Source organism: Peromyscus californicus, unplaced genomic scaffold (assembly GCF_007827085.1).
Source record: "Peromyscus californicus insignis strain IS unplaced genomic scaffold, ASM782708v3 Scaffold_11__1_contigs__length_118956290, whole genome shotgun sequence".
Taxonomy (NCBI): Eukaryota; Metazoa; Chordata; class Mammalia; order Rodentia; family Cricetidae; genus Peromyscus; species Peromyscus californicus.
In genome coordinates this window covers 81,136,509-81,280,687 of record NW_026294402.1, presented here as the reverse complement: position 1 = coordinate 81,280,687, position 144,179 = coordinate 81,136,509, and the positions used below count along the sequence as shown (strand labels likewise).

The window sequence follows — 144,179 nt, the reverse complement described above, 5'->3', positions numbered from 1 at the left end:
TCCTTCCTGCTTTTTGAGAAACTCTGATACAAAAGAAGGCAGGTCCTTACAGGAAAAACATGTTAGGCAAGAGAGAAACCAATGAGTGATGAGAATAGTGTCTTTGGAAACCAAAGGAAGGTGTGGTCATCAAACTCAGTTGCTTATGGCATTCTGAATAGATAAGCACGAGACGATTCCCACAAAGGAACAGTGGAAGAGCTTGTTGGAAGTAGTTTTAGTTAGGTGGTGGAAATGACCATGGCTTCCAAAGACACAAGTGAGGAGTGCATGGGTTGACATTTCTTTATGCTTCCTAGTGTTATGTTTAGTTTTGGTGAAATAGGGCATACATTAATATAACATACAATCAACATTATATGAATAGGACATATATTCTACAGCTGTTGGCAGTATTAATAAATTGACATGAGAATCTTCTGAAATGTATAAAGCACCAGAAATTTATAGATTACATCCTGTTGCAAGATATTTGATTACACTGTGTAAAGATATGTCACTGTAATTGGTTTAACAAAAAAACTAAATGGCCGATAGCTAGGCAGGAGATATAGGCAGGACTTCCAGACAGAGAGAGCTCTGGAAAGGAGAAAGGGGGAATCACTAGCCAGATGCAGAGGCAGCAGGGCATGCAGAAGGAGGGGTAAAACCCACAAGCCACATGGCAGAATGCAGATTAATGTAAATGGGTTAATTTAAGTTATAAGAGCTAGTTAGAAACAAGTCTAAGCTATAGGCTGAACTTTCCTAATCAATAAGACGTCTCCATGTCATAATTTAGGGGCTGGTGGTCCAAGAAAGTCTGCTACATACGTCACCCAAAGTGGAGCTCAAATATCCAACATAGGGCCTGAGAAAGCTAAGAAAAGTTCTGGACAAGGGACCAGATGTAGTGCCCTAAACCTGCAGTCTCTCAGGTGGGCTAGTGCTTGGTAGCATACAGAGGTTTGGCTACCAGCTGCTGTCTGCAGGCTGAAGCCAGCCACCAGCACCATGCACTAAACTGAGCCACACAGCAGCTGACACAGCAGTTTAAGATTTGTCTCATGTTAGCCGGGCGGTGGTGGCGCACGCCTTTAATCCCAGCACTCGGGAGGCAGAGCCAGGCGGATCTCTGTGAGTTTGAGGCCAGCCTGGTCTCCAAAGTGAGTTCCAGGAACGGCGCAAAGCTACACAGAGAAATCCTGTCTCGAAAAACCAAAAAAAAAAAAAAAAAGATTTGTCTCATGTGGTCAGAGAATGCTGTAGGCGCTTAGTAAAGCCAGGTCCAGACACAGAAAACCCCTAAAAAGGTAGAGTATGTTTAAAAATGTGCTTACATGCTAAAGAAAGAAAATAAAATGAGTATAGACAGTCATAAAAATATAAATAGTTTAAAAATAATGAAGTAGCTGGGCGGTGGTGGCGCACGCCTTTAATCCAGGCACTCAGGAGGCAGAGCCAGGTGGATAGATCTCTGTGAGTTTGAGGCCAGTATGGTCTACAGAGCAAGATCCAGGTCAGGCAACAAAACTACACTGAGAAACCCTGTCTTGAAAAATAAACAAACAAAAAGAAAGAAAGAAAGAAAGAATAAAGTAAAGTCTTTTAAGAGAGAGTTAGTAATATTTTTTTAAAAGGCACATAAAGAGGGGACATACACAGAGTGTCTGGATCCTGTATGGTGCTTTGTTGACTTTGAATTTTTTTGAATGCTGATGAACTAATAGCAGCTGCTGAGAGACATTGGATTATGGAAGGGACTGCTGAATTAAACCAGTCTATATACTTTAGAGATGTCTTGACTTCAGAATGGAAGTCCAAAAATATGTTGCATTAGGGGAAAGATTATGTTTTTAAAGCTATGGATTCCTTCAAAGTTAATTGGGATTAGATTTGACTGGGGGAGACCTCCTGAAAAATCTTGGCTTCAGACATTAAATAAAGGAACAAGAAAAACCCTACAAGACAGATGATGTGTAAGCTGATCCCTCTACATGGAAACAGGTCTGAGGTGAGAGGACACATGATAAATCTTGTTGGCTACAGAGTCCTCATGACTTATTATTACATGCCATCTTTCATATAGCATGGGTAGAAATTTATATCAGTTTGGTTATCCAGTCCAAACAAACTTTAACAGATAACGTTTTACCTGCTCAAACATAAAACAAAAAAATTTTAGCTGACTTGTACACACCACACATTCCATACTTGTGTTAATGCAAATATATATATATTACCTTAAAAGTTTGTGTGTTTTCAGAAAAAAAAAGACCAGATACCAATGAAGACAAGTAGCTCAGGTGATCCAGCCTCATAGAATGCCTCTGTTGCAGTTTCTTCAAAATTCTACACCCAGAATATTTTCAAAGCTGCTAGCTGAGATTGTCCAGCCTCACAGACTACTCTCACCAGGACTTCAGATAAGTCCTGCACTTTCTCATTACACAGCAGAGACTGGACAACAAATGATACAACTAGCTTTCTCCGAACTTGACCATTATCTCAATTTTCTCAGGTTCCCTATAATTGCCGTTACCCAAAGACAGCGGGAAACAGTCTAAAGACTACAATGCCCACATTCTCAAGAAGTGGGGTAGGTAGTTTATGGTTGTTCAGAGGGTCATGAATGTTTTTCATCGCTTAGGGGGGTTGGTTACAAATTGTTACTGGTCATGGTCAGGGCAAAAGCTAAACAAAGGAGATTAGATTTAGGGATCTCTTTCTGAAGGGAAAAAGTGGGCTATAGTATAGAAATGATGGGATAAGAGAGTGAATTGTTGAGTCTACTTTTGAACAACCACTAGTCTCAAATATTTTACATTGGTATGGATTTTTATATATTGATACAAATTTAAGGTTATTTTTGTTATACTGTATATATATTTCTACTATTGCTTAAGGTATTGTGCCTATGCAACTAATTTAAAAATGTAATGTTAAGTTTTAGTCCTTGAAAGCTATTTTGGATAATAAAGAAAGACAGGTTAGTAGCTAGTCATCTATAACAATCAAACTTAAAGTCATGTTAGGTATGTTTTCAAGGTCAAACAGAGATATAATTTAAATAGACTGTTTTCAAACACTTCAAAAATCTACAGAATATGTCATCTAAAATGCTTTAATAACATAAGGCTTTTCATGACAATGAGACACATCTACTCCAGGTAGCACCAATTTTCTCCAAAGGAGGATGACAAGCACCAAGAAACCTCCATATGGAGTTTGCTTTTATTTGTGGCAAAGTTAGCCACTGGGCAAAGAAACAGCCCTTGCCTCGACTGCTGACAGTATGCTGTCCAAACTAGACAAGCAGGCCACAAAAGAAGGCAACTGCTGAACTTTGCCAAGACAAGGTGGGACAGTCTTTCAAAATTCCTGCTTCACAGGAAAGTCTGTCAGATTTTTAGGCCTGTAGGACAAAGATGAATGCCCAATGTGCAGAGGAACCCTGGGGTGACTCTCCAGGAAGCCAGATGTCTCTGCCATTTCTGGAAGTTTCTTGCTCTGCACTTCCTGTTTCTTCAGGTAATATTATATCCTTCTTGGGTCTCTGATGGAGTTGAAGACAAGATATTTATAGCTACTGTTTTCTTTGTTACCACATTCAAGAGAGAAACTCACAAAAGAGGTATAAAATGTATAAGGTTGAGAGACATAAAAGCTTAAATTGTTTATCTAAAAAGTGTTTTGAGGTCTAAAAAGATAGTTTTTTTTTTTTTTTTTCGAGACAGGGTTTCTCTGTGTAGCTTTGCGCCTTTCCTGGAACTCACTTGGTAGTCCAGGCTGGCCTCGAACTCACAGAGATCCGCCTGGCTCTGCCTCCCGAGTGCTGGGATTAAAGGCGTGCGCCACCACCGCCCGGCTCTAAAAAGATAGTTTTAAGATGGTAACACAAGTTATGATAGGAAATGGTTCAGATATAAAACTTTAAATTCATCAAGATAGAATAAATAACAGAATATTTTTCTCTGAAATTGCCAAATACAAATGGGCTGGATATTGTAAATGTAATTCTTACCTGATAATTGCTCTTATTCTATATTGTTTTACTATGTTAGAGTTAAAACTCTTTCCTTTTTGTCTAGACAAAAAGGGGGAAATATTGCAAGATATTTGATTACAATGTGTGAAGACATAACACTGTGATTGGTTTAATAAAAAGCTAAATAGTCAATAGCTAGGCAGGAGGTATAGGTAGAACTTCTGGACAGAGAACTCTAGGAAGGAGAAATGGGGAGTCACCAGCCAGATGCAGAGGAAGCAGGACATGCAGGAGGAGAGGTAAAAGCCACAAGTCACATGGCAGAATGTAGATTAATATAAATGGTTAATTTAAGTTATAAGAGCTAGTTAGAAACAAGCCTAAGCTATAGTCTGATATTTTATAATTAATAAGAAGTCTCTGTGTCATTATTTGGGAGCTGGTGGGACAGAGAATGATTCATTACAACATCCATGTGCTATTTGTAAACCTAGTCAAAGTCTGTGATTCTTCCTGTATCCTCCCAGTGCCCACCCCAAGAGCCATCTTTTTAAAATATGCCCCTAAAAAAAGTGCTTGGACAAAGAATTAAAAACTGAATGAGAGCCAATGGTTTTTATTCTTTCTGGCACTCAGGTGGTAACAGAGGCAAATTCCCTGGGAAAGAAAATGACCCCAGAGAACTGTCTTTCTATTTGCTCTATGAGAAGAAAGGATTCTTTTATTAATAGTGGTTGGACTTTGACAAACATGGAGAAAGAGCTGTAAGACATAATAATCAACTCCCTGAGGTCTGCTGAGAGTAAAAGTCTAGGAAGATCTAGGACTCTAGCTTTGGCCTAGGTGTGGTCATGCTGGGTCTGGGAAGCAATGGCAACATTGCTGGAAGGACCCCCCAGTGACCAGAGCTGGAGTCTTCTGCATTCAGTCAGAGGAAATCACATTTTAGCAGAAAGTGACTTCCCTTCCCCATGTTTTCACAGTAGAGCCATTAAATGGGACAGTAGTATGAGTGGTATATAAAGGTGCCAAGTAGAGCTACGTGACATTGTAACTCTGTTTCTTCCGATGCTGGAGATTAAACCATCTGATTTTGCCATTACTACATTTGACACATTAGCATCTAATTACCCCTGTAGATCATTTATCTTAAGAATAAGTTAGAGGACCAGAAGGTGGCTCGGGGGAAGGGTGTATGCTTATTATGCTCAAGATCCTGGGTTCCCTTTCCAGTGTCTCCCCTAAAGAATTAAAGAAACAATTTTAAAGCTTCTTTTCAGTATAAACTAAAAGTATACTATCTTGATTTGCTGTTTTCTTTTTCTGAAAACTGGTAGAAGGCAAGACTTCTTCCAAAGTTAAACAGATGAGGAATATCTTACTTAAAGCCCTTACAGCAGAGGAGAACAAGGCAGAAGGACTCGGGCTGTTTTTCCTTCTTAGGGCTAAGGAGAGCTGGTTAAAAATAAATAAATAAATAAAAGTATTGTGAGACATTTGGCTGAAGTCACAGACTGTCTGTTTGCTAACTGGCCCCCTACAAAGGAAGACTCTAGCTGCCACATCTTCACGACATGAGGTAGCTTTACTACCTGGAACAAGGTGCCCACTGAAGCTGAACCCTCTTCTCCCACAGGAATTTAGGGACAGAGAGGTCTCTTTTGATGACTGCATTTCAAAGGGATGACTCCTGGGCCCAAGAGGAAGATATGACTAGACTGTAAAACTGGCAAATGCCTTTTTAAGAAGAGTTTCATATAGCTCAAAGAAGAGAAAGAATTTACAAGTTTTCTAAAGAAAATACTCAAGAGAAGTCGGGAACTTAGAAGAAAGCTGTATAAATGGTTTTTAGCTTTCCCCCAAAAGGGGTATCTTAAGTCCGTCACAGTCACTGATTACAGAATAGATGGTTTAATATTGAAGTTCTTATTGCTCAGTCTAACTATCATATAGCCCATCCAACTCCACTCTGGCTCTCTCCAGTGAAAATATCCTCTGTTCTGGTTATTCAAACCTCCAGGTAGCACTGTCCATTAGGACATTCTGCAAATGATGGAACTGTTTTATAACCTTCACTGCCCAGCACCACAGCCACTAGCCACATGTGGCTACTAATTAAAAATGTGTCCAGTGGCTAGCCTATTGCTTCAAGACAGCCTCCAAAGTTATACAACCATCATTGTATCTGCAGGAAAACTGTTGCTACCAAATGCAATGTCTATGATCTGGATCATTCCTCAAAGAAAAATTATTTGTGAGGTTTGTGGACACTATATATAAGTCCATGGTTCTCAACCTTAATGCTGTGACCCTTTAATACAGTTCCTCGTGTTGGGATGACATCCAACCATAAAATTACTTTTTGTTGCTGCTTCATAACCACAATTTTGCTACTGTTATGAATTGTAATGTAAATACCTATGTTTTCTGATGGTCTTAGGTGATCCCTGTGAAAAGGTCATTCGATCCCAAAGGGGTCGCAACCCATGGGTTGAGAACCATCATATAGCGACGGTTAGTATAACCTGTCAGCTTGACAGGACCTAGAAGCATCTAGGAGCTAAGCCTCCAGGCACAGCCCCTGGACACACTTGTTAGGGATTATTGTGATGAGGTGAAATGAGGTGGAGAGGCTGATCTGAAAAGTGAGAGGTATTATCCTGGACTGGATCCTAGGCTAGATGAGGACAACATGAACTGAACAAAAGCATTCATCATTCTCCACTGCCTGATGGTGGACACCGTGTGACCAGCTGTTTCAAGCTCCCGCTGTCTTGCCTTCTGTGTCAGGATGGATTGTACCCTTGAACTGCTAAAATGAATCCTTTTCCTTTGAGTGATTTTTGTCACCACCATAGGAAAAGAAACTAAAGACACCATTACCTGATTTGAAAGTATATGAACAAATATGTCCAGCAGAATGCCTAGTTAAAAACATAGGTGCTCAGAAATACTGATTCCTTTTCAAAGGCCTTCTAGGCCCACAATGAGCCCTGGCAGTTTCCAACGTCTAGAATACAACAGCAGGGCCTGGGTGGTGTAGGTGTCCCAGCAGCAGAGTGTTACTGTTCCTCACAGTTCAAGGCTCAGAGTCTGGCTGGTTTGTGATCTGCAGGGAGTTACTTAATCTTGGAAACAATCACTTTCTTTATATTGACTCAGATAAATATGCCAAAACTTGGAGTTAGAAATTGTAAGCATTTGGGTTACCCTCAAGACATTTAGTAATAATAATCCAGCATTAGAAGAGGCTGTTAATGCAGTCTTTCTCTTAGAAGAATTAAAACAAACAAACAAAAGCCTTTATGAAAACCTTATAAAATCTTTATATCAGTTTTTTTAAGGGTATACTCTAGGGATTCTTTGCTGTAAAGGCATGGCTTTATAAATTACATGTTTTTAAAAAGATGAACTCTTCTCTGGCAGGGAGCTATGTATCTGAGAAAGTGGGACACAGAGGGGGAGAAGCGAAGCAGCATATATAAGAGAGGAAAGAGAACAGTGTTGGCAAATGTGTTTGAGCAAAACCCCAGGTTATTGGCACAGTGCAATTAGCTGACGTTCGATGGAGGTGTAACTGCAGTCTGCAGGAATTCCAGTTTCTAGCTGTGGACACAGAACTGTGTCTCTCAGGGACTATGCCATCCCTTTCTTCTAGTTTGGCCCTTGCCCTGCTATTAAATGCAATTATGCATTTTCACTTGTATTTATAAGTTCCATCTCAGAGGTCATTTGGGGAATTGTGTAGTGATCATTTGCCCTGAGAGATGGTAAAAATTTTTATAACTTGACCAGAATGTTTAAGTGAAAGACTCATTTTGAACAAATTGCTCTTTCTGATTTAGGAGTTTGGAGCAGATGCAAGTCTGGTCTTGATTCTACCATGTTGATACTTTAAAAAAAAAAAAGACATTTTGGCTGCTCCTATCATGTGTGGGCTGCTTCTGTCATGGAATCACAGCCTTCAACTTGGATCTTGTCCAACATCCCTCTCAATTCAAGAATGTGTTCCTTAGCATAACTTAGCACCCTATGGATGACCAGCTAGTTTTGGCTTGCTGTCTAATCATAATGGGAACATTTATCATCATAAATCCCCTCGTCCATTTATGGCATAGTAGAAAGCCCACTGGCGATGGACACAGGATGGATTAGCACTCACATTCTAGCTGCATGAACTCCAGCAGGAGTTACTTATCTTCCCCCCGCCTTGTCTTCCTTGCCTTTTCTGGCATAAAAGTGCTTCAAAGAGCTGATGACAAACTCTAAGATGATACAACTAGTTCATATAAAATATGCTCAATGCCTGATAGCTTCCTCTCTCTACACAGAAAGAAATGTCTTTTCCTATTAACCTCAAATCTGCCTCCCTATAAATTATTTCATTCAATAAATATTTATAGGGAGACTGTTCATGGCACTATGAATAAGACAGATGGGAACTTACTCTTGGGAAAATTATGGTCTGATGAGAAGAACAAGTCAACAGACAATAAGTGAGAAAAACAGGAGAAAAGTTAAGTGAATAGATAAAGTGTCTGTAGTGAAGAAGAGTAAAGCAGGGTAAGGTCTGAGTCAGGCCTGCTGCTGCTGCTGCTGCTGCTGCTGCTGCTGTAACTCAAATGAGAGTTCCAGCCTTTGGTCTTCATTATGTTCTATAGAGTGCCATCCCCCAAGAGTCTTTCAAAGTGGTGAAGGGAGCTAATAAGATCTGCAAGATGAATTTCGTGTTGACTTAAGTAATACTTTATCCTTCTGAGGTCTTGGATGGAGTTGAAGACTACATCGTGATAAGTATAATTTTCCTTAGTTATGATAAAAGATAAATTAGATATAAGACTTTAGACTCACAAATATAGGATAGATGATAAAATATTTTCTTTAATTTTGCCAAATACAAATAGACTAGATATTGTAATTATAATTCTTGCTTGATAACTGTTCTATTATATGTAATTTTACTATCTTAAAGTTAAAACCTTCCTTTTTGATTAGACAGAAAAGGGGAAATGCTGTGGGATAATGCTCTTGTACACTGGTTTAATAAAATGCTGATTGGCCAGTAGCCAAGCAGGAAGTATAGGTGGGGTGAGCAAACTAAAGGAATGCTGGGAAAATAAAGGGCAGAGTCAGGAGTCACCAGCCAGATACAGAGGAAGCAGATGACAAGGCAGAACTGAGAAAAGGTACCAAGCCACTGGCTAAATACAGATGAATTATGGGTTAATTTGAGTGTAAGAGCTAGTCAGTAATAAGCCTAAGCTAATGGCCAAGCAGTTATAACTTTTTTATTTTAGACAAAAAATGGGAAATGTGATATGTTGTGTCCCCCAATGTATTGTGCATCCTAATAAAGCTTATCTGGAGATCAGAGGAAAAAGCCAGCCACTATATTAAACATAGAAGTCAGGCAGTGGTAGTACATGCCTTTAGTCCTACCACCTGGATCTCTGTAAGTTCAAGGCCACATTGGGAACTGTAGTCGGAGTTTTCCTGTGTCCCACCCGGCCCATGGTCAGAACGAATCTCTCTCACCTGCTAGTTCCGCAGCTGTTTGGACCCAAGTAAACACACAGAGGCTTATATTATTTATGAACTGTATGGCCATTAGCTCAAGCTTATTACTGACTAGCTCTTACACTTAAATTAACTCATAATTTTTATTTATGTTTAGCCACATGGCTTGGTACCTTTTCTTAGTTCTGCCTTCACATCTTACTTCCTCTGTGTCTCTGGCAACTCCTGACTCAGCCTCCCTCTTCCCAGAATTCTCCTCATCTCCTTGTCCCACCTATACTTCCTGCCTGGCTACTGGCCAATCAGCATGTTATTTATCAACCAGTCAGAGCAACACATTCACAGCATGCAGAGCAACATCATCCATCAGGGACTAGAGCCAAGTGTGGTGGCACACACCTTTAATCCAAGCACTATCCATAGAGGTTGGGAGGTCTGTACAGACAGACAGGAAATGATGTAGCTGGGCCAAGAGAAGAAGTGAGATGGCAGAACAGAAAGGCGTATAGGCATGAGTATACAGGAAGGAGGTCTCTCTGGAGGCTGAGGAGTTGGTGAGGTGAGGTTGGCTGTGGCTTGTCCTATTCCTCTGATCTCTCAGTTTTCACCCAAATATCTGGCTCTGGGTTTATTTTTATTTTTTTTATTTTTTATTAATAAGACCATTTAGTAATTTGTCTTTCAAAGATCCTCTTTGAATTTATTCTTCAAGTCGAATATCCCTCCCTTCCTTCTTTCCTTCCTTCCTTCCTTCCTTCCTTCCTTCCTTCCTTTCCTTTCTTTTTGTATTTTTAAGACAGGGTTTCTCTCTGTAACAGCCCTGGCTGTCCTGGAACTCATGTTGTAGACCAACTGGCCTCGAACTCACAGTGATCCATTGCCTCTGCCTCCCAAGTGCTGGGATTAAAGGCATGAGCCACCACACCTGTTATTTCTTATATAACACAATTTTAACAAAAAAAAATTCAACTAGGAAGATTCCCATTTTAGCAATACTATCTTTAAGCACATCCTTCATTGAAAACGACAGATGTAGCTCTAGCCACACAGAATAGAGTGACAGCGCATGTCTCTTTATTTGGACTCTATTCTTAACTAATGGGATGTGAGTTTAGTTATAGATTGTAGACCAATGCCAAGTAACTTGTCATCAACTAAAGGGGCCTGGTGTTTTTCACATGAACTACTCTATGGACACATTTGTTTCCTGATCACAGCTTTCTCTCTACTTTTTTTTTTTTTTTTTTTTTTTTTTTTGGTTTTTCGAGACAGGGTTTCTCTGTGTAGCTTTGCGCCTTTCCTGGAACTCACTTGGTAGTCCAGGCTGGCCTCGAACTCACAGAGATCCGCCTGGCTCTGCCTCCCGAGTGCTGGGATTAAAGGCGTGCGCCACCACCGCCCGGCTTCTCTCTACTTTTGTTTCAATGTATCACACTAGTTTCAATCAGTCTATGGTAAGTTTTGAATTTGATGTTTTCCTCTACTGTACTAGCTATTTGATCAGTCTCAGCTCATTCATAAATTCGGTTACCGTTTTATATGACTGTGAAATGGGCAATCCAAAAAATTACAAAGGTATTCCAAAGCCTTGGGATTACTCAACAAATAGGGCTAACAATATAGGGTTTTGTTTTTGTTTTTGTTTTTTTAAAGTAAAGCACTTACCTAGAATGCAGGAGGCCCCAGGTTTGCTTCTCAGTCCTGAAGAAAAATCACACCATGCATATACAAACACACATAGACCATACACACACACACACAAAATTTTCTCATGAAAAGCTACACTGTTATAGGTGAATCCCCCCTGTGCTTTTCAAATTATCTCTATCAAGGAAAAAAAGAGTAAAGACAGTAAAATCATTCTATTAGCAACTTTATTCTGGGCTCAATCAGGCCTGTTAATTTCCTATTGGGGCTGTTAATTTAAATCCACTTCTATCTGGCTAGTAGTAACATGTTAACTACAGTCATATTAATATATTATGTTAGCCTCATAATTATTTAGAAAGATGGAAGTGTTTGATATATGACCTTGTACTCACTGTATTCTCAAAAAGCACGCAACTGAACTTCTCCTTCAACTTCTTAAAGATACCTTTTCTTAGGAATTTATAGAAATTAGGATTATTTGAGTCAGCCAAGCATAAAAATATAATATTCTTTTCTGTTAGATGATCTGCTTTAAGAACTAACCAAAAGTATTTGGAATGAAAACTTTGACTCTTGGCATAAAACAAACACTCTGAGGACCAAGGATGCATTTCTAAGTGTGGGAAAGCATTTGCCTTTGAGAGAAATTGAGAACACTCCCCTCCTCCACCACAGCCAAATGTCAGTGAGTGTGGGCAGAGAATTAGTCCTTGTTCAGAGGGGAAATGTTACATGATATAATGATTTGGATGAAGTAAAACCATAGAACACGTTGGCCTTGGGACACTTGCATCAATTTTAATTTTTATCAGTCCTTCTGTTTCTTTGGAGAATGAGTGGGTGAGAGACTAAGATACAGTTTAAAACTTAACCTGTTTTTTTTTTTTTTTTCCCTAAAATTTGCCAGCAAAGGAGGCAAAAGCAAGGGTCAAGACATTAGTAAGAGTCCTTTTGTCTTCATTTCCCAAATCTCCATGGCTGACCTCAGAAGAAGGGCAGAACAAGAACACAGCAGGGGTGGGCTGGGGGGGGCAAACTAGAGCATGGTGGGGGTGGGTGGCTGGCAAATACTCAGGTCAGGGAAGAGGGAGAGATTTTGAGAAGAACGATTCTTGGCCGACAAAACATTAAGTAGTTTTCCTTCCAAAGAATGGACATAGTCTCTCTTGCAATATATCAGATCTGACATCAACATCTTTTGATTCCCAGGGAGACCTTTGGTGGTTATAATATTGTCAACTTGACAGAATCTATGTGATGGCTAAGGAAAACCCGCATACACAATCACCAAGGAGACAACTTCTGGGGACGTGTGTGAGAGTGTTTCTAGACTGCTTTGGTTAAGGTGAGAAAGAAGACAGTCCCTAAATGTAGATAGAAGTATTGAATAGGCCCTAAATGTGGATAGAAGTATTGCATGGGCCCTAAAGGTGGATAGAAGTATTGCATGGGCCCTAAAGGTGGATAGAAGTATTGCATGGGCCCTAAAGGTGGAGAGAAGTATTGCATGGGCCTTAAATGTGGAGAAAAGTATTGCAAGGGCCCTAAATGTGGAAAGAAGTATTGCATGGACCCTAAAGGTGGATAGAAGTATAGCATGGGCCCTAAATGAGAATAGAAGTATAGCATGGGCCCTAAATGTGGATAGAAGTATAGTATGGGCCCTAAATGTGGAGAGAAGTATTGCATGGGCCCTAAAGGTGGAGAGAAGTATTGCATGGGCCCTAAAGGTGGATAGAAGTATTGCATGGACCCTAAATGTGGATAGAAGTATTGCATGGGCCCTAAATGTGGAGAGAAGTATTGCATGGGCTGGGGTCCTGGACTAAAAGGATAAAGCCAGCTGAGCACCAGCCTTCACTGAATTCGTTGCTTTCTGCCTCCTGATTGCAGATGATTCAGTGTGACCAGCTGCCTCACGATCCTGCCTCTGGACCCTCTCCATCATGATAGAGTATACCTCAAACTGTGAATCAAAGTACTCCCACTTGCCTTAATTGCTTCTGCCAGGATTTTGTCAAAGAAATGGGTAAAGTAACTAACACTAGACCTAAAGAGAGGAAGATTCTCGTTAGTTTCTTGCTGTTTAATCTTGAAGTTAGTGAACACACTGGGGCATGCCTGGTCTTTTTGGGTAGCCTATCTACACAAACAGGGTCAGCAACCACTGAACTCTCATAGCACCAGAAATTTAGAGTTTTCTTTCAATGAGTTCATCATAAAGAAGAAAAGAGACACACGCAATAGAGACATGTTCATCTTGGGGCCAGAGAACCAGTTTAGCAGTTAAGAGCATTTGTTGTTCTTGAAGGGGACCCTGGTTCAAATCCCACATCTACATAGTGACTAACAACTGTCTGTAGCTCCAGTTCCAGGGGACAGGAGATCCAATGCCCTTTTTTTTTGACATACACGGGCACTAAGTACACATATGATGCACAGACATACAGGTAGCAAAAACATGCATATGCATTCAAAACGAAAAGACAGTCCTATCTTAGAGCTACCAGAGATGGGAAAACCCTCAACCTAGTCCTGGGATTCCTGCAGAAAACGATAGTCTCTAAGCCCTGCCAATGAAATTCCAACAGCAACATGCTTATCTGTGCCTTTCCCCAGCATGGAGCACCGTGACAAGCCCATATTAGGTGCTTAATAAATATTTACTGTACTGAACGAAGTGTACTTTGCTCATGTTAAAAGGTTTTGTGCAAGATCAGAAGGGATAATTTAAGGTGAACTGTATATTTCAATCACAGCTCCAAAGATTTAAAATATGTTATTGTAATTATTTTCTCCACAACTTACACTTCCTACTGCACCTATTACTCTTTTTATTTTGTTTTCCTCCTCCCAGGAATGGGAGCTCTCTGAGGCTAGGCCATACATTCCCATCACCTAGGATGGTGAGCAGCACCTAGTAGAAACTCAGTAAACATTTACTTGCTGAATGAGAGTCCTGTGCTACTTGCGCTGATGAAACGGATGGTTTGAAGGTAAATTCAGTAAATTTTGCTTTACCTTTTAGTATTTTGGCTCTGTGAAGGCAGTTCCCGAAGCCCTGACAATTCAGTGCCCACGTGCTCATTGCCTAGGAAATGGATTCTTGCTTTTTTGAGACTCGCATGATAACTCTTCACTTTCCATATAGAAAACTGTGCACATACATCAAGTGTTGACATCGACCACATACACAAAAAAAAAAAATCTCTGACCTAGGCTGGGAGGGAGAAATTTTGAAAAGAATTGGGTAGTGTGTGTATGTGCTTTCATATTTTTAGAAAACAATGTAAGAGCTCTTAGTTGTAATTTATTTGTATGAGGAGAGCTATTGCATAATATAATATGATATAAAGAAACTGTATTCTATATTATCTGAGGTTGCCGTTGGGAACTATCTTCCTTACACGTTGAGGCAGGGTCTTTTAATCAAACCTAGAGCTCTTTGGTAAGGCTAGTCTTGCTAGCCAGCTTGCTCTGGAGCTCCTGTTTCCATCTTCCTCGGATGGAATTACATGAGGGCTCCCTTACTCACCTGACAATTATGTGGGCTTCTGGGGATCCCAATTTCGGTCCTCATGCTTGCACGGCACACGTAATTAAAAGCAACTATTTTTAAAAGTCTAATTTCTTGGCTAAACAATGCTTTTTAAAAAAAATTATTTTTGAACCTCTAGAAGAATTTCTTCTTCTTTTTGTAAATTATGCATACGTGTGTGGGTCTGTGCATATGTATGCTGGTGACTGCCAAAAGCATTGTATCTCCTGGAGCTGGGGCTAGGGCTGGTTGTGAGTCAGCTGACCTGGGTGGAATTAGTGTCCTCTACAAGAGCAGTGTAGGGGTGGTTGTCTGTGCTTGACCCTGAATCACCGCCCCAAGTGAGGCAGCCAGTAACAGGTAACTGCTAGGTACCTGCTCCTCCCAGGTCTGAAGGGGTCCTGTCAGTGAAGCATTTTACCCACCAAGCCACCTCTCCAGCCCCTCTAACAACCTTTTTCTTCCCTAAATTTTTCCTTATAGCATCCCACTCTGTTTCACTGTAGTCAATTGAAGAGAGAGAAGCACTAGCAATGTCTTATGTAAACTCAAGAGTTGGTGACAGTATTTAATGGCTGGGGTGGGGTGAGGCAGAGATGTCCGAGGAGAACAGTTACGATTACCAAAATAAATCTCCATCTACAGCCACTGCAATTGCAAACGGCTGTGAACTAACTGGAGTCGGGTAGAGGATTTGTTTATTTCTAAACCGGATCTCTGGGGAGATTTCAATTTGTAGTGTGACTCGAGGGTTCTTCCTTCCGTAAGAAAGTATAGGCTCTAAAGTCTTAGCAGGACTACCAAAGAAAAGGAATTTAAATCCAAGTCAACGGGATCACTGGGGGAAAGAATAACTTGACGATGTGTTTGAGGTTGAAAAGCATCGATTTCTGGAGACATCAGTATGTCTTATTGTCACAAAGGGGAGGGGCCTGGGAGCAGGGTAGATGTAGAGACAGGACCATTAAGTGTAGGAACTCAAGTACTATGTGGTCCCTGTCTACTGCTCTTCGATTGCCCAGAAACTGCCAGGAAAGTCATGTGCCTTTATGACCTATTTCCTTTTTCTTGTGTGTCTCTGCAGGTCTACTTATAAAAAAATGTACACATCTAGTTTTGCTTCATGAGTTAGGCATAGGACCTCTTCCACAGGTATTATAGGAAGATTACCATGAAAACTATGTATACAATGTCCAATATTGATATTGGTATTAGGTTATATTTACTTTAAAGTAGTTATCTATCAGTTTCCTGTAGATAGACAGTGACCAAATCCAAGTATGAATTAGTCTGTAGGACTTGACCAGGAAACCTTTTTTATTTTTATTAATTAATTAATTAATTAATTAACTAATTTGTGAGGCAGGGTCTCACTTTGAAGCCCTGGTTAGCCTGGAATTCATATGTAGACCAGCTTGGTCTAGAACTTGTAGATCTATGGGCCTCTGCCTCCTGAATGTTGAGATCAAAGGTATGCGCCGCCATGTCCATCCCTGACCTGTAAAATCTTCAAGTTTTCTCTGGCAAACCTAGAACTGTTACAGAGCTGATTTTTAAGAACTTGAGGACTTTTAACACAATATTTTTATACTTTGGGCCCTCACTTTGCCTGTGTTCTGGAAGCCTCTTCTCTTTTCGGCTGAGCATAGTCTTTTTGTTTACACACACACACACACACACACACACACACACACACACACACACACGCACATACACTGCCCCTTGTGTTGGGGTTATGTGTTAAAATACGAAGAAAGGGAAGAGATGCAAGAAAGTGTGTGTGTGTGTGTGTGTGTGTGTGTGTGTGTGTGTGTGTGTGTGTGTGTGTATTGGGGGGTTGGTAGGATTCTTCAATATTCTGTAGAGACTGGAGCACGTGTTAAAACTCAGTTCCTGTCACTGTAAGGCCATGGTGGAGATGTACTGGTCTTGGTTCTATCAGCCTCATTGTCCACATGAGTGAGCAGCTTCCACAGTGAAGGGGAGGAAATGTACTGGGAACTTTCCCTTTCCATTAACCACAGAAGGTAAATAGCCTGGTGGGTGGGGTGGGTGAGGGAGTTGAGGAGCTCAGGGCAGGTCATTACTGACTTCAGTTTTTCTGGCACTGGGCTCTAGCAAAGAAAACATATCTTCAAATCTCAGTATAAACAGGCTGGCTGTAAACAATTAAGGTAAAGATTCCTCTATCTGTATAAATTCCAGGCTTCTTGGGAAGTCTTCAAAGGCTAAGTGAATTTTTAGGGAAAACAAGGACCCAAGCCTGGTTATTTCAAAACCACACACACACACACACACACACAACAACAAAACAAACCTTAATAACTTTCTTACCAATTAAAATTGACTTTTTTTTTTTTGCCCCTGTCCAAAGATTTCTAAGTTCTCCTTCAGAAATCTAAGTATGTCTTCAGAATAGCTCAATCCTGCAGTTTTCACGATGGCAAAATTTATTTTAACACTCCTCATTTCTCCTCTGGCCTACGTGCTTTCTCTCAGGTCTCCATCTACCATGAATGAATCTCTTGTATAACTCTCCCAACACAATCTTCCTCAAAACACTGCCTCTCCCAGAAAGTCTGGAGCTCTGCGCTGACATCAGCAGTGTCTGCTTAGGACTCCATTTGAAAGCCAATTTTTGATGGCGTTACAGAGGGAGAGCTGGTACTTAATACTGGCTCACTTGTGTTTCTGGTGGGGCCCTGGATGCTAACTACTAGATATAGCTCCTGGGCTCGGAGTTAATGAAGTTTATATGTTATGAGTTGGCTTCCCAAAGAAACAATATTCTGTCTATTAAGATTACTCAAACTAAATCAAGTAACTTAATAAGGCTCTTCTGTCCCTGAGGATTTTTTCTGATTATTTAAAAAAATTTCTTGAAATAAGAATGCAAATAGTTCAATATGGTGTTCAAAGTAAATGCCAATTTAAAAATAGTAACTTGCCTCTCATTCCAAGAAGACATTTAAAAACTTTAACAAGTTTTTCAAATCAAACCTCAATTTGAAAATAAATCATATGTAGGCTTTCTCTAACATTAAGATGTTCAGAATATATAGATACCAAGAAGGAAAAATCTACATAAAATGATTAGAGATAAACATCATGTTGTAGTTGAATATCAGTTGTATATTAATTAATTAAACTATATGATAATTTAGATGAATCAGGGTTAAATGGTAAATTTGATCTATATTATTTATTTTTAAAAGTTTGACATTTCCATAAAGCTCTTTAACTTCAGTTTTTTATCTTTAGATCACTTGTGTTTGTTTTTAATCTAGCTATTTCAGAGTAAGGAGAGCTGGGTGGATCTGCACAGGTGCTTGGCACAGTAAGGACTTATGAAATTTATCTGGCCCATCTTTGATTGGCATATTATTATGGTTGGGTTTAGTGCCTGCTGGCCAGCTGCCAGGAGTTTTCACGATCCATGATGCTGATGAAATAGACTGCTGACCCACAACCTCAACCATCTCAGGAATGAAGGAGGAAAGACTGTGGGATCCCCAAAACCTTACAGAATAATGCACTGATCACACACCCCAACTCCAAGTATGCTACAAACATTTTAAAATACTTTTCCTGTATATAAAATTATATGTGCCCTTTATGGTAAACCTCAAACATAGTAAAATTATAAAATGAAATATACCCTTTTTTTTTTTTTTTTTTTTTTTGGTTTTTTGAGCCAGGGTTTCTCTGTGTAGTTTTAGTGCCTGTCCTGGAGCTCACGCTGTAGACCAGGCTGGCCTCGAACTCACAGAGATCCCCTCCTGACTCTGCCTTTTAAGTGCTGGGATTAAAGGCATGTGCCACCACCACCCAGCAAAATATACTTTTAACAGTCTTGGAGCATATTTTTCTAAATTCAAAAAGTTCTCTACCCATTATTATTAAGTTTCTGGCTTATTTTTTAATATGATTAATTATTATTCTGTTATTACAGCTAAGTAATACATGGTTCCAACAGGCCCAGACGTGTTTCAAATATGTAATTTTTTTTTTTTTCCGAGATGAGGTTTCTCTGTGTAGCTTTGGCTATCCTGGAATTCTCTTCATAGAACAGGCTGGCCTGTCTCAAATATGTAATTATTTCATGGCTCCTTGTTAACCTTCTGTGAAACCAATGTAACTTGGTGATCTAACTATGATACTTAAGGTACATTGTAGAATGGTGTATTATGGGTAATTTAACACTCTGGCTGAGTCTTAACAGATTTTTAAGAGATTTCTATTTTTTAAAAAAAAATGTAAAGAAAATACATCTCACTAATCCACAATGAAAGCAATTTGGAAGGCATTTTGAAACCTCTTCCTAGATAAGTTATCAGCAGTAACTATGGCAACAGATATACTGAAAATAACCCTAAGGGTTTAGGTCTGAATCTGAACTGAATTAGGATGATATACTTTGTGCGTGTGTTCATATGTACCTTGTGTGTTGTTCTTCAGGAGTTATCCACTTTGTTAAGACAAGATCTCTCAGTGACCTGGAACTTGATTAGGCTAAGCTAAGCTGCCTGGGGAGCCCAGGGGGCCCACCCATTTCTGCTGCCGAAATGCTAGGATTCCAAGTGCATGCTCCAAGCCTGGCTTTTAGGGATTGACTCGGGTCCTCATGAGCTCTGGCACTTTACCAGCCTTGATATATGCGCTCTTTAAATTACTTTACTGAACTAAGTTCTTCTCAGCTTGTTACTTATACACATTTTATATTCTTGTCTGAATCTATGTCCAGCCTATCATCCACTACACATACTAGGTGAGCGAGTGATGGGAACAGTTAAACAGTGCTCTATAGATCAGAATGGAAGACAGCGTTTTCAAAACTGCTTCCACGGCTTCCCCAGCAAGCAAGCTCTTCTTACAATGTGGCTTTGACATTCCTCCCATGGGGGGAGCTTTATGTGACCGTTTGCATTAAAAGAGAACTGACGATATGTGACTTCCGAGGCTAGGTTATCTGGAGGAAAAACACTGTCTAGCCTGGACTCTGGAATACTTGCCCTGCACGCATACAGGCTAGGTTCCATGTCAATTGTTTGTTAATGCTTGAGGACCTCAAATCAGCCTATAATGAGGAGTCACATATGAAGAGACCCTGAGACTCCCTGAAGATGGATACCGAGGCAAACAGGGCATATGTGTGTGCAACCGGAAAGGCCCCAACTGCCAGGCAGATAAGCTTTACTCCAAGGCTACTTCCCTCTCCTTCTCTTCTCTCTTCTTGCCTCTCTCTCTCTCTCTTGAGAAAAGCTCTCACTCACTCTGTTCCCTAGGCTGGCTTGATGAATTCCTGCCTCAAGAAATACTGCCTTCTGAGTAGCTGGCACTCTATGGACGTGTCAACTACTCTTATTGTGGCCATGTGAGAAACCGAGGGCCAGTACTAAGAAACCAGACTATTCTCCAATCAGGCATGCACAGAAACCACAGGAGTGCATGCAGTGATTGTTGTTGTTTAACTCTTGAGGTAATACGTAACAGAGCAATAAAGTATGTCCTGTACACTATTGGGACACTCTGTGTGCTTTTCCACATCAGAGAGGAGCACACTTTCTCAGTCCTGCAGACTGAACAGCTCTCCTACTCTTCAACCTAGAGGAGGCAAACTTTAGCATACACTTCATAGCTGACCTTAGACCTAGAGAGATAAATTACATTTCTGAGAAGCTATGTGTTATCTGCTAAAACCAAACCCAAACAAAACAAAACAAAATCCTTCCATGGATCTGTTTTCAAACATCTCTTCTCCTAAATAAAAAAAAAAAAAAAAAGGATGCAAACAAAAACAGTTTCAAAAACCACTTAGTTTATTATAAAAGAGAATTCAATACAAACGGAAGCATTGAGCACAATACTATCAATCACACAAGGTTAATACTTAACCTTATAAAGTCAGTTAATCCTGCTTTATAACATGAAGGCCTCTAACTCCTAAACTTGTAAATAAAATTTGTATTCCTAAAACAAGTTTAGAAGCCACACATGGTGGTATACACCTATAATCCTTTTATTTATTTTTTTTTTTTTTGAGACAGGGTTTCTCTGTGTAGCTTTGCGCCTGTCCTGGAACTCACTTAGTAGCCCAGGCTGGCCTCGAACTCACAGAGATCTGCCTGGCTCTGCCTCCCGAGTGCTGGGATTAAAGGCGTGCGCCACCACCGCCCGGCCTACACCTATAATCCTAATACTCAGGAGGCTATTTAGGGAGACTGTCTCCCAAAAAAAAAAAAGCAAAACATACATAAAACCCAAATTAATTTTCTTTTTGTAGTGGAAGATGATAATGTTTTCATTTTAAAAGGTAAATTACAGACTTATTTGGCAAGGGACATACCATGATCATGTAGGCAGTTTTCCTAGGGCAAGGTTCAGCATTCCATTCCAGATCTGCTAACTTCTGAGGTTTCCCCAAATGTGGGAAACTCAACTACATATCTGTGGCAGTTGGGGAACATGTTTGCGATATGCATGTAAAGTGAGGCATTATGGGTATTCTCTTGTAGTTACTCCTGAGAAAATGCTTCCACCATTTAGAGATATTTTCAAGTACTTAAATAGAAAACATCCTGTGTTAGAGAAAAATAATTAAAAGCATATTTTAAAATGGGACTTCATGTTGCGAATTGCTGAAATACAGTCTACTTTTTTCATAGTTTAGATGTTGTGATTTTCTAACATCTTTTCTTGTCTATTCACTGTCCCCTCAAACTTACGTCTGTGTGCTGATAACCCAGCCTGAAGTTTAGTATATGGTGAGCGTTCAGCAAACATTCTGAATGTATTTTGAATATATTAAGGGATAAATGAACATGCTGGAGGTCAGACTAAGGACCTCAGTTATGCTAAACAAGCGCTTTACGGAGGAGCCACACCGCCAACCTCTACCTTTGACATTCTTTTTGTTTTCTTTTTGTGATTTGTTTTATGCACAAAGTGTTTGCCTGCATCGATGTATGTGTGTACTGCACGCAGTGTGAGAGGAGCTGGAGTTACAGATAGCCATAAGCCACACCACTTGGGCCTTAGAACTGAGCTTGGGTCCTCTGCAAGAGCATCAAGTACTTTTAACTGCTAAGCTGTCTCTTCAGCGCCTATTTTTAACATTCTTGACATTATCAATTATGTACAGAGTGGCACTGCAAACCTCAGTTTCTTACAAGGTAAGTGACGGCGAAGGAGTTTTTGCTGTTTGCTTTTTTTTTAATCTGTGCACTTTTTTTAAAAACTTTTTTGGCAATAAAATCTAATTTTACAAACAAAAAGAGCGAGAAGTTTGCTGTTCTTGTTAACATGTGGGAAACAGGTTCTGAGTCTTTTTTGGAAGTGCGTGTGGATGTACAATATAGTTCCTTGGGCTGCTAACCATTCAAGATGACTGGAACTGGAACTGTCATAGGAAAAGTAAACATACAAGTAAAATACATGAAATTTACCTATCCTGGAGGTTTTTGTTTTTATTTTAACCCTTTGTAGTGTTTGCTTGGAGGAAGAGGTCATATGCTCTGTGTGGGTTATTCTATATCAGTGTTCCTGGCTATAGACCTTAAGTCCCAGAAACAGGAATGGACAAGTAACATCTTTTTATGTCATAACAGCTTCATTACACTGGCTTTTTATTTTGTTTCCCCTTAAGCATCTTTGAGGTCTGCTGTTAAACTGTTTTTGGCTCACACAAAGCGCCCTAATTGTAAAGAACCTCCTCTAATTTAGTAGAGTGAGCTTTGTAAAGTACACCTTCTTCTCAGATGTTATGAGGTTAATTATTTATGGATTATAAAATTCACAATGAAAGGTGTACTTAAAGGCAAGACATGTTTTTGAAGAATTCTGCGATGCTAATATAATGTTCTCTATAAAATAACTGATTCTATCCAGTGTTAAAACTAGGCCAAGGAAACTTTTGTAGTCAAGCATAGCCCAGAAACTATTGCTGTACTTACTGATAGGTCAAGTAAAATAAATAGAAACGAAGACAACAGTCTGTTTATTGGTATAATGGCACAACCCACACACTGTCCTGCAGTGAAGACCATAGAATCTGGCTGTCTGTCTACTTAACTGGAAGGGGACGGCGGAAAGCTTTGGTGTCTGAAGGCTGCTTTGTTCTTGTTTTGGTTTTTTTTTTTTTATCAGACATTCCTTTTTGGCACGGTGGGATCGGACTACTTCTCCAGTCCTTGAATCTTCAAGTATAAATATCAATAAGACCAACCACAGGATTTCAACCCTGGCAAGCCCTTCTATTCTGACCCTCTCTCATCCAAGCAGAAACCATAGTCTTGCAAAATGAACATCTTGGGTTTCCAGAACACTCAGGAAAAATTGTCCTTAAGCTCAGGAGGACTGTTCACTGGACCCGTGCCCTCTTAACACCTTTCCTCTGATCACACTCAGATTAAAAAAAAAAAAAAAAAACAAACAAAACTCCCATTAGATCCTGGGCGAGGAGTCCTCGCCCAGTGAGTGCCATCGAGGCCTGGGCTTTCTGGGTCAAAGTTCATCCCCCTCCTGCAGCAGGCCCCGGGGGCATGGCTGGCATCCCGGACGGTGGGGTTAGGGGAGGACAGTGGACGGCGCGGAGGAAGCGAGGGAGCCAGGCGGCCCGCCCCTGCTCACCCGTCGGGGCCGCGGGTGGCCCGCTCGCCCGCTCGCCCGCCTGCCCGCCCCGCCGGCGCCCCGCCCCCGCCCCCTCGCGCGGCGGCTCGGCCGATGCCGCCGTGACTCAGCGCTTCTCGCGGGCCGCCCGGCCGCGGCGGCGGCGGCGGCGGCTTGAGGCGCGGGCTCCTCCCGCCTCGCCACCCCCTCTCGCCACCCCCGCCTGCCCGCCCGCCCCCGGCCGCGGGGCCTTCCCTCGCGCGGCCGCCGCCCGCCGCACTCACTCCACCGCGCCCGCCCCGCCACCGTGCCCACGGCCATGGAGCCCCGAACCCCCCGCCGCCGCCGCCACACCCACCAGCGCGGCTACCTGCTGACGCGGGACCCGCATCTCAACAAGGTGAGCCCGCCGCCCTGCCGGGAGATCTCCCCCTCGACCCCGCCCCGGCCGGTGCCCCCCCCGGCGCCCGCCCCTGGGCCGCGGGGACCTGCGTGTCCCACCGAGGGGACGTCCCCGGAGGCCACGGCGGAGCCGGCGCCCGCGCCCCTCAGCATCCAGTCCGGGGACCACCGGGCAAGATGGAACTTGTGCCCGCCCGCTCGCCCGGGACTTTTCTTTGTCTGCCCGTCTCCCGAGAACCAGGAGCCCAAGCCGGGGAGGGGAGTGTGGACCGGTGTGGGAACCGAGCGGTGTCCGGGAGGGTGGCAGGCAAGCGGGCGGGCGGCCAGGGCAGCCGCGGCGGCGACGTGCCATCCTTGTCCAGGTGACAGGACCTGGCAGTGACCGGAGGCTGCTCTGGAGACGAGTGACCCTCCTGGTCCCTACTGAACAGAGATGGGTTCTGAGTGCCTGGGATCCCTCCCCATCGAGGATGTTGGGGATCCGGGGCCTCTTGGTTTCTGGGGCGACACGGTTAAGAGCCTAAGGATGCATGGGTGCGTGGCTGCCCTTGCACCTTGCATGCATGCCTTGGTGAGAAAAATGTACATGAGCCTGTAGTAAAGCCATTTATTGTATTGATTTTTTTTTTCTTTCTGAATTTTAGCTTTGGGGAAGTTGTTATTATTATTTTTTCTTTAACCTGTCTTTTTTTTTTATTGAAAGGAAATTCAGTGTATGCCCTAATTGGAGTTCTTTTTTCACAAGCTGTGACATACCTCCTCCCACCCCATCCCCAAGATCTCTCCTAAATCTTGAAGACACTGTAGAAACAATCGTTTTGCTTTTGTAAATAACTAGGTCTTATTTTACAGCGTGGTTTTAGATTGGGGTCTCTCTCTCTCTCTCTCTCTCTCTCTCTCTCTCTCTCTCTCTCTCTCTCTCTCTCTCTCTCTCTCTCTCTGTGTGTGTGTGTGTTTCTAACATTTCCTATTTATTCAGTACATGGAGCATGACATGAGTGTCAGCATGGATGCCTGTTTAGTCGTTTGGGTTATCACTTTAGTGAACCCCCTTTTTCATTAAGAAATGGATCTTATCATTCCCCTCTAGTTGTGTGGTTGATAACTTGTTGATCATTATTATTAACTTAAAGATGTCTGATTATTTCATACATTATAGCCAGTTTGAGTTTCCAATTTTTTTTTTGTGGTGACTTTTACAAATCTTTGATTATTTACTATGTATAGTTAAATAGTATAAAAATTTTAACGTTTTTCTACTTACTTTTCCCTCAAAATAAATTTAATTGCCAGTTGGATTTTTTTTTCTTCCTTTATTATTCTGTAGGTCCTGGTCTATTTTCACTAGAACAAAGGTAAACTTCGGTGTGACAAAACCATTTGCTAGTTTCACGTGTTACCTGCCTGCCCTAATTTGTGATGAAATTATGGGCTGCCTTGACAAGATCACATGAGTAGTATAACCTGTTTGATTTTCTTAAGTCAAGGTTCAAATGTTTGTTAAGAGTGGGTAGACAGGCCGGACCACCCCTTAGCAAAGGCGTACTTGATTCTGTTTGGAATATCTCGTCCTGTGACAGCTGGTACCAACTTTAGGATAGATAACACCATCACAGAGATCTTGCACTAAAGGCAGAAGCGTGTAGTATTAATATGTTTACACATTTTCTCTGTATTGTATGAAATTGGATTAAAAATCTGGGTCATTCTGGGGCAATAAATAAAGTGGATTTTACTTATTCAGCCTTAGGATCAGTACTGTGCCTCATGGAAGTAACATCATTGGAAGCAGGTAACTGGGCTTTTCCTCATCTGCCATACACTCAAGACTCCTCTGTCTTCATTAGCAGGATAGGATTTTTAATTTAATTCAGTTTTTATTTTTTATTTTGAGATGATCTGACTCCAAAGGGATGCTAATCTTAACTCTCTAAATATCTTCTAATAGCCTGGCCTGGCCTGTCACCTGGTTGTAGAAAGATTCGTTTAACCACATTAAAGAAGAATTTTATGATCCTCCCTTTGGGTGACTAAGGCACACTTCGTTAGTTCTGTTTCCTGACATATGGGTATGGATGACAACTTCTCGTAGGACTGGCGAAATGGCTCAGTGGTTGAGAGTGCTTGCTGTTCTTGCAGAGGACCTGAGTTCAGTTCCCAGAACCCCATCACGTGGCTCACCACTAGAGGCACACACACACACACACACACACACACACACACACACACACACACACACACACCATCTCCATTAGTTAACATTTTATTCACCTGCCCCTTCTGTTATTCAAGTATTTATGGTGTTATTTCCTGTTATGTTAAAGTACAATTATCGTTTTACTATGTATCCCAGATTCGTCAATTAACTCCCAAACTTAACCTTTAGCTTAAAATATATTTGATGATTTTCTTTCCATTTTTGTTGTGTAATTCCTAGAATTAAAATGATATTAATTGACTCAGTAATCATTTCCCTAGGGAAGCCTTTCCTAATTATCTTATTCCCACTGTCATTATTTAATGCTTACACTTATACACTCAGTTTTCCCACGTTATTTTGTATTTATTACTTTGTCATTATTTATTTAGTGAAGGTCTGATTGTGTAGCTTTGTCTAGTCTGGATAGAATTTACTATGCAGACTAGGTTGACCTTGAAGTCATAGAGATCTGCCTGCCTCTGCCTCCTAAGTGCTCAGATTAAAGGCATCGGTCACCACCCCACCAATTGCAGGTAGCTTCCAAAGTGTTAGTTCTGGCATTATCCTAAGACAATATACTCACAAATGTAGCTGTCTAATTAATTAATATCTAAGTAATGCACATTTACACTGAAGTCCAAAGTTCATTTGAATCTGTTATTGTATTATAGAAGATAGTCAGAAATGTTAGAATTTGGCTTAAACTTTACAATCTGTGAAATTGTAACTACTTGTGGATAATCGAGTTAAAAATTGGTGAAATCAAAATTAACAGTTAGACATGAAGTGAAAAAAAACAGAGAGACAAGATCTTTAGAATTCTAAACCTTATTACTTGCTAATAATCAAATATGTATCACTTCAGACTGTTTTCATCATAGCTGTTTGGGAAGTACATCAGCCTCAAACTAAGGGGATTTGCTGTCTTTATGAACCCCTCTCTCTTTCTCTCTCTCTCTTACACACACACACACACACACACACACACACACACACACACACACACACACACTTTTTTTGAGGCAGGATCTCTCGATGTATCCCAGGCTGGCCTTGAACTCAAAGCAATCCTCCTGCCTCAGCCTTTTGAGTGCTACAGTTGCAGGTGTGAACCATCATACCCTGCAGCCTGAACTATTTTAAGATGCTTATCCATGCCTATCACACACACACACACACACACACACACACACACACATATATATATGTGTCTAATTTAAAATTTATTATTTCCAGGATAGCTTCTGATTTAGATGACTTGTGTTTCTATGTTTTCAGAAATTTTATGTGGCCAATAATCATGTTTTATAAACTGCTGTACAAAAATTAAAATTGCATGTACAGTAAAGTAATTCTTCTTATTTCTCACTTTGTTTATGCAGTGATTAGAAAACACTAATTGATAACTTTGTTATATGTAATTGTTCCTACGAGTCTCCAAATGCTACCCCTTTTAGATGTTTTAGGCATTTTATTCCAGTTGTAGCTAGTGATGATTTCTCATAAAAATACAATTTGGACTGCATTATTAACTTTGAAATTTAAAAGGTGAATTTCTGAGAAATGCTTCATGACTGTTTGCTTCCCAGCTTATCAAGACCTACTTTGGTGTGTTATAAGGAAAAGAGAGAAACACATCTTATGATTAGGAGCAGAAAGCACTGTGGTTTAAGACAAATGGTAATTGTTTTCAATAATAGAGAGAATATAAAAAGTCCCCATTTTTCCTGAGACTGTGGAGGTGGACTTGTAATACATCTAAGTCAACCACTGACTCTCCTGTTTGCAGACACCCGGAATCTTTGCCTTTGAAGACAGAAGACAACTTATCTTTAGTCCTCAGCAGGCTCAGCTGGTGACCTTGGAGTAAAACAATAACAAATGTTCAGAAAAACATGGGACTAGAAGTTCTAGAGCTTTTGTACTGAAAGGTCACGGACATCATTTATTTATTTATTTATTTATTTATTTATTTATTTATTTATTTATTTATTTATGCTGGTTAAGAACACCAGCACAAGTGCTTGTGTGTTCACGATCGTGATTCCATTGTGAATATTCCCAGGCATCTGAAGGTTGAAGGGTCCTTAGACTCGAGTGCAGTGTTGAGAGTAAGCCCCTTAATGAACAGATTACAATATTTTTGAATTATTCAGAGTCTTCAAAGGTATTTTCCAACTTGATTGTGACTCAGTACATCTGCATTATAAAATAATGCACACACATTAGAAATGTCTTTATATGCAGTGAATTACATTATTCCAAAATTCTTACGTTGAAATTATAACTCCCAGTACCATTTTTGAGGTAAGGGACAGACCTGTGAGGACACAGGGAGGCATTGATCGTTTGTGGATCAGAAGCTGTCTGTAGAGTAGGAGAGAAATGTCAGGAGCAAACCAGCCCTGCCGATAGGTAGGTCTCAAACATGCCCACTTTCACAACTGTGAGAAATAAATGAATTTTGTTTACACAACCCTGCTTGTGGTACTGTACTTTATTTTGGCAGCCCTGACCATCTAATACACTTATGTTATTAAAGAAGTTTCATCATATAATACTTTTACTTGTGTTTAGTACACTCTGGTAGAATGTTATTTTGATTTGAGAAAAAAAGGAAGCTAGCAATCAGTTAATGTCTCATAGTCTTCTGCTTTGACTTCGTTAAGTGGAGCTTTTAGAAGGGTATTAAGGAACATTGTTACAGAGTAACTCTTTTCTTTGCCCTCAGTGTTGCCTATGGGACTCTGGTTTAGCCTTGGCCGTTCAGCCCAGCTTCCTGTTTTTCTAGGCACATGTCAAAGTCATAGATTTTATCAGACGCTTTTAAAATCTTACTTTCTTTACAACATTGGGCAATGAGCCCAGGGTCTTGTGTATGTTTGGAAAGAACTTTACCACTGATCTAACTATATTCCTCCCCATATCCCCTTTATTTGGAGGCAGGGTCTTGCATTTATAAATTGCCCAGGCTTGGCTTGAATTTAGTTGATTCCTTTGCTTCAGTCTCCTGGGTAGTTGGGATGATTGGCACAGACTACCACATCAAGATAAATCAATAATTTTGAGATGAGGATGACTGTTACTGTGTTGCCAGGTCTGCTTAGTGAGCTTAATACTAAGTTCATGATTTGGGCCATTAGCTTAAGTGAAATTAAACCTTGGAATGATCATCCTTTTGCTTGTCTTTAAACTTTTTACTAATTGAAGGTCTAATACCCTATTTTTAGGACCTGTAGTAAATGTAATAATAAAATCATAATCAAACATATTGGTCAGATCAGTGAATATAAATAAGTTTCATTAATAAAACTTGTTTTTGATTATTTGATAAAGCTCAAGCAAACTGCACTGTGCAGAAGAATTATCCAGGACAGAGCTGGGGATATAGCTCAGTTGGTAGAGTATATTCCTAGCTTGAACAAAGTCTTGGATTTGATTTCCCGTATGGCATAATCTGGGCATGGTGGTGTGGTGCAGGCCTTTAAGTCCAGTACCCAGGAGGTAAAGGCAGGAAGATTGGAAGTATAAGGTCATCCTTGCCTGCATATTGAGTTTGAGGCCAGCCTGGGCTGCATGATGCACTGTCTCAAAGAAATATCTAGAACAAGTGTTATAGAAAGGCCAAGTAACAGGATGGAAAAATACAAACAAGAAATATGGGTGATGATCCTCTATCAGACAGAAGCTCATGTTCTGAAAAATTACATGACGGTGGAAGCAGGAGGATTTCGAACTTGAGATCACCTGAACTGCATGGTGAGTTGTACATCAACCTGGATCAGACAGTGAGGCCCCACCTAAAATATTCTCCAAAATCAAAGACCAAAAAAATCAACTAGCAACACCACCCCCTATAAAAAACAAAACGTGAGAGAAGGGATTCTTTATAATGATGAGTTATAATAGTTATGAATATAAATCAAGTAACGCACAACCACCTTCATATTAAAGAAACTTTCCTAAATTCTGTGTTTTTATCACAAAGTATGTGGGAGTAACGCATATGTTAAAGTTATCCATTCTACAATGTATATATTTCCCCAAACATACATAATAAATACGTGCATTTTTTCTAATTTAAAATTATTAAAACTAAATTTTGTCTTTTAAATGTAAAAAATTAAAAGTCACTATATGACATATAGGAGAAATCATACACCTTATATCTTAAAATAGAAAACTTTATACTTCATAGTGCAGGATATATCAGACAAATTCCATTCTCAAATTTCTCAGGCAATTTATGTTTTTCCAAATCATCAGAAAAATTCAGTTTATCGATCAGGAAAATGGAAAACAGTTATTCCTTCTTTGAGAACTAACATGTGACAGGATGGTATTGCTGGCTTTAAGGGATCCACAACTGTCATGTTATAACCCATAGCTAGAAATGCTTCCATATGGAGTGACAGTTCTTAAATCCTGACAAAATTACACAAGTGAGAAGCAGGGGTGATCTTGTCAGTCATTGTCAGTTTCTAACAGTATCTTTTAATTTGTGTGTTTAGATCATTTACATTTAATGTAATTGTTACATTTGAATTTATGTCTAACATTTTATTAGATGTCTATTCTCTGATTTTAACCTGAGATTTCTCCTTTTCCATTGTTTTAATATTTATAATTGTATTTTAGTCTATTTAAAAGTCTTATGATCATACTCTTTGCATAGTCATTTTCTATCAGTTCTGAAATAATGCTCTTTTATAGTCTACGTAACATTAAGATTTTATAACTCATTTGGAATGTGCCACTATTACAGTCTTGTGGGTCTCATTACATTTCTCTGTTACCACTGTATTTGTATGTATTGCATCAGTTCACATCTTTATATAAGATGCAGAAGATAAAATGTTATGTCCTTTTAAACTCCCATACATATTTTGAAGATTTTGGGAGGGAGAGGAGACTGATATAGTTCCCAGATATTTATAGCTTCTGTTCTTTGATTGCTGATGCCCCAAATTGTCCTCAGGAGATATAGCTGTAAATTTTCTCAGGTCCCACCTGGCCCCACAGTCCCTCAGCTGCTTATAAAATAATCATTCAGAGGCTTAATATTAATTATCAACTGTATGGTCTTTGGCAGGCCTCTTGCTAGCTAGTTCTTATAGTTTAACTCGACACATAACTATTAATCTATGTATTGTCATCCGTTCCATTGCTTTACCTGCGTCCCATTACATGTTGCTCCTAGGATGGCAGCCCGGTATCTTCCTCACTCCGTCTTTCTCTTTCCTGTTTCTCTCCTTGGATAAACCGCCTTGCCATAGGCCAAAGCGGCTTATTTATTAACCAATGGGAACAGCATATATTCACAGCGTACAAAAGACATCCCCCAGCACTTCCCCTTTGTTATCTAATTAAAAAGGAAGGTTTTAGCTTTACTCTAGTAAAATTATATATAACAAACAGTTATCAAGCAGGAATTACAGTTACAATATCTAGTCTATTTGTATTTGGCAAAATTAAAGAAAATATTTTATCATTTATCCTATATTTGTGAGTCTAAAGTTTCATATTTAATTTATCTTTTATCATAACCAAGGAAATTATAATTATAACTATCTAGACTTCAACTACATCAAAGACCCCAGAAGGATATCATATTACCTAAGTAAACAGGAAGAGCATTATAAGCAACTTCCAAAAATCTAGAATGACAGAGACAGCTGGCTGCCTGGATAGTCACCCAAAGTTCTTCTGCAATGTTGGGGCATCCATCTTCAGCCTATAGACCTAGAGTTTCTCTGTTGCTTCTCCTTGTGGCCTGCAGAATGTGTGGCAGTCTCCTCTGCAAAGCAGGAACCTGAAGGACCACCTTGCCTTGTTTTGGCAAAATTTACTGGTCATTTTTTCCATGGATCCTGCATGCTCAGTCGATACAACATTTTGTCAAGCAGTCCAGGCAAAAACAGTTTTTTGCCCAAATGGTTAACTTTTGCCATAAGGAAAGCAAACTCCATATGGAGTTTCTTCAATGCCCATCATATTCTTTGAAATAAATTGGGATTAATCCACAGAGTCTATTTAATGATCAAAGGAATTTATTTGGGGGTAAACTCACAACCACAGGAGATTTATCATAGGGTCCGGGAAAGCTGAGCTATGTCCCACACTGAATGGCTTGGTCCAAGATTTCAGCACCCAGAACCATGAGGTATCCAAGAAAAGGACCAGCGTACATGTATCCCAGGCCTTAAGGGTCCCTAGTGCCCCAGAGGCCAGTAACTCAAGGTCATAGGCAGCTGTCACAGCTACAGCTGCCTCACCAGGGGCGGGGCTTTAGGCATGGCTCAGACAGCTACCCACTACCAGGGGATGTTTCCCTTCCATCTCAAGATTTTTTTTTTAAGACTAGGTCTGCAGGAGACCAGCTATCTTGGTTTTCCTTTCTTTGGGATGTCCTTATTTCACTTTGATTTAGAAGCATAGTTTCACTGGGTATGGAATTATCCGTTATTAGTTCTCTTCCTCAGTATTTACAAGCATTGTCCCCTTTTTCCTGGTCTACCTTGACTGTGATGAGAAAGCTGTAGTCACTTGGGTAATTATGTGTATGTATATCACTTTTCTTTGGATGTCTTAATGGTGGTGCTTGTTTTTCATTTTCAAAATCTTGAATATAAATGCTTTTGCAATTAGAATTTTTGTTACTGTTCTTAGCTTTGTTAAACTTGGTGATTGTGTAATCTTACATCTTTTTGCAACATTTTCATAAATTTTGGAATATTTTTCAAGTCTTTTTTCCTTTCTCCTCTTTTTGCTGTGTATATCTTTGTGCACTTGCACACACACGGATGTGGAGAGGCCAGACACCTATGGTGGATGTCTTCTTCATCTGCTCTTCATTTTGTTCTCTGAGTAGAGTCCGTCTTTGAGCCTGGAGATCATTGGCTAGTTAGGCTGACCAGTGAACTCCAGGGATGCCTGCCTCTACCTCCCCAGAGTGAGGATTAGAAAAGCCTGACACCGTACCTGACTTTTGCTTGAGTGCTGGGGTTGTGAAATGAGTTTCTTTGGTTTCCATGACAAGCACTGTTGTCAGCTGAGCCCACTCCAGCATTCTCTCCTTTTTAGACTGATGATGTAAATGCTAAGTGCAGAATAAAAGGCCTGCTAGTGTTTTATTTCATAACTTCATCAGGTTGGTTCATTTGGAATGATGCATCATGGGTATCCCTTACTCTTCCCTCTCTGTTTCATTTCCGTTCTTGAACCCATCCAGTGAAAATGTTCAGTTATTGTGTTACTCAGTTCTAGTACTTGTTTTTAGTCATTTGTAATGGCTGATCTTGGTTGTCAGTTTGACACACCTGAGAGAGCCTCAGGTGGGGAATTGCTTCCATCAGGACTGGGGAATGTCTGTGGGACATTCATAGAGGCCCTGTCCCTGGACAGGAGGGTCTGGGATCTGTAAGGTAACTGAGCAAGCCCGAGGAAGCAAACCCATAAACAGTGTTCCTGAATGGATTCTTCTTCAGTTCCTGCTCTAGGCTCTTACCTTGAGTTCCTGCCTTGGCCATTGGATGGAAGATAATATAAAATTGTCCTTCCCGAGTTGCTTATGGTCATGGTACTTTATCCCAGCAGCAAAATGTGACTGACACGGGCACCATAAGCGTGAATTCATTGTAAGTTGTTGGAAAATATTAGCTGAGAGTGACAGTTAGCTTCGTGTGTCACAGGGGTGCCCATACATTTGATCAGTCAGTGTTAGGAGTGCCTTAGAGGGTGTTTCTGGATGAGATTAGGCTTTCAATTGAGTAAAGCAGATTCTCCTTTCTGGTGTGGCTGAGCCTCATTTAATCAGTTGAAGGCCTGACTGGAATACAAACACCAAGTAGGGAGGTTCTCTTTCTGCCTGTTTTTGAGCTGGGACATCAGGTGTTTTTTTGTTTTTTTCTTTTCCCATAAACTCAAAACTGAAAGATTAGTACTTCAAGGATCTTGCACTTAGGACTTTTCAGGCTTGATATCACAGCACTGACTCCCCTGGGTCTGTAGCTTGCTAGAGTTGAGTGAGTCAATTATAGTTCTCTTATAATTAATAAATCTCGTATATATGTGTCTATATAGATGTGTGTATGTATGGCATTTCTGAGGAATTCTGACTAATGCAGCAAGCTTCACAAGCTCAATAAAGTAGCAAACTTAAGTCAGAAAACATCTCTACACATGTCAGCTGTGGCCTGGTGGAGGAAGCTGCCCATGGAATTTCTGGGTTTATGTCAGAGGTACATGGGCCTTAAAATCTGAAGCATAGTTCTCTTTAGCAGTTCTTGACATGTTTTATGCCAAAGGCCCCTTTACAGTTTGTTGAAGTGCATATTCCTTAAAACCACCATTTAAACACTGCACGTGATACTACCAACAAAATTGATTATATGGAATGTATTTAAAAATGTGTGATATAAGATATGTTGGACACATCGGACCAAGACAGCATACTTAAGATGCTGACACTTGGTTGCAGTTTAAAGTAAGTCTTGATTTGCTTGTTTTTAGATAGCTTACTGTTTTAAGGTGTCGGTGTGTATGACTAGGCCTGGCTCAGATTTTATTTGTGTGTGTGTGTGTGTGTGTGTGTGTGTGTGTGTGTGTGTGTGTGTGTGTGTGTGTATGTGAATGTGCGCGCATTTGTTTGTACCTGTATATGGAGGTCAGAGGACAACTTCAGGTGTTGTCCCTCAGGAGTCATCCACCTCTTTTTGAGACACAGCCTCTCATTGATCTGGAACTTGCTGGTTAGACTAGACTTTACCTTAAAAGATTTATGCAAATTTTAAAAAATTTTTTTTCGAGATCAAGTCTGTGTAGTTCAGACTAGCTTTTAACATTTTTCATTTTTATTTATTTTTTTAAGGCAGGATATCATTATGTGTTCCTACTTGGACTAGACAGAACTCACTATGTAGACCAGGCTGACCTTGAAGTCACAGAGATCCACCTTCCTCTGCCTGGAAAGTCACACACCACCACACCTGGGTCTGCCCTTGAACTCCACTCTACTCTGGAGTGCTGGAATTATAGGTACATGTCACCGTGCCTGGACTCTAAATCCTTAATCAGTAGCCCCCCAAAAATTAAAAATGAGGCAGGGGAGGCATTGAACCGAGTGCCCACTGTACAAGTCTGAAGATGATAAGTTTGATCCCAGCACCCATGGGAAATGGTGAGCAGAGTGGGGCGTGGCTAAGCCCAGCACTGGTTCACGTGGAGACAGGAGATCTCTGGAGCTCATTGGCCAGGCAGCCTAGCTGACTGGATGAGTTAGTTCCAGGTTCACTGAGAGACCCTGTCTCAGTAAGGCAGAGAGCAGCTAAGACAGTCGGGGTGGGCCTCTGTTCATCATGCACATGCCTCTGCACACACATACACACATACCAACATAGAGACGCGAGAAATAAGATGGCGTGCCACTAGGAAGATATAAAAAATACTATGTTTTAATCATAAAAACAGGTTATTTAAATAATTTTGGGCACTCTAAAAGCTGTGGGGCAAAGAATGCTTCTCTTTTTGTAGATGTAAAATATGTATATAACTACATTGACAAATTCAAAATATGACAATAAAAATTCAAGCTCTATTTAACCTTTTTAAAAATGTATACTTGTATTGAGACAGGGTCTTGTTATGTAGCTTCAGCAAGCCTTGGCCTTACAATCATCCTGTCTTCAGCTTCCCTCATGCTGAAATTATAGGCATGTAGTTCTATTTATTTGATTTAGAATAATATAAGTTTCCCTCTTATATATGTATGGCCATAAAAATTTCCAAAATTCTAAACTATTTTAAATACAAAGAAATATTTTTGAAGATTGATTTGTCAAATTATTTGCAGTAACATTAAATCATTTATATAGATTTAACTTATTTAAAGTTTAAACAATAGACTATGAAAAAGTAGTCAGAGACATCTCATTTAGACAAAAATGATACTTTAAAGTTGGAATGTGAAATACATCAATAGTGTGCTTTTAGTCCTTTTTACTATGTTTAACAATATATAAACAAACTTTTAGTCCTTTTTACTGTATTTCTTCATTTTAACTAAGAAGGTTATCTGCCGAATTGACGAGAGCGTAGGAGAATTTGGTATAGTGAACATTTTGTGCATTCTTTTGGTGACTAGTTCTATTGGTTTTGTCAGTGTCCAGTGCTATGCAGTCAGCACCACAAAAGTAGTCTGCCACCTCAAAAAATTCTCTGTCTCCCCCGTTGGCGGGAGCCCTTCTCTACATGTGGCCCCTGCTTTTCCAGAACGTCCTGTGAGTAGAGTCTGGTTTCTTTCACTTGACCTAATGCATCTGAGATTAATTTGCATTCATGTGTCAGCAGCTGTCTCCTTTGTAGCAATGAGTGTGTAATGAGTACTCGAGTGAGCAGAAACACTACCTGTCTTCGTGAGTGTGTGATGGACACGGCAGGGTGTGGCGGCATCTTGTCCTCGTGAGTGTGCGAGGAGTACTTCGGGGTATGGAGGCACCTCCTGGTCTTCTCTGTTGAGCACTTGAAATACTGTTAGGTTATCAGTTTCTTTGTGATTGTTGCCTTTCACTTGCTTTTGTGGTTTGTAATATTTCTTCTCTGTGAAAGTAAAAATAGTGTCTAGTTACAGAAAATAGTTGAGTTAATTCTCAGTTTGTGGATTACCCATTAAGTGTCAAGTAGTATTCTAGACACCAGATAAACAAACATAACCATTTCTGCCCTCTTATTTCAGTTGTCTTAAACATATCAATAAGTCTGTTGTCACAGTTAGCATCCTATGTAGGTTATCCGGCGCAAGATTTCTAGTGAGTTACAAGTTTTACAATTGCTTGGTTTAGTTTTAGTTATAATTCTCAGACAAGTGAATCTAAACCACACAAGTTTCTCTGGGAACATTAAAGGTGGTCATTGAAGAGAATACAATGCGTTTGTTTTCTGGTAAGTTTCTGCTGAATCGACGAATCCCTCCCGCAGTTCCCGAGTGGTTGTGCTGCATATGGACTTCTAACACAAGCCCCTGTGCTAGCCATCCACTTCTGACTTCTGCGTGAGAGGTTTGTTTTCTCAGGAAGCTATGTGGAGTTCAGAAGTGGAGTAGTAGAGTTGTTTATTTGCTGCCCTTTGCAGTGGAACAGAGTGCCCCTCTGCTGTCTAGAAGTCGAGTGCAAGAGTCTTGAAGGCGTAAGAGGAAAAAGGACAAGGAAGGGATGAAACTCAGATTGGACTAAGAGTGTGAGGGACCTGGGGGGGGGGGCACTGCAGGTGTCCGGAAACCCGATCTGTGTATGGACATTTAATCCTCTCAACTCCATGACAAGTCTGACAGAAGTCAAATGCAAGTTGGACCCTGGATGTGCGCTCCGAAGTTTTTGTGCAGGCCATGCAGGGTGACATGAATATACAACTTCTTTGAAACACCTCACTGCCAGGTTTTGGACAGGGCTGACTTGTTTATCAGTTTCTATAAAATTGTCTAAAACGATGTCTCTAGTAATATGGTAAATAAAAGCTATGGTTAAATAAAATCATACATTATCCTAAAAGTTTCAGGGATTCTAAGATTTAAGTTTCCTTAGTCATTGATTTTTTCCCCCACCTCCTAAAGGGCCATGAAATGATATGAAATCAATAATGGGACCTTTTTTTCCCTTTTAAATTTGGTCCATTTCCCCAGATTTCTAAGCCTTAATTATTAGATTTTTAAAACAGATGAGTTGGTGCTTTAGTGTGTCTGCGAATATTTGGCAAACAGTGTAGGAGTCTGCAATTACTAAACATCAAAGACTATGGAGAGATTTCCAGATGGCATTCCCATTTACGTGGGGTAAGGGATACTGCATAGAGGTCTGTTCGATCAGACCAGATGGGGGGAACATAGGTAAAAGGCCTGGCTATCTGAGTAAAGACGACGAAGTGCCACTGTTACTTGGACAAAGGAGCGTATGTTAGTGCTTCTGACCATAAGCTGTATTCTCAGAAGACCATATTTGGTTGGTATTTTTGCAGGCATGTGATCACAGTGTATAACATCTAGTGCTCCACTGTTTCTCTATAACATTTGTATTTATTTGAATTTTTTTTTTGCCTAACATTTTTTTCATTTCTTTTCCTCCCTCCCTTTCTTCTTCCCTCCCTCCCTCCCTCCCTCCTCTCCCTCCCTCCTTTCTTCCTTCCCTTCCTCTCTTTCTTTTATTTTCAAGTTTGAAAAAGAGTCCAAGTTTCTCTTCTATTTCATACACACACACACACACATATATGAATATACACAATTGAAAATCTATTGAATTATCTCTTCCATCTTGTAGATGATTCTTACACTAATGTCCCTTTTTGATTGCTTTAAGTTTAAAAATAATTTTACCAGAATGAATATTCTAATCAGTTTTCTAAATAGCATTTTATAGTTGTAAAAAACGTTAGTGTTTCTAAAATTAAATATGTAAAATGTCTGTTTTGTGTATGCAATAAATTGAGGTCTTACTATGGCAGGATTCAAGAGTCATTATTCCTCATTGTACGAACATTCAGGGACAGAGGGAATGGCTGCAGAGCCGTTCATGTATTTAGTGAATGTTTCTGTCCATCTGGACTGTCAAGAAACAGTAGCATCACAAGGTACAAACCTTACTTAGTTTTTTTTGGGCTATAATGGTAAAATACCATGGACTGGGTTTTTAAAATACAAGGTATGTGTTTTTGCATTTCTGAAGACTGCTGGGAAGCCCCAGGTCAACACACTGTAGTCAGTATCTGGTGGGGAATCCAATTCCTGCTTCATAGACAGCTGTCTTCTGTCCTCACATGACAGAAGGACCATACAGGTTCTCTGAGGTTTCTTTTATTCTAGTCTAATGGTTGGCTGTCATTCTGTTCATAAGGGCAGACAGCCAACCATCCATCATGTCATGTCAACACTTAATAATGAGCCCAAAGAAACAGCAGCCCAGTCTTGGAATGGAAGCTTCTTAGGATTCAGTATCTCCATCAGGAATCTTCTAGAGAGGATTCCTCATCCTTGTCTACCAGGTCATTCTCATTATTAATGACTCCTGGGCCTCTTTGCTTTGACTTCCCGTAGTGTATTCCAACAAATCTTTTAGGTCCATTTTGTATTGACTCCTTATTTCTGTTTTATTTGCTTAGTCTTGAGTTCTTTTACAATTACTGTTGCTTTATACTACTATGTTTATATAAACAGATCATTTAACATGGGAATAATAGCAGAGGTGATGAGTCTAGAATCACTTTAGAGAGGATTGAGCACTTGGGGGTCAGTCTTGAAAGGAGAAGCAGGTAAAAAGGACTTCCTCTTTCTTTTTTTTTGAGGGGGGGTTTGGTTTGTTTGTTTGTTTCGTTTTTTTCAATACCAGTTTCTCTTTGTAATAGTCCTGGCTGTCCTGGAACACTTTTTGTAGACCAGGCTGGCCTTGAACTCACAGAGATCTGCCTGCCCTTGCCTCCTGAGTGCTGGGATTAAAGGCCTATGCCACCACTGCCCAGCCAGAAGGACATTTTCTAAAAGTTAGAATGTAATTACATAAATTTCCCCCTTCTCATCCTTCCCTCATTCCCTCTCAGAATCATGACCTCTTTTTTTAATTATGTGTGTGTGTGTCTGTCTCTCTCTCCTCCACTCCACACCCATGCTTAAATATATAAATACAACCTGCTCAGTCCATTTAGCGTTACTTGTATCTGTATGATTTCAGGGCTGACCATTTGGTACTGGATAACCAATTAGGGGTCTCATCTCTGGGGAAGAGTATTTCTCCTCCTCTCAACATTCCTTAGGTGCCTGTGGTTCTTTGTTTATGGGTGGAGCCATGTGAGATTTCCCCTTCTACATTAGCATGTCTATTGGTGGTATACTTCTTCACTTCTTGTTTAGGCAGTCATAGGGTACTTGAGGTATCATAAATGAAACTTCCTTGTCATTTTAGGAGACAAAAATCTCACAGCCTATTTCCTGGTCCCCTGGCTCTTACCATCTTTCCTCCCTGTTTCCCATGATTCTCTGGACCTTAGGTGCAGGAGTTGGGTTATACACGTGTCCGTTGGGGCTGGGCACTCTGTAATCACTTGTTCCCTGCAGTTTGACTGGTTTCTGTAAAGGTCTCCATCCGTTACAAAGCAAAGTGTCTGACAGATGGTAAGAAGTACACTTATCTAGTGGGTAGAAGGATAAACATTAAGAATTTTGTGTTTTAGTAGAGTGACAGTTATAGGTTCTAGAAGATCCATGACCTTACTAGCCCTGGTAGTTGTCTTGATTTCTAGTGTCAGGAGTGATCTCCCTTCAGTCAAGTGAGCCTTACATCCAGTTACAGAGCTGTTGGTTACTGATAAGGTATGTGAGCCACTACTGCACCCTTAGGGATATGTTGCCATGATGGTGTCACTGTTGTGATTTGTAAGTGTTACAGCTGGGTAGGACTATTGGTTGCTCCCTCTCTTGGAAGCTTGCATAGTGCCTTCCAATACAATAAAAGCTAGTCCTCAGGTAGGAGGCTTTCAAGTCAGATCAAGCTTGAGTCCACCAGGTCTTATGTCCGAAGTGTGTGGTGTCAAGAAGAACATTCTTGATAAAGATGCCATGCATGAAGAATAAAAATGTGCTGCATTTGGGCTTGGGAAGAAATGAGTGTAACCAGGGTTACATAAGGATAGTAGGAGATAACCTGAGAATGGAGGGTTGGAACAGGTCCCTGGGAATCATGCAGTTTATTTCCTGACCTAGTTCACAGTTGGAAGCATAGCAGGTGTCAGCTGACCTAATTGTAGTCACATTTAAAAATAGGTAACTGTTCATTTCTATATTTTCTGACATTAATGATTGTATCTTTCATTTTCTGTGTACACATGTATGTGCTGTATATACCGTATGTACATGTGTGTTTGTGTATGTGGATTTATGTGCACATGTGTGTACATGCAAATGTGGAGGCTAGAGCTAGACTAGGTATCTTTCTTGATCACTTTCAACCTTATTTTTTGACACGGGGTCTCTCACTGACATTGGAGCTCACTGATTGGCTAGCCAGCTGGAGGTCCACATGTCTCCCCTCCCCCAGTGCCAGGGTTCCAGACACGTGCTACCAGGCCAGGCGTTCATATGAGTGCTGGGCCTCGCAGCTCAGTTCCTCACGTTTGCACAGCAGACACTTCACTGGCTGAGCTCTGTCTCTCAGGCCTCTCATTTTTGTGCTTTTCGGCAGTTTCTTCCTGGCCGTTCTCTGCTCTCACCTTCGCATCTGTAGCTAAGGAAGCAGATGGTTAGTGCACAGTTGGCTGGCTGTGCTTCCAGCAGCTAGACCCTGCCTCCCCAGAGTCCGTGTGTGTGCACTGTTTGTCTTGTCCTCCTCTGAAATCATCGTTTCCCCTTTCTTCCTAGGACTTGGCGTTTACTCTGGAGGAGAGACAACAGCTGAACATTCATGGGTTGTTGCCGCCTTCCTTCGTCAGTCAGGAGGTCCAGGTCCTTCGAGTAGTTAAGAATTTCCAGCGTTTGAACTCTGACTTCGACAGGTAACACATTTATGAACATATTTCTCTTAGGAAACACTCCTTCCTGTTGCTTTTTGTAAAAGAAAGTTGATCTATTTACGTACTTTGGAATGGATAATTAACTTTAGGAGAATTTGTTCGCAAATGCAGTGGTTTTTTTTTAAAGCATTTACTATCTTTAGGAACGTTTGAGTGAAATATTTTTATAATCTATTCTCAGTTTACCTTTCTCAAGATATTTTTTCTGTGAGAAATATCTGCCCATTCTTATTTAATGTATATTATCTATTTATATGTAAACATGAATATTCTTAACAAAAGAAAGAAGAAATGTCCAAGAAAATTTCTGCCCTCATTTCTAAAATTGATCATTGGTCGTTACTGGTGTTTATAACTGCCTTCTTCTGGGGGAGTGACACAGACTTTCGGTCCTAAACAATCTGGGCCTTGGTAGTGCTTCCTAGCTGGGCATGAGTTTCTATCTACAGCACAGCAGGACAGTATCTGATGGCAGGAAGGGGCGGCCATCTTATCAAGTAGGTTTTCTTTGAAGGAAATGCTCTTGGGAACCATGTTAGTCCCTTCTAAGGACAGTTTTCCCAGTGACCTGCCTTCTGCTAATGTTACCTGTTGAATTTCCCAGCGCTGTTCCAGCCGGCACATTGGAGATTGAGCTTTCTGCACACAATCACACACTTAAGTGATCTCTAACCCACACCAGAGATCACTGTGCATAGGGCCTTGCTATGTTAGTGTACACAGATTTTCAAGACTTTTCAGTTGTACAAAGCAGTTTGAATTTTATTGAAGTTATTGGTAATGCAAAAAGGGTTATTCATAGAGAGATAACTAGACAAGAAATGCCTTTACACAGAGGAAGGCCATTAAAAGCTGGGTGTGTTGGTGCATTTATTTAATCCCAGCACTCAGGAGGCAGAGGCAGGTGGAACTCCGTAAGTTCTATGTCAGCCTGGTCTATATAGTGAGTTCTAGGCCCCCCAGGACTGCATAATGAGACTGTCTGAAGAAAGGAAGGAAGGGAAGAGAAGGAAGCAAAGAAGGGCTGTTAGTTTGCTTAAGTTAGCGGTTAAACTCTACTGTGATATTTTCATCTCTTTAATTATAAAATAGGGACTACCTCTGTCCACATACTGAGAAAAATTATGTTATTTCACAATAGTAGTAATGTTTGAATGGTAGCAATCCAATTTGGATTTCCTCATTCTTTGAGATGTTGAGTTTTTTTTGTATGTATACATTTGTGTATGTGTGCACCTGTGTGTGTCTGTGTGCATGCACATGCTTGAACTTGTAAAGGTCGGGAGTTGACGATGTATATCTTTCTCTCTAGTATTCCACCTTATTTTTTGAGACAGGATCTCTCACTGAACCCAGAGCACACTGATTGACTAACCTGGCTGGCTAGTGAGATCTGAGGATCTTTGTGTCTGCAACCCCAGCACCGGGTTATAGATATGGACCACTAAACCCTGGTTTTGCACTGATGTCAGAGATCCAAACTCAGGTCCTCCTGTTTGCACCTCAGACACTTTCCCCACTGAGCCATCTCCCCATCCCCTTGAAGGATATTTCTAAAAATGGTCGATATTGTTTTTTAAACACAGGGTCTTACTATGTAACTCAAGCTGTCCTCATATTTGGTCCTGCCTGAGTTGCCCAAGTATTAGGATTAGAGGTGCATGCCACCATGCCTGGCTTGATAATGTGTGGGAATGTTATTTTAAGGTGTGTTACTTTTGTTTATGTTGCATTTGTTTTACTCTGTGAAGCTGTGTTACTTTGCCTGCCTAAAACACCTGGTGGTCTAATAAAGAACTGAACAGTCAATAGCAAGGCAGGAGAAAGGACAGGCAGGGCTGGCAGGCAGAGAGAATATATATAAGAAAAAAGAAGTAGCCAGAGAAGGAGGAGGACTCCAGGGGCCAGACACCCAGCTACACAGCAAGCCATGGAATAAGAATAAGATTTATAAAAGTAAGAGAATGAGAAAAGCCCAGAGGCAAAAGGTAGATGGGATAATTTAAGGAAAGCTGGCTACAAACAAGCCAAGCTAAGTCCAGGCATTTATAATTAAGAATAAGCCTCTGTGTGATTTATTTGGGAGCTGGGTGGCGGGCCCCCCAAAAGAGTAAAAAAACAACCAACAAAAATTATGCGTGTTTTCTATTCAACTAAAGATATACTTTATACTTGCTTGAAATTAGAATTCTAATAGCCATATTTACTATTGGATTTTGACTGTTGGATGTAGATCTAATTGTGTCCAATTTCCACAGGTATCTTCTGTTGATGGATCTGCAAGATAGAAATGAGAAGCTCTTTTATAGTGTGCTGATGTCTGATATTGAAAAATTCATGCCTATCGTTTATACTCCCACTGTGGGTCTCGCATGCCAGCAATACAGTTTGGCATTTCGGAAGCCAAGGTATGTAAACTTTTATTTTAGATACAATTAGTATTTTATCTTTTTGTAATTTTTTTTATTTTGTAATTGACATGAGTTGTATTAGTTTATCATACAGAAAATGGAGAAATCAGGAGATGGCTAAATGGAGCGAATTCATGTGTACATTATCAATTCTATTTGGCAATTATTCAAGCTAACTAAAATATATATTATCAGTGATTTTTGACAAGAACACTGAAATCAGTCTCTTAGCAATTTCAAGAATATAACATGTTGGAGAATGGAGAGCTGACTCAGTGGTGAATAGCTCATACTGCCCTTGTAAAGGACCTGGGTTTGAGTTCAGTTCCCAGCACCCACACTGGGCAGCTCACAACTGTTCCTTACTTCAGTTCTCAGGATTCAACACTCTCTTCTGGCTTCTTTGGGCAGGGCAACTGCATCCATGTTCATATATACACTCATGCTTAAATCTTAAGTATTTAAGTAATTAAGTAGTGAAAAATACGTTTTCACTGGTACACAGCAGGTCTCTAAGCAGGTCTCCTTATCTAATTGAAATTCTACTTTATTGGACATGCCTCTCCTAATCTTGCACCAAATCTTGTAGCCCATAGTAACTCTCTTCTGTTGTTTGTGCTGTTTGACTATTTGAGACCACACACGTTAGTGAGAGTCCATGCAGCACTTACCTTTCTATGTTTGGCTGTTTCATTTAATACATTGTCCTCCACATTCACCCAGGGGTTTACAGTGACAGGGTACCCTCCTTACTCAGTAGTGAGATTGATAGAAGTTTTGTTTTAAAATTTGAGGAACCTCCACACTGTTTTCTATACTGGCTGAATTAATTTCCCTTGTTTCCATCATTGGATAATTTCCTTTTCATTCATACACCAGACAGAATGTCTCTCATCATTTCGAGGATATCCATTTTCACACATGTCAAGTGATAGTTGACTGTGGGTTTAATTTGCATTTCATCGATGATTAGTAATGTTGAATGCATATTCATATACTTCTTGTCATTTATCTGCCTTAGATTTTTTTTTTTAGAGATTCATTTGTTCTATTTTATATATATATATTTTGCCTGTATGTGGTATGTGCACCACATGCATGCCTGATGCCCTCGGAATTTGAGGAGGGCATAGGATTCTTCTGCTTCCACTTTCTGGGATCACAGGCGTATGCCACCACACCTAGTTTATGGGGTCTAAGGATATGACTCAGAGCTGTGTGTTTGTTAGGCAAGCACTCTGCCAGCTAATCTGTGTCCCCAGATTCCCAGATCAATTCTTATATTAATAATCCTATTCCTAATGATTGCTAAGGGAAAAAGCTGCAATATGCATTTATGGGCTTCATGAGGAATTTCTTCTCTTTGGCATGGATACTTTGTGTTGGATTTCAGGATGTCATGGATAATCATTTTTCAGAATGTTGTTGGGGTTGCTTAAGCTGTCTTATTTCCATATGCCCATAGCACTTCAATTCCTATAGAATTCTGCATATTTGGTGTTTGTCTGCTTATCACAGCACACTTAATTGTGCCTGACCTTTATGCAGATGGCAGAGACAGCTCTCTGTGTCTCTCTTCTGCTGAGCTCCCTGTGTTACCTGAATTACTTACTAATATATCTTATGAAACGTTTCAGAAAGTGTCACACAAATTAATAATACAGGTGTATAAAGCAGACTTAAAAAGTTTCTTTGGAAGTATTTCTACTTACTATATATTTTAAACTTAAAAATGTTAGATATTAATTTTATATGTATGAGTGTTTTGATGGCATGCACATAAGTGCACCACATGCATGCCTGGTGCCTGTGGAGGCCAGAGACAGCATCAGAGCCTCTGGAAATAGAGTTACAGATGGCTGTGAGAAGTCATGTGGGTGCTGGGAACCAAAGTGGGTCCTCTGCAGGAGCAGCCAGTGCTCATAAGCACCGTGCCTGAGCCATCTCTTCAGTCCCTGCCTCCTGTATTTTCAAAATGCATTCCCCCCCAAAAGCTCATTCGTTTTTAGTACTTTTTAGCTACATCTCATTATACTATATTTTTGATAACCATGTTCTTACTTTTGATATTTTTAATGTTCTGTCAAGGTAATTTTGATCCCTTTTGCTCGTACCCTAATCTTTGTTTAGTCATAACCAGGCTATAAGGCTCTAGAGAGGGAAATGTGTTTTGAGACAGGGGCTCTCTGTATATCCTAGTCCGGCCTTTGTTTCCCTGTGTAGACTAAGCTACCGTCAAACTCACAATGCTCCTGCCTCCAGCTGTGGAGCTGGGGTTATAGGCATCCACCACCATACTGGGCCCGAAAGATCATTATTACAAGTTATTCTTGCAGTCCTGCTGAGTAGGTCCTGTGCCTGGCTGGCTCGTTTAATGTGCCCTTCCTGCTATCTCACTGAAACAGTAACTCAGGAGTATCCTGTTCATGCACTCTTAGAGAAAATGCTAAGTAATGGTGATCCATCATTTCCCCCTGCTGTTTAAGCATATTATTTTAACAGATGGATCCTCGTAAATAATTGATCCTGAAGGAAGTGCAACTCTAACAAACCAATCTATGATAACAAAGAATTTTGACTCAGTGTAGACAGCCTGAATGCATACCTTTTTCACTACTCATCTTTAGGTGGTGAGTCACTGAGCTGATTTTGGCAAACAGGTGGAGCTAATACAGTTTACTGAAAACAGTTTAAAAAGCACAACAAGCATTTCCCAAGATGAGCAGACTAGTACTGCTGGGTCACCAAAAGTCAAGGTGGAAACAATGGTCAGTGCTCAAATTAGGTGGAGAAAGCCGTGGTGCAATTAAATAGAATGCTTGGCTTCATAGTTCCTTAGAATAATACCTATTTTGTGGGTTTTTGGAGGGTGGGTATTGGTCATAATACAAATGATATAGCTGGAATAATCTTTAACACAACATAGCTATTCCTCAGTGGTGGTTATTGTTAATAGTATTATATATAACAACTCCCAGGACTTTTTAGGTTTTTCGAGACAGGGTTTCTCTGTGTAGCTTTGGAGTCTGTCCTGGAACTTGCTCTGTAGACCATGCTGGACTCGAACTCACAGAGATCTGCCTGCCTCTGCCTCCTGAGTGCTGGGATTAAAGACATGAACCACCACTGCCCAGCTACTCCCAGGATTTTTGACGTCTAAATCGATGGAGGGTATTATTCACCAGCTTTACAATAGTAGCATATGTTTGCAAAAGAGAAAAAAGTTTCAAGTGTCTTTTCGACATCCAAATATACAGATCTAGAAGTCAGTTAAATGTATGGACTGGGAACATAGTAGATGCTGTATTCAAAGATTCTAATATTTTTATTATAATTTGTCTTTATTTCTGAGAATTTCACACATGTATATAATGAAATATAATCATGTCCACCCTCAGCTTCTTGAACTTTCTTACTCCTCCCATCACCCTCCAAATTTCATGACTTTCCAACTTTTGATAATCCAGTTAATGCTGTCCAGTTGTACATGGGTGTGACATTGTACCTAGGGAGATATGAATCAATGTCTACTCACCCCAGATAGGGAACTCATGACACACTGAAGTACAGATGCCACCAGAGTCCAACTTCATGAACCAGTGAATTTGATTGGAGTTATTTACAGGAGCAGAAATGACTCAAAGGCGCCTGCATCACCAAACCAACCCAGCATGGGTGAAAAGCATGGAAGCTGGAAACCTGTAGTGTAGGCAGCTTAGCAGGTTGGGGAGTATCCTTTCCAGGTAGTTTAGTTTGTTTCTACTTCTTCCAGGCAGCTCGGCTTGTCTGAGCAAGTCTCTCAGCAGTCCTCACTGCTTACGTATGCTTGGGAAAGGAGTGGCCTAGTGAATCTGGTCAGTTTGGGGGACTTCCTGAAGCCATTGTTCACTTGCTGTCGTAATGGCTTGTTCACTTACTGTAGAGTGGAATGTTTCAACTCCCTTAGCGCATCTTGTTTCATCTCCCCAGTTAACATCCAGTGTCTTAAGAAACTTCTTTCCAAAATGGGAGGTTTTATTCTCAGGAAGCTGGTACATAACACCCCTCCAGGAGCTATCAACTGCTAATAGCTTCAAAGGAAGGGATGGCTGTTCTCTGGAACACCTCCTCAATCTATTGCTTTTCTTTTTTACTAGAATTTTGACTGTAAAGCTTCTAATGTTTTAGTTGGAACATTATATATGCTACACAGATTATATCTGTTTTAATTTTGACAATGATAAAGAGTATCAATGCTGATTGTTGAAGAGATTCAGTTAGTAAGATTTCTAGGTTTTGCTTTATTTTTGCCTAGAAAAATCTTTTTTTTTTCAGTACTGAAGGTTGAACCCAGGGCCTTGTATATGCTCAACAAGTGCTCGTCCACCCTCAACTCCTCCTGGAAAATTCCTATGGGGAAGTGTAGGGGGTGTGAAGACAGGATCTGTGTAGCTCTGGCTATCCCAGAACTCTGTAGAACAAGCTAGCCTGGAACTTAGAGAAATTCATCTGCCTCTACCTCCCAAGTGCTGGGATTAAAGACATGTGACAACATGCCTGGCCTTCTGGAAAGTTCTTAAATGTATACAAGATGAACCACAGTAAAATATCAAAACGCCTTTTGTTACCTTTAGTGTTTATATACCTGTTTCCTTCAGGATCCCCAAACATTCTTGGAGTAGTCATTAATTAATAATAACTGCAATTTCTTAATTTGATATGAGGAAGTATATCTGGTACATACAGACACCACTGTGACCTGGGTTTGAAACAGAGATGTTTACATTTATGAATCTAAAGGTTGTTTCCTTAAATGAAAATACACTCTGAAGTACAGACTCTCAAGATAAGAGTGTCAGCTTTAGTTGAAACTTGATTTGTGAAATAGCAATAAGAAAAGATGTTGTAACAAACTATAAATGGAGTGACCTGTTCATAAGAGAGGCTTATTTTTCCTACTCCTGGATTCTGGGGAGCCTGAGCTTAGGGTCAGCATGGTTGGGTTCTGGAAAGGGCTGTTTTTTGGGCTGTGGATCGCTATCTGGTTGCTTGTTATGTCTTCATGCCATAAAGCACCCTGAGAACCTTTTCATATTGGCACCTACAGGCTCCACGACCCGATCACATCTGAAAGACCCTGCCTCTTCATGCCATAACATCGGGGTTGAGATGTAAGCAGTTACATTTAGCGAGTGCACGGACCTCAGTGTCTTGCAGCCATTTTAGTTTAACACTATTCTACTTATTACTGAGACATCAAAATGCAAACCTCCAGGCAATCCACTGCCCACAGCAAGAATGACATAGTGAGAGCCTGTCTCAAAAAAACAAACAAACAAACAAAAAAAAAAACCCCAAAAAAACAGAAAAACAAATTAGACATGTTAAGGTGACTTTTTAGAACCAGGAAGTATAATAACTTTACACTTCACACTTAGTCTGTAAACTTTAGAAACTCTTTTAAACACCAAATCACTGATTACATTTTTAATCCTTTGAGAAGAGTAATTTATTGTTAGATGTTAATAAACTTTTGCCATTCACTTGTAGTAACACCTTGAGTTTTATCTCTACAGGTTCTACAGGTTAGTGCTCTCATTCATTTGTTTCATCACCTTTAAAATAAGCTCAGAATTGGCATTGATGGTGTTTTAAGGTTTTAAGAAAGAGAGCGTCACAGTGGATGTTCTTTAAAGCTATGAAACAAATGAGAATGTCTGAGCTAGTTAGTTTTTAACTGTCACTTCAGTGGATTTGGGGATAATTACTTAGAAAAAGCTTATTGTTATTGACACTGGAGATGTTGATGATCTCTGGAATTATAAGTTCAAATTATTCTTTTCCTGAGTAGGACAAATGCTGCATTTATGAAAATGTACCTGTGATTTGTACTAAATAGGAGTGAGGTTGAGTCTTCTATATCATAAGTACCAGGAATTCAGTGTGTGCCCAGAGGAGTTTAGAATTCCAAAGTATTTTCTTTCTTAAGCATTGCCTTAATTAGGAAAAATGTGGAGAATGGAAAAAATGTAGACATGATTCAAGCATCAGTTCTTTACATCAAGATCTAAGGGTCGGCCAAATTTATGCATAGACATATAAATCTCTCTGGCACGGCAGTGAAACTTATCTTCTACTGTAAAAGCCTTTAGAAATATAGAGTAACAGCTCATTGAGCCCCTTCCCATTTAGAGACTTCACATGTGGAAAACTTGAGTGGAAATACACGTTTCAGATCCAAAAATAATTTTGCTACAGCCTGTGTGGTACTTCCAGGTGTTTGGGTTTCAGTTTACATTTGACATATGGAGAACTCAGAAATAGTTTGCCAGGTTTTGTCTCAGGTGGTATGCATGAAAACATACACATTTAGTTACTTTCCCATTTACAGGAATGCATGTATTTTAAATGAGAATTATAAACCTTAGTCTTCATTACTAAAAGTAAAAAATGAAAAGAGGCATTTATTCTTAGATCATTTTGTACCACATTCTCATGCCTGAAATACTACATTTATTAGATAACCACGTGTTTGATGGGTCTCTGGCAGGTTGGGCTGTGTTCAGAGAAGTCACTCCAGCAGTAACAGTTTTTGAAACTGCTCGTCTGAGAGTGAACTGGCCGATGTAGAGATGCAAGCTTACAGGGCCTAAGTGAAGTCCTACTCCTGCCTTTTGTGTGGAAGGCAGCATCCTTTTCATAGGAGGGCCATAGAATGGAGAATGCAGTTGCTGGATGGAAGTTCGCGCAGAGATACAGTACTTTCCAGGGCTTTTCTAACTGACATTGGAATAACCTTCCTTCACTTTCAAAACTGGAAATAGTTGAGTGGTTTGGGTAATCTTTGGTGGTACCTGCTCTAAATGAGATTCTAGAAGTGGGTTTATTATGAACCATTTGAATTCTAAGGTCACTTTGGTTTTTGTTTGTTTGTTTTATGTTGAGTTTATTTTCATGCTATAAGGTTTTGTTTCTTCAGTTTCTTCTGAATGCCCTTTTCTTCTGTGCTGCCTACTCTTCTGGCTTAGGAAGTTTGTGTTCCTGCTCGATGACAATCATGTCAGTGTGGCAGGGAGCTCATGGGTGGGTTAATCCACCCAGAGCTCTGGAAGTTCAGTGTGCACTTTGTGTGACTTGGTCACCTGGAGAAGGGCAGTGACTAGAGGATTTACATTTGGACACTTAAGCTCAGTGTTGCTCTCTGCATGTGCAGAAGAGTGCAGCTCTCTGTTTTGTCTAGCCTCAGTGTCTAGCCTGGGCACACAGTGACTCCTCCACTGTACACCTGTATAGCACACATGGCTTCATTGAAGTGACATTTTTTGTTTGTTTGTTTTTTGTTTTTTTTTTTGTTTTTTTTTTTTTTGAGACAGGGTTTCTCTGCATAGCTTTTCGCCTTTCCTGGAACTCACTTGGTAGCCCAGGCTGGCCTCGAACTCACAGAAATCCGCCTGGCTCTGCCTTCCGAGTGCTGGGATTAAAGCCGTGCGTCACCACCGCCTGGCTCTGAAATCACATCTTTCAGACAGCTTGTCAGCTTGGTAAATGTGCATACCATGATGGCCTGGGCATTTTCACAGGTGTTCTTAAAGTGAATGCAAAGGTTGCACCTCTTGATGATTTCATGGGGTTTTTCTGTGTCAAGAGAGTAAGGAACTGTTATCACAGATCACCTCAGGCCATTTTCAGGAAGAGAGTGAGTCACTTTTGGTTTAAAATTCTGTGCATGTTTTAAAAAGTAGCTTACAAATCAGCACTTTCAGGGATTTGGAATCTCTTGTAAAGTAACCTAACCCATCAGTTTAGATAACTGAAGGAGTTCAGTTGTAACTTTCATTGCAGATTTGAGATTTATCAAAAATAGTATACTTTCAAACATGAGGAATTCATAATTATTTAATGACCTGACTCGTTAAAATTCTCACTGTATCCCCTAATAGCATGTAACTACAACAAGCATGTGACTTTATTTAATTGTGTCCTGACTCTAATGCTTGAATGACTAAAGCCGGATGTTGGTATTTTCTCACTTGGTATACATAAATTATACTCTGGATCTGAGGTTTGTGTGCTCTTTCAGGCTCTTTGTTCTTAGCATGCATTCCTCTTGTTACGTGTTCTCCCTAATGGTAGTTATTCAGCTGCAGAGCACTTTCCCTGACAGTGCTACTCCCTCCGCATGGCCCTGCACCAGAGTCAGCAGCAGGAAGGACAGAGCAGGGTCCGCACTTGCTGTAACCATCTTGGCCATCCCTCCTGCTTGCTGCCCATCTTTGCTTCTCGAGATCTAGACGCTGCATGGCAAAATAATCTATATTTAATATTGTCAGAGAGATTGTCCATCTTCCAAAATGTGACTGTGAATGTTCAGAAACAATAGCATAAAGTGAACTTAATTTTAGCTCAGTACTGTTTTATTCTGTATTTCATTAATATTTTATATTCGAGCCTGGCAGCAGTGGCACACGCCTTTAATCCCAGCATTCGGGAGACAGAGCCAGGCGGATCTCTGTGAGGTCGAGGCCAGCCTGGTCTACAGAGTGAGATCCAGGACAGGCACCAAAACTACATGGAGAAACCCTGTCTTTAAAAAAAAAAAATTATATTCGTATTAGTAAAGTTTGTAAGATCATTGACAAGATTCCAAATTATATAGTTACCTATTTAATTTATAAGTAACTGAATGTTCTATCTTTTTAACTAAAGAAGTTCTCCTTTTAACAGTGTAACTCACAGTCTTAAATATGATTGGCAGATGAATAAATGGTGTGTGCAATAATTTGAAATGCACAATATTTTATGTATTTAAAAATAGTGTGGCTATGTGAATTAAAACATTTGCACTGTAAAATGAAGTAATTTGTTTTAAAAAGCCAAAGATACGTACACACACACATTCAAAAGAAGTTTTTTAATTACTTAAGTTAATTAAGTTAATTTTTTAAATAACTCCTTTATTCAAAGAAGTTAATCTTACTGACATTTGCCAAACGTATGTGTGTGTATGATGAGGTCATTCTTACCATAGGATTCTGTGCAGTTGCTTAGACCATGGGAGCTATGCTGGAGTTCATCAGAACAGTCTATTTATAGTTAATTAGGTGGGCACATACCCTATTTTTAAAATGAGTGTGAAGAAGGAATGTAAAATCATTTTATATATACTTTGAGTCAATATTTATTTGAAAATAATATTTATGTAGAAATAGTGATTTTTTTTTAATTTGTATTATAAATTGAAAACAATCATTCCTATGAAAGTATCACCAACGTGTTAAGGGCCAGACTTCAGAGAGAGAGAGACAGAGAGACAGAGAGAGAGACAGAGAGACAGAATATGATTAAGTGAGAATGAACATCGAGACTAGAAGGAGAGACTTCCTTAGGAAACTGGTCCTGTGAGGCAGTGGCTGCGCCAGAGCTCCTGGGTCCAGGCTGAAAAGCTGGGAAAGGGCGGGTCCTACAGCAGTGTGAAGCCTGAAATCATCCTGTGGTAGAAGTTCCTCCTCCTCAGGGGCAGTACTTCTTTTCCAGCAGGACTTTAACCCCCTTGGAATGACCCAGTATTTGGGGAGTAATTTAAAATCTACATGGGAAATGTGAATCTTACTTAAAAATGACTGTCATAGCTGATAGTGCACACTTTAATCCAGCAGGCGGATCTCTGTGAGTTCAAGGCCAGCCTGGTCTACATAATGAGTTCTAAGATAGCCAGGTTTATGTAGAGAGACCCTGTCTCAAAAACAAACAAACAAACAAACAAACAAACAAATGACCTTTGTACAAACATCTAGAATGGTGCTAGCCAAGTTGACACATGAAATTAGCTATTATATGCTCCCCAAACAATGTTGAACCTCTGCTTTTGGACAGTGTTCTACTTTGGGTCTGAGTTCTTCAGAGAAGCTTTTGGAAATTTCCTTAACTACCAGTTATCAAAAGTTAAAATGATGCATGTGTTAATAAACCTTATTCTGTGAAATACAGTTTTTATCATACGTTGCCTCCCCAAAGTGAGTAATTCTAGTAGGCATTTCATGAGAGTGTCGCTCTACTATGACTTCTTTAATTTTTTACATTTATTTATTGTATGGCGTGTGTGTGTGTGTGTGTGTGTGTGTGTGTGTGTGTGTGTGTGTGTGTGTGTGTGTGTGTTTGGAGCATGCACATGCACACATGTGCCACTGTGTATATGGGCACCAGAGGACAGCACGTATGAGTTGGTTCTCTCCTTTCACACATGGATCTGGGCATGGAACTCAGGTTGTCAGCCTGTAATGAGGACCTTTGCCCACTGCGCCATTTCTCCAGCCCTGTTTCAGGTTCTAACGTTTCTAACTTTTAATGACAGTAATTTGTTATTTAAACCCAGTTTTATGAATTGTGATAGAACCTTATCTATCACTCAGTTCCTGCAGAGGTTCTTACTGTTTCATCCCAGCTCCTCCACTACTTCAGAAACTTTTTGTGGGTCTTAGGTTTATTATTTCCTCTCTCCTTTCCTGTACCAGAAAGTCTGTGAGCCTGCACATTAGGTGCTTTGCTAAGCATTAAGTAAATAAAGATATTTTACATCTAATACAAGAATTTACACATAATACTCTTGAGAACAAGGATGCACACGAGTGCAGGGTGTGTTATGACGGCAGGGAACGGGGGATTCCGTTTTATGGCGTAGCCAGGGCTATGTCTCTGAGACGATATTTGAGTTTATGCATGCAGCATACGGTGATAGTTTGTAAAATACAAAAGCAAACAAGAGGGGCTGAGGCTGAGCAAATTGGATAGTCAGAAGTTCTGGTATGGGGCAGGGTGGCATGGTGAGAAATGAGGCAAAGGCCGGTTGTGGTATACTTTCTTTGTAGTTCTGTCCATTCGAAGCTACTGAGCTATTGGAAAGGGGACGATAGCCTCTGATTTTAGATGATTACTCTGCCTCCCAGATGGACAGAAGGCTGGGGTAGACTAGAAAGACCAGTAAGATTTGCAGAGCTGACTCCCTTTCATCATGGCCTAATCACTTTGAATGGACTTAATCCGCTTAGGCTCTGGAGTAAGGAAATCAGGCAAGACTACAAACTGGCACAGTTGCCAACATTGGCAATTTGTTGACAGTCTTTAGTTCTATTGTAGTGGCCGATAAGTAGGAAAGATGACCCAGATGTATAGCACTAGTGTCTTATACTCCGAGTGCATCACTGCAGGTAAGAGGCTCTGCTGGACTTCAGAAGTTGAGCTTGCCGACTTAGTACAGCTCATTGGGTTTGCAGCTCAAGTCCCTCCCCTTGTGGTCTTGTCCTTTCTGCACCACACACACCATCCTGAGCCAACCCTTTCTCCCCACCCTCCCCACCAAGGGAGAGTCAGCTAGTCCATGTGTTATCCTGACAGTAAATCTTTTTCACTTCATTTCTGTGCACCCTATTTTTAAATTCAAATATTATTAATATGGGTGGAGCACTGTAGCCGTCTTCTGAACCTTCTGCTGCGGGGAGTTTCCCTCCAGCTGTGTTTTTGGCTCACCATCCTGTGGTCATAAGAATGTAAATACTGTAGCCTTATCCTCTGCATCTCACATATTCCTCTCCATGTCCCTTATGAATTAAGTGGCTCAACATTTTATTTCCATGAGCTAAATTTTATGAAGCTGTCCCATGTTCATAAAATATATTTCTTTCTTAATCCATACAACTATGTCTGTGATCCACTCCACCTACTAAAATGTCAGGGCAGTGTTCTGCAGGTTTTTATTCAGGGTCATGGTTTCTATTCTGTACATTCTCTTACTGACTTGTAACCTGAGAACTTCCAAGTCAGCATCTCTATGCCATCCCTTCCTATGATTCCTGCTCACATTTCCAGCTGTTAAGTAGCTCCTCTTACATGGCACACGGTGACCTACAGCTACCCAGCCCAACCCAACACCCCTAAGCTGAGCGACTCAGAGGTCCTACTTGTCCAGTGCGGTATGTCTTCGTGGTCCCCTCAACACCGGAGTCGTCCTATCTTCCCACCCTTTTTCTGTTCTGTATCTTGTCAAGTTTGTCTCTTGCCCGTGGCATCAGTCTCATTATCCCTGTCGCCAGTGTTTTAAATTAGGCCCGTCTCATTTCTTCTCTGACTCACTGCATCTTCATCCTATCAAAGTGAGTAATTTGAGTAGTAATTCCTCAAAAAGGAATATCTACTTGTTATTCCCTAGACTGAAATTACTGAATGACTGACTCTCTATGCCCCATGACAAAAAGCCAAGCACCTTAGTGTGACCTTGAAGGGTTTCTGTCATCTGGACCCCTCGGCCTACCTTTCTATTGTTATTATGATCCCCCACCCCCATTCTCCACACCAAGTTGAGTGCCACCTCACCCTACCCCAAACAACCTGGGGACTTCCCAGTCTGCATAATATGACATGTGGTAACGGAATGTTTTTGTTGTTGTTGTTGCTTGTTTTTTCTTGTCAATCTGTGTGTTGACCTTTCTGTCTTGAGTGGTAGTTCCTCATCCTTCCCCTGTACACTTGAGTGCACTGGGACTCTCATTGCCTTCATTTAGTGGGTAGACCATGAGGAAATATTACCAAATGCTGTGTGCTTTAGACCTGAAAAGGCGTGGCTTGAGACCCTGCTGTGCTTCTTATTAGCTCTGTGGTCTTGGGTTTATTATACCACAGATCCCTGGTCTTCAGTTTCCTCTCCTGTAAAATGAGTGTTGTTACTCCGTTTACATAAAAGAATCCTCGTGAAGCTGCCTTTCCATGGGAGGTGTGTTACAGAACTTAGAAAATTATTTACCTGAAGTTCAGATAAACCTACAGTTCCCAAATATCAAATCTTTTTCTTTCTTTCTTCTTTTTTTTTGTTTTTGTTTTTTTTGAGACAGGGTTTCTCTGTGTAGCTTTGGTGCCTGTCCTGGATCTTGCTCTGTAGACCAGGCTGGCCTCAAACTCACAGAGATCCGCCTGGCTCTGCCTCCCAGTGCTGGGATTAAAGGCGTGCACCACCACCGCCCGGCCAAATCTTATTACTAAACAGAATTTACTTTTCTAAGTATTGAATCTTAGTTTACCACTGTGACAACAGCAGTTATAACTGGAGCATAATTACTTGTGATGATAAAATATAGTTAGTAAAATGTAAGAAAATAGGAGCATCATGAACTATCAGTTAGAATTAAATTATATTTTTAGGACCAGAAGGCTTTTAAAAACTATTCAAATACAAAAAACAAACAAAATGCAACTAAAATCAAACCAAGGCATTTCCATTTGGGTTAATAAAGGCCTGTCTCCATAATTATCATGGATTTCTATCCTGTCTCCATAATGTACATGGATTTCTGTCATGTCTCCGTAATGTACATGGATTTCTATCCTGTCTCCATAATTATCATAGATTTCTGTCCTGTCTCCATAATGTACATGGATTTCTATCCTGTCTCCATAATTATCATGGATTTCTATCATGTCTCCATTATGTATATGGATTTCTATCCTGTCTCCATAATGTACATGGATTTCTATCCTGTCTCCATAATGTACATGGATTTCTATTCTGTCTCCATAATTATCATGGATTTCTATCATGTCTCCATTATGTACATGGATTCTGTCAGTTGTCTAAAACACTAGAAAGGGCAGCGAGACTTACTGACGGAATGGTTTGATCATTTAGTGTTGGCTTTAGATCAACTATCTGAGGAACACAGTCACAAAGCAAAGACCAGCAAAAGGAAAATTTTAAAGAAACACTGTTGGTTTATGTCCTTCTAGAATTTGAAAGGACCCTGAAAACAAAGCTTCAGCTTTGCTCTTGAAGCACTTGCTCTCCGAGGATGCTGTTTGTCTTAGGAATGAGAATGTAAGTGTAGAGTAAACGTAGGCAGCTTATAGCAGGGCACATGACTGATGAAAGTTGCTATATTTGTTTTAGAGATTCCCTGAAGATTTGGAACTTAAAGCCGCCGGCCAGTGTGGTTAGGTTTCATGTGAACATTGGGCAAATCCTAAGAGTAATAAGTAAAGAGCTCTAGCTCAAATGTAATTGAATTCTACTGTGGCCTTCTTATCTGGAGAGCCTTTGGCTTTTTTGCATACAAGTCAGTGGCAATACTGTGATGGAAACCGCCTCACTTCTATCATTGAGTGTCTCTGTGACTTCCTGTCTTGTTCCCAGTTCATAGTTTGTATTGGCCGTCCATAGGACTCACATTCCACAGCCATCAAGTAACTGAAAGATTGTTTTTTTATTTTTGCATTGCCAACAAATGTTAGATAGGATGCATGTACTTTCCTTTGAAAGTGAGAGTTACTTTTTTTTTCTCTATTTCCTTATTACTTACAATTTTTGGAAGGAAACCTAAGCTATCAGCCTCATAGTGGGACTAAGTAATTATGCTATTTTGGTAGATTTGGGGACTCAAACAGGAAGTGAAGGATGGGTGATTACAAGTAGTCGGTGCTTATACGATTGTTTTTTGTGTAGGTGTCTACCATATGTAGCTATTTCTCAGTTGTTTTTTTTCTTGTCTCGTTTTTAGCTACTGCCTGATAGCTGTGGGTATTTTTATTTTTTTTTACCATAGTGTCATACTTGAGAATTTTCAGTATGTGTTTTTTTTTTTTTTTTTTTTTTTGGTTTTTCGAGACAGGGTTTCTCTGTGTAGCTTTGCGCCTTTCCTGGAACTCGCTTTGGAGACCAGACTGGCCTCGAACTCACAGAGATCCGCCTGGCTCTGCCTCCCGAGTGCTGGGATTAAAGGCGTGCGCCACCACCGCCCGGCCAGTATGTGTTTTTAATGGATCTGTTTTTATGTGTATTAGGTGTTTTGTCTGCATGTATGTAAGTGTACTATGTACATACTGTGGAGATCAGAAGAGGAGTATCAGATCTAGAACTGGAGTTACAGACAGTTGTGAGCCACTAGGCGGGTGCTGGGAACTGACCCTCTGCAAGAGCAGCAAGTGCTCTGATCCCCGAAGCCATCTCTCCAGCCCCATATTTCAGTGTGTCTTACTAGATACTGCTAGGGCCTTGGCCACTGCCAGTTGTTCTGGAAAGGAGTTCAGAGGCATCACAGTGTTAGTTACCTAATGGACTGAATGCAAAGTGAGTACTGACTGTTTTTCTTCTGCAGAGTTCAAACACAGACTCTATTGTGTCTTTCCTCTCACCATACAGAGTGTAAGAACAGACGTAGAACCAGCTGGAGAAGACATGGATATGTTAGTTGCTTCCTTAACTGCAGTGTTACAGGAAGGCACAAACACACCTTCCTCAATTTATCCATTCTAACAACTAGCAGGTTTTCCAAATGCAAGCCTGAGTTACTTATATTTTATCTAAGTATTTTTTCTTGATTGATATTTTAAGAATAATGGTTCTGTCTATCCATGCTTATTTAATTCTGTATCAGTAAAGAAGCATTCTGACTGCTAGTCAGTCTGGCTGCAAGATTCTCACTACCACTATAAAAAAAAAAAAAAAAAAAGAAAAGAAAAAAAGAATAATGGTTCTAGCTAGTCCTGGTCTTGTAGGATGTTAGAGCAAGGCAGATTTCCTATTGCCTCCATTACCTATTTCCAAACATCAGTTCTTTTTTTAAATAAGTAGCATCTTGATAATGCTAGTGTTTCCTTTGTTGCTTTGAATTGTTTCCTTTTGTTTCGTTTAAGATGAGGTCTTGCATGTCACCCTGACTGGACTCAAACTCATGGTAATCATCCTACCTCTCAAGTGCTGAGATTAGAGATATGTACCACTGTACGTGGACAAAAGTGATTTTTAAGGAAATGGCTTGTTATTCTATAGGTGCTTTTGTTACTTTTCTATTCCTGTGAAGAGACACCAAGACCAAGGCAGCTGATAAAAGCAAGCATTTAATTGGAGGGTTGCTTACAGTGTAAGAGGGTCAGTCCATCATCACGGTGGGAAACATGGCAACAGGCAGGTAGTCATGGTGCTGGAGTAGTAGCTGAGAGCATATATCTGATCCACAAGTTCTTGGAGGCAGAAGAAGAGACTGGGCCTGGCATAGGCTTTTGAAACCTCAAGGCCTACCTCCAGTAACACACCTTTCCAGCCTCGTCTCCTTTATTCTCTCCATTATTCAATTTCTTTTCTTTTTGTAAGAAACACAAAATTACTGACTTGTAGAGTTTTGTAATCTGGTTGGAAAACATGCTAGGAAGTGAACATTTTTGTGAGAGTATGTTAGGTACTATAGTAGAGAAACAGCGGGTTTCTATGGAATTGCACTGGTATTCTAAACTCAGCTTGAGAATGTGAGTCAGAAAATGTTTGCAAGAGCAGCTGACACTCGCACCTCCTGTGATGAGCGATTGGGAGCTGGTCTGGCAGTCAGGAGGAGCTGGAGGTACTGGAAGGCTGCCCACTTGGATCCTTGAAAAATCACCAAAAGTTGGAAAGTACGCGGTTCTCAGGCTGAATCTGTTGATCAAATGCCAAGAGCAAGGATGGGACCCGAACTGGGAGATAAAGCCAGAGGCGAAGCATCTGAAATAGCAGAAGCTCAGATAAAGTGAGCTGTGAAAGAGAGTCCAAGGGCTAGAGCAAGGCAAGGATTCCCGAGGCCTTATCTGTTCATTAGCGGGAAAGAAGCTTGAGGCATTTGAGGGTGAGCAGGAACAAAGGAGGTTGAGGAAGACTGTGGGTAGCAAGGGGGATGGCATCAGGCTAATGGGACTGGAGGACAGAGACATGGACACTTACTCGTACTATAATGAAATAATAGGCTCAGCTTGAAGGACATTTGTCAGGGCCAGGATAGTAAAGTCCCTGTTTCTGTTTGAACTAGATGCGTGCTGTATGCTAATCTAATGAAATGATAGAGATGTGAGGGACAGAGATGAACAGTGGCTTTTGTGGAGGGTTCGAGAGCCACTAGAGGCACTTGAAGAAGGCAGGTTGAGTTGTGAGACTTTGGTGATAGTAGAGACTAGAAGGTGTAGGTAAAATACATGGTGAGTATTTCTGTGAAACAAAGCTGTGCAGGAGAGAACAAATGGCTTGATAGGAATTTTGAGGTTTTCAGAAAGGGTATGATGGAAAGAGAAATAGAAAGAGTTAAGAATTGATGGCAGAGAGCCATGAGCTCAAGAACAGTCTGAGCAATACAGATAGCGATACCTCATCTTAACATTCTCCACCCTAAGAAATAGACCTAGAAGCCAAATTGAATACTCCCACTAGACACGTCTGGGAACATTTCGGCATTGAATGTATTATATTTGTAACAAGTTCAACCCTACTGAATAAATACTAAACAGTGAGCCCATATGGACAAGAATAAATTGCTAATTGAATAAAGAAACAGCAAATTTATAATCTCAAAGAGTTATTTCACTAAATGCATGTTATTTACCAAAAGAAAAAGGAGTGATTCTGGGGTTAAACAACCCAAATAATTTTATATTGATCTCAGGATAGGACACATGTTATAAGAGCACACTTGTGATGATGGACTGAGTCAGACAAGGAGATCCACACTCAGGCCTGGGACTATCTTCCCCAGGCTCCGAGGAGAAAGCACAGGCCCGCCCAGTGCCTTGTGGTGCTGAGTAGTCGGACACTATCATAGTGAGCAAAAGTATGGTGTGGTAAGGGAGAGAGAAAGAGAGAGACAGAAAGGTTCATGTCCTGTGGACAGAAGCAGATCTGAGGAGGTGAAAGCAGTGAGGAGTGGGCTGGGGTGGGTGGTTTGATTGCCACCCAGGGCCATGCGATGTCTGGGCCTGAGATGCTGTCGGGGCCACGTCTGGGTTCATGGCCCTGATTCGGCTGTGGTCTGTGTTGATAGCCATGGCTCCTGATACCACCTGAAGCTCAGAGAATAGGGCTGTACAGAGTTGGCTGCCCCTCATTGGCTGCAACACTTGGGAGTGCAGGTTGTACATCTCACCTGGGCAACCCAATAGAGCTGACCCTGTTGGGGGTGAAGGAGGGGCATGGGCGAGCAGACCCTGAGGGTGTGAGAATGGGAGAGCTGTTGTGCCCCTCTATTCTGCCATGTAGTGGCATGGGTGAGGAAAAGATGTCCTCTTCTCCTTGCCCCTCATCACATGTGGCAGGTGGGGGACCTGACCCAACGCCTCACCAGCTGCAGCACTCAGGAAAGTGGACCCTGCTCCCCACCTGGGCAGCACAGCACAGCTGACCCTATTGACTGGGGTGCGGGTGAACTGCCCGAAGAACATAAGTGTGGGAGATCTGGCTCTTCCTTATGGTGGCATATCTGCCTTATGGTGGCATGGGCAGCAGAGAGATGCCTTCCCCCACCCTCCTTGCTGCCTGTGGCAGGTAGGGAAGCAGGCCCTGAGGTCATAAGAGTGGGAGAGCCGTCCCTGCCCCTCACCAGCTGCAGTACTCAGGAGAGTGGACTCTGCACCTTGCCTGGGCAACACAGTAGAGCTGGCCCTGATGGTGCAGGTGTGGGAGATCCAACCCTGAGGGTGTGAAAGCAGCAGAACCAGCCCCGCCCCTTGCTCACTGCTGCAAGGGGTGAACTAGTCAGGGTAATGCTGGAGAGCTCACCTTGGAGGATGGAGGAGAACAGGTCGACTGACCATACCTACAACCACCCAGGCCCAGAACCAGGGTTATGAGTTGGCCCATCCTAACATCTACCACATCTGTGATCTGTTGGAGCATGTAAAGGGGCCACTCTTGCAGACCCAAAGCTGCAGGATCTCCAGGACATGGGGCAATAACAGTATATCCAAGAGGAGTTCCAGTGAGGGCCCGTCATTGATAGTGTAGCAGAGACCAGAGGCCTTAAACCAGACTAATGAGTCTTTGTAATGAACATTTGCAAGTAAAGATACATGGATAAAAGGGTTTACTTCATGACTCATTGTGTCACACTACAGCTTCCATGATGAGAGTTTTCCTTTTTTTTTTCTATTTCCTTTTTTTCTTTTTTTCCTCTTAAATTTTATTTTATTTTATTTGGGTTTGGGGAAGGTTTCAAAGGCAGAGGGCAGATATGAAGGGATGGGGAAACGAATGGGATGGAGATGCATGATGTGAAAGACCCAAAGAATAAAATAAAAAGAGAGTTTAAAAAAACACACTTTTGTAGGGTTGCAGAGATGGGTTAGCAGTTAAAAGTGAGTACTACTCTTCCTGAGGACCCAAGTTTGGTTCATTACCCACTCAGGAGGCTCACAGCTGCTTGGAATTCCAGCTCCAGGGGGATCCAGCACCTCTGGCCTCCATGGGCACCACACTCACATGTACATATTTACCCTCAGACATGCACATGCACGTAATTAAAAACTCACTTGGAACTTGGAAAGATTAAGACTAGGAAAGTTAAGCAAAGACTAAGGAAGGGCCCAGGTGGAGGAGACCAAAGAGACACAAATGTTATACTGAATTTTGAAGGGGGCTCTTTTCATTATTGGGATAGTTAGTGAAATGATGATGTCTGAAGACCAAGTGGCAGTAATGAATCAGTACTGATTTTCTAAGTATGGTTTTGAAGAATGTTTTCTTTGTTGGAAACACATTAACTAATTGGTAGTGATGAAGCATTATTTTGGTGTGGTTCAGGAAAAAAATGATTCTTTGTAGTATACTTTAAATTCTTGAAACATTTACTGTGAGATAGGATTGTATTGGTCATACCTTCTCAACGTTTTCCTCTTGATGTCATCTTTTTTAAAAGGTGGTTTTGAGACAGGGTCTCATGTTGTGGCTTTCGCTATGTAGCCCAGGCTCCCCTTGAACTCATGACAAGCTGTATGTCTGGTTGTAGGTGTGTGTCACCATGCCCAGTTTTCCTTTGAATTTTCTTTAGCTTCAGTTGTGTTGGCTAGCCTGCCTATAAGACCACTGTATTATGAGGACTCCTCTTAATCAGCCCAGTCTTTTCCTGTGTGCTGCTAATTTTTAATACTTTTGCCTTGCCCTTCTCTTCTTTGTCATTTAATCATTTCTTCTAGTACTTTCAACTCTAGACTTTTGGCTTTGTATCTTTATCCTGTTGTATCTCTTGATTTTTGCAGGCCTACATTTTATCCATACTTAGCTTTCTTAAGTATGGATGATCCTCAATGATATAGCCCTGCTAAATCCATTTTAAGTTTAAAGTGATAAGTGAAAAAATGCATTCATGGCATTGAGGATGTGGCTCAGTGGTAGAATGCTTACCAGCACATACGAGGCCCTTGGGCCCATCTCCAGCATTCAGAAAGAGAAAGATGCATTTAGTGAACCTAACCTTTGGGCATCCTCGCTTAGCCTCATAGCGCACAGTAGCATATTGCTTGTGAAACTGTGGCTGACTGGAGCGATGGCTGTACAGCTGCCCAGCTCATCAGAGAGTTGTTCCATCATATGTCACTAGTCCAGGAATCAGTCAAAGGTCCAGTTCAGAGTGGGGTTCATAATGAGCGTGTACTGCCTCCCCAAACCTGTAACAAACCATTGCATGTCTAGACGGTCTGTACTGCTTTCTCCATCAATCGAGGAGGGCCTGTTGTATGACTCAACTTTGGTTAACTCTCAAGTCTTACTAGTGTATGTTCACATTTTGTGGAAAGTGGAGTATAACTTTATTATTTCTAGAAATAACAAATGCAAGAATATATTATAATAGAAAATTGCAGAATTGTTGCCTCCTCCATTGGCTCAGGAACAGGCATATAAACTTGTTTCCAAAAGAAAATGTAAATCTTGTTAAAATAGAAAGTTGCGTGTTATGAAGTGAATTCCAGTTTGATGTGCAGTTTCTCGGGGATATCAGCCAACAACATGGAGAATATTATCTTGTCTTCCAAATGTGTTGAGAGTAGAATATGTAGTGTTAGAGGTTATGGAAAATGATCTTCTTTTTAAAATTGCTTCAGTTCTGACATGAACTAGTTACCGGACTCTGAGTATCTTCAGTTGGCCTGTTTAGCTTTGAACAGAACTCAGTGATTTTTAACAGACTGGTCAGTAAGAATAGAGATAGCAAGAGTTTAAGGCTGGGATGTAGCTCAGGCATAGGGAGTTAGCATAGCATGCATAAGGCTCTGGTTTAATTCCCAGAAAAAGTTTCCCATTTCAATTGTATTCATTTTAAAATGTAGATAAATGTATTTCTTAACTAAACTTTCATTATATAACTTCTCTCTCTCCCTCTTTCCCTCTCTCTTTTCTCTCCCCCCATTCCCGTAGGATTAATGTTTCATATTCAGATTGTATGCCAGGCAGTATGAGTTACTGATGTGCAGAAATCCTTTTGGGTATCTCAGATTTCTAATCATGGGAACATTCCAGGAAGGATTACAAATAACTCCTAAAATGCTTGGCTTTGGTGGGACATTACAGACCTTTGGCTTACTGAGCTCCTTCCTAGAGGATGCATTTTTGCTGTGAATGAATCTCTACATAGTGCAATAGATCATGGGAAGCCAAATGGCTCTTGCATAGTAGTTGAACCCAGATCTGTGCATAATAAATCTTAATATTTAATTGGTGTTAATTTTAATATCATTCTTTGTTCTTTGTTTTAAATGATTCTGTTTCAGGAGAATATTATTATTTGAAAATCTTGGCCAGCAAACAGTCTCCAAAGAAATATAATTTAATGGTATATTGCCAAGAACATCTTATACAATTTAATACAAATTTCTTACTTAGGCCCAAATAGCTCATTTTATTTTCCCAGTTCTTTATTGATACCCTTTCTGTTGATTGCATTAGGTCAATCAGATCTAAAAATGCATGTAGCTTATTAGGAGCTTCTTACCATTTAGGGACACAGCAACTTCACATGTGACAGTAAGAAAACCAGGAAAGGATATAATTTGGTATAAACTTAATTTTTTTATTCTTTGAAAATTTCATGCACAAGTATAGTATATTTTAATTAGTATTTTTAGCCAACCATGTTATAATTTTTGGTTACTTAATAAATCAGTCTAATATATGTCTGGATTTATTTTATGATTTCTGTGATTAAAAAAAAATTGGTTATAGGGTGTGGGGAAATAACTCTGTTAGTAAAATGTTAGCTGTGTAAGCACTAGGGCCTGAGTTTGAACCTTAGTACCCACATAGGCCAGACATGGTGGCCTGTGCCTGTGACCCTAGTAGTGCTGGGGTATCCATTATTTGGGCCAGCCAAACTACTCTGTTTTGTAGGCTGGTAAGAGAGCCTGTCTTAAAAAAAAAAGTGACTAGTATGTAAGGCAAGGTACCTGAGGTTGTCTTCTGGCTTCCACACGCACACCTAAATATGTGTTTACCTTTACCTGCATGTCCATGTACACATATGCACCCACATGTATGCACATGTGCGCGCGCACGCACACACACACACACACACACACACACACACACACACAAAACCTTTATAAATTAATTCAAAAGTAAACAATACCATAAAAGCCAAGAGGACAGTTGCATTTGGGGGGAAATGTGTGTGTGTGTGTGTGTGTGTGTGTGTGTGTGTGTGTGTGTGTGTGTGAAAACAGATGACTTCTAGATAGCTGACAAGATTCTCATTGTATAAATAGATGTTATGTAGGACGATGTTTCCTTGGTCATTAAGTTGTACTTGTGTATGGTTCTCTGTTTTGAGTTATAATAATTCTAAAGCAAAAAAATTTAAATGATGACAAAGCATCCCCCCCATGTTAGTATTTTAATGTGTGAAGCTTGTGTGAAGCTACTTGTTAAACTTTCACAGGAAATTCAGTGAGGTGGATGTTTTTAAGGCTCCAGTTGGGTTGAAAGAGCAGAGGTACAAACAGCAATGGGATGGTCAGGTGAGCACCACAGGGACAAGTGTGCAGCTTCATCACTTCAGCCTCTGGTGCATCTTCTCATCCTCACGTCGTGGGGAGAAGCGAGTGGAGCACACTGTCCTTTTGTCATTTCACCAGACTCTTCCATGTTCTATGTTTAGTTAAAGACTAACTGGGTTTGTGAGTGGTACAGAAACTTCTAAGTTCTCTTTTTCTGTTTTAATTATATGTTTGTCCGTGTGTCTGTGTCTGAGAATGTGCACATGAATACAGGTGCTTTCAGAGGCCAGAAGAGGGCATAATATCCCTTGGAACTGGAGTTACAGGCAGTTGTGAGTTGTCTGACATGGGTGCTAGGAACTGAATGTGGGTCCCCTGCATGAATAGTACATGCTCTAACTACTGAGCCATCTCTTCATACTAAAATGTTTTTTATTAGTGTGTTATATGTATATTTTTGTTTGGGTATGTGCATGCTTATATGTGTGCACATGTCTGCACGTACTTCCTAGGTCCAAAGGTCAGTTTTGGTAATCTTCCTTAATTACTCTTTATTTTACCCTTTAAGAAGAGTCTTTCATTGAGTCTAAAGCTCACCGATTTGGCTAGGGTGACTGGCCAATGAGCTTCAAGGATCCATCTGTTTCTACCCCCCTGCCCTGGTCCCCCAGTGCCATGTCCAGTTTTGTACTATGTTGGAGATCAAGCCCAGGGCTTCATGTGTGACGAACAGGCACTCCGCCAATCGAGCTACATCCCCAGCCTCCTACTTACAGGATTTCTGCCATTATTTCAGGAAATGCTTTCTCAGTAATGTAATAAAAATGGAGGTATAGTGATAGATTTAAGTTTTTACTAATGTTCATGGTCATTTCATAGTTTTGAAGTAAATTAAAACTTTTTTTTCATTCCAGAGGCCTCTTTATTAGTATCCATGACAAAGGGCATATTGCTTCAGTTCTTAATGCATGGCCAGAAGATGTTGTCAAGGTAAGTTATCTGTGACTGCACTGAGGAAGTTTGCTCTCTTTTTTGTCCCATGACATATGTCATAGTCACGTTCTCATTGCTGTGAGCATCATTGTCAGTGACTATCACCAACTAATACTCTGATTTTTCTGTAGTATTTAATTTTATTATAAAGCTATTAAGATACTGTTTTCCTGACATTTCTAATTTCTTAGTGTTTTATTCTTTATAAAGTCATTATATGTATATAAACATATACATATACATGTGTTGAACATGTAGGGCATATTATTTTTTTAAGCAAACTCCTTTATTGTATTTTTTGTGTTTAATGATCTACCAAGTTCAAGGTAGGCAGAAGAAATCTATTAAATCAATCCTTTTATCCTTATGACCTTAAGAAGCTGTGAGTTAATTAAATTTAAAGTAATAATAATTTTTGAGGGTGTATATGCATGTGCATGTGTGTGTGTGTGTGTGTGTGTGTGTGTGTGTGTGTGAGAGAGAGAGAGAGAGAGAGAGAGAGAGAGATGTAAGTGTGGGTACATTCATTCCACAACCTTGGTTATGGGATCTGAACTCTGGTCAGGCTTCTGTGGCCCGTGCTTACCAGCAGAGTCATTTCCCTGGTTTGATATTTACTATGACCAGAAATTTGGAGAGGATTTTAAGAATTAACAAGGTGGTTCAGAAAATAGTTCTGGAGTGGAGTTCTAATCGGTGCTTTGTCATTCCTACCAGCCAGTCCGTAGACCATCGCCCTGCTTCCTGCTCTCCATCAGCACCAGCTGATCTCTGCGGTTGACTTTGTTAATAGTCTACCTTTATCCCTGGACCCTCAAAGCCCTGGGTCCCTTTAAAAGCTTAGGATAGTGTTTGGCACAGGACACTAAAAAAGTCAGTGCTTGATTGGGATAGCATACTGAAGAGTAAGATATGGTCTCTACTGTGTGGTTGAACACATGTAAGAGAGGCAGTTTATTAGATAAAATGTAAAGTGCATGGTAGTATAGATGCTCTTTCTCAAGATATTTTATCACAGATTTTTTTTTTTGCCTTGTTAGGACTCTTTAATGTTGAAATATTTCCAGTAAGGCGTAAACTAAGCTAAGATATAAATATCTCAAAATTTAAAAAAATTTTCAATATATGATTATAATTATAATTTTGTAGATATATGCCTTCATAAATAGGTAATGATACTAGATGGGAGAGGAGCCTAAGGAATAAAAGTTAAGTATATCAACAGCAAAATGCTTTAAAAAAACATTTAAATCTTCATATTTAAAACATACTTCATTTAACATAGATGTGCTATCAAGTAAATGACAGTGTATACTATTTAAAACCTCCTTTTCAAAAAATTGAAACTGTTGAAAATTATACGGTTTCAGTGCTTTTAATGACCTGGGAAGCATTACTCAGATTATAGATAATTTATATGATAAAATTATTATATTTATAGAGTACCCCTGAAGCTAGAGTTTTCTTGCCTGGCCCACAGTCAGGAAAAATTTCTGTCACCCGCCAGTCCCACAGCAACTCAGACCCAACCAAGTAAACACAGAGACTTATATTGCTTACAAACTGTATGGCCGTGGCAGACTTCTTGCTAACTGGTCTTATATCTTAAATTAATCCATTTCTATAAATCTATACCTTGCCACGTGGCTCGTGGCTTACCGGCATCTTCACATGCTGCTTGTCATGGCGGTGGCTGGCAGTGTTTCTCTCCACCTTCCTTTTCTCTCCATTCTTCTCTCTGTTAGTCCCCCCTATACTTCCTGCCTGGCTACTGGCCAATCAGTGTTTTATTTATTGACCAATCAGAGCAACACATTTGACATAAGACCATTCCACAGCATACCCCACTAAAACATTTCTAAGTATAGGCAGGCCAACTGGGTTCCCCATGTTGAGAACTTCATTCATGAGCATTTGTATCATCAGCTGTGCATACAAGTCCCTCCGTCTGTGACAGCACATTAAATAAAACAATGTCTATTAAATACACACCAGAATTATTTGGACACTGAGAAATGGCTGTAAACTTAAAAAGGTTACAGTGCTCAATAATAGCATATATATTACTGTAAATTGGAACTGCATTGAACTAATGGTGTGTGATTACCTTCTCTGTAAGAGCATGAATATATTGACCAATTGCATTTAGGGGAAATTGTGACTCCTTGCAATTTCACAGGGAAAAGTTTTTGAAGATGGAATATATGGAATATGCAAAAGAAATTTCACCTCTCCTTTAATGTATTTACTTTAAAACAATTTTCCAATAGGTGTATTTTACAGTACACAAAAAGTTAAAGCAGCAGGTCTCAGCCCATCTGACCTTACAGTGTTGTAGAAAGTGTTAAAGCCCATCTGACCTTACAGTGTTGTAGAAAGAGCTCAGTGCTGAGGGCAGATCCAGGTTCTGGTTCCTTGAGACTGCCTAGGGGGGCTCATCTATGCAATGTAGTTTAGTTTTCTGATTTTCCCTTTAGTTATCTATAAAGTAGGAGAAGGGAAAGGAGTATGATCTAGGCCCCCATTAAAACACTATGACTTTCTGAGGATAGGAATGGTAGCTACTTTTTTTTTAGAATTTGAAATACAAGTGCCGTGGTAAGTTCTTTCTTTATATATCATGATTTCACTTTATATACCCATGGATATGTCTAGATTACTACTATTTATTAGCTGTTTACTTAGTGCTAAATGTTGTACCAGATGCTGGGATTACAGTAGTGAGGAAACAGAGCCACTCTGAAAAGCACATGTGTTAGTTTATTTTTAAACTAAGAAAGAGGGGCTGGAACGAGGCTCAGCAGTTATAAGCACTGGCTGCTCTTCTCCACCCCAGGCTGATTCCTAGTGCCCACCAAATCCAGTCCAAGGGAACCCAGTGCCCTTTTCTGCCCTCCGTGGGCGTCGAGCATATCTGTGATACACAGGCATACAAGCAGGCAAAACACCCAAACACATACAATAAGTGAATTAAAAATAAAATAAGAAATAGAAGCTTAGGTTCATTGCTATTCCATGGATATTTTGAGTGAAGAATTTTAGATTTTCTAATAAATAAGATTTAACTTATATTGTGGCCATGAATCATAGAATGAAGGCATTGAATGCATAAATTTTAATGATGATATTAAATTCTGTAAAGTAAGTCCTCCACATAAGTAACATGTATGGTTCATTATTATTTCTAAGTAAGTAGAAATAAGCTAAGCAGAATTCATGAGTTCTAGGGAAAAGTCCCCAGGTAATTAGTGTAGCATGTACTGGGCATGCTCCGGAGATAACAGTACAGTGTCAGGTACTTCTGGGAGTAAGCGGTCAGAGCCTCTTGGAGCAGAGGTGTGGCTTCCCCATCTACCTGGCACTTGTGCATACCTCGTTACGGACGCCCCTGTCATTGCACTGAGGGGCATTGGCTAGCCTGACAGCCGCCCCTGCGTTTGGTTTGCAGTGTGAGCTCTAACTTCCCATTTACCCTCTCGATTGAAGAGTAAGTATTTGGGTTGTTTGAAGTTCTATTTCACACCTTCTCTTCTTTTTACAGTAATATAATTAATCATACATGTAACTATATAGTGCTCAACATATATAGATCAAATCTACTTCTCCCCATTCTTCCCTAATGACTATGATTACATACAGTTTTTGTATATTTAACTTACATTTTCTTGTAGCTCCATGTTTCATTGCAGGGCATTCATTACCTTCAGGACTAGAGAGCAGGAAAGAAGATGAACTTTTCGTCTTTTTCTTTCTTCTAGGCTATCGTGGTGACTGACGGAGAACGTATTCTTGGTTTGGGAGACCTTGGTTGTAATGGGATGGGCATCCCTGTGGGTAAACTGGCCCTGTACACGGCGTGTGGAGGGGTGAATCCACAGCAGTGTTTACCTGTCATTTTGGATGTGGGAACAGAAAATGAGGTAAATGTTGAGTGTATAAAGCAGCTAGCTGTTTTAAAAAGTGGTGCCGAATTCTGCATTTTGAGATTGTATTGTATTTCATGAACTTCATAAAATTCATTCATTTTTTCTAGGTTACCCCACTCCCCTAGACTCTGCCCCCAACTTTTATAGGGAAATAACTTTTCTGTGCTTTTCTCATCTCTATATGATTTATCTGCCTTAGAGGTCTCAAATTCTTTGATAAGTATTGATGCCATTATTATTTGAAGCACATGAATTACTCTAAGGTACCATAATTTCTTTCTAATGTTATCTTTACATTGTGCAGGAAATAATTCTGTAGGTCTTATTAAATTGAGTCAGCTTGCAACCTTACTATTCTAAAAGTCTGTATTTAATCTGTGGTAGATGATTTGGAATTCAACTTTTCTTACTTCCACATTAATATTTTAGAAGAATTCCATCAGTAATTTAAACATCTCTTAAGTTTCTTATCATGTACAAGCAAAATCATATTTGGCTTCTATGCATGAATGCTTATTTAACCTTTATCCAAGGAAATATTTTGATTTAAAATGTGGCTTCTATTTTCTTTTTCAGTACTAATAGAAATGACTTAGTTATGAAAGCTAACCTGTTTTAAAATTCTATCTATGTATTGATATTAAGATTTTATTTTAATTTTTGTATATTTTAAAACAAGCTGAGATGATATAAGGAAGTCAGTAAAACCTTCAAGATCTATGGTATATCTTGAAAATTCTAGGAGTTGTTGAATAGGAATGGAAACTATGAAATAAGTATATAATAATTTGAACAGTCTTAAACCTGGGCCTTTATTTATTTTTATTCATTTGTATGAATATTTTGTTTGCATGAATGTGTTTGTACCACATGCATGCCTGACGTCCATGATGTTAGAAGTAGGTGTCAGATCCCCTGGAATTGGAGTTAGAGATGGTTGTGAGCCATGGTTGTGAGCCATGTGGGTTCTGGGAACTGACCCAGGTCCTCTGCAAGAACAGCCAGTGCTCTTAGACAAAGGCCTGCTCTTAACCTCCAGTCTCCACCTGGACCTTTTTGCAAGGCTCTCCGTATCATGTGGACATAGAGAAACTTGATCCCTGGGATCTACAATAGAGAGTCTTGCACTGATAGATTGCACAAGTTATCAGAAACAAATGGTTCATGAAAGTGGGTCTTGGAATTGTCAAGTTGACTGGTTGCCTTGGATTTTTCACATTATCTGTTCTTATCACATTATATTGGAGAAATCTGCCTGCTATCTATTTTTCAATATTTACTTCCATATTTGTCCTTCAGTGTTAAAAGTAGTGTTGTTGTATTCTTATTTTTTTGCATGTGTATATGGGTGTGATGTGCATGTGTGTATCTGGTTTTTGTGTGTGTGAGCACCTGTGTGTAGGTGCCCATGCATGTGTGTGTGAGATGTGTGTAGGCACCCATGTGTGTGTGGGAGCATATGTGTGTAGGTGCCCGTGTGTGTGTGTGTGTGTCAGAGAGAGAGAGAGAGAGAGAGAGAGAGAGAGAGAGAGAGAGAGAGAGAGAGAGAGCGCTTATATGTGTGTAGGTGCCCATGTATGTGTGTGGATGTGGAAATTAGAGGTTGAATTGGGTGGCAGTCACTATAAGGTTTTCACAATAACATTATTCTTGTTGCTTCCTTTTGTGACAGCCTATAAACTAGAATAATCTTCAGTTCCTCTCTTTTTCTCCTGTTTTGTTTCGGTGAGAATACAAAGTAATAGGGTCCATCACTGTGTCCTCATACGTGTCTGACATTGTAACTTGCTCGCACTTGTTCCCCACATCCCCCTCCTCCCCTGGCTGGTTCCTTTTTAATTGCATTTTTTATTTATTAATTTTTGACACTCAAATCTCTAAAAATGTACTACTTTTCAAGTATATCTTAATTTGCTTAATTAAATTTTTATGATAAAAAGAACAAACTATTTCTAACAAGTACATTATTATAATTGAAGAATTATATAGCATTCTAATTTATTTCAAAAACTGTCTTTTTCATAAATCTTAAAATCAACTATTATAATTATTTTTCTCTTTTTTGCATTTATTTGTGTGTCTCTGTGTGTGTGTGTGTGTGTCTGTGTGCGTGTGTCTGTGTGCATATATAAGAGAGAGTGGGCAGACTGTGGGAGTTTGCTCTTTCCTTCTACTCTGTGAGTTCTGGAACTGAACTTAGGACATCTGGCTTAGTGGAAAATGCCCTTACCCATGGAGCAGCCTCAATTATACTTCTCTATGTTATGTATTTCAATTATCAGTGTGGGAAAGAATAGGAGAAAAGTGAAGGGATAAAAATTTTTCTCAACTGTTTTTCTTTCTCTTTTTCTTCTAAATCTCATATTCAAAGACTAAATATATTCCAGACTTGGAGAAAGTATTTTAATATTGGCAACCATTAGTAGCACATTTGCAGTTTAACCTCGGCTGCCCACAAGCCTGCCAGTGGGTTGTTTAAAGTGTTTTTATGCCTTAAGGAACAGCTGAGCTTTACAACAGTCCTGGGTTTCAGGTTTTTTATTTTACATTTATGTCATTTAACACGTTAGCGTCCAGTGAGCAGAAAACCTTAACTACTTGTTAAGCAGTACATTGTAGGTAAGATGTATTGGTCAAACCAAGGGGATTTCACAATGAGAAAGAGTGCTATTAATAATTATACCAGGACAACAGGCGTGCACTTGGCTGTGGTTTCTATTGGCTTTAAGTAAACCCTACTTCAGAAGATTCAAATAATTGAACCATCTTAACATCACCACACCTGAAAGAATGTATTTGTTTATAACAAAGTGTTTCCAAACCCAGTGGCTTAAGATCATTACTGTTTTACTAATGCTTATGACCCTGTGAACTTTAGTTTGGTCTGGATGGATAGGAAAGCTTGGATGGCTAGGACAAGTGTGCTTTTCTCCATCTAAATTTTCACTCATAAATTATTTACATTATGCATACACAATATGAGGATTTCCATCTCACTCTATCAGGCTTTCATCTCAGTAACAGGGATGGGCCTGAAGTTAGGGTCCTCTCATCCAGATCAGTTCTAGGTGAGGCTTGGGGTTGACTTCTTAACTGTGGCTCTTTTCATGTGTTCTCACACAAGACTGACAATGATGAGTCAGGGACAGAATAAGGGCCAACATTCCTGATTAAAAACTGGAGACTAGGAGTCCTATTGTTCTAGAAGGTCCATGGCCAGTAAAGCCCCCTGGACATCAAGCCCCCTTTGTAGGACCCAGTTTTGTCTCCTCAGAGTGAGTTTTTGTAGCTCACTGTTTCCAGGTTTTTGCTTTTGCCCTCCTGTGAGTTCTTATTCTGCCCTCTGAGATATTCTTTCCTTTTCCTAAGAAAACCATTTAACACCATTTAGAGGTTTTCAAAATCAGTGCTTTATAGTTTCCAGTGTTCAAGTCTTACACATCTGTTGATAAATATTTCCCTGTGAATTTTGTGGTTTGGATTACTGTTGTAAAATAGAGTTATATTTTGTTTTTCAACTTTCCACTACAAATATGATGAGATACATTTATTTCTGTATATTGTTCTTACATCCTGTGACTATATTAAGTTAATACACATTTTTGGATTTTATAGATTACTGTTATTTTCTATTTTCATAATTATATGTATACAAATACAGAGTGCTAGTTCTTCCCTTTCCAGTCTGCGTACTTGTCTTTTTCTTACCTTATTATAATGGCTAGCATCTCCAGTGTAATGATGAAGAAAAGTGATAAGGACAGATTGAAGCATGATCCTAATTAGTCTTAACTATAAAAACCTGGAGTCAGATATTAGAGTGAAAGCTGAAAGTTCAGAGAGGCAGAACAGCAAGCCACTAGAGACTTCTTACCTCTACAAATCATCAGACCAAATGGGGGCAAGATCCTGTCTCCACATGTCTTAAATTCCTGTCTCCTCCTTCCTAGTGCTGGGATCAAAAGCTTGAGCCTCTCAAATGCTTCAGACAAAATCATGAGCCTCCCAGGTGCTGGGATTCAAGGTGTGAGCCACCACTGCCTGGCACTGTTTCTTTTTTAGATGGGTTCAATCTCATGTAGCCCAGGATGGCCTTGAATTCCTGATCTTCCTGCTTCCTTCTCCCAAGTGCTAGGATTAGAGGTGTGTGCCACCACTGCCTGGCCTCTATGGTTAACTAGTGGCTAGCTCTGTCCTCTGATTTCCAGGCAAGCTTTATTTGTCAGAACACAAAGTATTATACAACAGGTACTTTTGCATTGTTCTGAATCTGAAGATAATTAGCTATGTTTTTCATAGATATTCTTAATTTACTAAGAGTTTTTGCTACTAATGGGCATGTTTTATGCCATCTATATTATATCTCAATTTAACAATTGATTTATTGAAATGTTAAGGATTACTTATGACAGTACTTGAACAGAATAATGCTGTCTCAGGTCCTTCAGTTTTAAAAAAAACTTGGTAAAGGCTAAAAATATTCTCTCTTAAGTAAATCAGTAGTCCTATAACAAGTGTTATAGGACTCAAAATGTTTGAAGCTTTCAGTTTTTGGAAATGGAAATAAAACTATGAAGAGAAAGAGAATTGTTATCTTTCCATTTATAAAGCTGGTGTAAATCTTTAAAACTTACCATTATTTCTGTGTGTGATAAATTTCACCTATAAAATCTGAATGGAGCTTTTCTAATTTGCACCACTGGCATGTTTTAATTACTTTTCTTTTCCCCAGACTAACCCAGAATGTTTTAACATTTAGTAATTACCTTTCTTGTTTTGGATATGGACAGTATGGGCTCTGTGAAGCATTAAGTAGGTAGTGACGGTGGCTAATTATGAATCAGTATGCCAAGATTTTATTTTTGTTTCTACTTCTTATAGAGATGACGAAACAGGCTAAAGAAAAGTCAGTGACTTTCTCATTGCTAATTCTTTTGATGGAAACTATTTCCTTCACACTAGGAGTTACTTAAAGATCCACTGTACATCGGGCTGCGGCAGAGGAGAGTGAGAGGTTCTGAATATGACAAGTTTTTGGATGAATTCATGGAGGCAGTTTCTTCCAAGTATGTATAATCTTTATTTTTATCTGTATTTGAGTTGAATTTCCAAAGTCTGAAACCAAATTGCATAACTATTAAAATCTCCCAAGTTTGATTGAGTGTGGTTTAATAAATAGATTTCATATGAATGAAAGAAAACTACCTCCCCCCATAAAGTTTCCTGGCTAAGTGGTAGCATCATGTATCTATCCTCCAAAGCTATCTCTGTTTATATCCGTGAAGGAGCCTTGTCTTTAGAAGTATCCTTTGTTGCTATGGAAATACACGATGGTCTCTGGCTGTACTACACTGAACCCACACATCACTTCTGAAATGCATGCTGATGGGAAATAGGGAACTGCCCAATGACAGTAAATACAAGAAGGAAACCTTTTCCCTTTTTACATTTTTGGCAGTCTGCACTTCTTTCTGGCTGCTGGTAAAATCTGCTCTTTATTCATGTTTGTGGCTGATATTGGACCCTTTTGTGGTAGGAGAAGGAAGAGGTGGGACTGAGTGTGAGCTATCCAACCCCAGAGCCTGTAATAGAGGGAGAACCAGGCCATCCATCACATTTATGCATCTCTGCTTAAATCTACAGGATTTGATTAAATGTACTACTCTATTTTCACCTAATGTAGTATATAATGTAGCATTTGATTGCGGGCCTGTGGCACTCTTAAGACTTTCAAACTTTTTCCTTGAGAAAGAGATTCTACGATAATTTTAGTAATATCTTCAGGAATTTTTCATGCCAGCCAACAGTCATTCATTTTGTTAGTGTGCAGCCATAAAACCATTATTGTTTAAAAATACATATGTACTTGGTGATTTGTTTGTAAATAACTTTATCACTGGGATCTCATGTGACTAGAGCTGTCCTTTTGTTTCTTGTAATTTAAAGTTGTAACTAACAGAAGAAAACACTTTTTCATCAGCCTGCACAGTATTAAATACATTGAATTGTTCGTTATGGCATTCAATGCAGAGTATACTTTCAAGTTTGTATGGACTGCTTTTAAAAGTTCGATTGACTTGTTACTTTCCTACTCAGACAATAAGCCATGTTTATGTATAGAAATAGTTGAGAAACTTTAAGATCAAAATTATGTAATACTATTCATTTCTACTTATTATTCACATGTAATTTTAAATGTTTTATCCTAAAATCTTACATAAGGTTGTGATTATCAGCTTTCTAAATAACCACATAATTGAGAGATTGTTTAGGTAGTGCCATGAAGTCACTAAAGAAAGAAATGAAACTTGCAACATATTTGCCTCACCCTCAGTTTGTGAAATTAAAATCTACCTAAAGAAGACAAGTTCATTATATTTCCAGGGAACTTATTGTACAAGTTGTAAGCTCTTAAATGTCGATGCATAGAGGAAAACTGTGTGGAAACAATGGAAAGCTTTCTGGAGAAACTGACATAGGAACCAAGTTGGAATGATCTTTTTCAGTGCAGGATCAGACTAAAAAAACTTACATTTTTAATATTAAAATGGGGGATTACAGGGCTGGAAAGATGGCTCAGTGGATAAGAGCACTGGCTGTTCTTCCAGAGGTCTTGAGTTCAATTCCCAGTGACCATATGGTGACTCAACTGTCTGTAACTCCAGTTCCAGGGGGATCTGACACCCTTACACAGTCGTATACACAGGCAAAATACTAATGCACATAAAATAAAATCATTTAAAAATTATTTAAGATATATGAAAAGAAAATGGGGATTAATAGGCTCAACACTAATTTTTAATGCAGAAAACATCTATAGTCAGGCTTGCTTGCTCATCCCTATAATCCTAGGAATTTGGAAACTGAAGCAGGAGGATTGCTTTGAGTTACAGTTCATCCTACACTATATAATGAGACTGCTCAAAGCAAAAATGGGGAAAAGGAGAATATATCTGGAGGAAGTTTGGAGTTGTACTTCTGAGCCCTCCCCAGAGAAAAGTAACAGAGACTTAAAAAATATCATTTTGATATTATCCCTTCACAAGCTGTCTAGAAGTGAAACCAAGCATTACCTAATTAGGGCAACAAAGATAAGTTCATTTTACAAGGAAACATAACTGAAATTCACAGTTGGGGTGTAACTGCTGCAGCTGGAGTTACAGGACACCAGACTGCGATGGGATGTATTGAGTGCTTTTGGGACCAACACTTGTAAGAGGGAGAAGGAAGAATAGACATGAAATAAGGGAGAAGCTCTGCTGCAGCACAGACCCCACACACCTGCGGTAGTAGCATTTGGGGCCACCCTGTGGGCTGCTGAGATTGCTAGCAGCCACTAGTTTTGCTATGTCCCCAGCACCAAAACCATTCTGGCTTCTTAACTAACTTAACTTAACTTACTATGTTGGCAGTCATGCGGTGGGTAGAATGGAATCAAACCATCTTTGTTTACTCTCTGGTAGCTCTTGCCATATAGGTTAAGGACTTGTGGATAGTGTGACACAGTTATGAAGCATGAAATCAGAATATCTCAGTTGAGAAATCCTTCACAGGATAGATTTATGGTCTCATTCCAACTTTTCTGAGTACCTGGTTGGGGCTCCATTTATTACTGACCTTCATATTGCTTCTAAGAAGGGGAGGGAGTGGGAGCGTCTCCAGATATCACTGTAGACTCTGGCCAAAGTCCTCAAGGCGTCTCAGCACTTTCCCCCAGTGGAGCTACCTGAGTAAGCATCCTAGATCCCTCTGAGGAACTGGGGGATGACTGCTGTGTATTCTTGCCGAAGTATTGCGAAGTCTTGCCTTCTGGAAACTAGGCCTCTTCTGCCCATGACTTCTGGGTAAAAGATTAGCTCAAGTTTGGAAATTGCACAAGCAATTGCAACTTTATTGTGTTAACTGCCTTCAATTGTGTAGCTGTTTGCCTTTGATTTCTTTTGATGGCAAACACTGAGTGGCAGTCTCTAGGAAAGCTGTTCTATTAGCTCTCATAACTGCATCTTTCTCACGTACACACTGTTGTTGCCCCCTGAATCACAGCTGCACCCACCAGGCTTCTTCCTGGAGTACTATCATCCTTCTCACTGCTTATCAGTAAGCCTAGTTATATATCAACTTTGTTTTCTGTCCATCCTCGCCTCCTGAGGGCCAGGAATAAACTTTTCAGTAATTTGGGGACTTCTCATCAGCATATTCCGTGTGGCTTTGGTACTTGGTATGTTTTTTTGTCATTGTTATAGAACATAGTCATCGTTTTTCTGTTTTTTTTTTTTTGTGTGTGTGTGTGTAGTTTGTACATTCCAGAATGTCTTTCTCTGAACCTATAATCCCAGCTTCTGCCATCCATGGCAATTTTTCTGGCATCTTAGCCTCATTTAGTATGAGCCATTGGTTTGGGTAGGCATCTAGCAGTCATCTTTTTTTTTTTTTTTTTTTTTTTTTTTTTAGAACAAATTGCATTATAAACAAGATATATAACATCACAGACAACAGACAACAAAGAATATTCCAGAGATAAAATGGGATGTTTCATAATATTGAAACGTTTGATTCACCAAGAAAACACAATTCATCAAGAAAACACAACTCACCTAAATACATATTTGTCCAACAGATCTTCAAACCACAAACAGTCAGAACTGAAAGAACTTCTCAGGAATTGATAGATCAACTGGACAGAAAACTGATGAGCATACAAAATACCTTATTACCCTACCTGCCTTGATGCCCATTTATACATTACTCTACCCTACAACAGAAGCATTCATTATCTCTCCAGTTTCATATGCATCATTTGCTAATCCAAAAATTCTGCCATTCAGCAGACATCTCTGTGATCTCTCTTAATTTTTATACTATTTAAGGATTCATTTTGTAGACAGGAAAACTGAGAAAAGAACTGTAAGTTTTCAAAAGTTTTCCTGTGTCCTGGCCGGCCAGCAGTTGGGACCAAATCTCTTCCATTTGTGTCTTCCAAGTAAACACACAGAGGCTTATATTAATTATAATTGCTTGGCCATTAGCTCAGGCTTCTTACTGACTAGCTCTTACACTTAAATTAGCCCATAATTCTTATTTATGTTTAGCCACGTGGCTTGGTACCTTTTTTCAATTCTGCCTTGTAATCTTGCTTCCTCTGTGTCTGGCTGGAGACTCCTAACTCAGCCTTCCTCTTCCCAGAATTATCCTTGTCTGCCTGCCCCACCTATACTTCCTGCATGGCTACTGGCCAATCAGCATTTTATTTATCAACCAAATCAGAGCAACACATATTCACAGCATAAGAAAGACATTCCACATCAAAGAACAGTTTAATATCTCTTAAGAGAGTGACATGATATTGAAAACACATACTAATTCAGAGCTTTTGAGATTTGTATCATGACTCAATGCCTCTAAGCAGCTGGATTGGTTCCTCAGTCTTTCGGATAATATTGATTGGTATATTCCTAAATCATGTCCATCATCCTGGAATAAACATTCCCAATTACACTTTCATTCACAAACATGTCCTTGATTGAACCATGTGGTTGTTATCTTGATTGTCAACTGGATTGTATCTGGCATGAACTAAGAAACTCTCTTCTGATGGATCTGTGAGGGGATTCCTGGGACAGAGTAGTGGAGGTGAGAAGGTCTTTCTCCAGAGTGGGCAAAGCCTGAAAGCTGCCTACATGTGAAAAGATCTCACGAGAAAGCAATTATCTATGCATGTCTACTCTGCTTCTTGCTGGTGAATGTTCTCTAGTTGTTAATGGTGCCCCCATTATTCACTATCATTAGTAAGATCCTAGCCTCTTTGGACTTCCACTGTTTAAAAAGCAGCTTGTCCCTTATAGGAATACCTGCTAATCCTAGTTATGGATCTGTCTTTCTTACAGATAGTGCTTCTGCCAAGACTACCATCCATAGAGTGTCTTATATATGATCACAGTATTCTACACAGTTTCTGACCAAGGAGTTCACTTTAGTGTAGTGAATCTTTCTTTACCATGCCAACCAGCTCCTGAATAATGACATGGTGACTTCCTATTAATTATGAAAGCTTTGAGCTGTAGCTTAGCTAGCAGTCATCTTAATAGTCACTTTGTGTCATCTCTAGGAATTCTTGCCAGCTGTTAAATTCTGCATCTCAGGAAACTGTCTGAAAATCACTACCTAACATTAGGGTTCAGTATCTGATCAAATACTCCCAGAATTAAACTCAATTGTACTGTTCCTGGCTAGGTTCAGTATCTGATCAAATACCCCCAGAATTAAACTCAATTGTACTGTTCCTGGCTAATACAAACTATCTAAATCTGTTCTTCTGGAATACAGTTGCTCTCTTCCTTTCTGAGCCCCAGCATGCCCTGCATGGTTTCTGATGTGATATGATGCTCTTATAGGCCCAAAAGAGTTCTGGGGGAGATTCAGGAATTGATGGGGGTTAGAGGGGTGCATACTGTCTCCTGGAGGGAAAGTCTCTGTATTCAAATGACAATGAGGAGAAAGAAGAAGACTGCTCTTGTGAGGTCATAAAATGGTGTTGACTCGGAAGAGTCAAGATTTGGGGAGATCAAGCCTCCTCATGCAGTAGGAGCCCATTCACTCTGCTAAGACTCAGGTGTAGCAGATTTGCCTGTGTGGGAATCTTGGATGCTCACTGCTGGCTAAGCACCCTGTTCTTGTCATCAGGGTCTTCTCCTAAGGAACCACAGGATCTGAAAGTCTCTTTGTGTATGCAGTAGAGGTCTGTGGCCCTCATGTTGACAGTTACTTGTCCTCAAGTCTTGTGTTTTTTCCTATTATCCTTTGAGTGTGATTTCTCAAAAACTCTTCAGTAACATTCCAGTTAACATTCTCTTGTTCTGATATACTGAGCAGGTCACCTCAGGAGAGCATTTTAACAGTTGGACTGCCACCTTGTGCTGTGGATTATTTATTACCAGTGACAGGATCCTTATGGCCATCAAAGGCTGACATAGGTCAAAGGACCCATCTTCTCACCTGCTTTTCCAGACCAGTCCTAGTACCAGATGTCATAGACTAGGTTACCTGGGAGGCATATTCTGAAATGAAACTCAGTGTTTAAGGATTTTGCAAGAAATGCCTTTGAGATTAACTCCCAGGGAAGGAAGACAAAGGACATGGCTTTGAGCAGGGGAGGCTGAGTGGTTCTACAGGTATAACAGCCTGCACTCCCTGCCCCCAGAGAGTACCACTGGCTGCAGCTGCTGCTCTTTGGCCTGCACTGGCCCAGCCTGTGTGCTTCTGTACCAGTGAGTAATTGGGTGTAGGTCACCCTGGGAAAGAACAGGCCATGCTTTGTCATGAAGTGGCTCTCTGGGGCTAAGGTGATCCCTGGCATAACAGTGGGTAATCTGGGTACCATTTCATGTGTCGGTCGAGTACAGTGACTGAATCAGGAAGTGTTAAGTGGCCTCAGTATTAACGAACATCTTTAATAGTGTAGCCCATAGTATTCCTTAGTATTTTCTACTTGTGGCTGGAGAGATGGCTCTGTGGTTAAGAGCACTGGCTGATTTTCCAGAGCACCCAGATTCAATCCCCAGCACCCACGTGGCAGCTCACAACTATCTGTAACTCCAGTTCCAGGGAATCCTACAGCCTCACACAGACATACATGCAGACAAAAACACTAATGCACATGAAATGAAAATAAATAGTTTAAAAAATTTGTCTGAGTTCGACAGTTTTATTTCCTGACCTTAGTAATTCCATACCTGCGATTATAAATAATAAAAAAAAAAACCTTACTCAGAATATAGATAAAGAAAGACTTTAATCTCTAGACTGTTCACTGAGCAGTGCATTTCTTCACTTTCCTCTGTGATTTCATACCCTCCTCACCTCTTACCAAGTGCTCTTTTGGACTTTTCTTGGCTTTTTCCTTTTCTTTCTCCTGAAACCTCAATATAAACTGTTTGTCTCTGCTTCTTGGTGATCTCATTTAATCGGAGATCTTTTTGTTTGTCACTCTTAAAGTCTGGATTTCTAGCTTGGACATCTCTCAGTTCTAGAATGTGTAGCGAGCCTCCTGACTGACATTTCTACTTGGATCTGGAGTGGAGCAAGCAAATATAATGTATCTGGTTTTGGACACCTGCTCTTGCACCACCCATAAGTCAGCTCCTGCCTCACCTTCCCATCTCACCACGTGACAGCCGTTCTTCCTCTTCCTCAGAATAAGAATTCCGCTCCGTACAAAGCCTGTCTGCAAAGCTTTTGCAACTTCAACATATCCAGGATTTAACCATGTTTTCATTGCCTGTTCCTTAGTCTCTCTTCTTGGGATTATTGTAGTTTCCTAACTGATTTCCCCACCTCCACTGTTGCCCTCCAGAGGCCAAGGTGGGTCTGTGTTGAGTAATTTCTTTGCTCAGAACTTGGCAAACCTTACCATTGCCTTCAGGATGAGAATGGGCTTTGTACTAATGCAAAAGGTCCTGTGCCACCTGGCTTCCTGGTACCTTCCTGCTGTTGTTCCTGTTTTCCCTTTCCTTTGTTAATGTGGCCTGTTGTTCTCTTTAGCTGAAGTGAGGTCAAGGCGTGTTGTGTCATCTGCTTGGAATTCTACCATCATCTGTGTCTCTGCCTGGTTTCCCACTAGGCTAGGTGTTCCACCTTTGAAATTTTCAGAGATATGTTGTGCTCAGTGAAGCTTGCTTTGACCAATTTGCTTAAAATGTTACTCTTAACTCATTTTTTTCATTCTCTGCACCAATCAATGCTAGATTTGTTTATATATAACCTTTTGTGTTCAGTGTAGATCCATCCACCATGAAAACAGAGCACCTCCTCTTTCCTTCACGGCCACACCCATAGTTTCTTACATGTCACCTGGTGTGCCATAAGTACTCAGTTTGTGAGATAGATGATAGAATTTGATGTATTTCATACATATAACTTAAAATAGAGGTATGAATAGAGAAATTCTGACATGTTAAAAAAAAAGCTTTTTCATGTGACCTAACTTTAAGAAATAGTAAAGTGCTCTCCTACATATTGTATTTAGTACACACTGCTAGTATAGTGTACACACTGCTAAGGTTATTAAAATTAACACAGATATGAGGCTGCCTGTGTTTGAGTTTGTCTTGTGACTGTACTGCTTATCGTGTCTCTCTTTTCCCAGAATAGTTAGAAAAGTAGTGACAGCTTCTATGGTGTTCTCTATATGGGACTTTTTCTGAAGATTGTTAATTAAATGAGTAAAAATAATCCTCAGCTCTCAACCACCTGCTTCCTGGATTATGTGGGATTGTGATGTTCAGCTACTACATTTTAAAAATAATAATTAAAAAAAGAACTGTTCACCAAGGATCGTTTTTTAAAAAGTTGTCCTCTAAGTGTTTAAAATTAAAAGTCACTGGGAAGAATTGGGAATGACTACAAAAATACTTAGAATATTTAGAAAACTTCCTGCACTCTTGGCTGCCTCATGGTTTCATTTACTTTGTTGTATAACATTTAGGAGAAATAATCTTTGTCTGAAGCCATGCCACCTGCACCTGCTGCAAGGTGTGATGATGGAGCTGTTCTAGGATGTCACTTTCTTTGTTGGGTCACCGTTGAGCTAAAGCCTTTGCTGTGTCCGTGAAGCAGAGCAGATACTGCAGAGCATCTACTAAGTTGCCCACAGTTCTTAAAGATCACACACCGGGTTTCAGAGAAGCAAAGTACATAGCCCTCGAGTTAGCATGAACATTTCTACCAAATGTATTTTTAATTATTATTGTTAACACCCCCTTTTTTCCTAAATTCTCTATTTGTAAACTTACGTGTTCCTCATCCTCACACAGGACTGTTGCAGTGTGTGAATGTGTGCATGTGTGCTCAGACATGCAATGTACAGGTCTGACTCTTAGAACAGGAATGTTAGAAATGCAATTTTTTTCAGCCTCTAGAGCCCATGTCTCAAGACATGTGAGAGGAGATACCTGGGCTTCTAAACCAATGCTTAGGTCCATCTACTACATTTGTAGTCTAAGGAAATTATTTGTCTTCCTTGAAGCTTGGTTTCTTGCCCCATAAATTTTGGGAAAATAGTATGCAGGAGAATTGTGGTGGTTAAGATAATAGTATAGATACAGTTACCTTTATTAAGTGCTGGAAATAGCAACTGCGATTTTTTATTCCTAGGAAGGATGGCTGAAAACTTTAGTTTAATATACATGGAACATTCGATGCTTGAAATGATCTAAACCATGATAGTGATAAAATCACTCAGCAGTTGAGATTTCTGGTTGTTATGCTCTGTGGCCACTCCATCACTCACTCCATGGAAAGATGAGGGAACAGTGATAAGGGAAGAGGGATTGGAACTCAACATTTCTCAGTGTTCCAACTTGGTTAGTGCAGCGGAAGCACTAACACTGCACAGCTTTTGATACCTGAGCAGCAGTGCCACAGCCTTTGACGCATTAGTGAGTCAGTTGAAAGTGTTCGTTTCCACATTATATAGTTGACTTTGAATAATTCTCATTTGGCATGTTAAACTGTTTTTCGTCTAAATGTCAGCTTTCCCTCGCTGCTTGACGTTTTTCACTGAGCGCAGGAGTCAAATTTGGCAGAACATCTGACCCAGGAGGGAGAACTTCCTAAGCTTGGCCTTGCGTGCCTTTGTTGTTGTTTTAGTGACATATTTTTATTTTTATATCCCAATCAAAATTTCCCTTTCCTCCTCTCTTCCCTCCTATTCCCATCCTCATTTCCCCTTCCAGGCTTCCACTGGCAGTGTTCATTCTATTTCCCCTTCACAGTGAGATTCATGTGCCTGCCTCTCCCTGCTTCTGACCCGCACCCCCACCCCACCCCCGGCCCAGCCCTCCTTGTTACTTAGCTTCTCTGGGTCTGTGGGTTGTAGCATAGTTCTCCATTACTTGATGGCTAGTAATTCACTTATAAGTGAATGCATACCATGTTTGTCTTTCTGGGTCTGGGTTACCTCACTCAGGATGATCTTTTCTAGTTCTATCCATTTGCCTGCAAATTTCATGATGTTATTGTTTTTAACAGCTGGGTAATGCTCCACTGTGTATATGTACCACATTTTCTTTATCCATTCTTTTGTTGAGGGGCATCTAGGTTGTTTCCAGGTTCTGGCTACTATGAATAAAGCTGCACTGCACATAGTTGTGCAAGTGTCCTCATGGTACGGTGGAGCATCCTTTGGGTAAATGCCCAGGAGTGGTACAGCTGGGTCTTTTCTGAGAAACTGCCCATAGTGATTTTCAAAGAGGCTGTACAAGTTTTCACTCCCACTAGCAATGCAGACGTGTTCCCCTTACTCCACGTCCTCTCCAGCATGAGCTGTTCTCAGTGTTTTTAATCTTAGCCCTTCTGACAGGTATAACATAGAATTTCAAAGTCCTTTTGATTTGCATATCCCTGGTGGCTAAGATGTTGAACATTTCTTTAAGTGATTCTTGGCCATTTGAGTTTCCTCTGTTGGCAGTTCTCTGTCTAGATCTGAACCCCATTTTTTACCTGATTTATTTGGTTTTTTTAATGTCATGTTTCTTGAGGGTTTTTTATATATATATTTTGGATATTAGCCCTCTGTCAGATGTGGGTCTGGTGAAGACCTTTTCTTCTCTGGGCTGTCACTCTATCCTTTTGACAGTGTCCTTTGCCTTACATAAGCTTTTCAGTTTTAGTTTCAATTTGTTAATTGTTTATCTTTTTTTATTAATTAAATTTTTTTCATTTATTTTACACCCCAACCGCAGCTTCCCTCCCTTCTCTCCTCCCGTTCCCTCTCCTCTGCCATTGCCCCTGGGTGCCCCCATCTGCTCCTCCTCTGTTTCTGTTCAGTAAGAAACAGGTTTCTTATGGGTGTCAACAAAGCATGGCCTATCAAGTTGAGGTAGGACTAAGCTCCTCCCCTTGTGTTAAGACTGGGAGAGACAGCCCAGTATGGGGAACGGGTTCCCAAAAGCTAGCTCAAGCATTAGGGACAGGCCCTCATCCCACTGCTAGGAGTCCCACAAATAGACCAAGCTACACAACTTTCACACATGTCTAGAGGGCCTAGGTGGGTCCCATGCAGGCTCCCTTAGCTGTTGTCCAGAGTCTGTGAGTTCCTATGAGCCCAGGTTAGGGGTTTCTGTGGGTTCTCTTGTGATGACCTGACCCCCCCTGGCTTGTACAATCCTTCCTCCCTCCCTTCAACAGGATTCCCAGAGCTTGGCCCAGTGCTTGACTGTGGATCTCTGCACTTGTTTCCATCAGTTACTGGATGAAGGCTCTCTGATGACAATTAGGGTAGTCACCAATCTGATTGCAGGAGATGGCCAGTTCAGGCACCCTCTCTACTATTGCCAGGAGTATTAACTGGGGTCATTTTTGTGGGTTCTTGGGAGTTTACCTGGCACCAGGCTTCTCCCTAAATGCCTAAAATGCCCCTCCCCCCACATCAAGACATCTCTTTCATTACTCTCCCCCTCTGTCCCACCCCCAGTTTACCCAGGAGATTCTCTTCTATTTCCCCTTCCCAGGGAAATCCATGTTGATCTTAGTGCCCGTGAGATTGGTATTCTGTTCAGGAAGTTGTCTCCTGTGCCAATGTGTTCAAGGCATTCCCTACCATCTCTTACATCAGGTTCAGTGTATCTGGTTTTATGTTGAAGTCTTTGATCCACTTGGACTTGAGTTTTGTGCAGGGTGATAGATACAGATCTATTCTCATTCTTCTACATGCCAACATCCAGTTTGACCAGCACCATTTGTTAAAGATGCTTTCTTTTTTTCCATTGTATAATTTTGGCTTCTTTGTACATCTCATACTATTTCCCTTATATGTTTTATTTTTCTGTACATTACAGATTACCCATACTATGTCAATAATTTACTTTTTATGTCACACATAAATATAATGAAAATCCTATAAAGAATTTTTTTTTCTTGCTTTATTACCATTGTATCCCATGAACTTGGGTCCCAGTAAACAATTTTTGTTGAATATATTTGGTTTATCTGTGGTGTATAGTCAACTATGGTTAAAGCTTTGAAACCCCCAAACAAATCTAGGTAAACTATGGGAAAGAAAGGCAAGAAAGTTAATTGGGGTAAAGAGAAATAAATAACATAAATTCATTTTCTCTCATGTCTTAGCCTACCAGTTATAACTTTCCTTAAGAAAATGTTCTGTGGCTTCCCCAAGAGCTGGCAATAAATAGCGAATTTACACATAGCTATTCCAAGACTACTTCCAAATAACACAGAATGGCTCCGTAGGCAGTCCAGGTGTCCTGTAACTTCATTCCTAATTTCTCCCAACTGTTCCTTATCCAATTATTTCACTTATCCATAACATACATTGCTGTTATTTTGAACAAACTTCACAATTAGGCCAACTGAAGAAAAGAAAAAGATTTTATTTTACCTTTACTTATTCCCTTTCCAGTTCTCTTCCTTTCTTTATATCGGTGGTTCTCAGCCTTCCTAATGCTGCGACCTCTTATTACAGTTCCTCATGTTGTGCTGACCCCCAACCATAAAATTAGTTTGTTGCTACTTCATTAATTTAACTTTGCTACTGTTATGAATCGTAATGTAAGTATCTGATATGTGACCCCTGTGAATGGGTTGTTTGACCTCCCCCCCATGGCCCACAGGTTGAGAACCACTGCTTTATAGTTTCACTATCTTAAATCTTCTACTTATTTGTTTTCCTTCTTAAAAGCTCTTAACATTTCAGTAGATTTCCTCAAGTTTTCTGTGTCTAAGATAGTCTGTATTTATGCTGTGCTTTTGAAGGATAATTGCATTAACTAATTATTGTTAAATAGTGGATGTTTTCTCTCATCACTTAAATATCTTTATTCTCTTGCTTACATGATTCCAGAAAAGAAAGCCAATGTAACCTCAGTCCTTCCTGTGTGGGAAGATGGGGTCCCTCTACAACTTCTTTCAGGATTTGCTCTTCGTCTTTAATCTTCTGCAGCTTGACTTTAGTATGGATACCTAAGAGTTTAAAAGCTATGTGTCCTGATTTATGTATATTTCCTGCACTTCTTGGACCATCTGTGGATTGGTGTTTGTCATTAATTTCATAAGATTCCCAGCCGCTGTTGTTTCAGATACTCTGTTCCTTTTTTTCTTTGCTGTCTTTCCATGTGTGAACGCCACACCTTTGTGATTGCCCCACAGTTCTGGACTATTCTCCTCTTTTATTTCTTGCCTTTTCTCTTCGTGTTCCACTTTCCGGAGTGTCTACTGGCAGTTTTTCAGACTTACTTATTCTTTCCTCTGCTGTGTCTGGTCTACTGATGAGCCCATCAAAGGCAATTTTCAGCACTATGACTTTGATTTCCAGAATTTCCTTTTGAATCTTAGAGTTTCAGTGTCTGCAGATGTTACCCATATGTTCCTGCATGGTGTTGATTTTTTCAAATTAAGCTCTTCATAACTGAGTCATAATCATTTTAAGTTCACGGTCTGATTGTTCCAAAATCGCTGAACATCTAGATGTAGTTCTTTTGTTTTGCTTTGTCTCGTGTGACTGTATGTCTTGTTTTGTATCTTTTTTTTGTGATTTGTTGAAAGCTGGACATGGGGTTTGGGGTGTCAGGAGTTGAGGTACATCTGATCTTGAGCTGACAGTTTTGCTTATCTGGCTTGGTTAGGTTATGTACTGTCCCCTAGTACCCTTCTTTTTGTCTCACTTACTGTCTGCTTTTGGGTTTTCCTTGAGATTTCTTGTATAGAGTTTGAGACTTGCAGGCCATTGAGCTATTATTTCCTATTATCCTGGAGCCCTGTTGAGATGCCGAGCATGGCCTGTGTAGTTTAGCTCTCCCTATATTGGGTCTTAGTCTTTTAGTAGACTTAAGCTGGGTACTTCCTTGCCCATGTTATGAGCTAGAGGAAGCTACAGTTGAATATTTCTCTTCCCGGAGTCTGCTTGGTTTTGATAAAGCCTCAGTAAATAGTCTTGGATGAATAGAAGTCTCCAAGGGGAGTCCTTATGAAAACAATGTTCTAGCATTTTCAGCATGGATACTTCCCACTTCCTCTGCTGGAGGTACCAGGGGACTTTTTCCTCAGATCTTCACAGTAAACATCTAATTCATGGAAGTGTGGCTGAAGGTGTGATCCACTGGTAACATTTAATTCTCTCCTGCAGTTCAGTAGGAGTCAGAAATGCTCTCACCATTTGGCCCCTGCAACGGGGCTCTGCTCCTAACTTCCTGTGTGCTTACCTTTCCTTCCGGTTTAGACAGTGTGGTGGATCATGAGCTAGGGAAGAGCTGTTAATCCTGAGTGTTTCGAGTTTTCTGTATGACAGGCAATGACTTTCAAGGATTTTGCCTGTCAGAACTGGCAACCCTGGCCCTAGATGCAGGAGTCTGGAATTCATGAAGATTCAGAAGTCTGCTGGTGTCCTGAGTTGAATTTGAAATCTTGTATTTGTTCCAAGCTTTAGTTTCATCATCCAAACTATGCCCTTGCCTTGTTGTGGTGTTGTGTCGTGTTGGACCATGTGACGCTCGACGATTCTGCCCTAAGCCACATATGCCTGAGGTTGTCACGTCCTATGACTACCCACGCACTACTCCATGAGCGGAAGACTTAAAATGGACATGTGGGTGCTGCTCTTCTGGGGTGACTTCTTCAATCGTGCAATTATTAGTTAGTTCTGATTAAGCAGGAGGCTGAAGCCAGGATGGCTAGGGAGAGTCAGGAGACAGAAAGTTCTTTATAGTATACAAAACAGTTGTAGTTCATGGTCAGTATTATACAGAGTGCCTTAGTGTAGCCAAATATGAACATAAAAGCATAAAGAGTGTTACAAAAAGGTTAGTATACTATATGTGCAGGTGGCTTGGCTCATTTTACTTATTTGGTTAAATTTTCTTAAAAATTATATCTTAAGTAATAAGTGTGGCATATTTTTGTGTGAATGAGTGTTCTCTTGTACAGTCGTCTCATTGGATATCAGCTTTGGCCTCACAGGAGGAAGAAGCTAGATTCTGGAAAGGTGGCAGTGAAGTTGAAATTAATTTCCTTATTAGAGGATTAACAGCCCCACCCCCACTCCACCTCCACATAGCAGTAAATCAAGCAAGCTAAGGATTTAAAAGTTCCCATTGGCTCAATGAGATGGCTCATTTGGTAACAGCCCTTGCCACCAAACCTCATGACCTGAGGGTGATCCCCAGGACCCACATAGTAGAAGCAGAAAACCAACTCCCACAGGTGCCATGACAGATGCCCTCTCCTTTAAATAAATAAATCTAAGAAGTATAAAGTAAGTTTCCATTGTAACTAGGTAGGTCATTATAAAAAATTGAATTCTTGATTCTAAGAGGTTCACAGACATTTACCAAGTAACTGAAAAGGTACTGGGCACACATATTAGGCTGTTGGAAAAGGCATAACAGAGAAAGGAGCTACCAGGAGCAGCATAGATGGTACCATATGCCTTTTAAATAATAACACATGACCTGAAATAGGTTCATGTCATCTGATTTGAAGGGTCTTTTCCAAGTGACTTACTTATATAGCACTATAAAAATCATTAATCTAGATGTATTAGGATAATTTCATGTCAAGAGTCCAAGGGAAAAAAAGCCAGCTTTTTCCATTTTAGAAATAATGCTTCATAAGCCAGGTCGTGGTGGCCCATGCCTTTAATCCCAGCACTCAGGAGGCAGAGGCAGGTGGGTCTCTGTGAGTTCGAGGCCAGCCTGGTCTACAAATCAAGTTCCGGGACAGCCATGACCATTTACACAGAGAAACCCTGTCTCGAAAAACCAACCAACAAACAAAAAAAACTGAAAAAACAAACAACCCCCCCCCCAAAATAAACCCTCAGACTTGGCATGTTTCCTCACTCTTTGTCTTCTTGGCTTCACAGAAGACACTGTATTTTGTGTGTCCATAGAAGGGATACTTTGAAGCTCTCAATTTAGAGGCTAACTTGGTATCTGGCCTTTATTCTCAGGAGCTATTCATTGCTTTTATAGAATTGGCTTGTGTATAGAGATTAATTCCATAAGTATATGTATGCAAAGACAACATGAATTGATTTTCTATAAGCATATAAAAATGATGTGCACATACACCTGAGGTGCCATATTCTACTATAGGATGTTGGTGCGGTTTCGGATGAAGGCTTATCTTGCTTTCATTGTTTGAATGTGAACCTTGGACACAGAGGGAGTAGCTCACTGCATTGCCACTCTAGTCACCTCTACAAGTGTAAGCGCAAGCGCAGCTTCTGTCCTTCACAGTACCATGGGGCATTTGAAAACATAATGCCTGTCTCCTCAGCCTCAGTGCCAGAACCTTGTTTCATTTTCTATTTCAGATAGTTTCTTAAGAGTCTGTTGCGTGTAAAGTTTAAAGGCACAATAGATTACATTTACATCCAACTAAAACATATATAAATTGTTTTCTAAAAACTTGTAAGTGGTCCCATTTAAAAGTTAATAACTGTAAAATCAAAATTCAAAATAGCGTATTATATTTCAGAAAAAATACTATTGTCTGTTAGGATCCCATGGCAAGGCTAATACTGTTCTCTGTCTGTTATTTTGAGGTAAATGTTTATAGATTTTCTTATTTATTTGGTAGTTTTATCAAGGGTATCACATATTTAGGATCTTTTAGTGTGTCAAGTTGACTTACTGATGTCCATGTTTTTATATAAATTTAACCTTCTCCATTCTCTAGATTGTCTTTGCATTGTTTGATATGTGGAGAATATGGAATGTTTCATATTTTGACATGTGACCTGGATCATGATGAATGCTCTCTTTCATTGCCAAGTTCCTTCTTAAGATGGGGCTTGAAAGTATAAATCTTCCCCTTCTTCCTGGGCCACGGAGTCCACAGAATGGCATTGCTATCCACTCATGTGACCAACACAGTTGTTGTGAGGGAAGAGTGAGATTCTAGGCTTCGAGTATGCTGCTGACTTCGGCGCTGCTGACCTGCAGGGGACATAGTGCAGCCCTATGCAACTAGGCTGTCACCGAATTTCTCTCCCTTTCTGGTCTGAGGGAGGGGCTGTCTCCAGGACAAGGGAGCCTGGTTCACTTATTATGCCATCTTCTGGCTTCAGTAAAATAGATAGATAGATAGATGGATAGATGGATAGATGAATAGATGAATAAATAAAGATCAAAGATGACAAGAACAGTAATTATCCACTTCTGAATTTTGTGGAGCACTGTGGCATTACTGTGTAATCAGTCTAGCATGGAAAAGAGAGCTGTAGCTATAAAGAGAATTCTGAGGTGAGACTGTCTCCAGGTCAGGGCCATTTCTTCTCGAGATCTTATTTTGTATTAAGATTAAGAAGCCCTTTGTTGGAATTGTAATTGACTTCCAGGTTCTGTTCCCTTTATTTTAAACTCCTGAACAATTTAGAACTTAGGCTCTGTTTTAACAGTTGCCTAGTTGGGGTCTTGTCAGCTCTTTTGGGCCTTGAAAGATACTTTCTAAAGAAGAATGAGACCTTGCACATGTTATTCTTCCCCTTCTCATGTTTAGATTAGCACGTGAAAAGTTCTGAGGGGAGAATTGTGTTCCCTTTTGCTTAGAGTTTCAAATATCATTTGGTCAGTATTGCTTGTGTTTGCAGAATCCGCCTTAATGTATGGTAGCATGCAGTACATTCTGGGGACCCACTTCCTCAGGTATTTCTAATCATTGAAGGATAGAGAGATCACTTTGACCAGGGAATGATAATAGAATAGAATTTGCCTTTCATAAATGTCAAGCTTTTGCTTATTTCTAAGAGCTCTTAGGGAAAAGAGATCTTGAGATACAAAGATCATTTATTTAATCAGAAGGCTGGGGCTGCTGTGTTCCAGCCTGTTCTCTAGCTGACAGCTCCGAGAAGGAATGAAGGGCAGTGGTCAGGACGCATAGTAAGTAAAAGCAGATGAGCCCACTTGAGGAATGTGTTCTAAAATTGGCGGTTTCTGTGCTCTGAGCTGATGTGTGGTGGCAGTTCGCTGGACTTGGACTTGGAAGACAGGACGGGGTTCAAGTTTTTTCTCTTCCCACCACTTGCTGCAGACTGATTTTTTTTTTTTCGAGACAAGGTTTCTCTGTGTAGTTTTGGTGCCTGTCCTGGATCTCACTCTGTAGACCAGGCTGGCCATGAACTCACAGAGATCTGTCTGGCTCTGCCTGGGATTAAAGGCATGTGCCACCACTGCCTGGTGCACAGATTAAAATCTTTATGTGTGCTAAACTGCATGAGGCATTTTCCTAAAGCCTCCAGAGAACTTTCTCAAGTGTTACAGTCAAGATTCTTTAACATATGTATAGAATTCTGTGTATAGACTTATAAACAAAGCCCCAAGAAAACACAGATCATAGAGACACAACATTTTACAGCACATGCTGATTAGCAACTGAAAAGTAATCACACTGGAACAGTTTATTATCACTGAGTATTTTATTTGGTATCTTACCTTTTCTAGAAGGAAATGGCCAGTAAACATGACAGGTCACTCAATCATGGTTTCAAATATTACCACACTTAATCACAACTCTCGTGATAAATAACAGGATCACACTGGTCAAGCAATAACTAATATTTATGTGTTAGAGGTGTTTGAATCTCTCAAGCCTGTGGTGCAGTACTAATAGTTTCACTTTAGAGATGAAACTGAAGGATAGGGAAATTGAATAACTCCCATTATTGTCAAGCTGAAGAGCTGGGATACCAACCAATGCAGTTCTAACAGCAGAGGTTTAAACTGTAACAGAGCCGCTGGTGATCTCAATGTATGTTTTCATCAAACCTGCTGAGAGTATCCCTTAAGAGATACACTGGTGGTAACTGCTGTGAAGCAAACAGCAAGCATGGGTTGACTAGGGAAGGCCTTCAGCACATTTGGGGAAGAGAACTGGGCAGGGGAAGGCCTCAGATATGTATATATGCAGTAAGATTTCAGTCAGCATAGCAGAGATTTGTTGACCAAAAAGATTCTTCTTAGATGAGTTCCACAAAGGGTAGGAATGACTGGCTCTGTTTCCACTGCTGAGCTTAGCAACTGCCTGAAGGCTCCTCAGGAGGGGGCTGGGGCTGGAATACTGCAGTGGATCTTACATGCAGCATGACATGAGAAATGGAGGCAAGGAGGGTCAATTCAAGGTCATTCTTGCTGTGTAATGAGTTTGAGATCAGTTCAAGACACATAGCACCCTGTCTCAAAACAAACCAAGCACAGGGATGCTTTCTCGCTAGAGACAAGGGTGTGATACGCTCCACAGTAAGATACCTGATGAAGGGCATACTGAGGGGCACATCTACAGGGCTGCCCAGCGTCTTCCTGCCATGTCACAGATAGCACATACCATCCATATCCACCAGACTGCCAGGACAGTGAAGGCAGACAGTGGCAGATGCTGAGGATGCCAAAGGCAGTTGTACACAGTGCCTTGAGGAAGATTCATCCATGAACCACTGCGGGACTGTGGGGAAGTTAGCGGCACAGCACAGGGAATCTCCTCTGTAAGGAGACACAATGAACAGACGTTGCACAGCAGCCTTGTTTACAGAATGAAAAGCTGGAAACAGTCTAAATTGAAATGAACAGGCAACTGGAGCGAATGTGTTGTTCCACATTTGCAGCATGTAATATTATAGCACAAAGCTGATGCTTCATGTATTCCCTTGGATACATCTAAGATTCAGGCTTGAGGGAAACAGTTCAAAAAGACACCATCTCACTGCTCATCCCAAGCTCTTAATAATAAATAGCACCATAAGAATTAGATGTCAGCCAGGTAGTAATGGTGCATGCCTTTAATTCCAGCACTCAGGAGGCAGAGTCAAGCAGATCTCTGAGTTTGAGACCAGCCTGGTCTACAGAGTGAGTTCCAGGACAGCCAGGACTACACAGAGAAACCTTGTCTCAAAAAAACAAAACAAAACAAAAAAACCCAACTAAGGCTGGAGAGATGGCTCAGCAGTTAAGAGCACTGGCTGCTCTTCCAGAGGACCCGGGTTCAATTCCCAGCAACCACATGGCAGCTCACAACTGTCTAACTCCAGTTCCAGGGGGATCTGACACCTTCACACCAATGTACATCAAGTGAAAGTTAAATAAATTAAAAAAAAAAACTAAACAAAAAAAAAAAGAATTAGATGTCATACAATATCCATCATATTTGTGTAAATTGTCCACATATAGAGAGCTTAAAAGCAATGCTATCCTGCTTTGGGATATAGAATGGCCTATATACATGAGCTGCTGGGAGATAAGGTGCAAGAGATAGCTCTGGCCTTGCTTGTTCTTAACATCTTCATCTCTAGACCAATGATAGCATACTACTTCAGATGCCCCCTCATGGCTAGATCATGAACTGCACCATCACCTGGCTGCTCTTGTTCTGAAACAACTCTGAACTCCCTACATCCTAACCTCTCATACAGTTTGTTTTGCTCCCATATCTCTGCGGTTGCTTAAAACAACATATTTAAAGCTGAGTTCATGAACTTTCTTACCATGCCTCCTTTTCTACCTGAGGCTTTGCGCTATGTGCATGCGTGCGTGCATGCGTGCATGCGTGCATGCGTGCGTGTGTATGTGTGTGTGCATGTGCAGGCACTTGCGTGTGTGTGCAAGGTGCATGTGGAGACTAGAGTTCAGCCTCAGGAATCATTTCTCATGAGCCATCTAACTTGTTTATGAGGCAGGGTCTCTTGGTGGGTAGGTCTCACTAGTTAGACTTAACTGGCTGACATGGAAGCCCCAGTGCTGGGATTACAAACACATGCCATCAACCCGGAGGTTTTTAAAGGCAGGTTGTGAGGATCAACCTTAGGTTGTCATGCGTGTATAGCAAGGTCTCTACCAACTGAGCTCTCTTCCCATCAGGCTCCCTTTCTCTTTACATACCTGCTTCCTGTCTCTTTACATTCCTGCTTCCTGTCTTTGTACATACCTGCTTCCTGTCTCTTTACATACCTGTTTCCTGTCTTTATATTCCTGCTTCCTGTCTCTTTACATACCTGCTTCCTGTCTCTACATACTTGCTTCCTGTCTTCACATACCTGTTTCCTGTCTTTTGCTTTCACCTATTACACTGTGGGCTGGAAATTTGGAATTTGTTCTTGATTTCTTCTTCCTTATTGTCTACTTCTTTTCACCTCATGTTGTCCATTTTGTCTTCTGTATTTCTTTCTCTCTGTCACATTCTCATTTCCAGATGGAGGCTTGAAATTTTGCAGCCACCTCCTGAGTGAACTCCCTGTATCTACTCTTGCCAGTCTCCAGTACACACATACCCTCATTATGATGCCCTAGTGTAGACACTAATTGATTGTGTCACATTTCTGCTTTCCTCCTTCATTTGGGGACCAAGTGTGAACTTTAACACAGATTAAAGGCACAATCAAAATCCAATCCTGATTACCTCTCTATTCTTAATTCTTGCTTTGTTTCCTTCCAGATCCTATGCTTTTAGTCATCTTTAATTGACTTCACTTTCTAGACTGTGCTGTAGATTTAGTTAATTCTAACATTGAACATGTTTGCTTTGCCTCTGGAATTCTTCTCCCATTCTTACCAAACCCCCCTTGTCAATCATTTGCTCTGCGCCTGGGTGCCCCACATTTCACATGGAAGCTCTCTATCACTGTGTGCTCTAAGAGGGGAAAGCTGTTTAGAGGGCAGTTGACAAGTAAGGAAAGAAAGGAGGGTTTCTTTTGGGGAATAACAGGAACTAGTTAGATGAGGTCTCATTGCTCCTAGGGCCTGCACTCGGTTGAGATTTAATGTAACACATTTTCAGTGGGGAAGGAAAACATTTCATTCCATTCCATTTCCGAATCCTTGAGAGGAGCTACATTGATGAGTAGAAGTGGGTGCAAGAAGGACAGAATGGCTAACTATAATTTAGTCTTTATAATGTAATAGTCACAAAGAAAAATCAAGTGATACCAGTATAATATAGTTGAAAGAATGCTAAGGAAAGTGGCAGGAATACCTACTTGTGAAACAATACAGATACAAGGGAGCTAGAAATAGAAGCATTTCATATTGTATTTGCTAGGAAGTGAACAGGGCTCTGTTCTTACATACTAGGGTGTATTGGATGTGAAGGGGGCATAGTCAGAGAGAATTTGAGTCAATTTAAGATTACCTGTGCTAGCGCTCAGGATTACTCATGAACTGAAACTTAACTTTATTACAGCTTGCTTATTTATTTCTTACTTGGGGAGGGGCGCACATGTGCCACAGCGTATATGTGGAGGTCAGTGCACAACTTGCAAGTATCAGTTCTTTTCATGCCAGTTCTAGGGATTGAACTCAGGTCATTGGGCTTAGTGGCAAGTGCCTTTATCTGCTGAGCCATGCCATTGGACCTGTTATAATATGAAATATAACAAGCATTGTTCATCTTCTGAAGTTCTTCAGCATGATGTTATTAGCATCTCCTGGAACAGACTCTGGGACTCCCTGATTTATTCCTCTTTCACTTCTTGAGTCCTTGCCAGGGCCGAACCTAAGTCTCCACTACTTAAAGCTGTCTTCCCTCAAGCCTTTACTGGTCTCTGTGTGCCACCAAGTGTGATTTGATTTGGAGTTTTGTGGTGCTGGTGATTAAACCTAGGACCCGTGCATGCTAAAGAAATTCTCAGCCGGGCGGTGGTGGCGCACGCCTTTAATCCCAGCACTCGGGAGGCAGAGCCAGGCGGATCTTTGTGAGTTCGAGGCCAGCCTGGTCTCCAAAGCGAGTTCCAGGAAAGGCGCAAAGCTACACAGAGAAACCCTGTCTCGAAAAACCAAAAAAAAAAAAAAAAAAAAAAAGAAATTCTCTGCACTGAGCTTCTCAGCCCCACCGATTGCTTTTAATCTAAACCTCTTTTAAGATTGTTTGATTGTATGCTTTGTCCTCCTAAGAAGTCTGTTTCCCAGTTAGCATGTTAAGGGCAAAATTGCTGCTAAATTCATTAAGTATCTTCAAATCTCCATTTATTATCAAAATGAATCATTGGAATAAATCCCCCCTGAGGGATTCATCCATTATGAAGTACTGTAGGTCTTGGACACTGTGTGGTGGCATGCACATAACACATCCAAAAACATGATTTTACCCCACCTCTCAGGAAAATCCAAGCGTGCATGGTCAAGTTGGTTACATGAACTCTTAATATTTTAAGAACAAAGAAAGACTACTGTTTTCACCAATATTTGTCCATGTACACCTAGTCACAGGGTACATGGTGTATTGAATGTACACAAGTGGCACCTTGCTGGTGTGATGATAGAGTTTTGGCACCCAAGTTCAGAGGTGTGGTGAGGATGTAGCTCAGTGTCAGAGCGCTTGCTTAGCACATGAGTGTTGTTGGTTGTTTTATCACTCTTTTACTCTTTACTCTTTCGGGGGCCCTCCCACCCAACTCCCAAATAAATCACTCACGGAGGCTTATTCTTAATTATGGATGTCTGGCCTTAGCTTGGCTTGTTGCTAGCCAGCTTTCCTTAACTTTAAATTATCTTGTCAAGCTTTTGCCTTTGAGCTTTTATCTTTTTCTATTCCTGCATACCTTTCTTTGTTTCTTACTCCGTGGCTTGTTGTGTAGCTGGGAGGCTGGCCCCTGGTGACCTCATCCTTCCTTTCTCATTCCTTCTTCCTTTTCTCCCAGATTTCTCCTTCTGTTAATTCTCTCTGCATGCCAGTCCCTCCTATTCTTTCTCCTCCCTCACCATTGGACATTCAGCTCTTTATTAGACCATGAGGTGTTTTAGACAGGCACAGTAACACAGCTTCACAGAGTTAAACAAATGCAACATAAACAAAAGCAACACATCTTAAAATAATTTTCTACAACACATGAGTCCCATGACCTGCGGTCAGCCCATACCTTACCACTCTGAGCAGTATGAGCTCACTAAATGCTCAGTCCTTAGTCATGAAGACCTCCAGTGTCTTCATCTGTAAAATGCATAATACCAGTGCCTTCCTTGCTGAATTGCTGAGAGAATTAAATTAGACGGCCCCTCTGAAATGTGGACCATACTGTCTGGCGCTTAGTCAGTTCTGGCCACAGCCATTAGTCACTGCAGTAAGGTGGTTTCCAGACTCAACACAGCCACAGAGAACTCAAGCTCCAGAACTTGTACATGTCAGTTTTAGCGTATTTTTGTTAGCTTTTAAAATTATTTATACCTTCTATTTCATGCCAAATCTTGATTGTAAAATAGTAGGTTCTTTTCACAGTTATATAGAGGTGAACTAGCTAACTCTTGAGAGTTCTGTCACTTCTGATTTCATAGTAACAAGGCTGCTTTAAGCTAGAACAAAGTATCCCTTCCATGACTTTCTTTTTATTACATGGTGCAAGATGCATGTATCACAAGATGAATTCAGAAAACCTCTTTTTAACTTTCTAGGAGTGAAATCAGAGCTAACTACCAGTCAGAAAAAGTCACAAAATTAAAACGGGTGTGTAACATCTTCCAGAGGATGATGCTAAAACAAGCGCATGAAAATGATAAGGTGTCCTGTGTACCGATTTACTACCTAGGACCATTCCCAGATTGCACTGTGGAAACATTGTAGATTTATAGCTTCATACACTGTGTCCTGAACACTGAAGGCAAACCACACTGGAGAGACTTCATTTCAACCACAGAGAAATTGTAACAAGCCCCAGACCACCAAACCAAGTAACTAGTAGATCCGGGAATAGACTTGAGAAGGTTCTGATACCTCCTCACAGACCACAGGCTGCTTCTTCTGAACATAATGACAGAGCATCTGCTGCTGTTAGTCCCCCAGAATATGACGCACCAGGAGCAAACCATAGGAGGGCATTGCCCAAATGACACGCAGTTTTTGGTTTCTGAAGGCTCCTTAGAAACCAGAGAATTAGAAAGTAGCCATCACAAACATCAGTGACTGCTGGCTGATATTTGTGTTTGGGGTACTTAGTTGCTACCACAGAGTTTACTTCTCTGCTGACATTCTCAAAAGTGACAATTTATAACTATGAAAATGCTTCTTTTCAGTTCTTTATAACACTTTCTAATTTTATGGAGAGCTTCCTTGGAGTCTGAAGAATGGCACCATATGTACAAGTACAGTTGTTTTCTTTGTGTCTCACCCCACTCTCCCAATGTCCTCTCAGCCCTGTTCTTCTTTCTACCCTCAGTATATTCTACATCACCAAAACAGGCGCTCTAAGGGCTTGTCTGCTTTGAAGATCTAACCCACCAGCCTCACTTCCTCGGGCTGCAAGGACTTCTGTCATTACTATGCCATCTGACAAAATTTGCTTGTATTTATCTACATTTCACCATTTTATTAAGCTGTAAAAGAACTTTTATTACTTGGATTATTTTCTTTGGAAAAACAGTCTCTGAAGTTCCTTCAGTAGCTTCGTCTACGCTGTCTTGACTCAGCCTTCTTCCTGAAGAGTGGTTTTCAGACTGTACTGTGTAGGATGGAGGTGATTCTCTCTTAGTCTTTGAGGACGTTATCTCACATTTAGTAGTCACTTGTGTTACCGTTAAATATTTTTCGGACCCTCTGCTATAGAGTACTTACTGCTGGTCATGGAACTGAACACATATTTATCATTTCAGACAACCCCCACAGCAAATCTGGGAAAGACGTGGTCAATATTTGTGTCTTTCTTTTTCTCTTTTTAAAATTTTTTAATTGTTAATTTTTTTCTGTGAATGTCTTTCTTGATAGGAAAATATAGGCACAAAATAGTTGAAGATACATAGTATGCAAGGATGCCAGGAGTTCAATGTGGGAGCTCTGACTCCATAGCCTATGTCCCAGAATCACTGTAGCAGCCAAATTCAAAAAAGAGCAAAGGGGTAACCAGCCATATTCAATATTAAAGTTATTTGAGAACAAAATTGATACCCGAGAGGAGACATTTTTCATGGATACACACAGCAGCAGACTAATGTTACTATTCAGTTGTCATTGTTCTACTGTGTCAACCTGTGTGCCTGTGTCCACATCTATAAGATGACAATAACAGTGGCAGCCCATGCTGTGCTTGTGAAGAGTAACTGCGTGTCTTCCATCCTATCAAGGGGCAGAACATTGGTTGTCAGTAGCAGTAGTATAGAGAAACAGAAACAGAAGCCAGCTCTCTCTGTATCAACGTGGTGCAGGAGGTGAAGGGACAGGATGGAGTATGAAATAAATGGTGTTAGTATAACTGAGGAAAGAGTGTAGAAAATAGAGATTAAAAATGTATGGCCTAATAGTAAAAGTAGTAACAGATTTTAAAGTTAGTCATTTCCTAAATCCACGATGGTATTAGAAGAAAGTTTGGATTATAAATAAATGCACGTGCAAGGGCTGTCATAGGCATGTTATCTAAAAGTGAGTCCATATGAAAAAACATCAAGTAATCTGATTCCGTAAACACCTGAAATTTCTGTAGAAAAATCAACAGAAACACTATTCTAGTTTCATTTCTGTTGCTGTGATTCAAAATACTCTTGACCAGAATCAACAGGGAGAGGAAAGGGCTTATGTGGATCACAGTTCCAGGCCATGGTCCGTTTTCAGAGGAGTCAAGGCAGGAATTGAAGGCAGGTCTACTTTCTATTCCACACAACATTATCTCTGACCAGGGAACTCATTTCACAGCCAAAGAAGTACGGAAGGAACCATTGAGGATGCTGGTTGCTGGCTCCCAGAGAAACATACTCAGCCAGCTTTCATACATAGTTCATATCAGCTGCCTAGAGCTACAGCTGCCCACAGTGAGCTGTGCTGTCCTACATCATTAACCGTTGAGACAATCCCCCACAGACATGTCCACAGGCCACTAATCCAGGCAATTCCTCAATTGAGATTCTTCTCTCAGATGGTCTTACACCATATCTAGTTGATGGTCAAAGCTGTCTGGGACAAACACTGTCTGAGGACTCAATGACACAGTGTAGGAGATTAGGAAAGCCATCTGCAGTGTCTATAATAGAAGACACTGTCCTTAAAATATAGAAACTTCTTATTAGGATAACAAATGAAGAGACAACAATAAAAATGAACCAAAGAACATACAGTTTTCCAGAAAGAACTAAAACGACCAAGAAGATATGGAAAGAAACAGAAAACAATGTTAACTTTCATTAGTAATTGAAAATGAGACAAAACCCTCCAGTCTTCGACCACAGCAGCCATTGAAGAGCAGCAGACAGGTCTTTGTGCCATCCCATGGCCAGGGTCTTAACACAGGTGACCCAGACCCAGCCAGGTAAGGTACAGCCACTGTAGTGGGCATCTCACCAAACATGTTAATTAGTATGCGATGAGATCTGAGAGGTGAGGTATGTCGGGGACCTACTCTCCAAAGCTCTCCAAAGGCAGTCTTGAGTTCATCAGTACACGGGTGAGCATGTACATCCTCTCAGGAGTCAAGAGGAGCCCAGTGGTGTCCTGGCTGCCTTGAGGATAGTCAGTCTCAGAAAGGTCCCTTCCCTCCTCTGAACATAGCAAAAACTTTACAGAGAAAGAGAGGGAGGAAAGATTGATTTAATCCCAATTTCACCTGTGAATGTTACAGTGTTTTTAAGAGGTAGACCATTAAGGACAAATATATGATATAGTATATAAGTAAATATAATGGATGAAAACAATGGAATGATGGACTTGTAGTCATGGTGGTAGGGAGAGATGGATCAGGACAGAGCTCTGACACTGTGGTGTTGGGGAGTTTGCAACTGTCCTCATTGTGGAAGAAGTGAGAAATGAGGACAAAGTTTAGTACTCTGTAGCGAGAACTTTGACACTGTGCTGACGAAAGAAGTCACGGCTTTATGGAGTATGGTCCAGAGAGAATAGGCATAAAGAAGAAAGCTATTTCTTAGTGAGGTGTGGAGACTGGTAAGGGGTTGAGCACTTGTAGACAAGTGTGGTGAAGCTGTTTTATCTGAATGTTTGTGTCCCGCCAAAATCCATACACTAGAACTAAACCTCAATGTGGAACTCTGAAGAGCAGGGGCCTTTTGAGGGCCAGCCATCATTACGGATTAGTGCCCATGGGAAACAGGCTAAAGGAAGGGAGTGTGCTTGCTGCCTCTGCCATGCAAGTGCACAACAAGGAGATGCTCTCTGTTAGGAGACAGTCTTTCCTGGACAGTGTCTGCAGCCACCTTAACCTTGGGCTCAAGCCTCCAGAACTGTGAGCTCTATGTTTATATGTGATGCAGGGCAAAGTATTTTTCTTTAATAGCACTAAGAATGAGACCTTTGGGTTTGTGTTAATGTCCACACAAACATGAAAACAATACCAGTTGTTTTTCATCAGGACTTCTCTGATCCTGGCCAAGCCTTACAGCTGGATTTATCTGCTCTCTTGCTAGAGTACGGTGGTATTCAGGGTCAGAAGAAGCAAAGGCGTGAGGGAGTCCAGAGAGTTATCCCACAGACCCTTGTGATAACTGCTTTTGGCATGCCTGAATGGAGGGGACCATGTGAGTTAGTGGGTTCAGGAGGACCAGGAGGAGGTTAGGGCTCACACACGCTGCACTGCAGCCCTTTAGTGAGTGTGACATTTTCCCAACAGGGTTGTTTTCTTTTCACCTTTCATTTATTTTCCTTCTACTTTCCCTTGTTTTATAAACTCTGCATCTCAGCTTTGAAAATAATAGTCAATTAAAGCTTCATTTATGTGTCAGTTGGCTTCTAAGTCTAGCTAGAAGCACTGTTTTCTTAATAACTATAATCCTTTGTTTATACATAGCTTTTATATTACATTTTACATACCTTTCATTTAACTCAGAAGATTTTGTTTCTACTGAGTTTTAAATTCCTTGAGGATATGGATCATGTTTTGGACTGAGATTTTGTCATCTGGTATTATTCCACAGTACCAACCCACTCCCTTTTTTGTGGTAAGTGTGATGATGTCAGTCCTTGCTGATAATGTGTTATACATTTGTGCTAAGAATCTAGATAGGGCTTTTAAAAGACATCGGTGTGCCTTTTCTATGGGCTAGATTTAAATGTCTACTTAAAATGTTATTTCATTAACTTCTAAAATGCATGTTTTTGCCTCATAGATATGGCATGAATTGCCTTATTCAGTTTGAAGATTTTGCCAATCTGAATGCATTTCGTCTCCTGAACAAGTATCGAAACAAGTATTGCACATTTAACGATGATATTCAAGGTAATCACATTTTACTATGTATGGATCAAGAGTAACAACTGGTAGTCTCCAGTCAGACAAGAGAGAGATGCAATGACCTGTGTGAGCAAAGGTAGGAAGGGGCACAGAGGAAGATGTCTAGAGATCATGTCACAAAGTGATTTAGACATGCAAGCCACACAGAGCTCGGCATGCAGCTCCAGGTTGTTTGTTCCCTACCCCTCCATATACATCAGAAAAGGAGGAACAAGGTTAAACCTGCATTCACACTTCGGGTGACTACTATAAAAACACCAAGAATAAACTGAAGGACTGATGTCACAGGTGGTGAGAACATTATCACAGGGATCCAACATGACAAGTTTGTGAAGTGAAGCATTATGAGAGGGAGAGAAACATTGAGCTGAGAAGGCACATGTTAGGGATGCGATAGGTTATAAACAATACACTGTTATTCAGATCAGAAACTTCCATATTTTCACAACTTTGGGAGGTTACTAACTTTCAAAATTAATTTTCTATTCTGAAAGTTTTGTAATCTCTGGAAAGCTGTCAGAGGTGGTGAGAAGATTCATCTGCACTAAACAATTTCTACTGTGAGCTTTAAATTCTTTAGTAATAAAACAACAAATTAAAGCTTAAACAGTATCATTGTATTATTTTAATGAAATTATAGAATTATGTACATATATATATATATATATATATATATATAAGGTACATATACAGAAATCCAACAAGATAAACAGATGAAAAATAATATCTGAAATTACTTCACAGCTTTTTATTCAGATCCAGTAGATATTAGGTACCTGTTTTTTTAAAAAAAAAACAAAACAAAACAAAACAGGATTTTTGTTGGATAATCGTAGTCATAATTTCTGGTTCTCTTTCACATTTGAGAAAGCATCCTAGAATGTACTATATTATATATACATAAGCTCTCAGAAATCTGATAAAATCTCCAGCTATTATGACTTAATAAAGAAAGAAATCTGTGAAAATAGACTGCACATTATTTGAGGATACAAATATCTATATTCTTTAGCCATGGTCTCTAAGCCTCACTCCTGTAAGTACTATCTGTTTTTTGGGACAAGGTCTCGCTCTGTACAGATGGACCTCAAACTCACAGCATCCTGTTGGCTGAGATCACACGAGCCACTAGCCAGGCATATGAATAGTCTGCTCCATTCTAGTTGATATTTCAGGCACATGCTTTGGCTGTGGCCCTTTGTCTAAGCTGTGTGTGGTTTTCTATTCAAGCTCTTATTTTCTGTCCCTCGCTGTCCTCCCCCCTCAACATCTAGGCCTTCTAGGAAAGTCTTGGAACCTGTTTCGTTATGGTTAGCTAAAAGGACAAACAGGTCGAGGGTGTTACTTAGTTCTAGCAACTCGAGGACCGTGGTCCTCTAGCAACTCGAGGACCGTGGTGGCTTCCCTCCCACTGCTGTGCATGTTTTTCAGTTTTGTCTTGATGTCTCTGTAGCACTCAGCACTGTCGCTGCCCTTTCTGGGACTGCTCTTGTCTGCTGCCCCATCACACACGCACGCACACACGCACGCACGCACGCACCTGCTGACTTCTTCCTCCTGCTTGACTGCCCACTCTCCCCTCTGCTAGCCCGTGACAGAGCACTTCAGGCCTTTCCTTTTGCTTAGTACTATTCTCTTAACTCATATTCCATTTTCTGACATTCAGCTCGAAGGGTTATTTCTGCATTTAGGATTTCTTTGAACTCCAGGGCGGTATGTTCGTCTGTTTATTAACAGCTCTTCTTGGATATCTCAGAGTTACCTCATTCTGAAACCATTCCAGAGCAAACCCATTTCCTCCCCAACCCGGCCTTCTTTCCCTCTGGTCTCCTTCTCAGGGAATTTCAGCCAAGTGCTTCCCATCACTAAGTCCCCCTAATGTCATACCCTACAGAACGGTCTGTTGCTGATGTTTTCTAAGAAGCCCATCCTTGCGCACTTGCTTCCTCGTCATGCATAGATCCTGGATAGTCATTTTACAGACAGCTGCAGATTTCTTGGAATAGAGTATTTAGAGGATTTCAGAAGGAAGTCCAGAATTTTCAGGTACTAAGAAGTGTAAATGTGAGCTATAGAAAGGAAGTCTGGTTTTAATGTGTTGCAGTCCTGACTCTAGGGTACCATGTATAATGACAGAGTGGCTTTAATGCACACACATACTGCACTTTGCAGTGCAGGCTAATATCTGAAAGTCACTCATCAGTTCATTTTGAGGGAGTCTCTAGCAGCCTCCAGTGAACAGTTGAACAAGCCTTTTAAGGGCTGGGGACATGTATATCAGTGGTGGACACTTGGCTAGCATGTACAATGCCCTGAGTCTATCCCCAGAACTTCAAAATCAGCAGAACAAACCCATGTCTTCTTCTTCTATAGTGTGTTATACCTTTGCATTTTGTGGTTCTCCAGAAATATATGTATAAGGATGCTAAGACCAGAAGTACATGATTGAGAACCATTAGACAGAATTAATGGGAATCAGAGTTCAGTTTAAGAAGGTTAAAATCACCAATCAAAACAGGAATTTGAGTGACAATTTCTGTCTCTCAGGACCAGCACTTAAGGTTAGGGCCTGGGGCACATCAGAAGTAAAGCCTAGAAATTAATGCAGGAGTCAAGTCAAGGCCAGAGAAGTGTGTGAGGCATGCTGAGGATGCTGGAGAACGCTCCAGGCTTGCCAGCGTGGAGGCGGTAAAATCAATGGCTTTCCACCCTAGCTGCCTGTACACACAATGCTTGCTTATTTTTTCACAGGGATTTCAGAATACTACTACCCTTAGAAAGAAAAAAACAGGGTTGAGAAACATTTATCTAATTCCTTAGTAGAGAAAGCCTACGGAGAGTCTTTCTGTTTGACTGGAGTTGGGCAAACCACCCGAGCATTTCTCCAGAGTTGAGTCCGTGTGATGACGGGTCTTCTCCTCACTTTTCCCTTTTCTCTTTTTTTTTTTTTTTTTTTTTGGTTTTTCAAGACAGAGTTTCTCTGTGTAGCTTTGCGCCTTTCCTGGGACTCACTTGGTAGCCCAGGCTGGCCTCGAACTCACAGAGATCCGCCTGGCTCTGCCTCCCGAGTGCTGGGATTAAAGGCGTGCGCCACCACCGCCCGGCTCCCTTTTCTCTTTTGAACCCTGTGCTTTTCCCGTTATGCCCATGGATGTTGTCAATGAAAACAATTATGCAACTGTTTCAGCCCTGCAGTGCGGATAAGTGCTTTTGCATCCTGTCCTTGAAGGGACTTTTTTCTTTTTTGTAACAGACGTGTTATTTTAAGATACTGTTTTATGAAAATTATTTGATTTAAGGAAAACATAGCTAACTATACTAGTAATTTAAAATAATCTTAAATGACATCGGGTTTGCTTTCAAGTCATTTTACGCTTTAGGCTATTTCCTCCAGGGGGTTTCCTGTCCTGTCTTTGTAGCTGTTTTCTGACTGTGCTGAGATTCTGGTCTGTCGCTGTCTGCTGGCAATTGCTTGCTGTTAGTATCCTTGGAGTTAAGAAGATTTGCATGTGTGTGGTCCTCCATATCAAGTAAATAGATTTCACTTAGTTTTTCTCAGTATAGCATTATTTCCTGCCCGCCGCTGTGCCTGATGCTTTCTAGTCCATATCTCTGTCTGTTTGTTGGTTTGTAAATCTTCTTTTCTGTTGCTTTAGTGCAGTTTGCAGGAAGAGGAATACTAGTTGTGAGCACGTTCTGCCGTTTCCCACAGAGAACCATCCCTGCCTTCCCGTCCTGCACATGCTCTGCTGCTCTGTATGCCCTTGCAGCAAGGCTGTGGGCATCTCCCATGTCCTGCACTGCTGCTGCTGCATGCTTTGACCTTGAGCTCAGCCTGTTAAACCCACCGTCCTCCTCAATACTTCTAGTGGCGTCTGTTCTATTAATAGCGCATGAGGATTATAGTTATTTCATTACAAATTGGTCTTTTTAATTATATAATGTAATTTTTAGTTTTAATTAGATTTAACAAATTACTGTGCCAGTGTAAAGGTCTGATTTTATTGTTGTTTTTGAGACAGGCTGGCCTTGAATTTTGCATCATCCAGCTATAAACTGAGATTAGTCAGCAGTTGAGGTCATTCTTTGGTAAAAGATCAGAGAGATTTACAACCACAGCAAAACTTCTGTGTATATTAAAGACATATTACTTGCAAATTTATGCTAGGATAGCTCTTGTCCACAGTATTTGGTAGCAGGAACATTTTGAATTTCGTATTTTTCCTGATTTTAGAATGTGTGTGTGCATAGATATAATGAGACATTTTGAGGCTGGGATCCAAATCTAAACACAAGCTTCCTTTGTGTCCAGGGTGTACCATGTACATGTAAGTCACAGTGACGTCATACAGCATTTCAGCACTTGCACTTCAGCTACAATTCCTAAGATCAGGTGCGAGACATCTGCTGTCATGTCAGGGCTCAAAATACTCAGAGTCTGGGGGCTGGAGAGATGGCTCAGCAGTCAGGAACATTTCCTGCTCTTACATAGGACCAGAGTTCAAATCCCAGCACCCACACTGGACATTGCCGCACCATCTTCTGGCTCCTGTAGGCACCTGCACTCAGCTGCACACACATACACGTGCACATTCATACAATTAAAAAATCATTTAAAAAAATTTGTGAGTCTGAAAGAATGGGAATTTTCTACTAGAGACACACAACCTGTAGAACTTTGTAAAATTTTAAAAGAAAGCCCGTCTCTTTAGTATTATGTTAACAGTATTAGGTCCTCTTTAACAGCAGCAGTCCAAGGACAGGCCTTCCCTCTGTCTGATTTAAGTTTAATATAAGATTTAAAACAATTATGGATTTATTTTACAAACATGTTTTTATAAAATTTTAATTTTCTGCACTTGCTTCTCTACAAAGAAATTTAAAGTAGCTGCAAACTGTGTACAAAAATCGTGTTCACGGGTTGGAGAGACGGCTCAGTGGTTAAGAGCACTGACTGCTCTTCCAGAGGCCCTGAGTTCAACTCCCAGTAACTACATGTTGGCTCACAACCATCTATAGTGGGATCTGATGCCCTCTTCTGGAGTAAAGGCGTACATGCGGATGGAGCACTCATATACATAAAAAATGAAAAAATAAATCTTAAAAAGAAAATAGTCATTTTCACATTAAATTTTTGGTAGTTCTAAACTATGTTTCTGATCTTACCAACTGATGCTAGACAAAAAGACTAGACATTCCATTATGTCACTAGGAAATGCCATGGAATATGAATATATATATTTTAATGACTTAGAATCCAGTACAGTGAGAGGAGACTCATTCTGCCTGTTTATCCATGTCTGCAGTAAAGCATTTTGAATTTTATTAGAATGAACTGGCATCATCACAGGACAGTGGCACATTTTAATTAGACAACAAAACCTCATCTGTCTGTCTCCAAGTGTCCAGTTCCATGAGAAACAAAACAAAAACCAGAATAACGCCAAGTAGTGATGCTGGTAATGTTCCAACACTGACTTTTCAGCTGGTTAAATCTTGTGACATTGGGACAATCAGTAGATATCTTGGAATCATATGATCCCAGAGTTGGAAGTGAGCTTAGAATTCCTCACATCTAACTTTGGACTGATTTTCATCAGAAGAACCCAAGAAGAGCTAGTCTGTGATGCTGCTTGTGAGTAATTACTTAATATGGTAACTGGATGTCTAACCCTCCCTAATTTCATCTGAGCGTGTCTTGGTGTACAAAGCAGACATCATAGCATATTTCCTATATAAATCAGCCATATTTTGTACAGGATTTCTTTTGTTGTGGTTTTGGGGGTTTAACTCAGGCCTCCTGTGCACTAGACAGACATTCTGGACTGAGTCACATCATCAGCTCTTTAGACTCCATTTTCACTACATACAAAACAATGGGTTTGCCCAGTGTATGCCTTGCCACGGTTCATAAACATTGCAGTGGTCTTATTTGCATCTTGTCAGATCTAGATTTTACCAAGTAAAGGTATTCAAAGTTTGTCTAGACTTTGCTGCACACCTGAGTGATACTGAAAAAGTAGAATGTTATCTTGGAGGTGTAAAATGTTCATGAAGCTGGAAGGCATTGCAAGAAACTGCAGTTCTATGGTTCAGGAGTGAACCATGAAGAGATTGAGCTGTGTAGTCATGTTTAGAGCCAGAGTGCTAGTGCCTGCTCTGTGCTGTGGTGAAGTCCTGTGATTAGAATGGTGCCACTTTCTCTAAATTCTTCCAGCTAGTAAGCAGGGTGAACTGAAATCCACATCGTATCCAAACTCTAGCAAGGCATGGTGGTATATTCCTGTAATCCCAATATTTAGGAGGCTGAAGCAGGATGATTGCAAGTTTGAGGCTATCCTGGGCACATGCAGAGTTTAAGTACTGCCAGGGCTACATGAGAACCTGCCTTAAAAATTTAAAATAAAAAATGGGAACCAAACAGAACCCAGGCCCATGCTGTTACCCACCATCAAAGCAAGTCCCAGGGTCCCCTTTTGGGGGAGATTTCAAAGATTTAAGCTACTGTCTTAAAATACTAATGTCCCTAGCCTAATAATCTTGCCTCATAGGCCAGCGTGGAGACAGACACACGGTTCTCTTTCTGTCCTGTTAACCTGTCATGTGGTGATTTGGAGATGGGGATAAAAGCTTAGACTCCGGCAGGATCCATCTGAGGATTGCTCAAGGATATCTATCACTTGTTTTAGGAACAGCGTCCGTTGCGGTTGCGGGTCTCCTTGCAGCTCTTCGAATAACCAAGAACAAGCTCTCTGATCAGACAGTGCTGTTCCAGGGAGCTGGAGAGGTACCTTCCTGTGTAGTGCTTACTGCGTCTCGCTAACGTGTGGCTAGCTTTAGCTCAGTGCTTAAGGTCCTGAGTGCTCTCGTAGTGGTATATTACAGCTGTAGACTGAAGATTCTACAGGTTTTAAGGCATCTTGCATCATTATAGGAGACTTTGGAAGTGTAAATCATTTTAACAGTTTAAATTTGTGAAGTTATCAAATATTACCCTTGAGTTTGTTATGCATGTTTAAGGCTTGACACAGAATCAAGTTACCAATGTGTGTTGCATATGACAACCTCAATAAATTGAAGTTAGTATACTTATTGCCCACTGTCATAGTCATAAGTATTCCCAGCCCCACATACAGTCCAACCTGTACATACATAACTGTAATTGTTTTTAAGAAAATCATTTTGGATTAAAGGTACATAGTACATCAAAACTATTCAACATTATAACCAAGACATTTGAAATCATTGGAAGAAATTGTGAAGACCAAATTACATAGTTTATTGAAATCATTGCCAATACTCATTTAAAAGAAGAAAGTTAATTCACCTCCCAAACAGAACAAAAACGTTAATTTTCTTGTGAAAAAACTTTTAAATCTCTCAGAATTCAAAATGAGAAAATACAATGTCTAGATAGTCATTTTGAGAAAAAATTAAACTTAATATGACTATAAAGAAAACAAGTTGTTACATGGGTGGAAATGTGTATATGATGTGTTTTCATTTTGCTTATTTTGAAATTAAACATATGAGCTAGAGCTAATGTAAGTACATGAAAACATTCACTTTCAAACTGAAATTACAATCCAACCTACCTAACAGCCCTGACATGTTAGCTCTATTCTGGTAAGCCCCTCTGTAGTTCCACAAGTTTCTGGTGAATGACACAGGTCAGTTCTTGATTCTCAGCGGGAAAAACAATATTCCTGGTTGGATGACTTGTGGGCCCTGGTTTGTTCCTGAAAAGATGAGGTCTGTGGCATGTTACAGATTATCGCAGACTTCATCAAATTCCAAATAAGATGGTTTCGTTAATATTGGGAGAGATTTCGCAGTGCTTTCTTTGCATAAATTAAGAGAGTGAATAAACACTGGGCCACACGTAGTTCCTTTCGGTTTTATGCTGTCAAGATCCTATCAAATGAGCTCGCTTCTGTATTCAAGCTCAGTTGGAGGAGTGTCTTCCTGAGAGTAAGCCGTATAGTCCAGTGAGCCAGGCTGACAGTTGATTGTGTTAAATGTAGTGTTTTCGTGTTGTGCCAGTCCTGGTTGTGTAACTGGAATCCGATATACCGACAATCAGGGTGTCGCTGGCATGTCTGTGCTGACAAGCCAACTCTTCGCAGTGGTTGTGTATGAAATAAATAGCGGTCATTTTGCACACCCAGATGTGACGGAACTGCTGAGCTCCTCATTCGAATCAGTGACTGAAGCTCTGAAACTCGGTGGCAGAGTGTTTTAAAATTCCTTACTAGTGGACAAAATGATGAGTTTCTTACCCTCAGGAAGAGTGTGGAACAAGTGTAGAAATCTTTATTTTTATACTTTCTTTTCAGGCTGCCCTGGGGATTGCTCACCTAATTGTTATGGCCATGGAGAAAGAAGGTTTATCAAAGGAGAAAGCCAAAAAAAAGATATGGCTGGTTGACTCAAAAGGATTAATCGTTAAGGTAAGAAAGGACCACTTCGCCGGGCGGTGGTGGCGCACGCCTTTAATCCCAGCACTCGGGAGGCAGAGCCAGGTGGATCTCTGTGAGTTCGAGGCCAGCCTGGACTACCAAGTGAGTTCCAGGAAAGGCGCAAAGCTACACAGAGAAACCCTGTCTCCAAAAAACCAAAAAAAAAAAAAAAAAGAAAGGACCACTTCGTGTGCCTGTCCTAGTGACCATTTAAAAGCCGACTGATTGTTCTTGGTGCCCCTTTAAGAAGTCGTTCTGAAAGGTTAGCATTTATGGGCGAGGGAAGTCAGTCAGTGAGTGAAGTACTGACCACCGTGCAAGCACAAGAACTTGAAGTCAGTCCCCAAAACCTACATTTCAAAGAGCCAAGCACAGTGGCACAAGCTTGTAATCCAGGGTGAGGAAGCCCAGACAGGTGGGTCCCTGGAGCTTGTGGGCCAGCTAGTATAACCTACTGGGTAAGTTCTAGGTCAGTGAGAGAGCCCATCTGAGGCAAAGAAGTGGTAGATGGCGGGTAAACAGCTATGCCTGGAGTTACATACATGTGCACCTGTACACCCAAGACTGTATGTACGTACACACACACACACACACACACACACACACACACACACACACACACACGCTAATAAACAGGATCATGCCATTCAGATGTACTGATCTGCTCTTGAATGAAGAGGAAAACTGTCTCGGGAATGGCTTCCATTGTGAGTGAACCCTCACAACTCTGGCTCATCAGTCTTCTAGAATTAGCTCAGTTTTCCACTGAGGCAGCTGGATGCAGGCACGGATGAGACACCTCTGTGCACACTTTGGGAAGAGCTGTCTGTCACACACAGCCGGTTAGGAAGGAAGGAGGGAGTGAGAGAACCACCCACATACCTGCTGCAGTGCCACAGTTCTTGAAGTTGAAGGGATGGTGAGGAGAAGGACTTAGTAGACGGGCTGTCGGAAGGAGCCCTGGTTTTTCCTTTACAGTGACCGAGGCCTCCTTTGTGCGGTTATTGTGAAAACCTAGTAGTGACAGGTATGGAACCTGGCTGCAACATGGCTTCTGTCACTGGGGTGTCACTCTTTTAAACTTGTATAAAATACACACAAACCTCCTTTTGTGAAGACTGATCAGTGATAAGCTGTGTCTTCTGCAGCATGGCATGGAAATGACCTGAATGTGACTTTCAGGAAGGTCGGCCTACATGTATCCAGAGCTTTTGGAAGTTGATATTGCCGAGTCAATTGTCTCCATTCTTGGAAATCTGTCCTAGAATTAGTATGTTTATATTGTTTTAGGTGTGAGGGTATTATTAAGACAGTATTTGCAATACGTTAATTGTAATGGTGATCTGTTACATTCCAAAACATAATAGTCATATAGATTGTGGAATAGCTGCAAGTATGATAAATACGTTTAAAACTGTTTTCAAAGTGCAGCAAATGACTTGTTAAATGAATCAGTGGGAAAAAAAGAAAATGCATGTTTTATATAGTACTTGATTTAAGTAAATGATGTCTGAAAGATACAGAAGACAAACATCAACTGTATTTGACTTTATAAGGTTATTATTACAGTTGTTAGAATGCTGGAGTCCAACCCCAGGGCTTCGCACATCCTAGGCAAATGCTACACCACTGAACTATACCCCTTGTTCCTAGAACTTAGTTTGTTGGATCTTTTTGTATATTCCAAGTTCTTAGCAAGTATAATTCTTAAAGGCTAGAAAAAAATGTTTAAAATGGTCATACATTGACAATTTTTGCCTTAAAAGGAGAGAAAGTCTATGTATAGCTATTAATTTAAAAGTGTTGAATGTTGCTTTCTTTTTTGAGATAGGGTTTCACTCTGTAGCCCTGGATGACCTGAACCTCACTCTGTAGACCAGGCTAGCCCCAAACTCACAAGATATGCCTACCTCTGCCTCCTGAGTGCTGGGATTAAAAGTGTGTACCACCACCACCTGGCAACCAGCAAGTATAGCCTCGACTTAAAGATTTGTTGCTTTCAAGAATCAGAGTGACTGTAAACAACTGTGTACTGTGGTCACATCACATATATTGTAGTTGGGAAATACTGTTCGCCGAATGAAATTTTCCATTAATCAGGCATTGTTCTAGATTCCAGTAAGTGTACAATAGGCCCTTGATTTCAGGATGCTCACAGCATGAGGGAGAAAAATCAAATTACCAGTTACAGAACAATAGGAGTGCTGTTAGAGAGGTGGTGTCATGGCATCATTGTACAGAGGGGGCACTTGTCACTGCTGTGGAGAAGAGGGAAGGAAGACTGAGGGCTCCCCAAAGCATGGGCGTCTCTAAGGCTAAATGGAAAAGAAAGAGTCCGGAGTTACCGTGGAGTCTCCACGGAGATCTGAAATCCCAGTAAATGAAACTACAAGGAAGCATGGTGACAGATCCTGGAGAGCCCTGACGGAAGGGTCTTCGTAGTCACATATGTAACTAGTCCACACCTGGTACCAGTGTGCTGAGGGACAGATGAGGGCTCTCTGGTGGAAGACTGGGCATGTGCTAAGAACATGCTCTGCTGTAAGAGACTGAGTGTAGAGTGGAAGGGAACACAGGACAGGTGACAGGTGACACAGGGCACGCGAGCGCTGCGAGGAGGAAGCAGGAAGGCTTTCCTTTTCAGTCGTCCTGACGGCATTGTGGGGGTGGTTTGAAAGAAGGTACAGTGAGAAAAAGAAACAGTTGTCAGAGGTCTGAGAGAGAGGGGCTCGATCCCGTGTATGTCTAAGAGGAAAGGCTGAGTACTGAGCGCTTAGGAAATGTGAAGGAGGATAGGGTGGCTGGACTCCCAAGACATCTAGGGATAAAAAGAATTAGAGAAGACAGGTGGAAGGAAAGAGTGAGATGGGCTGACACGAAGCAAGTTCAGGATGCCTGTGGAGTCTACGGGGAATGTCCCTTCAGTGGTTGGAGATCCAGGACTGACATTAGGATAAGATCTGAGCTGGAGAGAGGAACGAGGGACCCTTTACACACATGCTAGATGCCACGTAAAACAACTCATCTTGTCCCAGGAATGTATGACATTCAAGAACCCACCTAGAGGGAATCCATGACTCCAGTTTCTTGTCACTTTACAATGTGAATCCACACAAGCATGCATAGCTGCTTTATCACAAGTCTGCAGGGCTGAGACTCTAGGTTCCATGGGTCACAGTACTCGGAATGACTGTAGTTGTTGGCTAGACCCAGCTGGCAACTTTCACTGCATGTCCTTTACCTGCCAAAATTAGGAGGTACATACATTGTGCTTGCTAAGATGAAATTATGTTTTAAAAGGCTTTGTACACTTAATAGCCTGTACACTAAGACATACTAAGTTTCAGTTAATCAATGCTTCATGCCATTAAACAGCTGAAAATACTGTATTGATTTTTATTGTGAAACTAATGAATTGTAGACAAGCTAGAAAATTAGCTTAGTTCTGCTTTCAAATTTACGCCATTCTTTTGTGTGCTGGTTTTCATCTTTAGTTATCCTTACATATCTTCTGAGAGTCAGTAATAATTTTGCTCATAGTATATTAAAGAATCATAAAATTTAAAGTAGAACATTTTCTTGGCAAAACTCCTTCACACTTTAAAGACTTAAAAAACCCCAAAGCTAAAGACTAAGGTATGGCGACTTGTCTTTGGAGGGTTACCATAACTGAATAGTTTTTATTGTAGGATGTTTTCTATTTACACTTTTTATGTCCTGGCTGTAGCCCTTCCTACTATTTGCCTATAGCCACATGTGCAGTAGGAGTTTTACTATAGATTGTCAGTAATATAATATAATATAAAATAAAATAAAATAATATAATATAATATAATATAATATAATATAATATATAATATAATATGTCAGTACTAGTATAGTTGGATCAGTTATTTGGTTATTGATGATACCCTATGTAGTATTTTATAGCAAGAAATAATTGATATCAATTTAGTCACCTAAGTTAATACATTTTAGTATAAATAAGCCAATACTTGCTAAAAATACATATAAAAGTCTTCCCAGGTGACGAGAGAGAACAGTGTGAGAGACAGGATTGCCAGCTGAGCCGTCTCTCATAGTGACGCCTGCCAAGTGTTGCCAGAGAGGACAGGAAGCCACAACATAGACGGGGCCATACTCGGCCTCTTGCTTAAGTGGCTTTTGCTAATAAGCCAATTCAGTGCTTAGAGAGAGTACGGTAGGAACTTACATTCATGTACCAGAGGCTGGTCAGAAGGTGATTTTTACCTCAGTTTTATTTTCTTCTGTTCCAAGTAGTTTACTTCTTTTTTGGTTTACAGTTCACTATTTAGATCCAGTAGAAAGAGATAGTGAAAAAAGGTATGTTATGTGCTATAATGACAGTTGGGATAATATTATTTTCTTTATGAAAAGAAATGTGTAGGGCTTGAAACTCCAGGCTGTGTGATGTTTTCCTTTCCTGTGTTGCTTTGTGAAAATCTGAGAGTGAGGTGTACCACTTCAGCAGTGGTTAACATTTTATAACTGCTCTGATGGAAAACAAACATCTACCTGCATGCCAGGCGGTGGTGGCACACACTTTTAATCCCAGCACTTGTGAGGCAGAGGCAGGTGGATCTCTGTGAGTTCGAAGCCAGTCTACTTTACAGAGTGAGTTCTAGGCTAGCCAGGACTGCACAGAGAAGCCCTGTCTTGAAACCCCACCCCACCTCCAATCTATCTGCTATGAGATATAGTAGCTTGGAAACAAGTACCCAGTTTGATTACTTTCTTCCTTTCCAATTCAAATAGAAGATGGCCTGTGCATTTGTAGGTATTCAGAAGAACAACAGTCTTTGATTATATGCATTTTTTTAACAGGAAATAATGACTATTGATATTAATGTTCAGAATTATTATTGTGAAGTTCATTTCCTACTATCTTAAATCTTAGGTGCCTTTGAAAAAGCATGTTTAGTGTTGTTGCGTCTTCTTGTATTAAGAAGCAACACAAAATAAGGAGGGAACAGAGATTAAAGAGGCAGCCTAACAAAGAAATGTCTAGCTATCCCTAATCTGTTTGGCACAGAGACAGAAGGAAGAAAGGGAGAGAGGAGGGACCCAGGAATGGGGGAGGAAAGGAAGGCGGCAGGCTACCAAATTTGGGATTTCTGAGTAAACAGATGCCCACAGTTTGCTAAGAGAAGGCAAAGAGCGAGGGTTCCTGGTAGCAGAGAACGTGATTGTGGTAAGAAAGTAGGGCGCGAGGTCATGTGTGCATGTGTGCACATGTGAAAGGTTAGCATGTGAAAGCACATGGGCAACAGGGTCAAAGACTGGAAATCCCTCCCACCAAATGTGACATGTAACAGCATGTGCAGAAAAATGCCCACATATGTGTATATGTATGTATGTATGTTTGTATGTATGTACATGTACACACACACACACACACATACACGCACATGCACGCACACGCACACACACACAGTGCCTAGCTCTCCAGCCCAATTCCTTGCTGGGAAGTGCCATCTTTCCATCTTATTTCTACCATGTCTGTGTGTCCTTAATCCAATTCCTTGGACACAGAACCTGGAAAGCCCATCTGGGGCCCCCCAGACCCCACTCTCTGCCTAAAGCAAAGGAAAAAAGGAAAAAGAGACTGTTTCCATATACAGCAGAAGTGACTAGCATAGGAGTATGTCCAAATTAGTGCTGTAGGGTGGTCTGTATGTCAAATGTGTTGCTGATTGGTCAATAAATAAACCACTGATTGGCCAGTGGCCAGGCAGGAAGTATAGGCGGGACTAACAGAGAGGAGAATTGAGAGAACAGGAAGCTGGGTGGGGGAGACACTGCCAACTGCTACCATGACAAGCCGCATGTGAAGATCCCGGTAAGCCACGAGCCATGTGGCAAGGTATAGATTTATGGAAATGGATTAATTTAAGCTATAAGAACAGTTAGTAAAAAGCCTGCCACGGCCATACAGTTTGTAACCAATATAAGTCTCTGTGCTTACTTGGTTGGGTCTGAGCAGCTGTGGGACTGGCGGGTGACAAAGATTTGTCCTGACTGTGGGCAAGGCAGGAAAACTCTAGCTACAAATTAGTTTGTTTTTGGGGGTGGGGTGATGAGCCACAACTTTAGAAAAATAAAAGTAGACAGTAACAGGCACCAGCTGCAGCATCAGCAGATGTAGCCAAGGCTGCCCCATTCTGGTCGTTTCTTCCTAAGCGTGGAAAATACTTGGCAGACTATTTTTTTGTCTCTTGGTTCTGCTTGTGTCCTGCAGAGCCCTTCAGCAATGCTAATGTACTGTTCCATGGTTCCTGGCTGTCTTTCAGTGTTCACTCAGCATTTGTAAGTCACACCAGGAAAAAATCCGTGGGGACTGGGCTGTGGGAGATTTATGCTTCTTACTCGTTGGAGTGTATTCTGCCAAGTTTGGCCTTCCATGGCCAAGACCTGCCAGTGGTTACTGTGATTAATAAAGCAAGATGTCCGCAATAAAACTCACATCTTTCCATTTTCATGGAGATAAGTGACAAATTTATTTAACACTATATGCTGGAGGAGTTTGGGGGATGTTCAGTACAGTGTTTATGACTCTTTAAGACTTGCTTCACATTCTAGGGAATTTAGAGGGTCTAGGTACATAACTGTTTTTCATTAAACTCGGGTTGTTTTCTCCACAGTATTATCAGAAATCTGTGATTACAAAGTTATGTGTTCATTTCTCCTTGTCAGACGTGTCATTTAGAGTTGTCTGAAACCATATGCCTTTAAAAAGCGTATCTGTAGGGTTGTAATAGATGGTTTAAAACAGTTATTCCCCAAACCGGTTAGTCATTTCTCATCACCTAGGGGGAGCCTGAGGCAGGATAGAAGACACGGAAAATCCTGGGGACAGAGGGAGAGAAGTCCCTCCCCCAGGCATCCAGCTGAGGGCTCTCCCAGTGGAGAAGCAAGAATGTTAGCACAGTGAATGGCAGCTCATGGCCTTGTCCCAACTGTAAACTAGTTTTCTGGGAGTCTTACAAAAACCAGAAACCCTTTTTATAGGAAAAAGACATGTACTAAACTCCATATTCAACCCAAGCACCTGCCGATTTTACCTTATCAGATTATCATTCTGTCCAAGGCAACTGTAACCACTCCAGAATCTCATTATCAAAGGAGAGAGAAGATGAGAAATGAGAGCCACCAAAAGGGTATAACTGCTTAATGTTAGTGCAATTGTGACTCTACTGTGCGGGGCCATACTTACACTTGGGTGTCTGATTTCTCTTGGAGAAGCCCACATCATGCTCTCAGGCGTGGTTTTTCTCCAAGCCCCTCTCTTTCTTCCAACACTCATGCTTAAGCTCATAAAATATCTTCAATAACATCTCCAACTACGGGCCAATGAGATAGCTCAGCAGATAAGGCCACTTGCAATACAAGCCTGGTGACCCCAGTTCAATCCCCAGAATCCGTGTAACAGTGGAAGGAGAGAACCAATTCTCACAAGTTGTTCTTTGGCTTCCACAAATATAATGTAGCTAGCACACACATTACTTCCCCACAAATAATAATAATAATAATAATAATAATAATAATATTCCATTGTGATAGCTCGAGCTCATTGGAATCTGTTTCCTCTATTAGAGAAGGTAGTGCAGTTAGACAGGTTCCCTCAACTGTTGAATCAGCTTGAAGAGCAAATCCCTGGCATGTAGGGTCACTTGGCGCTTTGGGGAACAGTTTTCATGATGTAGCTTTGCATTAGGGAAGGCTGCTCTCTCTAATGCCATGGCCAGGAGTCTGTTTCACCGCAAACAGGAGAGCTGGCCATACCGTGGTTGCTACCTGTTCCTCAGCACCCGCCTGTTGCTTGTCGCCCAGGCTCTAAAGCCTGCTGCATCCACCTAAGCCAGATTAATATGACCACATGTTTCCAGAAGAGCCATGTGACTGCCACTGCGTTATCCTCATTCCTCATTTTCTTTCCATTTGTAGTGAGAGTGCATCCATTTAGTGACTGCTGAGTTTACTGCAGAAACTCTGAACAGACGCTGAGAGCTGAGGAAAGTGGTGGACCCAGCTTAGTGTTTGACCTTGAACATGGAGGAGGTTATGCTGGAAGCAGTGTGGAGCCCTGCAGCACTAGGGCCTTGAGAGCATAGGCTGGGATCTCACTTCTACAATTGCAACTGTATGCATTTCTGTGGAGAGTAGTAAGCCAAAATTGTATCGGTTTTGTTTAGAATGCTTGCAGCTGAAAGTTACTATTCCCAGGAAATATGCCTTCCCAAGCCAGAATTTAACTGGTATCTCTACTGGAAATTTCACTATGTAAGACTCAAACTAACCATGAATTTTAGCTCAGACTGCTTCCAGAAATTGTTCAGAAATAGTTTAGATATTAAAAACTGTAACTGTTAATGATTCCAAAATTTTTTTCATGACCAGAATTTCTTTTTTCTTTCTAATAAGGCAAGATGATATTTGCCAACTACCAATAAGGGAACTGAGTGGGCAGAGAGATTGCAAAAGCATTCATTTTCTTAAACCGTTTCAAGGAGAGGAGCCATTAACTCCTGGAGTCATTAGGACTAATGTTAGGTTAAAACAGGCACATACAGCCAGTACTGAAACTGCTCTGGTTGTGGCCCAGTCTGTGTTGTCACAGCTTGAGGACACACAGCAGTGGATTCTTTTCATTCATCTTTGGGTCAAAGTGGAGAGCGCTGTTGATGTTTGCCCTGTGGCTCTACACTTCCTTCAGGTTGGGCCCACATCTGCCCCATACTGCTCCGTGTGGGTGTGTGGTGGTATTGTGTTCCCCAAAATATTATATACCCTAATAAACTTATGTGGGGTCAGAGAACAGAAAAGCCACTAGATACTTAGGATAGGCAGTTGTAGCACACACCTTTAATCCTAGCATTCCAGAGGCAGAAATCCATGTGTTCAAGGATACAGCCAAGCATGGTGACTCACACCTTTAATCCCAGAAAGCGAGCCTTTAATCCCAGGGAGTAGTGGTAGGAAGCAGAAAGGTATATAAGGCATGAGGACCAGAAACTAGAAGCATTTGGCTGGTTAAGCTTTTAGATGGTTAAGCTTCAGGCTTTCAAACAGCAGTTCAGCTGAGAGCCATTGGGATGAGGACACAGAAGCTTCCAGTCTGAGGAAACAAGACCAGCTGAGAAGTTGGCCAGGTGAGGTTAGCTGTGGCTTGTTCTGTCTCTCTGATCTTCCAGAATTCACCCCAATACCTGGTCCGGGTTTGATCTTATTAATAAGAACTTTTTAAGATTCATGCTACATGGGTGGGCCCAGCGGCAGACTCCAAGGAATTGCAGTGGTACAAGGGGACAGGTGGATAGATGTATCAATCAGTTCTTAAGACTGACGCAGGAACTGTCATTCTAGCCCACATTTTAGTAACCAGTGCAAGCCATATGTTCCAGTTCAAAAACCCAGGCAAGGGAGAAACAGAAACCCCCAACTTGGTGGTTCCATTTAGGATCTTCCAACACTCAGATGCGGAATGGCACTCACACAACCACTCTGTTTCCCACTGTTTGATGTTTGATGTTGCATTTGTCATAAGGTAGACTTTGTGCTCAGATTCTGAGCATATTTAATGCAGGCTGGGATAAGCTCTGCTGTTCCAGTTAGGTTTAATAGGTGCATTTTTTAAACTGGGGGTGGGTTCATTGAACAGTACCCCCATGGTGAGCATGGTGAGCAGAAAGTGTCTGTGCAGTCTGCTTTTGGTGGATGGTCCTGCCGAGCTACTTAGCAGAGAGCACAGACACAGGACAGAAGGACAGAAAACAATTGGATTTTTTATATCTCTAACTCATTTGTGAGAAATCCTTTGATATGCCAAATGCCTATTTTTTCCTGTTTATGACTAAAACCTTATGATTAGGCCCACTCATTCTTTCCATGCCAATGTGCTGCCTAGTGTTTGTTATGGATCTGTGCAAATGAAGTAAATTCCCTGCCTGTGATGTTGACAGATCAGCATAAGAGCACTCAATAAGATTGCCCCTTAGGACCTCAGATTATGTAAGAACTGTGAAATGTTCAGTATTATCATAGTTTTTAGTTATTAAAAAGCAATTAATATCTTGCTGCAAACACAAAAGAAACTAGTCTGTGTATGTACTTGCTATTAATTAGTTTAAAATTAATTTATGGGGGCTGGAGGTATAATGCAACAGTGATGCTAAAATTATCTTGCTTTATTGTAAGGAAAAGCAGTCTGTTCATGAGAGGAATAAAGATTTGGAATTATTTGACAGTTACTGTTTTTTAGTATCTAAACCATTTCCTCACATGTGTGAAGGTAGGACTCAGTCTCCAATACCAAAGAAGTTTCTATCAAATGAGTTCTCTCAGATTTAGGATTAATCACAAAACACAAGTGAACAATTTGATATTTCCTGATTAAAGTAGAAATCAGAATAGTTTTTCAAGTAAACATGACTAATGAGAATATGGGCCGAAATATCCAGCTTGCTATTGCTAGTATTCTCTATTGCCATGGGTTGGAATGGAAGCTTGGGATTTGATTGTAAATGAATGAAGGGGCTTGTTTTCATGGTGTCTCAGATGTAGTGTATGTTGATGCATGGAGCAGAAAGAATGGGGAAAACTTCATGGAATACAGCAATGACCAATGGTGCACTCTCTCTTTTGGAAGCCACCCAATCCAATGTCACGTTTATAATGCAAAGCAGTGGCACACAAATAGCAACTTGTAGCAGACTGGGATAAAGTGTTCCCAAATTATAAGGGGCTGGAAATATGTTCCTTTCCTTCAACAGAAGTTGTTTGTTTGTTGGTTGGATTTTTATCATAGCTGATAATGGTCCAAGTGCTTCCCATGTTCCTATCATTTCTTTAACCCTCAGTGACCTGCTGAGGCATAAGTTCCTACTTTACTTGTTTACAGAGAAGGAAACAAATAGAAAGGGGTTCATATGTTTTAGATTTTCCAGGATTCTGTATATTGCTTTTAGAAGCAAATAAATCTGGGCCGAAGAGATGATTCAGTGGGTATAGTGGTTCCCACACAATCATGAGGACCTGAGTTCAAACCCCCAAACTCACATAAAGTACATGGCTGTAATTCCAGCAACTGATAGGGTAATGTGGCAAGTGGCGACAGGAGATATCCTGGGAGCTTGCAGCTCAGTTAATGGGGTATACAATGATGAAGAAGGACTCTGTCTCAAACAAGATAAAAGGTGAAGACCAGCAGCCAAGGTTGTGTCTGACCTCCCCATGTGCTCTGTGCCTGAACTCATACACATGACCCGCGCGCGCACGCGCGCGTGCACACACACACACACACACACACACACACACACACACACACACACACTTTAAAGCAAGGAGACTGTACCAACTTCAGGCCTGACCATTAGCATTCAGTCTGGCATCCAGCATTTGGAGAGCTATCCAGGGCAGTTCTGTGCTGTAGTGCAAAGGCAGTCCCAGTTACTAATGCCTGTTGTAAGTTGTGGTCACTTACAATCTCTGAACCTGTGTCCTCGTGTGTAAAATAACAGTGACTATACTTGGCCTGTGTCTCAAAGCTCTTGTTGGATTTGTTTTGCTCACTACTGTGTCACCATTGTCTGGAACACTATCTGCCATGGAAATATTTGTCGAAGGACAAGTGAAGTACTACAGTGACCTATAGAGAGGGCCTCAAGAGTAGATGCCATGGGTAGGACACCAGATGCTAAGCAGGAGTGCTAGCAGTATGGAATATTTGATGTGCCTCTGACCCATGCATTTGTAATACTTTTACTTCTCATTTGCATTACTTAGGGGCGTGCTTCTCTCACAGAAGAGAAAGAGGTATTTGCCCATGAACATGAAGAAATGAAGAACCTAGAAGCCATTGTTCAAAAGATAAAACCAACTGCCCTAATAGGTAATTTTTTTCTTCCTTTTCCTTTAATTTGGCCTGTTTAGCACTATTTTGCTTTTTAAAAATTGTAGCCTTTGGAATCCAGAAAGAAAATGTGCTCACTCAGGTAGCGGGGGTCCCCACAGGCACTGAGATGTAATTCAGTTCTACTTTCCTAGTATTCCTGATTGGAACTTAAGTGTGGCCTTTGTGCTGTGTCAGCCTGCCAACATCAGCCAGTCAGCCCTTTTCCAGGCTTCACTACTCCAGGTAGACAGTCCTTTTTGAGCGTGCTGGAAACCCACCCCCAGAGTACTAGTCTGTGCCTTGAGATGGATTTCAGTTGTCATCAAAGTGAAGGGATTGTGGAGGGAGAAAGGAAAGGATGCCAACTGACATCTAGTGGGTAGAGGTCAGTAATGTTGGTAAAAAATCCTGTGGTGCACAGGGCAGCCTTGCATGAGGAACCATGCCCACAGTACACTGGTTATCCCATGAGGAACCATGCCCACAGTACACTGGTTATCCCATGAGGAACCATGCCCACAGTACACTAGTTATCCCGTGAGGAACCATGCCCACAGTACACTAGTTATGCCGTGAGGAACCATGCCCACAGTACACTGGTTATGCCGTGAGGAACCATGCCCACAGTACACTAGTTATGCCGTGAGGAACCATGCCCACAGTACACTAGTTATGCCGTGAGGAACCATGCCCACAGTACACTGGTTATGCTGTGAGGAACCATGCCCACAGTACACTAGTTATGCCGTGAGGAACCATGCCCACAGTAGTCAGTCACGCTGAGATCCGGGAGCTCTGAATGAGATCCCTAGAAGACACAGTAGCTTGCACCCCACCTATCATTATGATCTTCCTCAGGTACTCCCACACTGTGTGTGCACAGTGCAGTGTGGGGTGTGCAGCTGTGCATGCTGAGTATCCCTACCTCCCATCCCAGCTTTGGGAAGTGGACACCGGAAGACAGGACAGGAGCTCAGCCTGAGCTCTATGAGACCTGCTTTAAAATCCATAGACAAAATGCTTAATGTGTTCAAATTCTGTGCTTAAAACCTCTAAGGAAGTTGTTATAGTTTGTTCCTATTCCCATGTATGTCTGTCTACTTTCAACCATAGTGTATTCTTAGAAGTGCGTTTGCAGTAGTTGATAATACTGCAGATGATGATCAGGAATCACAGAGAACTTTATCAAGCTTTCAGTGTGTTTTACACAGTGCATTCTTCAGCTTACTCCTTTTCACCTTCATTAGCTGCTTGATTCTGCCTTCAGCAAGTGGTTATTTCAGTTTCACAATAGAATGAGATGATTATTACCGTTGCCTATAAGGACACAATTACCACAGTCTACTCAAAATTGCTTAGAGAGAATGTATTAGATTAATACATTCATGGTTTAGTTTCCTGATACAAATGCTTGGAACCAGAGTTCCTAATGATTGACTTGGAACTCTGTATTGTGAGTCTATTGTCATACCTGTGACTTATAAAGGCTCTTGTTGGTTTAACCCTGAAGATGACTGGCCGTGAGCAACACTGTTTCATCACTAGACTTCAGTGTGAACATTCTGTCCTTTGTTGCTGCCCTATCTCATTGTCTGGGGGCCTGCGCCTCTTGGATAAGCTAACCAAGGACCGTCCTACTCCCCCATTTCCTTTTTAGGAGTCGCTGCGATTGGTGGTGCTTTCACAGAACAAATTCTCAAAGATATGGCTGCCTTCAACGAACGGCCCATCATTTTTGCTTTGAGCAACCCAACCAGCAAAGCAGAGTGCTCTGCAGAGCAGTGCTACAGAATGACCAAGGTGAGCAGTCGGATGGTGGTTAGTTAGTTACAGGAAGCCTAGGATGCCCAAGGTGCTGATCACACCCTCCTGACATCAGACTTACTCCATCAGAACCAGAAGATGCGTGAACACACCACAGGTGTGACTGCCTCCTCTCCCCTGTGTTGAATCACTCTTCTCAGCGTCAGTAAATAAATCAACTGTGTATGTGTTCGTGATAACTTTCCTTGAGTGATTTGGAAAGTAAGACTTAAATATAAAAAGGAAAGGGAAGAGAAGAAAAAAAGAGAGAAAAAAGAAAACAAAAAGGAAAGGGACAGGACTTAGCTTGGGATGGTCCGAAGCTCTCTTTAACTAGCTGTTTCTGAGCATCGAAGCATACAAGATGAAACCACAGTTTAGTTTTTGCTTAGCTAAATTTTGGGTTTGGATTTTGATGCCATGGGTGGAGGATCTGGGCAGCTATGCTGATACCCAGCCAGGCTGGCATGGAATCCTCAGGGCTCAATACTTCACTGTTTTTAAAAATAAAAAGTTAATTTTATACTGTGTTTGAACTACCATATATTTGACTGATAGGTTGGCCAAATGCTTTTTACTCTCTTCAAAGACTTGAGAATATCATTTTAACAAAAATGAAGTTAGTTTTATGCATCTAAATCCTTTATTTATGTGTAATAGAGTAGAGAAGGTAAACACAACACGAAGTGGAGATAGTGTGTACAAGCCGGAGCTCGAAGGCTCGACTTTGTAAGCAGTGTCCCGAGAGCTCATCACTGGAATGAACGTGTTTTTAACAAGGAGCCATTGCGTGCTCTCTCTCTTATCTGAGATGGCATTAGTATCCTGAGTAATTTTAATCTTCATTTCATGTACAGATTGAGTTTTCTTTACATTCTTCAGTAGCTTTGAATCCTCAAGGGAAGAAAAGAACCTTGTGCACAGAATTGTAGTATAGTGCCTTGCACCTAGGAGGCCCCTGATAAGCAGGTGTGTAATGAATTATTTTGTCTTTGTGTATCACACCAGCCCTTGTTAGTGTAGAGGCTCCTGCCATGCACATGCATAATGTTAGTTCAGTTTTATAGTTCTGTTTTAAACTTTCAGTGTGTCAGAAATAGATGACCTCAGCTCTTTCTTAAGAACTTGCCTAATGCTCTGTATTGTGAAACATTGACAGTTACCTTGAGGCTGCACATTAAGTTCTAACCTAACATACCATTTCCAATACTCTAGAGACCTGTTGATTTTATCTTCAGAAGTCTGTAGTTAGAATCCTCTATAAAGTTGGGCCTGTGGTTGGACAGACCCACACTGCAGAGAACAGAGTGGCAGCCTTAGGGAATTGTGTGCTTTGTCCACTCCTGGACAGATTACTACAGAGAACAGTGACAAGTAACCCCTCCTGACCCATTGGCAGCACCGGGGCCCACTAGGAGTTAAGCGCCGAACACCCTAAGACTGCCTGCGGACGGCTCTGTCATGGCACAGCGGTTCTCAGGTGCTCAGCTCTCCGTCCTCAGGACTGTGTGTCTGTCTGTGTTGCAGGGTCGTGCCATCTTTGCCAGCGGCAGTCCTTTTGATCCAGTCACGCTTCCAGAGGGACGGACTCTCTTTCCTGGCCAAGGCAACAACTCCTACGTGTTCCCTGGAGTTGCTCTTGGGGTGGTGGCCTGTGGACTGAGACACATCACTGACAAGGTCTTCCTCACCACTGCCGAGGTACTGTGAAGAGCTGGTGTGCTGAGGCAGCATTTGCTCCGCTCAGTGTTTTATGTATGTATCGTCACAGCTGTCTGTCAAGTGTGAAGAACTTTTAGTAGAGAATTTGGAGTGGGGAGCAGGTTCGTGTGAGTCATTAGTGAGATTTCTCTCAGTAGTTGTTAGGTTTCGTTCATAGAAGGGGCCTTTTATTGCTTGTAGATACTGATGGACATTAGGATGTCAGTGAAACAAGTGTTTTTCCCAAATGGTGACAAGTACCATTTCTCCATAGTGAGCCTTCCTGAGGACCGGCATTTTGAAGTCGACATAGTGTAGTGGAAGTGGCTGTCATCAATGTTCCACGGCAGGAAATAGAAGCCACACTAGTGTTTAAGCAGAAGTGAAATTAAAACAGGGCATTATGTGTTCATGTGATCAGTAAAAGGGCTGCTGAGATGGTTCCGTGGGTAAAGATGCTTGCTACCAATGCTGAGAACCTGAATTCAGTGTTCAGGACTTACATGGTAGAAGAAGAAACAGCTCTTGCAGCTTCGTCTCTGACTTCCACATGTGTGTTGTGGCATGCATGCACTGCCTCCCCCACCCCACCCCCTGTAATAAGTAAAAATGTAATGAGGATATTTTTAAGGAAACTACAGATAGGAGACGTTGGTTCTCTCAGAGCCCAGGGAATCGTGTACAGTCGAGAACTGATTTTATCCAACTACAGGCTAACGAGTTAGCCATAGTTTCATAGACACTGGCAGAAAGCATGGAGCTCCAGCTCAGAGACAAAGAGCTTTATTATCCTGGTACAGAAGATCCTGTGAGCCCCTTAGCATCCCGAGCCTCAGCGGGATGGTGACAGTGGGTGGCCGTATATGTGTAAACCATGAAGGGCTTATCCTGCTGTAACTGTGTTTCAGATTTGGCAGAATACAACTCATGAGTGAGAAACTTGTCAATTTCTCTCAAATTAAACATTGTATGACATGATAGCTGAGCTGAACCACATGAAACCTGATTGGTTTAAAGCCCATACCCAGCAAACATGCTGCTCTCTGCACTGTGAAGGAACCCCAAGAACAGGGGCGGATTCCAGAGTCACTGTGTGATCAAAGAGCACATCTACCTCCCTCTGGGACAGATGCCTGGAAGCTGGAGCATTTATTCTTTAGGCTTTCTTCACAGTGTTAAAAGTATGACAGCTGATGTGTCTGGTTTGTTTCTTTTTAACTCAAAAAATATTGTTAAATTCAAATAGATATCTAATTACTAAGAGCATTTTAAGGTTTTTACATAAAGAAAAGTATCACCCTTTCTTTTAGGACAAAACAAGTGTGAGCTTGATTCGCCTAGCCGTTTTCTTCCTTTAGCTCTAGCACCCTCTAGTGGCAATGTCAAGTAAATACTTTTTATTGCTCATTCACTAATAATGATCACTACTAAAGGCTCATGCTTTGATCCCAAGTGGATCTCTATGAGTTCAACAAAAGTCTGGTCTGCATAGCAAGTTTCAGGCCAGCCAGAGTTACGTGGTGACACCCTGAGCCCTGCATTCCAAAAAAATTTTTTTTTCTTTTTGGAAAAGAAAAGAAGTTAATTGGGTGTGGTGGCTCACTTGGGAGGCCTAGGTGTAAGATTTCAAGCTTCAGAACAGACTTGGCTACACAGAGAGCTCCATGTCAGCCTGCACTATATATGAAACACCAAAACCAAACAAAGGAAGAGAAAACAGGGCTGTGCACAGCTGAGCTCTCCTCACTGCGAGGCTTCTCTCAGCTGCATCTTGGGCCTTCAGAATTCACACTTCACACAACACTCCCCTGCTTGTTTTCCCTGTCTCTTCATCTCTCTTTTAATTAAGACCCTGGGTGTGCGTGTGTGTGTGTGTGTGTGTGTGTGTGTGTGTGGACGTGTGCACATGCACTCACCCACCCGTGCTCACGCATGCCCACACACATACGATCTAGGGTGTTTTCTACCTAGTTTTTTAAGACAGGTCTCTCACTGAACCTGGGGCTTGTGATTTGGGTGGGCTGGCTGACCAGCACGGTCTCCCTGTCTCTCCCTTCCGAGCCCTGGGATCCTAAGTGTATGCTGAAGAGCCTTGCCCTCCATCCTGTGGGTGCTGAGGTCGACCTCAGGTCCTCCGAGTGTATGAGCACCTACGTACTGGGCCATCTCCCAGCCCCAAGGCAATTCTTTTTTTTTGGTTTTTCGAGACAGGGTTTCTCTGTGTAGCTTTGCACCTTTCCTGGAACTCGCTTTGTCGTCCAGGCTGGCTTCGAACTCACAGAGATCCGCCTGGCTCTGCCTCCCGAGTGCTGGGATTAAAGGCGTGCGCCACCACCGCCCGGCAATTCTTATTTAAACACTCTGACACTGTTCTCCTGCTTGGTGTTTACTCTTGAGAATTTTGGATTTTAAAAGATCATGTGGCCTCTGTGACTAAAGAAGGCACTCCCCTTAAGCTGTCTTCAGAATGCTGGTAACAGTGAGCGCAGTGCTGGCACGGGGCAGAAGCAGTGCATGCACACCGTTGAGTGCAGCAGCGCCAGCCACAGCGTGGCGGGAAGAGCAGATGCAGTGCTGTGGATGCTCACTGCCAGAGGGCCTAGAGAAGGCTGTCTGGATTGTCTGGTTCAGCTAGCCAGCTAACTGAAGTAACAGTTGGACTTGCTTTATATGACAAGCCCAGGTCGAATCACCTTTAGTATTATAGTAAAACCAAAAATAAAACCAAAAACTAAACCCAAACCAAAAAACAACTGGTTTGAGGGTTTTGGAGAGATGACTTGGTGGTTAAGAGCACTGACCGCTCTTCCAGAGGACCTGGGTTCAATTTCCAGCCCACATGGTACCTCACTACCATCTGTAACTCCAGTTCCAGGGCATTTGACATCTTCTGTCTTCTAAGGACACCAGGCATGGACACATGTGGTGCATAGACATGCATGTGGGCAAAACACCCTTATATAGAATATAAAATAATAAAAATTTAAATACTAGTTTGGTCACATATGAAACTAGAAATCTCATGGATTGGACCAAATATGAAAGATTATTTCTGGATTCCTAAAAAATTTTGTTTTATGTGTGAGTAGTGTATGTGTATGTACTTATGCAGGTGTGAGTACATGTGTGTGCACAGGTATGTGCATACCTGTGTGAAGACCAGAGATTTTGAGATAGGCTCTCTCACGGAGTCCAGAGCTCACTATTTGGCTAGACTGACTGGCCAGGGAGCTAGGGACAGAGGTGTAGGGTAGGGGTGAGCCTCTTGCCTTGGCCTCCTGGTGCTGGGTTACAGGCATGTGCCACTGCCGTGGGCTTGCGTGCATGTGCTGCGGAGCTGAGCTCCGACTCTCAGGATTGGGCAAGCAACATTTTACTAACTAAATCATCTCTCCAGTCTCTGTTCCTGATCTTCTTTTTGATTATAAAGAGATTTTTAGCTCTTCTGGTGCTGGTAACCAACAGTGTGGCTCAATTCGGTATCTGCAACTGTATAGTATGCAGCGACACATCAGAGTCATGTTTACTGACATGTATTTGACTTGGGTGGGCAGGAGCCTTTTGCTCTCTTCAAATATTTGAAAATTCCACTGTAACATATGGTGACATTTTATTTGTACTGAAATGTGATTTTATTTGTATGTTAATAAATAAAGTTGCCTGGGGGTCAGAGCTAATAGCAAGCCATAGCAGAAGCCCAGTGGTGGTGCACACCTTTAATCCCAGCACTTGGGAGGCAGAGCTAGGCAAATCTCTGTGTGTTCAAGGATACAGCCAGCATGGAGACACACGCCTTTAATCTCAATACCAACCATAGAAGACCTGGAGGTCTGTACAGACAGGCAGTGACGAGGTCATGTGGTTGGGTTTACAACCAATGAGAAGGCAGAATAGAAAGTCAATAAAGGGGCTGGAGAGATGGCTCAGTGGTTAAGAGCACTGCCTACTCTTCCAGAGGTCCTGAGTTCAATTCCCAGCAACCACATGGTGGCTCACAACCACCTGCAATTAGATCTGGTGACCTCTTCTGGCCTGCAAAGACACATGCAGGCAGAACACTGTATACATAATAAATAAAATAAATCTTTAAAAAAAAAAAAAAAAAAAAAAAAAAAAAAAAAAGAAAGTCAATAAAAAGGACAAACACACAGGATGTAGGTCTCTTGCTGAGGAGGATAGCTGCAGCAGTGAAGGGTAAGGTTTTTAGCTCTTAACTATTGCTCTGACCTCTTGGGCTTTCATCTCTGCATTGGCTTTGTGTTTCTTATTTAACAAGACGGTTACATCTACAGTAACATAACAGAGCTAAGTTCTATCCGAGACTTTCATCTTGGAAATGAATGTAGAGTCAACATAACACAGAGTTGTATCACTGTAGACAAAACAGGGCCCGGCAGTTGTACTTTTCACGTGGTGTGTCAAGTGTTGTCACTAGAGTGGGTGAGCCACACCACACCACTGTTTCTGTCTCCTTTGTAGAATAGTATCTGTGTCCGTAGTAATTTAGATTATTTTTTTTTAAAGATTTTTTTTTTTCATTGTCTGTGTTCGAGTGTTTTCCTTGCATGTATGTAAGTATGCTGTGTATGTGCTGTGTGCTCATGGACCAGAAGAGGGCGTCAGATCCCCTGGAACTGGAATTACAGACAGTTGTGAGCTTCCATGTGGGTGTTAGGAATCGAACCCCAGCCCTATAAAAGAGCAGCCAGAGTGCTTAGTCACTGAGCCATCTCTGCACTCTCAAGCAGACTCTCTGCTTGTTTGCTTTTTGTTTGGTTGTTTTCTCGTTGTTTCTGAGGCAGGGTTACTGGCTGGCCCGTAACTCACTATGCAGACCAGGCTAGCTTCAAACTCGCAGAGATTGCCTGCCTCTGACTCCAGAGTGCTGTGTAAAGGTGTGCGCCAGCACACCCAGCTTGATTCTTATCTCGTCTGTAGATCGGGATTTACCTGACATTCCTCACTAGTCCTTAAATCCGTAAAGGAGGAAAAACCACACATCCCTTGAGCTGTCCCTGCCTGAGCTCTGGAAAGGAGAGGCCTTCCGTGGGAGTGACTGGTTCCCCCCTGCTCTGTTTGTGGGGAATGGCACATCCACTTGGGTGGTAGGACATTTACTGCCTCTGTGTTTAAAGTTTGGGACCCTGGTCACCATCTCTGGGGCAAGGGGAAACTTGGGTTTACTACTATGTAACAAAAGCAAGAAGTTAATTAAATGAGTTTATTATATAATCAGAGTTAATATTCTCTAAGTCTAGATGTCTTAGTCACTGTCCTTTTGCTGTGAAGAGACACTATGACCATGACCAAGGCAACTCTTACAAAAGAAACCATTCAATTGGGAGCTTGCTTACAGTTTCAGAGGGCTAGTCTATTTATCATCGTGGTGGGGAGCATGGAGGTACTCAGGTAGGCATGTGCTGGAAACATGGCTGAGAGCTACTTCCTGATCTGCAGGCGGGCGGGCGGGCGGGCAGGCAGGTAGGTGGTGGTGGTGGTGGTGGTGGTGGTGTGGAACTGGGCCTGGTGGCGTGGGCTTTTGAAATCTCAAAGCCCATTTCCAGTGACACACCTCCTCCAACTCCTCCAGTAGGTCCACACTTCCTAATCTCCAGACAATTCTTTAGCTGGGGACCAAATGTGGAACTATTTGAGCCTATGGGGGTCATTCTTACTCAGACCATCACACTAGCTTATCATTTTTTATATAATAATGTTGCACTAATCCAATACTAGCTGTGCTGTTGATTATTGCTTCTCCCCACCTTGGCTCTGTCTAGTTGTCGGTGATCACAAGTTCTTAGCCACCCACAAAGCCAGTGTATTCCATTCCTCTTTTCTCTGCAGAGGCTCTCCACTGTAATTGCATGTTGGACACCATTTGTAGCTAGAGTTTTCCTGGTCCTGCCTGGCCCACTGTCAGGACAAATCTCTCTCACCCGCCAGTCCCGCAGCCGCTCAGACCCAACCAAGTAAACACACAGAGACTTATATTGCTTACAAACTGTATGGCCATGGCAGGCTTCTTGTTATCTAGTTCTTATATCTTAAATTAACCCATATCTATTAGTCTATAAGTTGCCATGTGGTTCGTGGCTTACATCTCACTTTTCGTGGTACCTTACACTCACTTTTCATGGTGGCGCTGGCAGCGGCTCTCTGCCTCAGCCTTCCACTTCCCAGAATTCTCCCCTCTCCTTGTCCTGCCTATACTTCCTGCCTGGCTATTGGCCAATTAGTGTTTTATTTATTAACCAGTCAGAGCAACACATTTAACATACAGAACATCCCACAGCACTCCACCCCCCAGGTTTAGGGCGGGTTGTCTCAGCATCCACTTCACATATGGGGGGGGTCTCCATTGCTATCTGCAGTACCTGCCCTATGTGTATGACTCCTCGTTTCTGCTCAGTCCCTCAGTCAAGTCCACCTCACTGGCCTCACCCTGAGCCTATCACTGTGGCTTGATTAGCTTGTATTTCTCCTGCAGCCCAGGCTGTGTCCTCTAGTATCTCCTTTTGTTTTGTGAGTTACCTCACTGCCCTGAAGACTTCTGTAGGTGGACCCATGCCTATGTGCAGTCTATTGGTGTGCTGATGGAACCCAAACGTATCTTTGAAATAACTGCATGAAGCAGAGACAGGTGGATCTCCATGAGTTCAAGATCAGCCTGGTCTACCTCTCTAGTTGCAGACCAGCCAGAGCTACACAGTGAGGCCCCCATCTCAAAAAGAGTGTCTGCTCAGTCACCTGATAGGATGAAGGTTTCCCAGTCCCAGAGTCACAAGCATAGGGGTTAAGACACACCCAAATTTGTTTCTGATTCCCATTTTTTCCCAAGTTTATAATAGTAATCTGGATAAGTAATGAAAAGTAAGTAAAAATAAAGAATAGGTAAGATCCTGACAGAGCTGGGCATGTAGCTCAGTGGTAGAGTATTTGCCTAGTATGCACAAAGCCCTGGGTTTGATCCAGAGAGAGAGAGAGAGAGAGAGAGACAGACAGACAGACAGACAGACAGACAGACAGACAGACTGACTCTGACTGACTATTGATTGCTCAAAATGCTGCCAGTGAAGGTTTTCTGTGTTAGCTCTGCTCCAGCGTTTCTGTTGAAGACCAAGCTATGAGCTGACCTAGACCCACCCTGTGCAGTGACTTAACTGTCTGGAGCTAGGGGGTGGCTTAGGGAGAGAAACGGGGTGGTTGGTCAGGTAAGCTGATAACCACGGGTCTGGGTAAACTTGAAGTCCTTCGAGTGAAACTGGGGGAGCTTTCTTAGCTCACTACTGTACTCCTTCATGAGTGTGGAGTGAGGAGTAAGAGTGGGTCTGCCTTGGCTGACTGCCCTCCCTGTTTTCAGGGTCCCTTCCATGACTTCTGCAGCCCCCTTTCTGTGCTCCTGTTCCAATGGTTTATGGTTTAGTGTGAAGGAATTGAACCAAAAGGGAACCCGGGTTCTGTTCTCTCACTCTTGGTGTGATCTCAGCAGTTGCCATGGCTTAGCTTTTCTGTTGATGAAGGGGCATTAGACGTCATTTTCTTGTGGGAGTTTCCGTAGGTGGCCATTCCCTTACTTGTCTCCTTATTTATTTACCACACCGAATCATGTGCTGTATAAACATTTCTGTTCCCTTTCTCTTTTAAAGGTCATATCTCAGCAGGTGTCTGATAAACACCTAGAAGAGGGCCGGCTCTATCCTCCTTTGAATACAATTCGAGATGTTTCATTGAAAATCGCAGTGAAGGTAAAAACCATGGAGCCTCATTATGTATTGTTACTATTTTCCATGCTTGCTTGGCATGTATGTTCATTTTCTAGGACTTGAGGAACTGAGACTTGGTGACAGAGCACCGAGGGAGCTAGCTGCGTTTTACCCTCAGAGATGGAGGGAAACATGGGGGCTGCTTGTAGATTTCTCCATCCGTTTAGTCAGGCTTCTCCCAATTCACCTTATTGTAGTTGTTCTATAGAGCTGTTTATATAGTTCCCACAGACTAACTAGAGTGACGTTTGCACCTGGAACCTCCTGCTACATTCCTGTCTGTAATTACAACAGTAGGTCTCAACTTTCCTAATGCTTCGATCATTTAATACTGTTCCTCATGTTGTGCTGACTCCAACCATAAAATTATTTTTGTTGCTACTTCATAACCATAATTTTGCTACTGTTATGAGTTGTAATATAAATATCAGTGTTTTCTGATGCTATTCCTTCAAACCTCAAAAGGGTCTCAACCCACAGGTTGAGAACCACTGGCTTAGAGCATCTTGAAAGGCTGAAGACTCAGGTGATAGTGTCAGAGGACAAAGGGCCCTTTGGCAAGTTATTAGTCCTGCAGATAAAAGAATTCAGACTCTGAATGAAAAGGGAACTCAAGTGCAGCTTCATTGGGGTTTGAGGAAAAGACAACTGGACCAGCAAGCTGGGGATCCTAGTGGCTGCTGGGAGGCGGGGGAAGCTGGGAGGCTGGATGAGAGAGGAAACTAGGGGTTTCCTGAGCTAGGGTCAAGAAGGTAGGCATGCTCAGCAGTGAGCATTGGTGAACGATTACATGGTGTGTGTATTGGAGGGGTACTCAGAGAAGAGAAAGGAGAGAGAGAGAGAAAGGAGAGAGAGAGAGAGGAGACAGAGGAGGCGGGGTGAGCTCAGAGTGTCAGGGCCAAAGGAAGAGGTTCCACTTCCCAGTCAGGTCTCAGCATAGGCAGCCTAGCAGTGGATCTGTAAGTAGCTGCAGCGAGGGAGGGGCTTCTGGCGTAAGTGATGATTCCTTGCCTCACTAAGGGATCATTAACCTCACATCTAACGTGTCTTCACTGTGTGTTGTGTTTCTTTTCAGTTTCTGGCTTCGTGCTGTTCTTTGTTCTTTCAGATTTAGTGTTTTGGGGTTCAGGAATGCAGCAAGTCTTGAAAATTCAAAGCCTGCTTAGTGACACATCTCCTCTAACAATGCCATTCTTCTTAAACCTTCCCAAACAGTCCTGTAGATGAATTGCTAAGTGGTCTTATTAAATAAAAAACCCGGAGCCAGATATTGGGGTTAAAACCTGAGAGATCAGAGGACTAGGAACAGCCACAAACCAACCTCACCTCACCCATCCTCAGCTTCCAAAAGAGACCTGCTTCCTGTCTACCCACACCTATGTGCCTTTCTGTTCTGCTAGATCATTTGCTCTCTCTATCGAGCTACATCACTTCCTCTACTTGCACAGCTCTGTCACTTCCTGTCTGTCTGTACAGACCTCCGTGGTTAACTAGTGTTGGAATTTGAGGCATGTGCCACCATGCCTGGCTCTGTTCCCAGGGTGGCCTTGAACTCACAGAGATCCAGACAGATCCCTGCCTCCTGAGTGACAGGATTAAAGGTGTGTGCTACCATTGCCTGACTTCTATATTTAATATAATGACTGGCTTTTTCCTCTGATCCTCAGATAAATTTTATTGAAGGACATAGATAAAATATCACCACACAGTTCTGCTGATGGACCAAGTATTTAAACACATGAGCAGCCTTTGGGGACCACTCTCCTTCACACCACCACAAGTGGTTTTTCACCTAAGGAGGGTGCTTTTGGTATTTTTCCTCTTCCTTATCAGGGCCATGGGAGGTGGGGCTTAAAGCTGACCATGAAGGTAGGGTCCATCTTCAATAACCTCCAAGCTGCTAATGTCTTATTAGCTACCTAACAGGAAAAACAGTGAGGACAAAGAACTCAAGAGCAGCTATGGGGACGATGAGCAACAGGAGCACTTGGCCAGGAACCTAAAGGCAGAGAGATTTCTCTAACACAGATGAGTGGGATTGCCTTTAATGGTGTGGCTGTGTTGGTTTGCCATACCAAGTGTCACATTCTGGGTGGCTTAAACAATTTTATCTGCCTGCCTATCTATCTATCTATCTATCTATCTATCATCCATCCATCATCCATCCATCCATCCATCCATCCATCTATCTATCTATGTTGTGTGGAGGCTGCACACCCAAGGTCAAGGTGTCAGTAAGTTTGGCTTCTTCTCAGGCCTGTGTCTCTGACTTGGTGGCTGCCTTCTTGCTGTGTTTTCTCTTGGAGTGTTTTCTCTGAATGGCTCATCTTTGGTGTTTTTGCTGTCCAGTTTTCTTTCTTTTAAGAACAGGAGTGAAGTGGACTAGGGACATCCTAAAAGCCATATTTTAACTTCTGAAGTACTACTGGTGAGGGCGCCAGCATATAAGCTTATATGTGGGGGAACACAAGCTTGACCCCTAGCAGTTTTCTTTAAACGGGGGTTGGTTGGCATTGTTAGCCTCTGGCCACTAGGGGTCAGTAGCAACTGCACAGTTTCAACAGTCAAAAGGTAGCCAGACATTATTAGGTCTTACGCATACCAAACTTTGTGGTTTGAACATCAGTAGTTTACACTATTCCAAATTTATATAAATAGCACTGTTTAAGATTCACATGTTGTTATTTATCTTATTGATTGAAGGTATATTCTACAAAATCAGTACTTCAAAAGACTTCAACTAATAGTGTGAGTGTCTGTCTTTTAGGGAAAAACAGCCTCATATTTTGTTCTGATCAGTATCAGTTTTTAGTTTCCATTATTTATGTACTGTACAGCATGTTATCATTTTAGGTTTATTTTGATAATTTAAATGAAAGTGAAGTAGCACACAATTAGACGAGAAAATGAGAAAGCAGGGGCAGTAGAGGGATTAAAGAGGCCTTGGATCCCGAATCTGTACTTAGAACACGGTGCAGTCGTCTACACAGGAACTGAGAACTCGGAGTGAAGAGCCGCTTTCAGGAAGGAAGCTGCCATACGGGGCTGCAGGTTTGAGGTCCCCTGGTGTCTCCAGATGTCTACGTCGGTCGTGGAGATGGAGATGACAGAAAGATCTAGTTGTCGTCTACGTGTGGGGAGTGGAGCAGTGGGTGTGGTTGCACTTGCTGAGAGAGTGGGGTGCAAAGGGAAGGGAGGTGGAAGATGCTTTCCTATTGTGACCAGACGACGGAAGATAGCTCATCCGAGACGAGGGCGTTCAGTCCAAGTTAACCGGCAACAAGGCACGTCAAGACTGTCTGAGAAAAATGACTCTGGCCACACGGAAGTCTCTACTACTGAGACTCTCCCTGGATGCCAGCGTCCTCCCCCCTTGCTACATCTGATTTATAGTTGCATTTTTACTTTTCATCTTCTGTGTTTTGTATGTGGCTTTTACTCTAGTAAAACTATAAATTAATTTTTAAAATGGATAAAAACTTGATTTGTGTTCCATATCGCCTTCTCATTATTAAAATAATGACTTGCCTTCCTTGTTTCTAGATTGTGACAGATGCATACAGAGAAAGGATGGCTACTGTTTATCCTGAACCCCAAAACAAAGAAGAATTTGTCTGCTCCCAGATGTACAGCACTAATTATGACCAGATCCTACCTGATTGCTATTCTTGGCCTGAAGAAGTCCAGAAAGTCCAGACCAAAGTTAGTCAGTAAACACAACAGCTAGACTTTTTAACTTTACCAATAAGATCTTGAAGTTTTCATGATTTCTAAGGGTTGGAATCTTTTATGATGATTCATAGTGTGCTTAGAATAAGATGATTTTAGTTTAACAATCAAACCCATGGAAAGTATATTAATATAAATTAGGATAAACTTCACACTGGACAGGTTTGTTTCACTTACTCTGGTTATTTATGTTTTCTGTTTTAATTATTCTCTTTATAAATTCTGTTTAAAAGCTATTGTACCTGCTGCTGAGAAACTCATCACTGATAATGTAGGAAGCTAATGGAAGACCCAAACTAGTAATAAATTAATATAGTGTAACTTGATCACGTTGATGCCTACAGTTCTTTCTTGACTATTTTGTTAAAATCTTTTAAAACTTTAAGATAAACACAAACGAGGGTATAGCTGAACTTTTACTAATCAGAAACACTACTTAGCTGCCTAGAGAAAATTCTTCTCAGGACTTTTATTCCAGGCCTTTGTTCGCCTTGTTCCTTTTGCACAACTGAACTCTTTAACACCTCTAAGAAAGCTAACTGCTGTTTACAATACCTTGTGCAGCCTTAGATCTTAATACTCTGTTGTCACTGTTACAGCCCAGAGAGTAAAGCTCTCATTGCTTTGGTTCTGAGTCCCAGACCCTCCGCAGAAGCTCTTTCCCTCGTCCCTGACCAAACCTTTCCCCAGCTCCTGGCCCTGCTGAGAGCCTGGAAGGTTTTGTTAGCACAGCCGGGCAGTGAGAAAGACTTCAAGGAGAGTCCTTGCAAAGGGCCCCCTGAGGAGCCCACCTCCACGATAAGGGTGTCAGAGGCAAGACCATGGTTCCCAGACAAGCTAGGGGCCCCTGAAAGTCACTTGCCCTAATGTCCCTGTGGTTAGCTCAGGTGACCGACAACTCATAGCATGAGTGACCACATCTCCCATGCCTAGCTTTCCACCAGATACTAAAATATGTAGATTTCAGAATCATTCTTTGGGAAGGAATAACCATTTCCCCAGGCTGTATTAATTTATTGGACAAGTTGGTGATGGAATGAATAAAAACAACTTTAAATTCCTAAGCTTGGGTTTGAAAACATTCTGTATTTCTAGAGACAGTTCTGCTTTTGAAGTAATGCTTTAAAGCATGTATGGTGTTTAAGCTGGACTTCTCTATAAAGTGACCCCCTTGAAGGTGAAGACCACAGATTCTTTCAAGTGTGAGTTAAGAGTGGAGACTTCAAATGGCAACTTTGGTTAAGAGTTTCTTCCGTGTAGTTATTGGGAAAGATTCAGAATTCCTGTCTATTTCTTGTCTGTTTCCATGTTGTCAAATAGTTTTAACTGAATGTATTTACCTATGCAAAACATTTATTAAAGCATAGAAAATATGAATAACATTGTAAATAATTGTCCTTTTTCTTAAGATATCACTGCCATTTACAATAATAACGCTGGGTTTTAGGAGATAATATGAGAAGTTATTAAGATTTTTGGTTTTTCAAGACAGGGTTTCTCTGTGTAGCTTTGTGCCTTTCCTGGAACTCGCTTTGTAGACCAGGCTAGCCTCGAACTCACAGAGATCCACCTGCCTCTGCCTCCCGAGTGCTGGGATTAAAGGTGTGCACCAACACAGCCCAGCTGGCTTATGCATTTTAAAAAGAAGATTTAGTTTTTATTTGTGTGTGTGTGTGTGTGTGTGTGTGTGTGTGTGCACATGTGCTTCTGCTCGTTTTCTCTGATGTCTACAGAGGCTAGAAGAGAGTATCAGATCCCCTGAAGCTAGAGTTACAGGTGGTTGTGACACCCCATCCCCTCCATGTAGGGCTGGGAACTGAGCTAGAGTCCTCTGGAAGAGCAGCAAATACTTGTAACTTCTGATCATGTCTAGAACACTGAGGTAATATGAAGTTTTAAAATGCTCTGATAACTGCTTGTTCCTGTTGTGGGATGTCCTGTATGTCAAATGTGTTGCTGATTGGTCAATAAATAAATCACTGATTGGTCAGTGGCCAGGCAGGAAGTATAGGCAGGACAAGGAGGAGAAAAAACTGGGAAGTGGAAGGCTGAGTCAGGGAGACACTGCCAGTCGCCATGATGACAAACAGCATGTGAAGATGCCGGTAAGCCACGAGCCATGTGGCAAGGTATAGATTTATAGAAATGGATTAATTTAAGCTGTAAGAACAGTTAGCAAGAAGCCTGCCACGGCCATACAGTTTGTAAGCAATATAAGTCTCTGTGTTTACTTGGTCGGGTTTGAGCGGCTGTGGGACTGGCAGGTGATAGAGATTTGTCCTGACTGTGGGCCAGGCAGGAAAACTCTAGCTCCATGTTCCTGTATGGACTTCATTTACTATGAAGTGAGCACATGAGCTGGGTGCTGCAAGTGACCTCTCCCTGTTCCTAGGAACAACGGTGAAGCAGGCGTTAGACAGTGCCGTGTCAAGCATTTCAGTGTGTCACCCACCCATGGCACCCTGTGGTTCCTCATGAGGTGGACGGCCTCACAGAGCGCTAAGCAAAGGAGGCGGGGTCTGCCGAGTCCCCATTTGCCTGTCTTTGTGTTCTCTCTCCTTTCCCTAGTCTACTGCAGTCTAGACAGAACTGCCGCAAGTGTGTGCCTCAGTTTCCTAGCAGCTTCATAACGAGTGGGAATTCATGTTAATAATATTCTATTAAACCAATACATCTAAACATTAGTTCAAAGTATAATTAATATGAAAATTATTGAGGTCTTTGGTTGGGTTGATACCAGATGTTTCCAAGGCAGTACTTCCCACGGACCCTGATCAGTCAGTTCTCACCAGCTACAGGCTGACCTTTACTCAGGAACCTCCTTCCGGCTGCGTCAGCTGCTCAGCCTGAGACTAGACTCTTCTTTGGGGTGCCTTAATACAAAGTTATCCTGTGTGGGTGAGGCTATGCTAATTGCAAGGCTCACACTATAAAAGCGGTCTGCTAGCTTCCGCTTACTGCTCTCAGGAGAGAGAGCCATTTCATTTTGTAGTGCTACCGTCTTTATCTCGTGGCTTCCAGAGTCACCAAAAGGACAAGAAAACACGGAGCATTAATGCTGGGATTTCTGCATTGTGCTGGCTGGCACTCAGCCGCATGGCTGCAGCACAGAAGCAAGCTGTCTTTTTTTTTTGGCCCAGGACTTCAAGAGGAACCAGATAAGATGGACATGTAG

General features: G+C 41.1%; 1 protein-coding gene across 1 annotated transcript; it reads left to right on the top strand.

Annotated features, from left to right (window-relative positions):
* The first annotated feature begins 23,516 nt into the window (after positions 1-23,516).
* On the top strand, positions 23,517-141,330 carry Me1 (malic enzyme 1). The gene is made up of 14 exons (XM_052715891.1): positions 23,517-23,679; positions 41,273-41,406; positions 43,683-43,832; positions 67,484-67,559; positions 71,321-71,482; positions 76,451-76,554; positions 105,511-105,620; positions 112,325-112,422; positions 113,972-114,085; positions 125,897-126,002; positions 127,663-127,805; positions 129,336-129,509; positions 137,159-137,257; positions 140,819-141,330. Exons 1-14 carry the CDS (start codon positions 23,599-23,601, stop codon positions 140,987-140,989), a joined length of 1,722 nt encoding a protein of 573 aa, XP_052571851.1. The 5' UTR covers positions 23,517-23,598; the 3' UTR covers positions 140,990-141,330.
* Positions 141,331-144,179: the final 2,849 nt, after the last annotated feature.

What these genes read in the sequence shown, in the direction of transcription:
- Me1 (XM_052715891.1), top strand. Translation starts at nt 23,599, where the DNA reads ATGGAGCCCCGAACCCCCCGCCGCCGCCGCCACACCCACCAGCGCGGC. An exon ending in CAAAAGGATTAATCGTTAAG is followed by an intron (nt 114,086 to 125,896) that starts GTAAGAAAGGAC and finishes TGCATTACTTAG; the next exon opens with GGGCGTGCTTCTCTCACAGA. An exon ending in AGTGCTACAGAATGACCAAG is followed by an intron (nt 127,806 to 129,335) that starts GTGAGCAGTCGG and finishes TCTGTGTTGCAG; the next exon opens with GGTCGTGCCATCTTTGCCAG.